The sequence below is a fragment of the Sesamum indicum genome, linkage group LG9 (assembly GCF_026168435.1).
Source record: "Sesamum indicum cultivar Baizhima isolate 11 linkage group LG9, ASM2616843v1, whole genome shotgun sequence".
In the NCBI taxonomy this organism is placed as follows: domain Eukaryota; kingdom Viridiplantae; phylum Streptophyta; class Magnoliopsida; order Lamiales; family Pedaliaceae; genus Sesamum; species Sesamum indicum.
In genome coordinates, this window is record NC_142665.1 from 23,804,466 (window position 1) to 23,923,348 (window position 118,883).

Consider the following 118,883-nt stretch of genomic DNA (forward strand, 5'->3'; position numbering starts at 1 on the left):
TAATATCTACATAAATCTCCATAAAGGAGCAACGTGGCTTCTTTAATTATCATGAAATTTCGATTAAACTAAGATTAGTGATGTGTTAAAATAGATAGCAAATAGCATTTTGTCATTATTACAAAAAACAACAAATTTCACTCAACCCCAACTACATATAAAAAAAATGAACATAATTTTGACTACATCTAAACAGAAAAGGAGTTTTCCTATATAAAGTAACGCAGGAAAGGGTTGAGTTGAGGTGAGAGTGTGTGGGGTGACGTGGAATTGAATGAATGAATGAAAACGAAATTAATGTTAATCAGTGTAGCTAATAATGGTAATTGAGTAATAAGTCATCCATCCATTGCTGCTGCTGTCTATTTCCATTAGTAGCCAGTGCAGGAGTGAGAAAGAGAGAGAAACAGAAGAGAGAGAGAGAAGGAGACATATTTGGTTTTTGATTTGGTTAACACCGGAAAGTTGCGTAACAAAGAAAGAGATGGTTCTTTCATTACCTTTTCCCTCTTTTTTTCACGTGTCTTCACATTAACCATTAGGTAAAAGCAAAATTTTGTTTCTCACATTTTGAGGCTCTTTCCCTAAATATTTTATAATTTTTTTTCTATATTTTATAACATTATTCAACTTATAAGATTTTAGTGCTCATAAATTTATAATTAATTCGAAAGAAATTTGCTAAGATCTTATATTTTTTTTTAAAGAATTTATAAGCTTCTAACATCTTATTTAAAAATTTATTATAATATTTATATAAATTCTTGAATATTTTATAAATACTTTTAGAAACTCTTATAAATTCATCCAAACACCTTTTTAGTCTCGTCTAATTCTGTTATAAGTGTAACAATTTTACTTTTTATATTATTGAATTTATTCTGATCGAAAAAATTCATTCTACATATTAAGACAAAAAGAATTTTAGAAAGAAGCAAACTATAACAAGTGAATTATATTTATTGGGTGACAGTTATTATTTTATTTTATTCCGTTATTATAAACAAATATTATATATCATATTTTGATTTATATATACATATCACATACATAAAATTCACCTCAAACATTGTTTAAAGCAAAACTTTTGGGAAAAATAAATTGATGGAGGATAAATTAAACAATTGCTAGAAAAACAAATATTAGAGGTTCTATTTCAAGTTGAGTCTAATTATATTTCAACAATATACAATTTAAAAAAAATATTATATTCATATATGATTGATTTAATTTGACGTGACATAATTTGAAAAATCAACAAAAATGAAATCAACCAAGTTTGAATAATATATGCACAAAACAACACAAGCCACAAGGAGTTGGAAGGAAAAGAGAATGGTTAAATGGAAGACACAGCACACCAGCAGTGGGCAGACATATATATAAATAGAAAGAGTTTGAGAAAACCGATCCCCTCAACTATTTACCTACTGATTGAACACAGCAGCAAAAAGAGAAAAAGGGGGGGAGAGAGAGAGAGAGAGAGAGAGAGTCCCAACATCTCTCTAGGTTTAAACCCTTGATAAATATAGTTAGCACTCGAGCTCAAACATCAAAAGAGAAGGCGAGTCCGATGAGAAGAGGGATTGTGCTTTCTCCCAACCCTTGAAAAACTGGCCCCGTCTATGCTGTATCAGGCAGGCAGGCAGGCAGGCGGGGTAGCTTAGAGGATGGCAGCCTCAGCCGGCAGCGCAGATATATATGTATTGTGGTAGATAACACAAGTCTTAGGAATGGGAAACGCTATTATACGTTTTTGCTAACTCTGTTGTCCTAGCTAGCTTCTTTATGTTCTTTCAACACCCAACATACAGTTCTATGGAGGAACAACTATTATTTTATATGGGCGGAGCAGGAGAATATCTTTAATCTACTGTTTCCCCACTATTGCACTACTACTCGTAAACACCCTTTCGCAGTCTTCCAAGATTTATTTATTTATTTTTTTTTGTTTTGATGAGACTGTACTGATCAGAATTCAGAGAGAGAAAGGGGGAAAAAAGAAAAGAGGGAAGAGGTATAGTTTCTCTCTCTAGCTATCCCTTCAACTGGTTAACAGACCCCTCTTTTGGTATTCTACCCTTTTTCTTCTTTGGTTCATCGATCTTTTTCATTTCTTGAGAGTGGAGAAATGTGGGATCTCAACGATTCGCCGGAGCAAAAAAGGAGGGGTGATGATGAGTCAGAGGAGTGCTCGGATGAGAAGGGAAAACGGGTTGGATCCGTGTCCAATTCGAGCTCATCGGCGGTGGTTGTTGAGGATGGCTCAGAAGAAGAAGACGGGGCGAGGGGAGGAAGAACGAGGAAGAGAAGCAGCAAAATCTTTGGGTTTTCTGTGGCTCGTGATGACAAGTATGATGATGATGAGACGGGGCCGTGCTCGTCGCCGGTGACTCGGCAGTTTTTTCCGGTTGATGAGTCGGAAATGGTGGGTGGTCGGGGACTTGCGGATTTCCCCAGGGCTCATTGGGTCGGTGTTAAATTCTGCCAGTCCGGGCCCCATGGCGGGGGAAGCGGCAGCAATAGTGCTATAGTAGGAAAGTCGGTGGCAGATATGGGCCAACCTCTCAAGAAGAGCCGCCGAGGCCCCAGGTCCCGGAGCTCCCAATATCGAGGCGTCACGTTTTACCGGAGAACAGGCCGTTGGGAGTCGCACATATGGTATAAAACCATATATAAATTATCTATATATCTCAACCCCCGCATTTCTTTATTCATTATTCTTCCTTTTTCCTCCTTTCTTCAACATGCATTTCAACTCCTCTTTTCTACGATTCAGGGATTGCGGGAAGCAAGTTTATTTAGGTTGGTTTTCTTCCAAAATTTTCAATTCTTTCTTATCACTTGGTTTTGTGATTTATATGATAATAATTAGAGAAATTGATGTTTGTAAAATTTGGTATGTATGTGTAGGTGGATTTGATACAGCACATGCGGCGGCCCGGTGAGCTTCCTCCCACCCTTACATTTTATGGTAAAGAAGATGAGTGGGAAGAGAAAGTGACTAATGTTTCTGGGAATTTATGTACTGTTATTGGTATTTGATATTGCAGCGCATACGATAGGGCAGCCATTAAGTTTCGAGGAGTGGATGCAGACATTAACTTTAGTTTAGAGGATTATGAAGACGACTTAAAACAGGTAATTAAGTCACTCTGTAGAGAGAGAGAGAGAGAGAGAGAGAGAGTCAGTCTTGTTTGTTTCATTTCACCTTTATCTTCCATTGTTGTTTGGTATCGAGATATGGGGTGAAGTGAAAACCATAAAACATAAAATTTAAACAAAAAAAAAAAGTGTGAAAATTTATTTATTAATTATTCTCTGAAAGGGGGAATTTCATGTTGATATTTTATGCTGCATCTTTTCAGATGAGCAATCTAACCAAGGAGGAATTCGTGCACGTACTCCGGCGACAAAGCACTGGTTTCCCAAGAGGGAGTTCCAAGTACAGAGGTGTTACTTTGCATAAATGCGGTAGATGGGAAGCCCGAATGGGCCAGTTCTTGGGCAAAAAGTAAAACATTCTAATCTTGTATTCAACCCCTCCTCCCCCCCCCCCCCTCCCCAACACACACACACACACACACACACACACACACACACATATATATATATATATAAATTCAGCATTCATTTTTACTCCCAATCTTGCATTCATCGTATACCGTACTTTTTTTTTAGTTATTATCTTTACCTGATTTCTCTCTAATTTTATCCCTATTTCAATTCACTTGTGAATTTACGTACGTTGTATCAGGTACGTCTATTTGGGTCTCTTTGATACTGAAATTGAAGCTGCAAGGTGCGTTTATAGAGAATTTATAGCTACTACTCTCTGCGGGTTGCAACATGCGTCTTCAAATTCTTGAACGTATATATGTTGTAGGGCTTATGACAAAGCTGCCATCAAATGTAATGGGAAGGAAGCTGTTACAAATTTTGATCCCAGCATTTACGACGAAGAACTTAAGGGTACTACTGGTGCAGGTAAGCAATTTCTAAGGATGTAAAATTTTGTCCATTTTCATGGATATAGATGGTAAGAAGTAATCAAGATTCTGAAAATTGTGGCGTACGTGTATCAGAGTCTTCCAACAATACATCAGACCACAATCTGGACCTGAGTTTGGGGAATTCAGCGTCAAGGCCTGTCGGCGGCCGGGAATCCGGGCTTAGAGATCAGCACTGTTCCTTTGAAGTTGATTGGAGACGGCGGGGATTGAGGCCTGAGGTATGTATAGAAACGAATGCATCCGGCGCCTTTTTGATACAATTAAACCCAAAACTTTGCACTTCAATACAGCTTAATTTCCAGCCCCATATGGGTGGGATCGGGACGGATACTCCATGGAGAAGAGATGGATACAACGAGACAGAAACGTTGCAGCTCCTGAGCCAAACGCACCTTCATTCTCCAGGCTCGTTGAAGGTTAACAACGAAACACACAGATTCGGACAGTCGGGGGGCAAAACAAACGAACCCCACATGCTACAGATGTTGAACAACAACACCCCATTTAGCCAGCAAAATCATGAGGTAAGTGTTGGCAAACAATTGTTTACTGATTCAGACATAATTAAGTAAAAAATAACAAAAGCGAGGGATTATTGATTGAACAGTTTGGTGGGGGCAGAGGAAGAGGAAGAGGAAGAGGAGAGGTTTCTGTTGCAAGAAACGAAGTACAGCAATGGCAAATGAATCAAAGTCCATTATTTGCTACTGCTGCAGCATCATCAGGATTCCCACAGGCCCAGATTCTGAGACCCCAAAACTGGCTGCACAAAAATGGGATCCACCCACTGACCCGACCCTCATGATCATCATAATCCACCCTTGTTATTCCCTGAAATATTTTCCCATCAAAGTAAGAAATTAGAAAGATCTCCGTTTCTCTGTAAGTCCGTACAAGTTTTATGCTCATCACCTTACATTTTTCTTTAACTCTCCACAACATATATACTTTTAGTAATTAATTAGATATACATAACCAGAATGTTCTTTTTCTTAAATAAATAAATTATCTAGCTGAAAAAAACTATATATATGGTGGAGAACGTGAAATTATATATATATTGCAGCCTTCCTTTTTCATTTTTGTCGAGTTTGTAAAATAATCATATTTATCACTAAAATCAAATTATATTACACATGTCATGCACCCATACTTAACTCGAATATTAATCAAGTGAATCGATTAAATTGTTAATTCAGGCTACATATATTTTTAGCGCCTGTAAATTTGATTTCTTGATTATATTAATTTAGAGTTTTACTGGAAAAAAGAGGTGAATAGCTATATGTATATGGAGGTGGAAGAAATGGGGTGGGGGGGGGGGGGGAGATGAAAGGTCAGCATCGTGGGTGTCCTTTGAATCAGTTCTCATGAACAAAAGCAATGAGAGACAGACATTGGCTATTATGACGAGAGGGACTTAACCTTACTCTACTAAAGCTTCAAACCCACTGCAACTGCAAAAAAATCTCCCCCCCTTTCTTCCCTTTTCTTTCTCTCTCTCTCACTCTCACACACACACACATGGGTGTGTATGTGTTTTCATATGTATGTTTGGTTTGTGTCTAATTAGATATTATTGAGAACAAAATTCTTCTCCTACAAACATTTAATTATTAATGATCATTACTGATCTTAGGAGACATACAAAGAAAATAATATAAAATAAAAGGGGTTTTGATTATCCCAACTAGTCTACGTGCTTAATTAACTAATTAAACTAGTAATAATACCCAGATATTTAAGGCAGAGGCATTTTAATATTATTGTGGTGGGGGTACACAGTATAACATATTGGGGTGTATTGCGTCATCTGTGACGTCATCATCGATTATATATTGTTACTGAGTCAGTACCTTCCATTTTTGTTCAGTTGCATTTTAATATTTAATCTGGAGAGAGAGATGTCAGATGGAGGCCCATCTCCATCTCCATCTCCTGACGCCACACTAATTTACTATTAATAATTATGTTTGTACAATATTAAGATTTTGATGCATCATTCTTCAAAGAATCATGCCATTCTATATCTGCCCCTTTCATTGTTTATATACATAATATTAATAATATTCATTAACCCATTCATCTCCCAACTTGACAACTGGCCCTAGCTATACACACATATATATATACTTATTAATTCTTTTTAATCGATATATATATATTTAAGACAATAATTAGCTTATATAATTATCATGATACATTATAAAAAATAAAATATTTAATTATAATTAATTATTATAATTAAAAAAATAATTATAGCAAATAATCATTAACTACTACGGGCAGCAGCGATGGTTGTTGTATCAGGGAGAGTGACTATTTTTGAGAGAGAGAGAGAGAGAGAGAGAGAGTTTAATTTGTTGGGTTGTGACAGTAAATATATTGGTTCAGACGTGAAAGTAACCAACGAATTCTATAGATTCTTTCCCTTGCATAGGATCCACGAAACTCTGCAAAACCCCACACATACATACATACATACATCTCTCCACCTCCTATAATCATCTTCATCTCTTTTGGATACACGACATGCGTGTCATGAAATCAAAGTCCATATAATTTGAATTAAAGAAATCAGACTCTTATGCACCCCCTCTCTCTCTCTTTAAGCAAGTGGTGGTGGTAGGTCAAAATTAGAAATACATAATCAATCATCACTTTGTTAATTCATTTACAAATTAATGATGATGTATGGGTACCCTACAATGTTGTGTGATGAGTGATGAGAGGTAGAGATCCATGTACTTTACTACTTGATTCATCATTTTTGTGCAATACATGTTCCTTCATACCTTCAAAATCCACTGCACATCCTTTGATCACATCACAACCTCCTTTCAATTTCAACTCTCTCTGTCTCTGTATCTACTCACTCTCCGCATACCATATCCATCCCCCATCCACGCACCATCCCTATACCACAAAATACGTCCAACCTTTTTTACTTATATAACACCCAAGAATTATTATTATTATTTATATAAATATTTGTGATATAAAACTATATATTAATTATAAGTTATTTACTTAAGCAGCTAGGGTAGGTGAAGTCATTAATTAGTACCAAGCTATTGAATTAGAAATGGGCGCTCTACAATGTAAAATGAACATCTTATTTAAATATATTGGACTATTTATATAATTTGTAATGAAAAATAAACGAAGCCATAGTATATAATTATATATTTATATATGATGCATGCATTATTTATTATCATAAGGGCATGTACATATATATATATGGTGGTGTTGGAGTGGAGTAGTGATGCATGCCAGCTTGTGGAAAGATGCTGAAATAGGATTAATTAACGTTATAAGTGAAATATGGTTAATTTGTTTCACTTTAATTTGTTTACAAAGTATATACTCTTCTACCTTAATTAATTAGCTATATAAGTAAAAATGATGTTATCTTGTAAATATTTAAATAGCTTTTAAAAACTTACTTGGGCTGAAAACGCTAATATAATTGGTGTTCACAAAAGTTTATACTTTTATGGTGGAAATAAGTTTAAGCAGAGTTTTTACCAACTTAATTTGAACTTTTTAATTTAAATAGTTTTAAAACTCTATAATTCAAAAATAATATTGTTTTAATAATAAATTAATAAGTATTTGTTTCAACAAGTTACAAATAGGATGGAGGGAAAGAGGGTAGTTTTTGGTACCAAATACAAATAAATCTAATATATTAATTATTGGGAAGCAGAAGTAGGTTCAAATAAAGAAAGTGTAAAAGGAAAGGGAACAGATTGAAATAATAGGGAAACATCCTTAACATGCTCATTGCTTGTCTCCAATCACACTAAATTAGAAATTGGACCTTTTTCAACACCAAAATTAGGAAAGTGAGATATGAAAGGGGAAAGAAGAGTTGACCATCACTTGCCTTTCTGGGCCACTACCACTATTATTAATTATCATCATTCATGTCTAACCTTGTCAACTATTCATACCCTGCCTGTCTCTTCCAATCTTCTTGTTGCCTCCCTGCTTTCTCTCCATCAATATAAATTAAAAGGGACAGAATAATATTAAAAATAATTATAATTATTGCATCGTTATTAAATTGAAATTACAATCGCCGATAAGGACTAAACAAATTTTAGATCGAAAAATTATAATTTTCAATGCACGTAATGTAAATACATATTCCATAAGTAATCACAGCAGAAGAGTTGAAAATTGAGAGTGGATGACTATGAATAATTCTCACAAATGGATGACTTTTGGTATCTAAAAATTGAATTTCTTGATTCCTTAAGTGTGAATATGTGTAAGTTGAAAGCTTGAAAATTAGATGGCCATACAGTCTTGAAAACAAAGGGAAAGGGAGTACAAATTAGAGTTAAATTTTGCCAAAATTAGGTGCCCACTTAATCAATCAATCAATTTGCAGGAGATGAAATGGGAGCAACTGTTTGTGTGGTCCTAATTTGGAATTTCTGGATGCCAACTACTATTGTTACTACTTGATCAGTTGAGTCACTCCACATACGTATTAGTAAATAGCATCAACCAACCCTTTCCTCTTCATTTTCCTCTTCTTTTCTTACCTTTTTTTCTCTCTTCTTACTTCTTTTCTTTCAACTCACAATCTCTCTCTCTCATCATACGTTTCAAAACTTTTCAACTTAAACCCTATTGAAATAAATTATATTTATACCCCTAATTTATGGTTTATTTAGCGCTTGCACCCATCAGAAATATCATATTTTCAATACCCTCTCTCTCTCTGACACACACAGCCCCCACAATGAAATGAAATTTCTTTCCAACAATTATCAAGGGCAAAGATGTGTAGGGATTGTAGTGCTTATGTTGCATAATTTATTTTCTTCTCAAAGAAAAAGTAAGAAATAAATGAGAATCTTAGATATAGTCAATGTCCAAAACAGAAATAGCAATATCTTTATACAAATTTCAACCTTGTGTGTGTATATTATCTTCATCACATTAGTACAATTTCTAGTTATGCGTAATTACCCAAACAAGAAATTACAACATCTTCTCTTCAAATTTGTTATAATTACAAACAACTCCTAAAATTTACATCCATCCAACAAATGTCCCTTGTAACAGCTTATTGTAGACTAGAGCGTGTATGTTAGAGAATACTAATTCAAGAGAATATTTATAATTTTTAAAATAATAAAAGAATATTTATTATAATTATAATAAATTTAAAAAGAGTATGAAATAATTTATTTTTTATTGTTATAAAGGAAGTTGTGAAGTGAAGTTGTAGTAGGTGCAGGCATAGGTAATAGGCTGTACTCTCAAAATCAATCATCACTCTCAAGTGATATACATTTGGAAATTGGATACACAGTGGAGTAGTGGAGGAATAAGAGAAAGGAATCTGCAGAGCAGACACTCCTCATCAATCATCATAATTTTCTTTTGAAATTCATCAGAGGAAGAGAGGACAGTTTTGTCTCTTTACATGTGTTATTGTAGCAAGCATTAAATCAGTGCAGAGTTATGAGGGATTACAACACACCTTTTTTGGCCCTTCCCCAACCCCAACTCTTTATATACACATATTGCAATTAACTACTTATCATTTGATCATCACTGCCAATTACTAATATCTGTTGCATAACTAATCTCGTTCCCAACTTTAGGCCCAAAATGTACTTGAAAGAGCCACACCCCACTTTGGACTTTTACATAGTTTGGTTAGGACAGGTCATTTGCTCGATTCCCACTGTCGCTGAGAGCTATGTTGATAACCCATTTCTAACTTCCCTATAAAAATTGGATGGTGATTCAAGTCCAAATCACTTGAGTTTTTGTGAAGAAAGAGGGGAAAACAAACACGGACATGCTTGGAAGTTAGGTTACTCTAAAGGATTGTCTTAGGTGCTAGAAGCAGCTTGAGGATTAGTAGTAAATCACCAAGAAGATTGGGCCATGTTGCTGGGTTGGCTTGAGCATCTTTGCATGGTCATTCATCTTTGTGGGCTTGTCCCCAGGACCTTATCTATTGGACCATGTTGGTGGGTGGTGCCTTATTGTTGTTTTTGGATCGGACCCAACATTTAGGAGTTTGGATTTAAACAGAAACCCATTACAACCATGATGTCTTAACTTAGTGTAAGGCTAAAGTCTCATGAACAATTTTAAAATCAGCTCATTAGATGTGTGGATATTTGTCTAACTTTGTACGAATCTCATATTTTTTCTTAAAAAATGACCTCGCTAGATGTCTTGAGGCTTATATAAGCCACTCAAGTTTTTCATCTTCAATTTATGTAAGACGCTTGCCTACATCAATAACCCCTCAAATGAGTAGTTTGGAATGGCAAATAGCCTCGTTATGGTTGCAACTCAATCAACACTCTATTATGTAGATATTGTTCGCTCTGAATTCATATAAGTCTCACGATTTAATCATGAAAGAACATCTCACTACGGAGAAGAGGAGATCTTGAGCTTATAAGCCGTTCAAACTCCTCATCTACAATTAATGTGAAATCTTTACCTACATTAATATTAAAGAACAAAATAATCGAATAATACACTTGAGAAAAATAATTAGGAGGAGTATGAAGTCACAGCTCTATCTTCTAATAAAATAACATAGAAGGAAGCCATGACATAAGTTAATGCATTAGTTGATTGTAAACGTCAGAAATTATTCTGTAGCGCAGTTCTGATAGGACATAGAAATAGAATTGATGACAGGGAATTAAGACAAGTGCAAAACCAACCATCGCCAGAGAACAACTGAATACTGATGCCATCTCATTTTCTATGTGTTTGGCATTATATGCACTACCGTTTGTTGATGATATGATAAAAACAAATGTTAATTGTGTTAATTAGCATCAAATCAACAGCCACTAATAGTAGGTATATATGCTAATCACGGGTCATTTTTGTTGTCATGTTTTAAGAAACTTTCAAGTTGAAAATGAATCATGCTTAATTTGCGTCCAACTCTTCAACCAATTTAAACCAAACCCTACACTTCGTACTTACAACAACTGGTTATAAGGTTGTCATGGTCATGTACCTAACTAATTTACGTTGGATTGAATTTTCTGTTACAAATCATATTACATCTTTTATTTTATTTAATATATACACATCACGTGTATGAGTATGACGTTATGTATTTTATTTTGAGAAAGATTTAATACACGGAATGTGTTTATTGAAGAATAGATTTTGTGACAGAAAAATTGATCTGAATTATAGGGCTTCTGTGTTTTATTCTTTTTTTAAGGATTTTACTTGATTCTACTTCTAGTACTAATTATAATGTGACAACTTGATTGATGAGAGGTAATCACAATTGCACACGTTAATTTGGACCAAAGTCTGATTAATTCTTGACATTCTGTCTACAAAAAAAAGAAAATTTAATTCGAATTGATAAATCATTAATCAAGTAATTAAAAGAAAAAAAAACCTTAAATTACCAGATACTCACGTGTAAGCCTTTGTTAGAGACAAAATATTTTTTTAATTCTCCAAGTATAAAAAATTAATTGCCTCGAAAAGAGCATATAATAAGAACAATAATAATAATGATGAGTAAAGGGTAGGAGAGAAGCAACAGGAAGAAGAAGGGGGGGCAGCTCTCTGATTACTTACCATAATCACAATTATTGATTGCTTAGCGCCAAACTAAACATGGTAATTAAGGAATGATAGGGGTGTAAGTATAAGCATCTCATGATGAAAAGGAAGCACAATGTCAAACATTAATGATAACTTACTTAAAGCCCGCATGGAAAAGGAAAGTAAACTACTACCACTTCTATTTCTAAATAATTATAATAAAGAAAAATTGTGCATACTTTTGTTCTTTTAATTGTCTTGAAATTCCAATAAAACAATATAAAACTAAGCTTATATGAAGTTGACCTTAAATTCTTTCATAAGAAAAAAATCAACCAACTCTTTCTTTTAATGGAAAAAATATAAAAAAGGACGATCAGTATAATAATGCGCAATTCTAGGATTAGTTAGAGTTAGAAACGAGTCCATCACCTCATGTTCATCAAAATTTGAAATGAGTCGAAACCACTTCATAATTTAAGTTATGAATCTACTATCACAAGCGAATTCATCTTTAAATTAAAACTAATTTCAAATTCAGTCTTGCACATATTGCATTACTGACTCATATTCAGTCATTTAGACATTTATACCAAGTTAATAGAATAAAGAAACCCGAGTAATAAAACATTTCATCTAACATTCCGAAATTTCATGAAAAAATTAATAATTTTTGCGTTCTCTACTTTGCCCTGGGGTATAAGGTTGGTTAGGACAGGGACAGGGACATAGAGATGGAGCTTGCCGCATTGGAGACACATGAATCATGAATCATCATCAAAGTTGACGGTGACACTGACGCCCGCTCTTACATCCCATCCGATCAAAGCAACCCGCCCAAGTTCCTTTTCGCTCTCCCTCAGACCCGACCCTACCGAACCAATATTCAGACCCGTCCCCCACACTCTCCTTCTCCACTTTATACTCCACTCTCTCCCATCCCTCAAAAAAAATACACACACACACACACAAACAGTCATCATAGAATTGTATATATACACATACAATAAACAAATATTAGTATTATCTTCGCAGTTCTCCTCTTCTCTCCTCTCACAATAGCCGGTGAGTCACTCGACTGCGTTACTGACATCACTGTTAGTTCTTATCCGTTCCTTCTTTTGTTTTTTTTTTTAACGAGTGCCTGTTGTTATACATTCTTGTTTTTGTATGAGTTACAATATGGTGTATGAATAAGAATTTCTGTTCTTGATGCATTGATCAAAGGTTGGTAATTTACATGCATGGAGCAGGAACAAGACCTGTATAGTGTAGGGGTGTAGGTACAGACTAGTTTGTAGGGGGAAGTTACGAACAGGAATGAAATTCATACAATGATGACAGAAAATTCTTTTGGTTTTCTAGTTCTGTTTGGTCAGGAAGATACCGAAGAAGACTATGGATCAAAAAGCGTGGCTATGGAAGAAAAGATCAGCAGAGAAAACCTTAGCAGCTGATAAAGCAAACAATTCTTTCATCAGCAATGAAGAAGAAGAAGAAGAAGAGGCTGAGTGCCGGGTATTAATGGCTTATTCCATTCTTTTTCTCTTTTTCCTTGTTCGATATTAGATTGAAGCCATTGGAGCTACTCCAAGTAAGAAAATCTAACCGCTGCAGAGTGTTTCTCTCATCGAAACTCCTTGAAACATATAGCACTTGCAGCTTTTGTAGTCAAAATTTGCTTGTCGGGCTTCTCTTTCAAGCATCGAGTTATATGCTTAGTTTTGTAAACATGCTTCTGCAGAGATGAAAACTTACAGCTTACTGTTTCCACAGGTGGAGAAACTTCTGACTGAAAAAGGACACCTGGAAAGAGATCTTAGAGTGTTGAATGAGAAACTTTCCTCTGCCCTCTCTGAGTGTAGTTCCAAGGACAATATTGCAAAGAAACAGGTGAAAATTGCACAGGAAGCTATTGCAGGTGATCATGATTCAAGAGTCTCTTCTGATTGCGCGAATAAGAATTCTCAAACTATGTCTTGCACTTTGTTCAGAAATTGATGTCTGGGTTCTTTTTGTTATGTATAGGCTGGGAGAAAGCTGAGGCAGAAGCAATATCTCTGAAGAAAGATCTGGACAGAGTTTTGCAGCAGAAAGCTGATTCTGAGGAAAGATTAAGCCACTTAGATGCAGTGTTGAAGGAGCGCATGCAGCAGTTACGTTTGGTTCGAGAAGAGCAGGAGAAAAGAGTTCAAGGTGCTGTGCTGAAGGCAATGGAAGAGTTTGAGAGAACACGGATTGGTTTAGATGAAAAGTTAGCCGAGGCCAGTAAGAGGGTTGCCAGATTAGTTGCTGAAAATGCACAGCTGAATAAAGCTCTCTCTGGAAAGGGAAAGGTGATTGAAGAATTAAGTAAATATAGAGCACAGGTAGAAACTGATATAAATGCCCTTATGTCAAGAGTAGAGTCCACTGAGAAAGAAAATGCTTCACTCAAGTACGAGGTTCGCGTTCTTGAGAAGGAACTTGAGATAAGGAATGAGGAGAGAGAAGTTAATCGTCGAACAGCTGAAGTTGCTCAAAAGCAACACAAGGAGAGTGTAACGAAAATTGAAAAATTGCAAACAGAGTGTCAAAGGCTGCGTCTGCTTGTCCAAAAACGGTTGCCTGGCCCTGCTGCTCTGGTAAAAATGAAGAATGAAGTTGAAATGCTTGGAAGGGGTCAGGTCGAAATGAGGAGAAGAAGATCGAATCCTTCTCTAATAAGTTCAATGGACTTTCGCGTTGATTTGGCTGCTGATGATTCGCCAAGCAAAAGGATCAACTTTCTAAATGAGCAGTTGCATAAAGTGGAAGAAGAAAACAGAAGTCTCAAACATGCACTTAACATGAAATCAAGTGAACAACTTTCAAGAACTATACCTGCTAGAACCACGTCCAGGTTATCAAGAGAAGAAGGGCAAGATGGAGATTTATTAAAAAGCCAAACAGCTAAAGAATCAGGTAAATACCCATTTTCCTTGCAGGAACACTCTCACGCAACTTTGTCTGATATGGGCAGTGATGACAAAGCCAGTTGTGCCGAGTCTTGGGCATCTGCTTTGCTATCAGAGCTTGAGCATTTCAAAAATGATAAACAATTAGGCACGCCACCTCACAGAAATATGGCGACTTCGGACATGAATCTCATGGATGACTTTGCAGAGATGGAGAAGTTAGCAGAAGCTTCTGCCGATTGTCCAGCCGGAGGTCCCCATCATTCCCCTGAAGTACGCGGGCATGTTTTTCAGACAACACCAAATAAGTCTTTGAATTTAGAAGCATTTGATATTGGAAATGATAGTAAAATCTCAACCACAGAGAAGAGTGACCAGAAATTCCAGTCTATTGTTAGCATATCAATACAGAAAATTCTTGAGCTCCTTGAAGGAATAAATATTATATCTCGAGAAAATGGTGTAGCAGAATCTTTAACGGCAAAGGATGTTGAGGTGTTGCCATGTAAGATTTCGGCAGCCCCAAGAGGCTATATGGTCCGAGTTTTCCAATGGAAAACTGATGAACTCTCTGCCGTTTTAAAGCAATTTGTTCAAACTTGTAATGATTTGTTGAATGGAAAAGCCGATCTTCAACAGTTTGCTCAACTAGTAGCTTCAGATTTGGAATGGCTCATGAACCACTCTTTTTCTCTTCAAGACGTTTCAAGCATGAAGGATGCAATCAGGAGTCATTTAGATTGGAATGAATCAAAGAGTAAGGGTGAGAGTGAGGTCGATAGTGGATCAGCTAATCACTCTACGGAATCTAGTCAACCACATGTCGAGAGAGAAGATAGATCATATCCTCCCATGGTTTCTCCTCTCAATGGCTGTAACAGTTCTTGTCAGATGGAGGAACTTCAGCGTAAACCAAAAGGAGAGGCTAAAAGATTGAGTGTTGAGGGTAATAACGAATCGTTAGTTTCCGATTTGAAAGGCGGGCTTCCATCAGAAATCGCCAATGGCGAATCCTTCAGGATTCAACTTAAAGACTCCGAAGACATAATTGACAATTTGCCAACAGAGATGGAAACTATGGGGCAATCTAAGGGAAAAATTGGAGATGAAATCGAAAAACAGATGATGACGAAAGAAGACCTTGAGACCCAGCTCGTATCAGGACAAAGTTGCCAAAAGATTTCACCTCCAGATAGTGATCTGGAAAATAATGATACCTCTTGCAAAAGACTGGAGGAAACATGCAGTGGCCTGACAATGCAGCTAAACAGGTCAGTTTTTCTGCTAATCCTTCAATTGGAAACACAAGTCTCGGCTTTATGATCCCTGAATTTATGTAATTTCAGCATGACAAGCAATGAAGTTCAGGATGATGGGAACCCCTGGGAAAAGCAACTTCAAGATGTAAGTTTTAGCCGTTCACTATTATAAATCTGAGGTCTAATAATTATCTGCAAATGTCCCATTTTACATCTTTCGGACTGCTGTTCAATCAATCAGAATTTTCTTGAAAATTCAAATTTCAAAATGAGCCATGCATCATTTCATAGTCATTGGAGATTCAACTAAACGAGGTATATACTTGACCATGATATCTCTCATAAATTGAGATTGGCCAAGATTCTAGAGACAAATAAGTAGACATGAGGTGTAGAAGGGCAAGATATTCTGCACTAAGATTTTTATTGTCAGTTGAACTTCAGGAAATCTTCTTGTCTTAGTAGCTTATAACGCAAGCTTAAAACAAGTCATGACTCACTTGTGGTGATATGTTGTCATATCTTAACTTGCACTGATATTTGAACTTGTAGGATTGGGAGATCAAGGCGGCTTCAGAAAAATTGGCAGAATGCCAAGAAACAATCCTAAACCTCAGGAAGCAGTTGAAGGCATTGGCTACACCTAGGGATGCAGCTCTTTTTGACAATGTCATATCTACACCTGCTGACCATGTTGTTACCAGAACATCAATACCTGAGAAAAATGTCAGCCAGCGATTCTCTCTACTAGATAAAATGTTAGCAGAGGATAATGATCAAATTGGTGTTTCTCCCAGAACCGCCAAAGATGATATTTCAAATGGAAACAGCAATTCTGTGGTTAGTACAAGTGCGGCAATAGAGTCTTGGAGCAAGTTTGCTGATTCAAATGGAATCAGTCCTGATGCAGGGTTAAGTCCAGTTGTTTCCAAGGCTATTGTCCCTTGTAAGAAAAAGGGTGGCATAAATTTTTGGAAGAAGTTATTTTGGCGGCACAAAAAAGGTAACAGCAAGAAAGCTCCCTTCTCTAAGCTGCAATAGAGATCATATTGAAAGTTATCTCCAAAATGAACTTGGAATTCCTGCTGTTCTTAGTCATTACTTTTTCATGTCTATTCCGAGGAATGAAGTCGGGAGCTGAAAAAATGCTTGCATATATTTGTGAGTATTGAGTATTTTGCTGTAAATATACAGATGAAATTGCTTATGCATTCTAAAATGTGATTGAAATCATAACTCAAGATCTTTTTGCCTATTGAGTTGGGTAAATTTTTTAATAATATTGGACGATTTGTCTAAACAGTGCCTAAATCCTATATATAAACAACTCACACATGCATATATAAGTAACTCGTGCATATATGGAGCCCATCTTGAATAAAAAGCCTATTATGAGATTTAAGGTGTTACTCTGCAGAATTTTCTTTTTTTTTTTCATTTTGGTTGCTGACCTGTTAAACAAGTTCTTATGTTTCTACGGTTACTACAGAAGCAAAGCTCAATACATAAAATAGTGCCAAAATAGCAGAAGCAGAAATTCACACTCACATCCAATATTAGTCTCTGTAAAGTATAAATGTGGCAATATCATCAAGCCCAGCCTCTCTGTAACAACTGGCAACCCTCTCAAGGCATGCATCCCATGTCCCTTCAACAGAAGCTAAATCCAATAAGAAAGCAGCTTCATCCAGTGAAACCTGCAAATGGATTATAGGTGATTAAGAAAGGGTGAAAATAGGGGATTGTAATTCAATAGAATCACAATACACAAGATTCAAAACCTGAGCAGGTTCCTTTCCCTTTTTCAAATCCTCTTGCCTTCCCTCATCTGTCACCTTCTCTTTGATATACTCAATTTGCTCATCCTCCCATTGAGCAAGATCAGCAACTTCCTAATGAGCAAACAGAAAAAGGGTTATACGAAATATAAGGTCGAAAACATGAAATAACAGATGAGCACGGTGACTGTTCAATGACAGATACCTGATACTCGCAGCCCAGAGTCCACCATGGTGATTTCAGAGCCACCCTAGCAGAATCTTTGGCTTCTAAATTCCGTCCAACTCTATGTAGGAACAAACGGATACCGTGCGTTAAAGCAACTGAAAGGCAACAAGATCTTATGTCATAATATATAGATAAAGAACAAATTGACAAACTTCAGCAGAACTTCTGCGTTAAAGACGAAGGGACGGCCAAATCCTGGAAAGTGCTCCCTTTTAGTATAGAATTCCCCAGTCACCAGAGCTGAAACCTTACACCAGAATGCATATATAAACCAAAAGGTAGTAAAGGCCACTTTACTCAGAAATGCTGCTTTGAAAAAAATTTCTTACTTGGTCTCCTTTGTCAAAATGCTGCTTAACTTTGTGTTCTAGAATGTCGGGGAACAAACCTACCTGGAAAATAACTAATGCTTTGTTATATTGCATAAAATAACATGAAAGAAGTTTCCATTATGCTACCTTCTTTAAAAGATAGGTTTCTAAGCTCGAAATCTGAGATGCAGCAAAATCACCCTTCTCATAGAACTTATTTCCAGCACCAGCTGAAGCAGAAAATAACTCCTCATTTCTTTCCTGAGAGCTCTTCGCATCTTCTTCCACTAAGATTCTGTTGATATACTGCTCAACCTGTTTCCAGAGACAGTTGCAAGATACAGTAGACCTTCACGCACACAAAAATACAAGACCAGCAAAACAACAGCTTATCCTTACAACCAAAACTTACTAAACTATATGCATCACTAATTTTATTATATGAACAGATGCAGATTACTCACATTCTTAGCCAAAAGCCACACTCCATATTTGCGAACCTCTACTACTGGCATCTCCATCCTGTGCACATTGGTGAGAGAGATTAAATATCAGTAACTGGCCGCTGAACTCTGTCTATAACATCCGGAACTAGATTACCCTGTGGGAGCAGTTGGCCATCTTAACAATGCAGTTACAGAACCTATCGTCAGTAAATTCCAGATGAAGATTAGAAAAATAATTCCAGTATTAGAAATTTAAGTTAGTAGAAGACTGCAATTATATAAAGGAACACACCTGAGTTATTTTTGGATAGAGGAACAGCAAGAGGAAGCATGCCTTGCTTTGCTCCAGGAGAAATAATTTCTTCACCTGTTATAATGTAAGATTGACAAAGAATATCCATGGGTACTAATCCATCAAGGCAGAACTGGTACATTTACAATTAGCATATGTGGAAAACCAGATACGAAAAACAAAATACGGACTGTTTATTCACAGACTTACAGAAGAACCATATAAGATTCAAGGCTTTCATTTTATTGCAATTAGAAGCTTATCAGCAACACTCTAATCCTCATTTTGGAAAAACCCAAACAATTTCAATGAAAAACAGCACAATTTGCTTGGAGGGTGTACAAACAGGAAAAGCAGAGTTTTATTCTACAATTGGCTTCGCAAGTCAAGTAATTGGAAAATCTCCTTAAACAGAAAAAATAAGACTCAATCAGACACAAAGGCAGTGCAGTGCCGGCTGTCACCTATTCTTATTTTCACTTTACAGTTACATGTTATGTTTACAAGTTTCTCGAGTATCAATTTGTTTGCAACAAAAGAAAATGTGAGAGAAAATAACTTTCACCAATTTAGTTTTACTTCTCATTCTCTAACAATATTCTACTGATCCATAAGTGATTGATATTATCCACATCAGTGGCAGATACCTACACCAGTAGCAGACGTTGCATTGTAACATACAATATGAACGAAGATATCCGGATCAATCAAGAATGTTATCAACCCAATGCAGAAAGCAAAATAATACACGGGCATCCCCAAATTCTCTAATCACGTATAACAGCTCCAGCACACGTAATTTCGACACATTTAAAAATATTCACAATAAGCTGTTTACTGCTTTCTTCGGCAGACAAAATAAGTTCGGCAGGGACTGAAACAAAAGCATACCTCTGACCTTAAGCATTTTGAGAAGATGATTCAAATGCTCCGGAGGTTGGGTGGCAGCCACATCTTTTATAAATGATACATGGTCTACATTCAAACAACCCAAATTATTACACACTGTGCGTGTATTTTCTGTGAGTGAAGCACGTAATTCAACATTTGCATATAATACAAGTATACTTGAATGCACGTTCACTATACCAGAAAACGATGAGGAGTAGCACCGAAGAGTGGGTCGCTGGCGGCTGAACAGAGCTGCAGGAAACACGGCGGCGCGTGGAATCCCGAATACCACTCCACCGCCCGCCTTCATATCCGTTGTCAAATAGCTGGGTCCGGTTTGTGGTGATTGTTGTGTGGACAAAATACAGAGGTGATCATCTTATGGGCCGATTCTCAAAGGCCGCGCTAGCGGGTTCGGGCCTTGCGTAAAATGGATCGTGGACTAGGATTGTATTTTTAAAATTCAGAATCCATAATTTAAGAGTTAACTTTTTCTAAAGTTTGGTGCAAATACATGAATATCTTCCATGATTTAGAAAATTATATTTAGCATTCTTGAAATTTATTTTTATTTAACAAATAAATTCTTTCGTTAGTCAAAATTCACTAAATTTTCTGATATTAATAAAATAAAATAAAGTAAAAAATGATGTTTACCTTGATGGACTGATTACTAACTTATTGCATGTCGAACAATTTTTTTGATCTAAACTATTCTTTTAACGGTGAAAAATATACCTTCTCAAATGCATTAACGTATGAAAATGTATGAGGGTAATTTGATTATAAAAAGATTTATTCGACTTGCAATAAGTCAGTAATTAGATAATTAAGGATTGATATAGATTTTTCTTTTATTTGTTTGTTAATATTAGCAAATTCGGTAAATTTTGACTTATGGAGGAACTTATTTGTTAGACGAAAGTAAACCTTATGAATGTTAGACGTAATTTTTCAAACGATATAACATTTAAGTGTAATTACAACAAAGTTCCGAAAAAGGAAAGTATAGTTATTCCATAATCTGACGTCTAAATTGTATATTATGAGAGAGTACCATTTTTAGGTCTCTCTCCTTTTGTCTTTTTTTTTTTTAATTCACTAACTCAAAATTTTCTAATTGTCTCTAAATAGTAAAAATTATTTTTGTATAGTTATTTATTTTTAGTTAATGTGTTTTCTCTTTCTCCTGCTCCAAATATTTTTTTTAGAATTATTTATTTTTTTATCATAATTATTCTAAAAAAATTTAGTCAAATGACATTTAATTATTTATATCTTTTAAAAAATTATGTACATACATCGAATGTACGACATACAGCTAATTTATTAACTAAGTGGGAGGGACGTTGAACAACTACTATCAATATACGAAAATATATGATTAAAATAACCTCTGAATACCCTTCTTTTCCACTTATTTAAGATTAATTTTCTACAGTATATTTGTATTTTTTCATATTTAAAATTAATTTATTTTATCAATTTTGATTAGTTATTCACTTTATCTCTTTCTTTTTTATTTAAGTAAACTTATATTCATTCATCGAATGTACTATGCTTACTAGTATTTGTTAAGTATTAGGCCTTATAATAATAACTTTGGTTGAGTAAATATGTATTGAATATATATATTTTTTTTCTATCACAAAATAACATTTTCTTTGATTGCTTTATTTATCAATAGTTTAAACTCAAACACATTTAAATTGATATATTTTTAGGTTGAAAATTACATGTATGCCCTCAATAAATCATCCACTAGTAAATATAGTATAACTAAAATATCTTATAATATTTAAATTAATATAGATTGTTTTATTTAATTTAAAAGGAAATATGACGAGCATGGTTTAAAAATGCCCCTATCGTAAAAAGATTGCAAACTATAACTTAAATAATATTCAATTCCTTTATATATCATAACTAGGGGAATGACACACTCCATTAATGTGCATAAATACTTAAAACATATAAATAATTTAATTGCATTTTACCAATACTTTTTGTCATTTATATTTAGTATTTATATGAATGAAAACAAATACGCAAAAATAAATAAATAAATAAATACGATTATATGTAATAATCTAAGTGGCATTGAAATTTAGTGCATTAGTTTCTCTTCGAATTTCCTTATTATTTTGAAATAAAAATATATTTATAATTAATATATACATTTTGAGCATATAAAACACCAAATGTCACTTAGATGGTATTTGGGGTGAGTTCATAAGCTTTTTTAAGATATTTTATAATATGTATGAGAGTTAAAAATGTTATAAAGTGTTTGGTAATTTTTTTAGAAAAACTACTTATAAGCTTTTAAAAACAAGATGTTATTTAAAAAATAATAATTTGTAATTTATTTCTAAGATTTTTGTTGAAATCTTATTTCATTGAAATATTCAACGAACTTCTTTCTAAAATAAGATATAAGATTATATATAAGCCCTAAAACACATGCTATGCATGAATTTATAAGATCTTTGAAATAAGCTCAGCAAAACATCCTCTTAGGTGACGTCTACTTTGTGATATGAGTTAGTTGAGTGATAGGATAAATTATTATAAATCGATGGTAAACAAAAAAATAATATAGTAATTGTAGGGAGTTTATTTGAATTTATTATATTTGTGAGAATTATTCAATCCTATGTTTACTTATATGTACATATAAAGATTAACATGCAATTTTCTTATTTACCATCATTTCTATAGACAAATAAAATTGCAGATATTATTTAGGCAAAAATTAAAAAAAAAAAACAAAATTTTAAAGAATTTTTTTGAGGCATTATTTAGGCCAAATTTTTTTTCGAAGAAACCCTGCATAATGTTTGGTTTCAATTTTGCTTCATCTCCGAGATGAGCCAAAACATGGATAATGTTTTTCTTGATTTGTTTTAGAAGTTTTGGTGGTGTTTTGAAACAGTGCTTCTTTTATTTTTTGTCAAAATAAATCTACACTAATTATAAGCCCTACAAATAAAAAAATTATATTCATACTCATACATATATATAAATATATATAAAAGAGACATGATTTGACAATGAACAATAGTTTTTGTCTCATACTAAACAACATCAAACATATCATACTTATTTTATATTATCTCAAAAACAAATCCAAACATACAAACTATCTCTAACACATGCATATTTATTTTTGTTTTTATCTCTCTATCTCCACAAAAAAGGGTTAAATCCATTTTGCCCCCCTGTGATATAACAAAATATCAAAAACCCCCTTATGAAATTTTTAATATCAAAAATCACCCTTAGATTACCAATAAATAATCACACAGCCCCCTGGTCAATTTGAATCTATTTTTTTAGAAACAATGACTAAAATACCCTTCTAGTCAAACCGGTCAACTAGGCTTATTAATATATAATTATTTTAATTTATAATTTTTAACATATATTTATAATACATATAATTATAATTTATAAAAAAAATTAAAAAAATAATAATTATACCCCATTCCCCTCCACCCCCACCCCCACCCCCACCCCCCAAACCCCCAACCCCCACCGGGCCCACCCCCACCTCCATCTTCTTCCCCACCTCCATCTTCTTCCCCCCTCCCCCACCCCTTCCACCTCCAAACCCCCCTTCCCTCCCCCCTCCCCTATCCTCCCCCTCCCCCGGCGCCCATTTGGGCGACGCCGGCCGCCCAGATTTGGGCGGCCGGCGTCGCCCAGAAATGGAGGGCGACGCGGTCGCCCTCGCTGGATGGGCGACCGCGTCGCCCAGATGATGGGCGACGGCCGTCGCCCTTGCTGCGTTGGGCGACGGCCGTCGCCCATGGTGAGGAGGGCGCCGGCCCTGCTTTCGTCGCCGCCGCTGCTTTTTTTTTTTTTAAATTATATATAAAATTAATTTTAATTTAATTAAAATAATATTTTATTATATAAATAATTAAGTAATTATTATATAAAATAATATTTAATTCTTAAATACATATATATAATATTATATGTTAAATGTGAGAGAAGGGCAAAAATATCAAAAAAAAATTATTTTTATAGAAAAATCGCAGTCAAAGCGCGTGTGGCCCAATTTTTGTACGGAGGGGGTTTTTTGAACTTTATTTTATATCATAGGGGGTGTATTTGATACTTTAATTTTCATAGGGGGGTTTTTGAACATTCCTATTATCACAGGGGGGGTCTCTGGATTTTTCCCCCACAAAAAACATCAAAACAAGTTAAAAATGAAACCAAACATAGTGGTTTGTTTTCATTTCCGAATTATTTTCGAGACAAATCAAAACATATCCAATATTTGTCATCATTCAAAAACACATTATTTAGGTATTTTTAACTGTTTTAGCATAAATACATACATATATACACACACATATACATAAATAAATATAAAAAGGACATGATTTGATAATGACTAGTAATTTTTGTCTCCCAAAACACAATATTAAACATATAATATTTATTTTAAATTATCTTAAAAAATAAATCCAAACATACATACTATTTCTAACACACACTTATTTATATTTGTTTTCCTTTTTTTATGTCCGTTAAATACAACAAAACACTAAAAAAAAATGAATCTAAACATTATGTAATATTTTGGGGAAGAAGAGGGTTTCTAATCAAATAAATTGAATAAGACAGGGACAAGGGGCGGTGGCGGGGTGGGGGGAAGAAACCACAGGCTCCAGTAATGGAGCGATAGGAAAGAAGGTGAAGGGAAGCTAACCTAGAAGAGAAAAACATAATCGGGAGAAAATGATGGGTTGGTTTATTTAGGCAAAACAGTAAATAGATCTAGTTATTTACCACAAGTTAATATAAATATGGGTTTAATCCATACTAAATAGTAAATTCGGTCGAATTGCCATAATAAAAACTACATTCGTACATAAATTGATAATTAATATAAACAACATGCAATATATTCATCCCAATTTATAATCTAAAATAGCTAAATTAAATTTACCTCTTGCGGACTAAAATTAAAATATTAGAATATAAAATCACAAAACGTTCAAATTGGAACGAATCCAAGCAAAAGATTACATGCAATTATGAGGATTAGAACAAATTTGAATAAAATAAATAAAAAACTGCAAACATTTAAATTGACGTATAAAATTTTAAAAAATCCTCAGCCTAAAATTCAGCAGAGGATGAGAGTGGAAAGTGGGGTAGGAATGCGATGCCATTGCCTCCCGTATTGATCGTATTCATATTATTATTATTATTATTATTATTATTTATACTGATATCAAATGCAAAATCCGTTCATACCCGCAAACGATAATTAATGACACAATTACATTATTTTTTGTGAATTAAAAAAAATTCTTAATGATAAAATAATTAATTATTCAATTTTTTAAAATTATATTAATTGATAAAAATATTATTATTATTTATTAACATAATTAAACTGATTTATATATTTTTATTTTATATTAAAAAATATTTATTTTAGGCATTTAAGTAGTTATTATTATAATATCTGGAATTGGAAACACGAAAAAAGTTTTGGAGTGCTGGTCAGAAATAAAACGGCCGCGAAGAAAAGTAAAAGCAAAGTACATAAAAGGGGGAGCAACACTGAAAAGCGCTCTCTCTAGGCCCCCCACATCCGCCACCTCCTCAGTATCCATTTTTAGGGTTTTCAAATTCAAACCGCCAAATCCAAATCCAAATCACGCCTCGCCTTTGTATGAGTAGGATCTTCAATCGGAGCTCCATTGCCGGATCGGGCGCCACGCGGTCTTATCAGCTCCTCCACCGGCAATGTCGGCGCTCAATACATCCACTTCGGCCTCGGGTTCCGACCCTCCGGTAATTCTCGGAGCCGTCGGCTCCTTTCAATTGCATTTTAATTGCAACTATTGTGCACGCCTTTCTCTGTATGTCAGGAATTTGCTTTGAATTTTTAAGTGATGTTTGGTGTATATGGGATTAGGGAGATGGTGTTTTTTCAGTCTGGGCGTGATGTGACTTTTTGTATTGATGGGGATTGAATAGGAAGGTACATTGTGTATTTTCGTTGCTGGAACTTTAGGTTCGTGGTAGCTCTGTCTTAAATTAATGTGAATCAAATTTTTGTGGTGATGATGGTAAGTTTAAGAAGTATAATTAGGAGATGCTGTTATTTGTGATGAATTGGGCTTTTAGAAGACGTTTAATGGTCAAGTGTAAGAATTCGTGATGAAGATATGTGAACCTGTCTAATAATTCACTGGGTATGCCGAAGTTTTATTTGTGGAGGGTGATGGGCAGGGCTTTATCCTCAATTCCCATCGCCATATCCATGTTGAAATGTCTGAAATTTCCCATTTTGTTATAAAGGATAAGTCAATAGGAAAGTGTGCTTGATTAGGAAATGATATTTATCTGATACACAATTTCCGATGTTCAAATTGTGAGGTAAGGCTTGACTTGACACTCTAGAACTAGAAGTAATGACTGTATGTCCACATCACTTAATGACAAATTTACAAGGCTACCTGCTGATTTGTTAAGTACTTAACAATTGAGTTGTAATGACTTGTATGCTTCAATCTGAATACTGTCGGTCCTTTGTTTTAATCATTATCTTTTTGCCTTTTGTGTTTAACAACTTTTCTATTATATATATATATACAGACACACATTGTATTCCTTATATGTAGAATCATGTTAGATAAACACAGCATTTTGACATTTACATTATAAAGTCTAGATGTTGGTCTCTGATAATAGCCTATATGTGCCTTCACTTTCATAATATAGAATGATAGCTTATAACCCCTTGTTGGACCTTTTTCTAACTTGGACAGATTGATGGCCACCAAGAAACAGGTCCGTCACCAAAGGCAATTGTAGCAGTTATCGATTCTTTAAAGAAACAAGTGGCTTCAGACCGCTCTATTTATATAAAGGTGCATTCATGTAATGCATAATCTTTAACAAATGTTAATTGCCAAGTCCATGATAATGTCATAAACTCTTAGTTGATATTTTTTGGCCTCCCAGAAACGAATGGAAGAAAACACCGAGAAAGTGCTTGATGTTACAAAAAATCTTTATAAGCTATCAATGGAAAGAAGAAATTTTAAGATTATTTGTGGTGATGGAGGTGTAGATTTACTGGCAAAGAGGCAAAAAGATGCAATTGATATGCATAGTGGTATTGGCACCAGTAATGGAGATAACGAAAGCAGTAGCTCCCAAGAAGATGGATATGCCCCTTCAGCAATTCTATTAGGATCAAGTATTGCAGTCAAGAATGCTGTCCGTCCTATAAAGCTGCCGGAAGTGAAAAAGTTACCACCTTATACTACATGGATCTTTTTGGATAGGTCAGTCGAGATTGCAATGCACATGCTGAAGAAGCGTACTTAGCAAAACATTTATACTTCTCCCACTGGAATGCTTTTCCACTTCTGTTCTATTGGTTGTTTATGTAAATATGATGGGTAATTCTCAGTTGCAGCATGGCAGAATTTGACAATTATTCTTTCTGATAATAATTATCCTGTAAGTTAGACTGTAATCATGAGGGGGGCACAACTTGGGAGCGGAAGTTCGAGTCGATAGAGGTTTGATGGAACTTCTGGGTTGACCACCAATTATAAATCTTTATTACTGCTTCTTTGTTTCTGTACGTATTTGTTAATCTGGTATTTGGATACTAATTCGAGGCAGTATCTGTGGTAGGAAAGTTTCACTTCACAGTTTGACATATTTTACACAAAAATTTTCTCATCCATTTTACATATCGGTTATTGTGTTGTTGTTTTTCTTTCTTCTCGTAATAACTTGTGATCTTCATTTGTTTGTATGTTTTTTTTTGTTTTGTTTTGTGATAAACACCATGATTTTGTTGTTTCTCTACTCCTACAATCAGTTTCCTCCTAACTTTTTTGATATCTTGCATTCAAATTCTGTATTGAAGGGTTTAAGGATTTCAAAAGGCGTCCCCAGAAACCTAAACCTTATTTGTTTCCATTAACTCACTATGTGTAGCAAGTCAGATTTTCTAAAAGTGATATCTTTGTGGAATGAGGATGTATCCATCGTTTTAGGACTACCTGTGGTGCTGATACACCATACACTTCTATACACATGGATAAATTGATACAATTCCAAAAAAGTTACACACTTCCTCCATCGCGATACTTCTGCATTTTTTGTAATTATAGGTTGGATTAATATTTAATTAGTGAACAAATTATGAGGTTTATATCAATATCCAATCCATGCAGGTTGGTACCTCCTTAGGTTCTGCCTCATTTGAGGTTAACCACATAATTATGGCATGCAAACTCTTACTCTTTGATGATATAAACTATGAAAATGATTGCATTGAGTTCCTATAGGAGACTGCCGCGCCTTCTGCACTTTTAGGAATCTTTGTGATTGCTGCAAAATACTTCTAGAAATCATGCTCACTCTTCAAAAGGAATAGACAGTCTCTTGAGAAGGTTGTAGTTTTATTTACAGGAACCTTGTTTCCTTTTTTTTAGGTAAAGTATGGGAAGCTTGTTCCTGCAATGATTGTTTATTGTATGTCATAGGTCATGCTTGTTTCTGGTATCTTAGCCTACTGCCATTAGTGTTTATTGTTTAATTTCTTTTGATGTGGTAATCTTGAGTTGTTTATACAGAAATCAGAGAATGACAGAGGATCAGTCGGTTGTCGGCAGAAGGCGAATCTATTATGACCAGAATGGTGGCGAAGCTCTAATTTGTAGTGATAGTGAAGAAGAAACAGTTGATGATGAAGAAGAAAAGAAAGATTTTGTGGAATCTGAAGATTACATTCTGCGGTTGGTACATCTGATGCAGATTGCAGAGTTTGTAGTCCCATTTTTGTTTCTTTTTCTTCTTAGAAGTGCATTTGTGCTTCAAGTGAAATCCACATCTTCAGTTGCATTGATGGTTTCTCCTGCTATAACTTTATTGAGATTTAGTCTGGTTGTTTTTGGTTTATTGGATAAGTTATCTAGTTACCATCTTCTCGGTCCAGATTAGTTCTTCCTGGTTAATTGTCCAGTGAAGTGTTTTTCAGCCATGCAGTTGGTTGGTTAGAGTTAGGGATGGCAGTAGATGGGTTTAGGGTGGGTATTGCTGGACTAGGGACCTGCTTTGTTTTCTCTTAACATAGCCGGAGCCATGCTGCACCCCGGTCTCATAGGACTCGAAAGTCGCCCTGCCCTGTCTGAAAACCAGCTGCCTTTGGAGCTGATGGGTCCAACCCGTAAGACCCAATTTTTTTTTGCTTTTTCTTAATTGCTATAATTACTTAAGAAAAAATAATTTTATTGTTTATTAATATAAAATGCTATTAGTATGGCTACAATATGATGTATTTTGCAAAATTCATATATCGAACAATTTTTTTTAAAAATAAAATAGTAACATCTATAAATATTATCTGGGATGATTTCTGGCTGGCCTAGAAAATCAAAACCTGTTTCCATTCCTGGGCCTGGTTATTTAGACACAAATCTGCCCCATTGGGGCCGGATCTGAGGCAGGGCACCGCTTTAGCCTCCCCAATTGCCATCCCTAGTTAGAGTGAGAGATTATTTTGCCCTTTACATCTTTACTACTGAGCAAAAGTAGAAGCTTATTAGAAGTTAGAAATGAATGTTTTCCAATGTTTTCTCTGGTGCTTTTCCTTTTACATCTAAACATGAGTACAGAATTCCATAGATTGAAACAGTCCTTTTAATTTTTTTTATCATATCTGATGTTGTTTCTTATCTTGCCTAGTGTTTTAAAACCAAACAAAGTATAATTTCTCAGTTGCTATATGTGTGCTTAATTGAAAGGGAGGGTGTCTAAATTCTGAGTTCTGGTTTGAACAAAAAGGTTCCATTAGAATTTGTGGAGCTAATATACTTTTGGTTTTTTGGTGTTTGTACTTTTTTCCAGAACAACCATCAAAGAAGTGGGTCTGTGTGATTTGACATTGGATTTGTTGGCGCAGTGTCTATCTAGAAAATCTTGTGAAATCAAGGTATGCAGTTGAACTGCAGATGATCTTTCATGTGTCTGTCTTGATCTTTTTTGTTTGGCATTTGTGCTCCATTATTATCTGAAAAAGAAAAAAAAAAGAACTGGTCATAGTGAGAACTTTGGTCCAGCTGTTTCCCATTTGTGTTTTGCTGGCTTTACAGAGATAAACCACCATCGAACATCTTATACAGGGAAGATATGAAGATCTTATCAAGAATGAGATTGCTTTGTGTCGTGTGAACAATGGAAATGCCGAAAGTTTTGTGAACCCATATATTGATAAAGATCTTGATGCTGCTCTGGATTCATTTGACAATCTCTTTTGCCGTCGTTGTCTAGTAAGCATGATATACTTTGTTTGAATTTTTCTGGCAGGAACCAACATTTAAATTTTGTTCATTTTATTTTATTTCACACAATTTTCCGCCAGCCTAAATTAGTCTCCTTTATGTGGCAGGTTTTTGATTGTAGACTACACGGATGTTCCCAGGATCTTGTATTTTCTGTAAGTCAATCATCTCAGAAGGTGTAGCTCAAAGTTGTTTCTGGTGTGACAGGTTGTTATGACATATATTTATTTCTCCTTTCAGGCAGAGAAACAATTACCATGGTTGTGTCCTGATGTGGAGAAGGAACCGTGTGGCCCAAATTGCCATCGATTGGTACACTGTTTGTTTCCTAGTGCTTTCTTTTAACCTAGTAGACTATGATCAACTTGATTATGTATCCCGTGCTTTTCCTCTAATACGTCTCCCCTTAATGGTGTTCTTGGATTCCTTTGCGATAATTGTAAATTGCAGTACAATTTTGTTGATGCATAAGCTGATATATTTCTTATTTCATCCTAGTTATGTTCTCGAAGGCTCATTTTTAATTTCCTGTATCAGGACCTTGAGTCAGAGGGTAATGCTACTGTGAGCTCCAAACAGACAAATTTTGACGAAAAAGCTGCCACTGCCTCTAATACTTCTGCCATGCAAATTCAAAAGAGGAAGCAGGGAGGTAAATCTGTCAGGATAAAATCAAAGTCTTGCCAAAGTGAAAGTGCTTCTTCCTCAGAGATCAAACCTAATAATGATGTCACTTCATCAGTGAAAAGCGCATATGCTGGGAAATCCAGTGGTGACAAAAGGAGTAGCAAGAGAATAGCTGAGAATGTTCTAGTGGCCAAAAAGAAAAGGCAGAAGAAGATGGCGACATCAGATTCTGATTCTGTTGCTGGTAGTGGTCTCAGTTTGAAAGATTTAAATCTAAGGACTAATTCTCGTCGAGAAAATGAAGATATTAGTTCTTCTCAGAAAGTTAAATCTACAAGTTCTAGAAAGTCTAGAAGGAAAGAGTCTCTGGTTCTAGACTTTGACAAATCTTTGCAGGGGGAGGCTGACAGTGGTGCATCAAATGAGAGTGAGAGTAATCAACCTATGGCAAGCAGTGGTGACACCTTAAAGAAAGAAGAGTTTGTTGATGAAAATATGTATAAACAGGAAGTCATTGATAATAAATATTGGAAACCATTTGAAAAGGCGCTGTATGAGAAGGGTATTCAGATTTTTGGTCGCAACAGGTTAAGACTCCGTTTTTGTTTGCTTTGTTTTCCATGGCTATTATCCATGTTCTATGCAGAAATAAAGCCTTTTCATTTTCCTATCTGCATGTCTTGATTCTTATATGTAATGAGCACTATTATGCTTCAGATGGTTAAGATTTTGTTTTAGCTCAACCAAGCTTGCTTATGTACTTTTGATAGTGCAATTTAGTTTATCTGACAGACTTGCTTGGTTGCATTAAAATATCAATGCGATACTCTGAGCATGGACTATATATGTCATGCAGCTGTCTGATTGCTAGGAACCTTATGAGTGGCTTGAAGAGCTGTTCAGAGATCTTCATATACATGCATCGTTCTGAGAAAAAGATACTCTCTCATGATGGTGATGGAACAATCCTTGCTGATGGCTGTCTAAAAGCTGATGGTAATGAAACTGCGGTGAGTCTTTTTTCTATTTGTTCATCTCTAGTCATTATGACCTTGTGAAGCAGATTTTATATGTTCATTTTTTGGGAAAATAGGGTGGTGGTGCACGCAGAAGATCAAGATTTTTACGTCGAAAAGGAAGAGTCCGTCGCCTAAAGTACACTTGGAAATCTGCAGGATACCAATCATTCAGGAAGCGGATATCTGAAAGGAAGGACCAGCCTTGTCGGCAGTACAGTCCATGTGGTTGCCAGTCTGCCTGTGGAAAAACCTGTCCATGTCTTGTTAATGGTACCTGCTGTGAAAAATACTGCGGGTGAGCTGACTATAGTTCCTTCTATTCAAATGGATGTAACTTATAATGTAGTTATCTTTACAAGATTGAAATTCATACGTACTTCCTTCAGTTTTGTTTTTTAAAATTTTCCTCTCTTACTTGTGATTTGATGGTCTATTCTGTCCCAAGAAGTCGAAGTTTCATCTTGTTTCTATGCTAACAATTGTCTGTTAAGTTCTCTAATATTCTTTATGTCAGATGTCCAAAGAGTTGCAAGAATCGATTCAGAGGGTGCCATTGTGCCAAGAGTCAGTGTCGAAGCCGCCAATGCCCATGCTTTGCTGCTGATAGGGAGTGTGACCCGGATGTCTGCCGAAATTGCTGGATTAGGTGAGAAATCATCAATTGGAGATGGCTTCTTCTGGCATGATGTTTAAATCTCAATTGAAGTGGAATCCAGAATAACAATAGAAATTGCAAACTGCTTAGTTTTTCATACAAGGAAAGCTGCCAGGTCTAGAATTAACATTCTTATTGTGCAAGCCCTGATCATTAACAATTGAATTCTCCATTATCCACTTTGGAAGAAATAATTGTTGAAGATTTACCCTTATATCCAAGCATTAGCATTCAAGTGAAAGCTTCGTTCTTTTTCCCAATTGTTTCAGTAATTCCTCACTCCCGGAGGATATAAATATGATGTATCAATACACATGGTTTGAATGTTATCTAGACACAACATACTGAACTCTTATATACAAAATATTTGCTCTGCAATTGAAGGTTAAGGTAGTGAGTTGACCCGAATCAGTTAAATACTTAATTTGATTATATTAACTGGATGATGTAATCTAGAAGTGATTATATCTTTGCTCCATGTGGACCTGTAGTTGGTTGGTTTGGGTTTTTCTTGATCTGAGAGTTGCTTTAGTTGTTTCAGGAGTTAGAAAATTTATAGTTAAGAAGATAAATACTTGCAGATTTATGTAATGTGTTAGACCTAAATTACATCATTTTAGAAAATAGTTGGTTAATGGGCATGATTGCCACTTCAAGAAAATTTATTATTAATGGTTCGTATAGAAGTTCGTAGCTTAATGGTTGTCTTTTTTGCTAAGTAGTTACACAATTTTATTTGGCTTGACAGTTGTGGTGATGGCACCCTTGGGGTGCCTTCTCAAAGAGGCGATAATTACGAGTGCAGGAACATGAAGCTTCTTCTTAAACAACAACAGAGGGTAATTATCTCTTATGCTATCCTTCTTGCTTTAAATTTTTATATTTAAGCTGAAATTCAGGTGATTTCTATTTTCTCTTGCTGATCTTCTGAAAATTGTCAGGGTAAGGGATACTAGTACCCTAATGATAGAAGTCATGTTATCCAAGATTTTTCACATTGTTCCATTGCGCATGGTCAGCTTCGACATGGTTTTCTGTATTTCTTTGACCATAAAATCTTGAATTTGTAAGATGATCTGGAATAAAATAAATATGCTTTCTTTTCTTACAGCCTCTCGTGATCTTAAAGGTTGAATATTTTGATATGGTCACAAACAAAGATTGAATTGTTTATTTCCTGATCCTCACCTTCAGTATCAGTATGCCCCACCAATGGTATTGCCATGTTTTGCTTTGTTATACTTAATTTAGTTGGAGAGATGATGCTTCCTGTGAACAATTGTTTATTTTTAGAATACAAGATCAGTTTTGATCTCCAGTAGTAGAGTGCTGTAAGCTTCATAATTCATTGAGCACACATGAAATTTGGACACTCGAATTTTTTTTTCTTGCTATTCTGTTGTTTCAATTTTGTTCATCATTTTATTTTGCACTGCAAATGGCATGTGAAATAACTTAGTATTAGACATATTGAAGATCATTCATGGAAGTATACTCATTCCTAAGAATTAGAAGAAAAAAAAATTGAGTGTCATTTTTATATGTTAAAACTTATATGCACTATCGATAAAATATAATTATGCTGTCCATCTTCTATGTTATTTACCCTCAATTACTTGTAGAATTTGAAACTAATCTTTTGTATAGATTATGACTCTAGTGAATATTCTGGCCCATGGTTCTCCAACAATCTCACCACCATTTTTTCCCTTTAATTTGCAGCATAAAATTGTTGAGTTAAACTTGGGTTCCTAGTAGATAAAGGAAAGTTAACATTGGATCTTAATAGTAACACTTATTGAGTCCATTTTTAGGTCTTGTTGGGAAGATCAGATGTATCCGGCTGGGGAGCTTTCTTGAAGGTAATCAACATACTGCTGTTCGCTTCTGGACTTCTGTTCATCTTTCAAAGCTCACTACTACATATAAACTGCAGAATAGTGTTGGCAAGCATGAATACCTTGGAGAGTACACAGGTGAACTGATTTCCCACCGTGAAGCTGACAAGCGGGGAAAGATCTATGATCGTGAAAATTCTTCATTTCTCTTTAACCTAAATGATCAGGCATGCTATACATGATATTGCAAGAAATACAAAATATTTATTAGGAGAAAACTGCATAAAGTGACACAATTCTTTTGTTCATGTTCAGTTTGTGCTTGATGCTTATCGGAAAGGTGACAAACTAAAGTTTGCCAACCATTCTCCTGATCCAAATTGCTACGCCAAGGTAACTGTTGCAAAAGAAATGATGCGTCAAATATGCCTCTGCCCTACGTATCACTTTTTGTTACATGAAGATAGATTTTGCTATGTTATACAACACACCCAAATTGCAACAGAATTTGAACACATAGGAAAATGGTTTCTAGTTTCTGTGTAAGTCTTTAGTAATGCATGGAAAGGTGATCTACCACCATTTTTGTAAATTATGTCGCATTTTGCAATCATATGCTTGAAGTGATATCTTTAATTTGTTCCTGCCGATCTCTGGTTGTACTCATTAGAATCATTTGGCAGGTCATTATGGTAGCTGGAGATCACAGGGTGGGTATATTTGCCAAAGAACGAATTTCTGCTGGAGAAGAACTGTTTTATGATTATCGTTATGAGCCTGACAGAGCTCCAGCTTGGGCAAAAAAGCCCGAGGCATCTGGTGCTAAGAGAGAAGATGGTGCTCCTTCAAATGGTCGTGCCAAGAAGCACACTTAACAAGATATATTCATTTCTGAAGATAGATTTTGTCTTTCTTTCCTGATAGAAACATCCTCCGATCCTCGAATACCTGCTGGCTCAACTTCTAATCATTTAGTTGCTGGAGATAAGCTAAAGGCAGACATCTCCAGAGTAACCTAAACTGATTCTTTTTGCTCGTGGCTACACTACTGACGAGTATACTCACCAAAGCGGGAAAGAATACAGGCGTAGTCCATCTTTTCGTATTTTTCGATTAAAATTCTTATGTAAAATGCCATCATCTCTTGCAAAAATTCCTTTAGCGCAGCACATTTGAAGACATTTCACTTTTATCAATTATTTCAACAATATTCATCTATTGTGAGAAACAAGTATATTATCTTATGCTGATTCATATGCTTCTGTACTTATCGTTCCTGTTCGGCTATCTCGCAGGACTGGTCCAGAATGGATTGCCTACCTACCAAAATTTAGTGCACTATATCTTCTACTATACCGAGTGTAGGCTTTGGTGTACCTAAAGCTTCGACTAGTCCTTCCAACACCTACAGGCATTTGTAATATAATAATAACTCGTATTTATAGTCATACAATGCGTTAAAGTCGTGTTCATTACTCTTAGACAGTGTGAACTACATTGATAGGGGTTATTTGTAGAAACTAAAAACGTAGAAGTAGTCTGTCAACCAGCCGGGCAACCAACAGTTGGAAGTTGAAAACTTGTAATAAAAGAGGAGGGAGAGGAGTCAGTCAGGAGCCCCACCCCACCACGTGAACGCCACTGAAATAAAGAGACCCACTCCAATAATAATTAAGTGCCTTATCTTTTTCAAAAAACATCCAATTTTTGGTGGGAATGTGAGACAAAATACGTCGTATTTCATCTTCGAATATCACTCCTGAGATTCAACAATACTACTTTCTTTCTAAACAAAAAGAAAAAGAAAAACGCAATCAAACATAGTTGGAAGAATCTCATTTTTTATCTTAAATATGAAAAGCAAGTATGTTTGAAAATGTTGAACATAAGACCACACATCCACTATCTATTTTCTTTCTTTGTTTCTTTTTCTGACTTTTATTTTTTATTTTTTTTTATTTTTTCACATTGGGGGTTGGGTCGACAGAAGAGAAGAGTAAAGCCTCGGAACACAATCTCTGTCGTAGGGGGTTTTATTTTTTTATATAAAATTCACTACTTTCTGTCTTTTTGTTATCTCCTCCGCCTCTCCTCAATACAACACTGCTTTAATTTTATATATGTACCACTGCATTTCACTGCCTAATATTCCTTCGCTTACTACACTCATGTTGCCGTTTTCTGCGGAGGCGCCCACTATGAAGACATGCACTGCCAACCTCCCTATTGCCTGCTCTTATTTTCTCCTTTTCCTCCTTTCACTCCCGCTCTTCTTCTTGCCCATCACCGACTGTCAGGTCTGTCTGCTCTTCTTTTCCTATTTCTATATGGAATTGTGAATCGTTTCCTGTATATTTTGCTTTGTTTCTTTCTTTTTTTTCTTTTTCTGGATTTGTGCTGAATTTCTTGTTGCGGGGTTTTCTGGCAGCTTCTGGAATCATGTTCCACTGCCACGGACTGTGGGGCTGGTCTTTACTGTGGCAACTGCCCTTCACTTGGGAAAACTCAACCTTTCTGCATCAGGGGCCAAGCTACAACACCAACTTCCATTGTGAGTTTCTACAAGTTTTTCGAGAATTTTGAGTTCGTTTGTTCTTAAATCCAAATGTTGGTGATTGTGATTGTGTTATGCTTGTGATTGTAACGGATTAGATCAGTGGGCTGCCCTTTAATAAGTACTCCTGGCTGATGACTCATAATGCCTTTTCCATTGTGGATGCGCCGTCATTGACCGGTGCTCAGAGAATCACTTTCTACAATCAGGAAGACTCTGTTACCAATCAATTGAGGGTATGATGTTTCTTGGTTCTTTATACTCTGTAGCATGTTGTGTGTGATTGCTTTTGGATCACCGAATTGCTGATCTTCCTTTTGTCATTGGGTTTGGTGTAGAATGGAGTGAGGGGATTCATGCTGGATATGTATGATTTCGAGAATGATATCTGGCTCTGCCATTCATTTCGTGGCCAATGCTACAATTTCACTGCCTTTGTAATCTACTAGCCCCCTTGTTTCCATCATTTTGATCTTAGTTCTCTGTAGTAATGAATTGTTTTGGATAGTGTTGTAATGTAATGTTTCTTTCTTGAAAAATGAATTGGAATAAATAATCAGGAACCCGCAATTAATACATTGAGAGAAATTGAAGCATTCTTGACCCAGAATCCTTCAGAGATTGTTACCATCATAATTGAGGATTATGTTCATACACCGAAAGGATTGACAAAGGTGTTCACTGATTCTGGTTTGGACAAGTATTGGTATCCGGTTGCCAAGATGCCAAAGAAGGGTGAGGATTGGCCAACTGTTAACAGCATGGTGCAAAATAATTATCGGTTACTGGTTTTCACATCGGATTCTTCAAAAGAGGGGACTGAAGGAATTGCGTATCAGTGGAGGTACATGGTGGAAAATGAGCGTAAGTATATAAAAAATGACTGGTGGCTTGGGGGTCTGAATGAATACACTTTGTGTTCTATGAAATCCTCATTCTATAATGTGTTTCAGCTGGAGATCCCGGAGTTGTGCCTGGTTCGTGCCCAAACAGAAAGGAATCAAAACCACTGAATTCAAGAAGTGCCTCTCTATTTCTCATGAACTACTTTCCAACAATTCCCGTTCAAAATGAAGCTTGCAAAGAGCATTCTATGCCGCTTGCTGATATGATTGCAACCTGTTACAAATCTGCAGGAAATCAGATTCCAAATTTTTTGGCAGTGAACTTTTACATGGTATTGAAACTTTAAACTCAATGGATAAAGAATTGTATTATTTAAGTAATATTTTGATTCAACTTGCAGAGAAGTGATGGAGGAGGTGTTTTTGATTATTTGGATCGAATGAATGGCCAGACATTGTGTGGATGTAGTACTATCTCTGCTTGCCAGGTTTGTTCATATTTTCTCCTCCAAAAGCGTTTCATACCTAGTCAGAATTGCAAACTAAGAAAATGTAGTTGATGCATAATCTTTTGAATATGTGTGAAGCAAATTATAACAACCATTAAATGATTTAAGTCATCACTTCTCCTGTCTTCTCTGTGGTTGGGTGCAAGAATTTAGGAATTGATCTATTACATATCAAACAAAGTGATCTCTACAAGTTGGACTTGTGTGTCTTGGGGTGCTAGAGTTGTGGGGTTTAACAGGAGGATACAGTGTAGGAGCTCGCATTTCCTTGATGAATTTGAATGATAAGAAAAGTCTGATTTGGGTAGCTCATGCCTCTTCAAACAAAGCGCTTGATTCCAAATTAAATTGTGCCCATGGATACCTTTCTATTTCAATGAAATACTAAGCAGCTTGTCCCCCATAACAAGATTACTACTTTCCCAGACAAGTGTTTGAGCTTGCGTGCCTAATTCGTTCAGAATCTTTTTCTTGCATACTTTATCATTATCAGATTTGTAAAACCTTAAAAGAAAATCATAGTTTCATCAGCCAAAATTGCTCCCCCCTGTTTACCGGGAATATTCTTGTTTGTCTGACATGTCTTATGATATATGGAAAGAGACACATTCCTAGTTTGGGAAGAAGGGTTCTATACATCTGTACAATAGCTTCCAATTTGATTCCACCATCCATCCTTGTAGTAGTTTAAAGCCCTAAATTGCTGTACTCATTTAGTTTTGAATCATAGACTGCTAGAAAGTCAGCTAACCCAAATACAACCAATAGCTCACTGGACAAAGTTATCAAAGTACCATGCAACACTTTGGTAGGACTTGAATTCTGGACCTCATTCAATAAAGATTCAACCAACATAATCTTGATTCATGTTGTGCTGCATAATCACTCAGCTCAAGTTCACGTCTGAGCCTAGTCAGTTCATACCATTGTCTATACATGTAACTCGTTTGTTTCCAAAACTTGGGAAATTACCTCGGGTTATAGCCATTTATATTTATGATGCTGCCATATGTTATGTACGGTTGCAGCTTGTTTTCATGTTAAACCTCCTTCCCACTCCCCAAGCAAGGGGAAAGAGTTAACCGAAAGTTGTTGAATTGTTGGGAAATTGTATCATATTATGAGATGAATTGCTTTTATTCTGAATTATGACTTCTCGAATGAGAACACTATTGAATCGTGTTTTAGCAGTTAACTGGTGTTAGTGGGACAGACTTCCATACTTGTAATTTAAAAGTGTGATTGGTCTTTTAAGTTCTTTCACACACACACACACACATATATATGAATGAATACTCAATGACTTAATGCTACTGTTTGCAGCCTGGAGCAACCTTTGGAAGTTGCAGACCCATTACTCCAGCTAACACAACTCCCACAGCCACCGGGACTGCTGGAAGCTTCACTGGGTCCGTTCAGTTAACAGGAGATGCTTCAGTGACCAATATTCTTGGCATGTTAGTTCTGTGCTTGTTACCATTCCTCGTATCCTTTACTTTGTTGTAATGAGAATTGGAAATAGAAAGCCATTGATGTTGATAACGAGTCGAACCTGGGGAATCACCTTCCAATGTCATAGTCTCCAAAAGTTTTGGATTTAGAATAGGTGAGTGAAATTTGGTTTGAGATAGAAAGGTCAAGTATGTTAGGTAGACATGGAAAGTTACTATATTTATAGCGGACACTGAGGATTTAGCACAGGAAATTGCAACAGAGAGCAATCACCACGAAAGGGTTTGATTATTATGTGGTCCTGGTGTGTCATTTTACTTACCTTTCAATGAAGAAAGGTGTGGACTCGACCATATTTGATCCCCATCTTTCCTCTTGGTTTGTCTCCTTTGTATTTGTTTGTGGAATGAGTTTTTGATATTATTTTATCAGCCTTCCTGGTTTAAGGCATTCTAAGACATAAAAGAAATGTTGTCTGTAATTTGGAGTAATTCCACACTAATACAAATATTCGTTTAAGACATTGCTTTAGAAATTCAAACAGCATGTCAAAATCTCTGCAAGTCGTCACAAAACCTGGAGATTGAACTGAGCAACTAACACTCGCACAATAATGACTTTATAAATACAGAGATGAAGTGATACAAGCAGCCTATGTACTGTCTTTATTGGCGAATTGAAGGATGAACATGAAACAGTTTTTGAATTGATAAATACCCAGAATGAAAAGAGTTGTATGTCTGTATAAAAGGTCATGGTACCCTAATAGACAGGCCACATAGAGAACCTTTCATCATCTAACAGCACTCGTTTGGGCTGTATTTGAAGAGCCGGACTGATCGTCAGCAGGCCAATGAAGCAGGAGGCAGGGATTCGCATTCCCCATACATTGATAGACTCGAGTTTGTGGCATTTATTCACAAGAACAAGAAGACCTTTCTCAGTAACATGACGACAACCCCACAAAACGATTGTCTGGATACAGAAAATATAGCCAGCGTTAGTGTCAAATAGCCCTCATACTTGATTAATTTGGACTTGAGGCCTTATTCTTAAGGCAACGGTAGGGAAATATGTCCTAAATCAGGATAGTTTTCAGCAAGATCATACCTTCAGATGAGGACAGCTATCTGCAACGGCAAACAGGGATGCATCTGTGATAAATGTTCCACCAACATTCAGGTGTTGTAGTGAAGCAGCTCTAGAAATCTGTGGGAGAAAACCAATATTAAACCAATGAAGCAAAACTGACCGGCTGAAACTTTCCCATTTTTGTATATGTAAGAAAGAACACCATGTTACAAGATTCATTGTGCTCATAGTTATTTCCTTTTTGTAATGGCAAAAACATCATCGGAATTGAAACTAAGGACATAGGATGGTGAGACCATTTAAGACCTTAATTCTTGCTCTTCCTTAGTGTCCAACGAAAAAATGAACAGCAGATGGAAAAATTGACAGCATACCAGTTGAACTACTCCTTTATCTGTAATTGCTGTCGAGCCCCACAGAGAAACTGAAGACAGATTGCTAATACATTTGGCGGTAGATATTTGCTTCAGTCCATAATCAGTTATCTGACAACTCCAACGGCTTCTTGATCTAGAAATTCATAGCAAATCAACACCCCGTAAACTAGATAATCAAAGTGATAGAATCTTCAATCACTGCCACACATACATGCTCTTTCTCTCCACTTCCCTTTCTGTACGATTTTGCACTTAACATGAGAGAACAGAATTCTGAATCACCAACACAGAACCATCTAGTTTACCGACACCCTAATTTCCACTACAATGAACATGGAAATCTCATGACAGTCTTCCAAACAGAACACACACACACACACACACACAACCTCAAGAACACAAAACGAGACAAAGATATTAGGAATGAAAAGCAGTACATGTCGAGCTCCTTGAGGGTATAAGCAAGGAGAACGAGGCGCGTAGTGGAGTCATCATCCATTTTCCACCCAGAAAAGCTCAGCCTTTCCCTCCAAGCCAGAGATTCCTTCACTGCCTGCCTCCATTTCCTACACACACTGCTCGCCCTGTATGCACACACACAAACGTAGAGAAAAACACACATAAATACACAAAAGTTACATTCCAACCACAACACAGAAAGTATGCTAAAACCCGAAGATACTAATCAACTGACTGCGCCAAATCCTTGAAGGAAGTGAAGAGAGCAAATATTTGAGCCAACAAATCAATGGGCAGCCGATCAATATCAGGTTCTTGATCTACTCCTTTCATTGATCCTGCAACGCCGCCGCGTACAGCCAATACTGGGTAGAGGAGGGAAGCGGCCGGGTTAAACAAACAGAAAGGAAAAAGAAGAGTGCTGACAAGATATTCTTGTATAGGAAGAGAATGTGAGAAGGGGGTGGGTGGTTTTGGCGCTTCGAGCAGGAAAAAACTGAAGGGAGAAAGTCAGAATAAGCAGAGAGGAGATGGACATCAAATGTTGTCATGTTTTCGTCATTTGAATCATTGTTTTAAACACAAGAATTAGGCAGTTAGGCAGAAGTGATTTTCGGACAGCCAACATATAAGTCTTTTGGTTAATTACGTTTAAACCCCCATCTAAAATGCCAAATTGTACATTTTTTTAAAAAAACTAAATTACACTCGTACTTCTTTAAAAAATTCTCTATTTACACTTGAACTCCTTCTATTAATATTTTAACAAAAAAATGTTGATGTTATAGGAAAAAATTACATAAATTTTAAATTTTCCTCCTCATTTAGAATTCTCATATATATATTTTGTGCTGATATTGAGATAAATATAATATATATCTATGGAGCACGGGTAATATTATTATATTTTTTTTCTTATAAATACAAATTATAATTATTTTGCTGTAAAGATTGAGGTGTGTACTGATCTATTTGTAGTGCATACATCTCAACTTTTATTTCAAAATTGCTGCATCCCTTAAATTCTATAACAAGATGAATGATTCCGTTCATCTCCAATTATGCGACAATATAAAATATCTTATTCCACACAGGTTGATCTTAGTATTGGTATTGATATTACTCAAATATATATATATTAAGATATATAATATTTTATCAATTCAATTTCATCATTTAATGCATATCATGATCAATTAGAGTCAAGTTCTACAACATTATAAAGTCGACTGTACATATAAAACAAGCCAACAGCCTAGTAGATGAGGAAAGAAAAAGACCTTAACGCCGACGCCAAAGATGTACTTGGGGAAGGGCAGTCTTTATTAATATTAGGATAAATTATTAATATTATGTCAAATTTTAAGAAATTAATGGTAATTTACCCGTTATAAATATTGATATATTTTTTTTGGGGGGTTTGTAAAATAATGGATTCGTAGTCAATGCTATAATTACAAAATTGAACATTTTGCGTGATAAAGAAAACAAGATTTTTGGTTTCTTGGTAAGTAGTTTGGGTGCATTTTGACTCTTGAAACGTGCCACTGCCCAATTACTCACGCAAAGCGTATCGCCACTTGCATGGACGCCCTTTCCTTCTTTCATGTCTTTTCTTGCGTTTCAAAATCGTGCTTCTCCGTTTGCCACGCCGTGCAGACCTTTCTCTCACTTGTTTTTTTGTAAATAAAAAAATTCTCACCTCAATAGTTTTTGTTCAACAGATGTTGATTTATTTTGTTTTGGTTAGATTTACATGGTATAATTAATAACGTAACAGTTTTCATGAAGTGAGTTGTTGCGTGCAGCTTTGTGAGATCCAGAAGGCCGTTATCAGTCCAAGACTCAAAGCTACGGCCCAATACCCTCTACATAAAGGCCCGGCCCAATTCGAATAGACACACTCCAACCCACCTATTATCTATACTAATATATAAGAATATGCATTTTTCTCTTTCAAATGACGGTTATGATATCGCGTTGTCAATTTTATTGTTATATTGATAATACATCTAAGTTTTTTTTCTTTTTTTTTTTAAATATGTGATGTGTTGGTTTATATATGTCTTTTCTTTTCATAATATATTTTAAAATATGAAATATTATTTATTATATACATGCAGGGACCACGTGCCACGATGGCTGATACTAACATGAAAAAGAAATACCTCCACATTCACAAACGACGATTAATAAACCATGACACTAATTTTTTGAAAGCCATACCCTTCAACTTGCCAAAATTGACATTAACTAATAATCTTAATTTCTTTCTTTTTTTAATATAATAAATTAATTTATATATTTAAAACGTAAAAATAATTATTATATACAAACATAAATAACGTAGTACAACCACTACTTTCTTCTGCATTCCTATATGGTTCAATAACACATTGCACACAATGGATTAAATATGACAATTTTTTTTTATATATAGTCGCAATCTTTTAATTAAATTAATAAAGATGACAAATATATCAACATAAATAAAAAGTATATAATATTAAATAATATAAGACATAGTTCCACAAACCAAACTATGTATGTATATCTGTACCATTTAAACCCTTGCTTATCTATTGTTTGTTGTTATTAAATTTTTGGGGGTATTTGGAAAAGATAAAAGTAGAAAAAAAGATATTACTGGAGCATTTACAAACAACCCTAATTATAAGAAACTGGTTGGGCTCCCGCCTCACTCACACTCTGTTTCCGGCACCGTTTCTCCTCCATCCCACTCCCCTTTTCTTCTCATGTTTCACTAGTTTTGACAAGGAAACGATCGGGGTGGTTGAACATGAATAATCTGAAGTTGTCCTGGGAGGTATGGTCGGAGGTTCAGCTGCAGAGGGAGAATGGAGAAGAATTTCTCCGGTTTTCTGCTGTGGACATGGAGCGCAACCGCCTCTTCTTTGCTTCCTCCGCCAACTTCGTGTACGCCACGCAACTACCTTCGCCTCAAGTAAGACATATGTTGTTGTTCGATTCTTTTTGCATACTTACTTCTGTTTTGCGATTTATATGCTCACTTACATCTTTACTTTTATTTTGAATTTATAATCACGTGGTCATATTAATTGCATCCTCCACATTTCAGGTCTAGTTTACTAGGGTTTCTATGTGATTCGTTGACTAGCCGAGTAAGGTGTTAAGAAAACTAGCTGATATTGGAGCATATGAATGTAGTGAATGAAGTGTTTTCCTTTTTGTTAGAAGTTGTAGTTTCTATTATTAACTGGTAATCACGGGAGTGGGAAGTGATTGACATGCTGCCAGGAGTCACATTAGAGTTCAATTGACGATGAAATTATCATATTGAATCTTTTTTCTGACGGGAAACCAAAAAATTGTCTGGGTTGATAAAACACGATGATAAGAAAAACTGACAATGCTTAATAAATATTCAAATATGGTGAAAACATCAGAGCCTCAACTTCCAAAATGTCAACATACTTTTCAAATATGTGCTCTTGACAACAAAATAATATTCACTGGATGTGTAAGCACCAAATTCTCTCCACCACACCACCTGTTTTCTTTCTTTTGAGAATACACGTCTTGTTCGGAACAGATTGACGGAGCATGGAATAAGACCTTGCCGCCTGCTTCAGCTCACCCGATTGATTTGGAAACTGGAGATTTTATTACTTCTTTGGAATATCTCATGGAAAAGGAATCCTTAATCATCGGAACTTCGCAAGGACTTCTCTTACTTTATTCAGTGGAGGATAATACAACAGAGATTGTTGGTCGGGTCGAAGGTGGTGTCTGGTGCATTTCACCAAGTCCTGATGGAGATCTACTTGCTATGATCACTGGTTTTGGTCAGGTTCTAGTTATGAATCTTGATTGGGATCTATTATACGAGATGCCACTTGATGATTTGCCTGAAGATGCTGACGTACGTAAGGACTTGTTGCCATATTCTTCATTTAAAAGTTGATCTATATCAAGGCCATTATAAGCTGCTTTCATGTTTTACTTTGACATCAATCCTACCTTTGCCTGTATAGTCCTCTTGAAGCTAAAGTTATTTATAACATAATGCCAAACTCACACACTTATGGTTACTATTATATTAAAGGTACGGATCATAACCAGCAATTGTGAATAGAATTTGGTTTATTATATCACTACAGAATTCATGAATTAAATGAAACATATGATGACTTTCAAGTGATAAAGATGCTAGCGATGTGATTTTGGGGGAAGGACTAGATGAGAGAAGATGTACAGAAAAAGTTTGACATGGTGAGTATGAACTTGCCACTCTCATTCTAGTTGGTGGATATTGAAGGGCATATGTCTTGAGATAGAGAGAGATGAATTAGTTGAATGAGAATGTGACGACATACTTAGGCAGAGAAAATTATAGTTCACCATAGTTTCAGTGATGACGGTCTTCAAGCTTTTATCACTTGACATGCTACTGTTGGCAGAATAAACAGAACATTTCCTGTATAAAGATTAATTTTGATGCTAAATCCTCTTGATGTTATAATTGGATTTTTTTATTTTAAATTGTTATAAATTGATTCATTCAACCATGTTTCAGATGAATCAGTGCCATCTGCTGATCATTCCTTTGAGGCTTCCATTTCATGGAGAGGTGATGGGAAATTTTTTGCGTCATTGAGCAAGGTGCATGATTCCTTTCCCATGCGTAAGAAGCTTAAAGTTTGGGAACGTGATTCAGGGGCTCTCCACTCTGTCTCAGAACCGAAGCCTTTCATGGGATCAATAGTGGACTGGACCCAGAGTGGAGCAAAAATTGCTGTTGTCTATGATCAAAAGGAAAAAAAGCAATGTCCATCTGTAGTTTTATTTGAGAAGAATGGTCTAGAGAGAAGCTCATTCAGTATCAATGAGGGAATGGATGTGACCTTAGAATTTCTAAAGTTCAACTGTAACTCGGATCTTCTTGCTGCTGTTGTCAGAGGCGAAACGTTTGACACCCTCAAGATATGGTACTTTAGTAATAACCACTGGTACTTAAAGCAAGAGATCAGATATTCGAAGGAGGATGGCATAAGATTTATGTGGGATCCCACTAGACCATTAAAGTTGATTTGTTGGACTCTTGGTGGCCGAATTATAACTCACAAGTTTGTCTGGGTTACAGCTGTAACGGACAACTCAATAGCATTTGTCATCGATGGCTCAAAGATATTGGTAACCCCCTTTTCTTTGTCCTTGATCCCCCCTCCTCTGTTCTTTTTTGACTTAGAATTTCATTGTGCGGTTCGGGATATGGCCTTTTGTTCTAAAATTTCCCAAAATCAACTGGCTGTATCTCTGTCAGATGGAAGTTTGTGTATTGTGGAGCTTCCTCTGCTTGATCAGTGGGATGAGCTGGAAGGCCAGACATTTAAAGTTGAGGCTTTGTATCCTGGTAGAGACCATGGGTCTTTGCTACATCTTGCTTGGTTAAATTCACATGTGCTTCTTAGTGTGTCTCATTTCAGTTTTGCTCATAGTAATTGCAGTAAGGGAACATCCCTTGATGGGGATGTGCGTTCAGGATATTACCTGCAGGAAACTGAGATAAGATGTTCTGAAGATCGGATTCCTGGTTCAGTGACATGCTCAGGATGGCATGCAGAAATTTTTCATCAGCTTTATCTTGAAGGGGTGGTAATTGGTATTGCACCTAACCCGCTTACTAAGTATTCTGCATTTCTTCAGTTTGATGGTGGAAAAATATTCGAGTATATGTCAAAGTTGGCTTTGAACAAGGTTGTTGACCTTCAGAGATGTGATGACATGTTTTTCCTATCATCCTGCCCATGGATGAATGTTGCCCCAGTTAGAGCCTATGCGAAAGAAAAGCCGTTGCTTTTTGGGCTTGACGACAATGGAAGACTACAACTTGGGGGAAGGATATTGTGTAACAACTGCAATAGTTTTTCTTTTTATTCAAACTCTGGTGAGGGGATGATGACGCATTTGGTGATTGCAACTAAACAGGATTTACTGTTTATTGTTGATATGGGTGATATTTTGCACGAGCAACTGGAACAGTATGAGAATTTCCTTCCTGTTGTTGTCAAGAATAAGAAGGGAGACACTGAAAGTATTTTTATTAATCTATGGGAAAAGGGGGCCCAGATAATTGGAGTTCTCCATGGAGATGAGTCTGCTATCATACTACAAACACCTCGAGGTAATCTAGAATGTGTGTATCCCAGGAAATTAGTGCTCACTTCAATCGTCAATGCTCTGGTTCAAGGGCGGTTTAGAGATGCCTTGCTGATGGTAAGGAGGCATAGGATTGATTTCAATGTCATTGTTGACCATTGTGGTTGGCAAGCCTTTATCGAATCAGCTGCGGACTTTGTCAGACAGGTTAACAATCTGAGCTACATCACTGAGTTTGTTTGTGCCATGAAACATGAAGATATTATGGAGACACTGTATAAAAACTATACATCTTTACCTTGCATAAAGGGCAATAAAAATATTAGACAGCGAGAACCAAAGAGTACCAATGGTGATAACAAAGTATATTCTGTCCTGCTGGCGATACGGAAGGCTCTTCAGGAGCAAATTGAGGAAACTCCTGCCAGGGAGCTTTGCATTCTGACTACTTTGGCTAAAAGTAGTCCCCCAGCTCTGGAGGAGGCTTTGAGGAGAATAAAGGTCATTCGAGAAACAGAGCTGTCTACAGCTGCTGATCCACAGGCATCTTATCCTTCTTCCGAGGAATCGTTGAAGCATTTGTTGTGGCTTTGTGATTCTGAGGCAGTGTTTGAAGCTGCTTTAGGCCTTTATGATTTAAATCTCGCTGCAATTGTTGCATTAAATTCACAAAGGGATCCAAAAGAATTTCTGCCACTTCTTCAAGAATTGGAACGCATGCCAACACTTTTGATGCAGTACAACATTGACCTTAAATTACAAAGGTATGAAAGTGCTCTGAGGCACATCGTTTCTGCAGGAGACCCTTATTATGAAGATTGCATGAACCTGATGAACAAAGTTCCGGAACTTTATCCATTGGGACTTCAGTTGATTGTTGATCCTCGTAAGAGACAGCAAGTTCTTGAAGCATGGGGAGATCATCTTAATGCCACAAAATGCTTCGAGGATGCGGCTACCACTTATTTGTGTTGCTTTTGTTTGGAAAAGGCATTAAAGGCTTATCGTGCTTGTGGTAATTGGATGGGGGTTCTGACGGTTGCTGGCCTTATCAACCTTGGGAAGGATGATCTTTTGCAGCTGGCACGTGAACTTTCTGAGGAACTTCAGGCCCTTGGTAAACCAGGAGATGCTGCAAAAATACTCTTGGAGTATTGTGGTGATGTTGACAATGCAATTAGCCTCTTGGTGGATGCAAGGGATTGGGAAGAGGCTCTGAGGATTGCTTTCTTGCACAGAAGAGAAGACCTGGTTTTAGCAGTGAAAAATGCCTCTCTAGAGTGTTCAAGCATGCTTAATGGGGAATACAATGAAGGGGTGGAAAAAGTTGGCAAGTACTTGACCCGCTACCTAGCGGTTCGCCAAAGAAGATTATTACTCGCTGCAGCACTTAAATCAGATGAGCAACCTCATCTTGATGATGAAACTGCTTCACAGGCTAGCAGTAATTTTAGTGGAATGAGTGCTTACACCACAGGGTATGTTTCTATAGCGTCCAAAACAGAGTCTTTCTGTGCTGTATATGTAGAAATAACTGTTTGATATTGCTTCCTATTATGAACAGAACGAGAAAAGGTTCAAGTGCTTCAACCTCCTTCAGCACATCCACTAAGGGTAGAGGTCGACAACGAAACAGAGGGAAAATTAGAGCTGGAAGGTGAAGTATTTTATGCAACTACAGTGTATCATCTTAGTTCTCTATATATAGTCTCTTAAGCATTCTCATGTGCGACACAATTTGTTGTCTGTGTACAGCCCTGATGAGGAGATGGCTCTAGTAGAGCACTTGAAGGGGATGTCTCTCACTGAAGGAGCAAAATCTGAGCTCAAAACTTTGTTAATTTCTCTGGTAATGCTAAGGGAGGAAGACGCCGCCAGAAAGTTGCAACGGACAGCTGAGAAGTTCCAGCTCTCTCAAATGGCAGCAGTAAAGTTAGCAGAGGATGCAATGACAACTGACAAAATCGACGAGCATGCCTTCACTTTGGATCGATACGTTGAAAACCTAGGAAAGGAAGTGCAGAATTCAGATGCATTCTCTTGGCAGTCAAAAGTCTTGGCGTGATGCTGCTATGTTTAATTTTATCGTATCTGATAATGAGTCTAGTTGGAAGATTGCATAGGAATGTTGAGACCAAGGCTAGCTGACTGATTTTGTTCCGTTCTTATGACATTTACGAATAGAATTCTGTTTCAAGAGAATTTAGTATTTCTTGGAAATGTGTTATAATGAAATCGCGGCCCACACTATACTAATGGGTACAAACTTATCATATGCCAGGCCAAGCCCAGTGTCCATTAGTGGGCTTCAGCCCATACTAGAATGGGCTTATGGCCGTATTAGTTTTCTTTTTTGGTCCTATCTACTTTCTTAATCTCTCTCTAATATCATTTCTAATTTCTGCTTAAAGAATAAAGCATCTTTCTTAAACTAACTATCAATAGCAAAAGATTAGAGCTAAGTGGTAGTAGAGGAATTTGCATTCATTCTAATGAGACATGTACGCCAATAAAGCACTAATATTCCCCCCACACTCCAAACTAATTGATTAGTACATTTATTAGTTTCTATTTTAATTTTATTTTTGTCGATCAATACTTGAAGAACATTAGATTAGGGTATGATTGGGTCAACAATTTTATACAAGTCCGAAAAATAGCAAAAGTATGTGAAGAGTTTCTCACATGACCAACTTTTTCCCAAATTAAATTATTATGGAGATAGTAAGCAACCCAAAGTAGACTACTCAATTTAAGCTACAAGTTAATAATAGCACCATACTATTTTACTTGTTTAAATTGAATACCATGTATCCCTTGATGTGGTCCAAATTCTCATCATCCATCCCCACTCTAAAACACACGAAAATATTCTTTAGAAAAAATACTAAAATATCGAAATTTCTAAATTTAGAAATAGATTATTAATTTTTTTTGTGAGATAGAGATCTCATCTCATCTCACGTCGTAAATCCTTTTTCCTTCAGATATGTATTTTTTTTTTTTTATTTTGATTACTTATGTTAAACACATTTCATTACTCTAAAAAAATAAAAACAGTAATTTTATGTCTTTTTCTTATTTAACATTTTGTACAAGTGATTTTAATTATTACTCATTATTATATTTTTATATCACATTCAATTATATATTTTTTAAAAAATAGAACTCATTTATATTACTTTTTCAACCATACTTATTATTTAATTGACCAGCATATTATTATTATAAATATTTTTATGAAAAAATATATGATATTATCAATATTTTTAAATTAATTAATAAATTTAAAAATAATAATAAAATAAATTAAATATATAACTCAAACTTACAACATTTATTAATAGTAAAACTTGAAGCCTTTCGTCAATAAAGTGATGATCATTCCACAAATGACATAACTCCTCGACTCACCAAACCCAACCCCATCATTGGAAATGAGAAATTTCCCCATTTCCCCACTTAATCAAATCAAACGTACACCATCAGATCAATCGGACTACTAAATCAACCACAAGCCCTCCGATCATGGATAGCGTGGTCCACCATCACACATCTCCATGGCTTAGCTGTGCTATCCTGTCGACACGTCCATTATCCCAACCCTATACCCTACACTCTGCTACTACTACTCTTGCTTGCCGTGTTTGGTAGATGTGTGACGTCGACTGAGGTGGGGTTAGACTCCAGTGGTCCCTCGCCCACCGTACACATTTATAGGGCCTTGGATACGGGATCTTACCATCCAATCATCCGCCGATACGTAGGGCAAAAAAGGCTGCTTAAGGTGACGTTTGGATCGCAGGTGAAACCTGCTCTGATTCTGCTTACTAACACTCCAATTTTATTAATTTTTGGTGTACTGATTTAGGACAAGAAGAACGTGGTGTTCTTGCACGCCTCGCCTTATTAATTATTAAATAATTTGTGATTATTTAAGTCCCAAGTGGAAACACTTTGCTCATAATCTTATTTTGTCCCAAATACCTCGTCTTCCTCCTCGTGCTCGCATTGATTTGGTCATGGATATTTAATAGTGAGAGAGCGACTTATCATTGGTATTAATGAACCAAAAGATTGCTCATTCTAAACTCATTTTTCCATAAATGGAGAAGATGATAATTACTCAAATACGAAACCTTTCCATTATTTATGACTTAATGTTCCATTATTTGGATTCTGGACAAAATGAGAAAGAGACTGAGAAAAATAAATATGGTCTTTTCTTTTTTATGTAGTATAGATTACACATACACTTATTGGAAACATCAACATTATTTATACAAATCACCTATACATCATATATATCATAAAATCGTCAACAACATTAAACAAACTTATCCCATTCTTTTGTGTTTGTCTAAAATATAAAAGTGATTTGTATGAATGATATCAACGAAATAAAAGTGTTCCTTTTTATTGTATGTGGTAAAATCAAGAGAAAAAGAAAAGAGGGTTAAAAGAGTTAGAAATGGTGATGATTGCAGTACATTTGTGAATGTCACGTGCAAAAGCAGAATTGTTTTAGGTTCACCTCAAACTGCTGTTTCTTACAATTTTTCAACTTTACAGACAAAGACTGTGAAGAAACATTTAAAATGGAAAATGAAAAAGAAAGGCAACGCAGCTCTGTACCATACTTACACACACACACTATGTATATGTATACTTATACTCCTCCTTCAATTCCCAGAACTGCTGCCAAAAACAGGAGACCAGTCAAACATATTCCCCTGCAACTCCCAAGTTCCAACTATAATTGTGTGGGCTTAATTCTTTTATTATTATTAAAACATATATAATTTATATAAATATAATAACAATTTTATATTGAGTTGCGATCACCTTAAAAAATATTTTTTTCTTAAAAAAGAGATATATCCACGACACCCCTTTTTTATTTTTTATTTTTTATAAAATAATTATATTCATTAATTTTTAACAACACACTAAAAATTAAAAAAGTTATAATGTTAAAATTGTATTAATTTAAAAAAATACAATGAACTATAATAAATATAATAGTGTATATTTTTTTATTGTATTTTTTTTATAATTTCATAAAAAAATATACACTATTACATTTATATAGTTTATTGTATTTTTAAAATTAATATAATTTTAACATTATGATGTTTTTAATTTTAATATATTGTTAAAAATTAATTGTATATAATTAATTTATAAAAAATAAAACTACACGATAAAATAATAAAATTGATGTCATGGATGCTATCCATAACTGGACTTTTTTTAAAATATATATATATATATATTTAGGTCGAGTCGCGGATCACATCTACCACTCGATATAAATTTGTTATATATTTTATTTAAATTATATTGTTATAATTTTTTAATAATAATAAATATAATTAACCCTAATTGTGTGAATCTGTGTATTTCTTTTTAATATATACTAGTCATTATGGTGTACTGCTTTTGTATAAATATAATAAATAAATTTTTTTATTTTTTAAATATGTTATAAGTTTTAGTGAAATATATAGATCAATATATCACATTGATTAAAAGAAAGAAAGAAGAAAAATAATTCATCAATTAATATAATTTTAAAAAAGTTGAATAAATTCGTTATTTTATCATGAAGAGCATTTTTATTTCAAAAAAAAAAAAATAGTACATCGATGTCATTAACCATCACTTGTGAGTATGAAGGAACTTTTATTGTTTTATAATAGTATAGAAATATGGATTATATAGATGATATACATTATTAGAATAGCTGATGAAACTTATTAGATAACTATCCATAGTTATTAGATAATATATATTTAATATTAATAATTGTAATTAATTTATTCAGAAAAAAATAATAATTCATCGTTTTTATTTGAAAAAAATTAGCATAATGAATAAGACATTACCAAAAATCTGAATTATAAATGTGTATGATCTCTGATAAGAAAAAATATAGCTTTCCTGTGGTTGATTATATTTTAATTAAAAGGTTGCCACCTCAATTTTTGGTATAAAACTCTTTATATGTATAGAAGGATTTTCAAATTAAATATGAACAAACTCGAATTAGTCATGTGATAAAAATATTACATTTGTTATGTAATTGATATATAATAATTTTAGTAAAACTTTAGAAATAAATAAATTAAAATAGATTAAACAAATATAAATATATATTTTTTATAAAATATAAACTGAGTTAATTATATTTAGACTCGCTAAAAAATATAATTTTTTTTTTAAAATTATACTTAGACCCTTCTAATAATTTATCCGTTTACAACTTCATTGGAATTTTGGGGGAAAAAATTGCTAGTAAGAAGTATGCACATGCCTCTAAGTTTATTTGTTATTCAATGTTTCGTATAATTTATTGATAAAAATATTATATTAATATTTTTATATTTATTGACATCAATATTTTTTATTTATATCATAAAAAAAAATGTAGCATTGTAAAATCATGAATTTTTTTTAGAGAGAACAAGTATAATTTTATTATCTTCTTTTTATTTAAAAAAATAATTTTATATTTTAGAATGAGTAAATGCATAATTAATCCAATATAAATTTATAACAGGTCACTGAATACTTGAATCGACGGTGTTTAAACACCCCCCGCCCACAATTTATTTCGGATTCCCTCTGCCTGCAGGTAAGTACAGTTTACATAGCTTTTTGCAGGCTTTCTGAGCTTCATAAATAAATAAAACCAAACACACACGCGCCCCGCTTACTTAAAAGCCGCGCTTTATCAGTCATCTTCTGCCACAATCCAGACCACTGTTGAACGGAGGATTGGGGTTTCCTCCCTGTTGTTGCTTTTTCATGGTCAGTCTCAGAGTCGCCAACAAACAGAAACGAACTCCAAGCTCAGACCCGTTTGAACTAAGCCTCCCTCAAACTGATCCCATGTTTTGACTGAAATATTCCACTGAATCTTTCTGCAAATAAGCAATGGCCAACCTTTATAATTCCACCGCCAAAAACTGTTCTTCGTATTCTTCGCCTCAAGAACCCGACGAGATTTCGGTTTTCCTGCAGCAAATTCTCCTCCGGTCTACTTCCATGCGCCAGCAGTCGTTGCCCACACCAACTGATCATCTTCAGGCAGAGAATCAAGAGCCCGCATTGGTTCCGGGTCAGAGTCGGCGTCAGATCTCCGTGCTCGATGCGTCGTCAGGGTTGAACTCGTCTTCCGGTTGTAGTTTCACGGGAAGAGTCGTGGCGAATGTGTCGTCTTCCTCTGTCGGGAATTTGGATAATGAGCCGGATGAGTATGACTATGAAAGTGAGGTACTATTTTCTTTTCCCCATTTCAATCCCAATTTTGTCTTGGCATACATTTAGTATGTGTTTCCTAGTTTATTTTCTTTGTTTGCGCCCATTTTCTTTAAACTAAATTGCGTGCATGTGTTGATGTTGATTATGTGTAGGAGGCTGTTGAGGCGTTGGTGGAAGAGACAGCGCCGAAGCCAACGCCGCCGAGGAGTTCTTCCAAGAGGAGCAGAGCCGCTGAAGTGCATAATCTGTCTGAAAAGGTTCTTTTCCCTTTCCTCTTATTCCTTAACTTTTCTGCTGAATTACTTCAATGCGTTTTGAGATTATTGGGTATATATGACAGAGGAGGAGGAGCAGGATTAATGAGAAAATGAAGGCACTGCAAAATCTAATCCCGAATTCGAACAAGGTAAAAACTAAAAAGTTGTGCTTACTGATGTCTGCTGGGGTTTCTGATGAATTTGCTTTGGTTATTCTAGTTGTGGGCTTTATTAATGCTAATGTTAACATGTATTTGCTGTAGACGGATAAGGCATCGATGCTCGACGAAGCTATTGAGTACCTGAAGCAGCTCCAGCTCCAAGTACAGGTAAGTCAAGTGCAACATTCTGCAAAAGAAGTGGTGATTTCCTTCAACTTTAGCCTATTGATCCGGGTAGAGAGAGTAATAAATCGACCTCTATGTGGTAACAACGACTGCACTCAAATAATATTCTACATTGGATATATGATTGGCCTGCTTCTTATTCAATCGCTAAGCAGAAACTGGGGAGTTGATATATAAAATTCACGTTCCAGTCCCATATGTAAACAATACTTTCTGTTCTTCCTAATGCTACTAGCCATCGATACGACTTTCGGTTTACTGCAAATGCGATGCATTTGCATCACTGTGTTCTAGAATGGAGCGTGCTGTATTATGTTCCGGAGTTCCTGCTTTTTATAGCTAAATAATGTGCAAAAATTGGTCCCTTGAATTTAGGATCAAGTTGATCGGGAAGTCAAGAACTTCTTGTCCTTGCCCTTAGTTTGTTTTGAAGTCATGAATTACTATAGACTGCACATGGATGATGGATGATGGATTCTGTATGATTAATAGCATGTGACTTAACCCGATCCAATCTTGTAGATGTTGACAATGAGAAATGGATTAAGCCTTTATCCTGTTTGCCTGCCGGGGATGCTGCAGTCTAACGAAATTTCTCAGTTGAGAATGGGCATCGACGCAGATAAATTCTTGAATATCAACATGGCTAAAACCAATTCCTTGGATCAGAACATCTCGGCAGATGCACTACTCGGGCTACAAGAAAATTGTGTTAGGCAGGCACCGGTGGCTGAGTTCTCAAGTATGATCAGCAGAAAAACTTCGTTTGAAGCGGAATCATCTCCGCAGGATCAATTTAAGACATTTCAGCTCTCCCATTCTTCTAAGGTAAGTGATCGCTTTCAGCTTTCCCTTTGCTGCATTGCATGGTGTAGAGTTATTGAATTACGAGAGCAATATAATGTTTCTCGATGCCAATGGAATTTATCAGGAGAATGAGCTGCCTTGCCAACCATTGAATGGTAACTGTCCTCAAACTCGTTCGACAGGTAGGATCTACAATCCAAGTTCATTCATTCAAGTTGTTTCTTTTAGGCGTTTTCCATGTTTATCAATTTGATATTGTTATTTAGTTTGGAAGTAATATGGAGAAATAAAACTTGTTCTCTTGGCTATTTTTCTAGGAGCCAAAGCAACATCTTCAATCTCCTTAGAAACACAAACATCCAGCTTGAAAGAGAATACTCTAGAAGCCTGCCTAGCCGGAGGAAACTATCTACTGCCAAATTTTGTCAGTAACCCAATTTTCTCATCACCGATGAACATGTGAGTACTTCTAAACGAAGCAGCATGGTTTTCCGTGTGATGAATCAGTGGTCAACTTTCATCAGCTTACTCATTGGAGCGAGACCAGTTAATGATGACACCAAGACAAAAATGCTTCCATTTCTGAAGTGTTTTTGTATTGCAATCGTAGCAAAGTAACCTAATCTTTTGTCCAAAAGCATTGATGCATTGCATGATAGGATACTTTGCTGTCGTGCTTTCCATGTTCAGCGGGCATAATATTAGAAGACAAGTTACTTGTAGTCCATGCATGCAGCAAAAATATATCTTGCTGTTATTTGTACAATGTATGGAATACTAATCTCGCTCCTGACGCTGTTTTGCTAAGATTCATCATCTGGTTGATAGTTCTCTGCCCACATGCTTATTGAAAGTAACAGACAGCAGAATAGCTGTGTTGTGATGTATTTTATTGGACGGCCATATGCACATGGAGCAGAATTTATGCTATTGACACTTCTAACATCATATTTATGTTGTGAACATGGGATTTAACTTCATTTATGTCCTTTGTTTCTTCCAAAGAAGAATAATAGCATATGCTGTTGGTATGGGCAGAAAAGGGCGCTACATTCAAGACTAAACTCGAAGTTGTTCTTGTATTGTTTCTTTAGCTAAGAGAATCCACGAAAACTCCCCTGTTGATGGATGCTTCTTGTTTGTCTGTTACCAGGGAAATTAGGATCAAACAAGAAATACGCATTGTTTTTTTTTTTTTTTTTTTTTTGAAACCAAATACATAATAAATAGCTTATGGGCGTATGTGCAAATTAGTTTATTTGATGAAGTTGAGGCTTTATAATTCTAAGGTAAAGGGTTCAAATTTTATTAACGTGTGAGATGTTAGTTTATTTATTTTATTAGTTAATAATTGATTAAATATGGTTATTTTATATTGATGATTAGTATATGATTGTTATAGTTGTTGCCTTGTTGGTTGTGGTTAAATATAGATATTTAATATTGATTATTGTAATTGATTTATTAAAAATAAATAAATAGTACTTTGTCGCTTTTATTTCATAAAAAGAATATCACTTGACATTATTCAATTAATTTTTCTAAAGGAATAGTTGAATTATATATTAATACTATTATAAAATGAAAGCTTTGTCCCACCAATTTTTATATACTTAAAGTTATTCTTTAATTCATTTATATTAGTAGTGTGGCATATTTTATGTATGTGCATAATTTTTATAAAATAATAACTTTGAAAAAAATTATATTAAGTTTAAAAAATGACTTAAAGTATATATAAGATAATTTATATATAACATAAAAATGAATCAGAAAGCAAAACTATAAAAAGATAGTTATTTAAAATCACTCCAAGGCTTTTTCTTCCTACAAATTATTTCTTTCTCGTTTCTTTACACCACAATTATTCTTTTTTTAACAAATCTCTTTTTTCTCTTTATTTTATGTTATAATTTTCTTGTGACAATTACACTCTACTTCCCTAAAGTTTGTTGTAATTACATGTAGGCCTCATATGGTTTGAAAAATTACATCTAGCATCCCTGAGATTTGCTTCCGTCTAATAAATAAGTTCTTCCGTTAGTCGAAATTTAGCAATTTCAATCATTTCGATCTTGGTTCCGTAGGAGCAAGTCAGAAAGATTGAGAAATAGAACCATCTGATTTAATTCATTATCAATAGCCATTAAATGATTATCTTAGGGTGATCTTTTTATCGACGAATGCTCCTATTACACTCGTAGTCTCTGAAGGATGAGAACCAACTATGTAGCATTTACATCGAGAATTCAAGTGTTGTATACATCATTAATCTGATCCTCTGTAGGAATTACCCGTAATAACGAACTTGCAAAATAGATCTGTTATCATAAAGAGATTCGTCGTTCCTAATCCTGCTTCACCTTAATTGTTATTTGAAGTAAAAGTTATGTTTGAATTAATTTTTTTTTAAAAAATCTATTTTACCACTTTTTTTTTATCAATACCCTCAATTGACTTATTATTGACTTACAGTGAGTCAAATAATTTTTTTTATAATCAAATTATTTTCATACGTTTTTATGCGTTAATACATCTGAGGAGATATATCTTAATTGTTATAAAAATAGTTTAGTTCGGAAAAAAATATTTTACTTATAATAAAACAATAATAAATAAATCAAAAGTAAATATCAATTTTTATTTAATTTTTTTTTTATTAAAACAGGATTGCGAGCGGGACGACTAGTGATTAAAAAAAATTCAGAAATTGTATCCTTCCCCGGCTCTTGTTAACACACTCTCCTGGAGCTGTGCAGCAGCCAGGGTCCAGTCATTTGCCTGAGAACCCCAAACTTTTGGCCAAAGGACACTCTTCTTTTGCGCCCCTAACCTTTTCGGTTTGCGTATTTGTTTTTGCCTCCGACTGTAGCTCACCATATTTATTCTCTCCACCACCACCATCTCGCTCTTGTCTCATTGCACCGCATTACTTTCTTCTTTAACTTTTCTCAGTCCTGGTATATATGCTTACAAATGCATACTTGCGCGGAGAGATTTGAATTGATGTAAACACGTATGCCTTCATCGTTTTTAACGATAGCAAGCCTCTTCCGCCACGTTTTGATGCGAATATACCAGCTTCTCTGTGAATATTTATAATTGGAGGCAGAGCTTTTTGGGAAGGATTGAATTACAGTGTATTCTTTGGATAAAATAAAGATGGCGGCGGCGGTTGTGGAGGCGAACGGGCTTAAGAAGCAGGAGAAGGGCGCCGGCGGCATTGACGGACCTACCAATCCTATGGTGACGCCTCTCTTGACGGATCTTTATCAGTTCACCATGGCGTATGCTTACTGGAAAGCCGGCAAGCACAGTGAACGCGCAGTGTAATTGATTTTCTGTTGATCAGTTAATTGCTCGCGTCTCGTTTATAAAATTTTATTGAACTCTGTGGTCGTGGTTACTGCTCGGATATTTGGCATGCAGGAGTTTGTAGTAAATGCACTAGCAAACTTTGATTGCTGACTAGTTGTTGTTCTAAATATGCAATGTTTAATTTCACACTTTATCATTAAATTAGAAGGGTTACTTACATATTTTATTGGATTTTGAGTATTTCTTTCTTTATCACTTCTTTAATTGATAGGATTATTAACTTGAGTCCTAGTCGTGCATGTGTGTTTCTCGAGGTTGTTGCATTTAATGGTGCTGAAATTCATGTTTCTTCTGAGAGGTACGATAACTTCAATAGCTCTTCTAGCTAACTTCAATTGCTTGTAGAGTAATGGTCAGATTGAAAGAAACAGATGACCTTCAGAAGCAAAGCCTGAGATATGCAGTACCTTATATAAATTAACTTGCATTACTTAAAAAAGTTTCAGCTTCGCTAAAGATAAAAAAAATAGAATATTAGTCATTTGAACAATTTCTTATATGTGATATTGTTCTCTCTCAGGTTTGACTTGTATTTTAGGAGGAACCCATTTGGTGGGGAGTACACAGTTTTTGCTGGTCTAGAAGAGTGTATAAGGTTAATTGCTAACTTTAAATTCACAGAGGATGAGATTGCTTTTATTCAAGCCTCCTTACCCTCATCATGCGAGGTATAATGATTTAATTGACATTGTGTCAGTTTTTTCATAGTTGCATCCTATTAAATTGATCTTAAGTGGTAATTCTGACAACAAATTATGTATTTCAAGATCATGTATCAGTTATATAAATCTTTTAAAAGTGAAATTAATTTTTCAATGTGCACTATATAGGTAATAATCATACAAGAATTCATTAGCTAAGTGCAAAATTTATGAGTTATTGTCCAATATTCTTGCTCACTGGAATGAGTAAGAGCTACAGATAAACTTAGTTGGACTCTAACTTGAAGATGCACTTCTGAGGCTTCTGTATGTCATATGCAATAAATTATGCAGCCAGTCCAGCTGTAACATTCTTTTTGGTTTCAGGAAACAAAGATGGGTTTTTACCATGCAATTGATTTATTACTTCACTTGGTCACTTAATCTATTGGAAATAATTAGAACTCATTACGCTTGAACTTTGATATTTGAGGGAAGTGCAAGGCATCGACAATTTTGATGGAACTAAAGTAATGTGCAATTTTACCAAGTTTTGATATTCTATGAATTGCTTGATTAACAGAAAATGACTAGTTTGTAATCCATTGTATTGTCCACAAGGTTGATTATATCTTGCATAAATAGGCAGAAAATTTTAATGTAACACTTGTTCCCATAACATTTTTTTTTATAGTTCAGAGAAATGTTGGACTTATCAATGTTTACCCTTAGATTGGCTTCTACAACTACCTTCGTGGATTAGATTGTTCTGATGTGGAGATACATGCCATTTCTGAAGGATTTGTTGTATTTCCAAAGATACCATTGATGAGGGTTGAAGGACCAGTAGCTGTAAGTACCTCTCTGGTGCTTTAGAACATTCATCATTCACTCAACATGTCGGTTTACTCGGCTCATTTGTTTTATGTTAGTCTTCGTTATTACTCATTACAATTATCATTTTCCTTTAAGGTGGTCCAATTGCTTGAAACGCCTCTTGTTAATCTTATAAATTATGCATCATTGGTTGCTACAAATGCTGCAAGGCATCGATTTGTTGCTGGGAAGTCCAAACTTCTTCTTGAATTTGGGCTGCGGAGGGCACAGGTCATATAACTTGCCTATCTGGTCATTTTTAAGTACTAATCTTTGCTAAGAAGAATCAAGTGGTTGTCTGTCTCATGTTTGTGCAGGGACCTGATGGGGGCATAGGAGCATCAAAGTATTGCTATATGGGTGGATTTGATGCGACAAGGTGATTCACAGCAGAAACTCACATCTAAAATTTCAACTCTCTTTTCATGGGTATCCTTTGGCAATTCTGTCTAGATTATTCAACTGTGTGGCACTGTATTTTACTTGTAGTTGCTGAAACTGGCACATACATCAAAGCGACCATGTGACATTATGATATCTTTTTAATGCTTTGTAGATCATAAAAATACTGATACTAATAAAATCTTCACAAAATATTCTAGGCCTCTAGAAATAAAAACTTCTGTCTAAATAAACAATTTCTCATATTTTTCAACATCAAAAGAGGTGGTCATTGTTCAATTTTGCATGCCAAAAGTACAAAAAAACTATGTTCCAATGTCAATGTTGTATATATTGTTTATAAGTTTGGAGAAGTTATTGTTCTTATAGAAATTTAATGATTTTTCGAGTATCTTCCACTTGGGATGTCCGTATACATATCACTAATAATCAACAAGACACTTGCTTTTATGGTCTAAATAATCTTGTTGCTGCTATACCAGGTAAAGAAACATTTGTTTTTCTGAAATGTTTTAAATCTTAGGTAATGTTTCTTGTCTTGTTCTTGGCTTCAAGAACTCTAATGATTTTTGAAATAACATAGACCACCAGGACGGGGCAAATAAGTAAAAGTATGAATAGACCAAGTACTGTGCTAGCTATTTAATAGCCAATAGTTTGCGAAATTTCTAATTTATTATGGACCTCTTAAGCTGTCTTGTTCTTATGTCACTAGGATGACTGCAAATTTCTCTCTGATTACATGTTCTGATAACATAAAAAAGTGCCTGAATTGGTACAAATTTTGCTTTCTCCTGTGAACTGCCTTGGCCTACTCTCCCAAGTTCACGTAAATGTCCAGTTAGTTTTCTGGTTGATCTTTGTAATTAGAGAATTGCATATCTTCTCCATCTCTAATTCTAAGAATAATTCATAAGCCCAAAAGGTGTGATCTGTCAGAAGATGGATTCCTATCTCTTGCCATCAGCATAAGACTCATAGATACTGTAGTAGTACAGTTTTCTCCTGATCCTCTACTTTCCATTTTAACTTCTTGTTTATCTTGATAGTTCACTAAAAAGCCTCATCTATCTTTGCTAATTGGTGCTGACAGCAATGTTGCTGCCGGAAAATTATTTGGAATACCACTCCGCGGAACACATTCCCATGCCTTTGTCAGCTCGTTTATGGTGGGTGCTATACATATTCCGTATGTTAGAAATTGTTCAAAGCAAATCTGTATTCAAGTCCCCCTCGTATTTCAGACTCTTGTGTACCAGATGTTTTTTATATATCTTGTTTCGCATTCTTATTTGAAAAAAACATCTTTATGAGGATGATTGGGTGATATTTAAATTTGGTTTACATCATGTTCCTTTCTAATTGTCTTTTTTCTTTTATATTTATATATATATATATATCAGTTTTTCTTTGTATTCTAGAATACATTGTTTTTGTGTAAAGATACTCCTAAGCGAAGTTTTGCATGTGGACCACACTAAATAGTTGGAAGAAGTTTTTGAATTCTAATTGTGCAATCATGTTTTTTGATTTGTAGAGAAACTAGAACAGGGTAAAATAGGTTTCCGAGGAGATTTAGAGAGTGTTTGGGTGAGCCTATTAGCTCTTTGAAACATCTTATAACATGTTTGAGACCTTATAAAATGTTAGAAAGTGTTCTGGTAATTTTTTAGAAAAGATCTTATAAGCTCTTAAACTAAAAAAAAAGAGTTGCCAATTTATTTATGAGATCTTAAAAAATTCCTTCAAATTGATTACGAATTTTCCATTACTAAATCTTATAAGCTCCATAATATTATTTTATCCAAACACTTCATGAACTTATTTTTCAAAATAAGATCTAACATCTTATAAGTTCTAAAAACATGTTATAAGATGTGGGCTTATATGACCCTTTTAAATAAGCTTAGCCAGATACCCTCTTAGTTTAGCATATGATTTTCATATCAAATAAAGATAAGGCATGTTGGTTTACTTTGTGAGGCTCCAAAGGTAGGCTACTAATGATATAATTTGGATACTGGATGCCTGCTCCTAATTTTGTACGGATTTAGCAATACAAATTGGCTTTATCATGGCCTTCAATCGTCAGGTATTTTAGCGACTCATTCAACAATTCTCAAAGCCAACTCTGCTTGGATCACAGTTTTACATTTTCCAGATTATCCCCTAGTCCACAATCTCATCAATTATCTCACTGGATCAAGTAATTTTTTTTGCAGAGCCCTGATGAGATTACTGAGAAGTCACTCAAGAGTGCTGATGGGCCAAATGTTTGTGAGGATTTTGTTGGTTTGGTGCAGGCATGGTTAAGCAAATTAAAGGTGTGATGAATTTGCCTGTACTGTTTGACCATGTGTATTTTCTATCATCAGTATTTTGCCCATACCGTTCTTGTCTTCGCCTCACACTCTATTTATCTGCGAAAAGATCATGTATTCGCCATCACGTTACCATCAATTAGTGCATCGAGCTTAAATTTTTTGCTCAGTTTATGAGTATTTTGAATGATTTTCCATCATCACCTTCTCAAGTTTCAACGTTTTGCTTTGCTAAATCTTCATTATGCACTTTCTAAATGAAAGTAGGTTATCCCTAAAACTTTATGTCCTCGATGACATCAGGGAAGAAAATGCATGCCTTCCTTACACTTTTGTGCAAATTCTTTTGTCGTCATATGACTCCATAAAGACAATCTGGTGTTTTGTTATCTTTCTTGAAGAGTACAAGAAAGGTGGCATCCATTGGAATTCTGTCTTACAGTTTAAAAGGTGAAGTACTTATTGTGTTAATGTTGGCAAATGACATGTGTACTGTTCTGGGCGTCCTTTATAACTGAATTCTGCTAACAACTGTGAAAAAAGAAACAAGACCTGTTTTTCTGAGAAAGAAGTGTCAGATGTCTTTTCCCTGTTCATTCAATTCATAATGCCTGCATCTGTACATGTTTGAAATTATTGAGGAAACATATTTGTATTAGTATAATGTTTGCTGATTGAAAATTTTTCGCTTGTCAGTGGTCGAAGTTGTTAGGTGGAATTTTTGGCGAAACGAATCAAAGTGAATTAGCTGCCTTCGCCTCATACGCCCTTGCATTTCCAAAAAACTTTTTAGCTCTGGTTGACACATATGATGTAAGTGAATCATCATTGGATTTTAGCGGTCCTTGTAATGTTCATGTGAAGTAAGGAAGCTCAATTCGTTGGATCTAATAGCGACTTCTTAATGATTGCGCAAAACATATGGAATGATATTGCTTCTCAATGATTCCTGATTCTATTGGAGGCCACCTTACGAATTTTAACACAATCCTTCTATGAATGAATGTCAAGAATTTCATGTAGTATTTATGTATTATCCAAGCTATTGGAGTCCTTAAAAGTTATTCGTTTTACTGATACAGGGCCCTCGAGGCATTGACCTATAAGAGATTAATAAGCTATGAATCTCTTAAATGACGTCTACAAGCTGTTAGTTGAAACTTCTGCAGTATTCTAGTTGCTTCATATTTGTGTTATCTCTCCCTTGCTTGTCCATGTATCATGTAAATTTCCTTATCTGCAAAGTTCCCTGTATCTTGTAAATTTCCTTTATCTGTATATACAACTTCCCATCTGTCGTTGATGTTGGTGTTTGTATTCCATGTGAACAGGTTATGAGAAGCGGCATTCCTAATTTTTGTGCAGTTGCTCTAGCTTTAAATGATTTAGGGTGCGTAAGGAAGTCTTACTCGTATTTTTGTATTTTATCTTTGTTTTGATATGTATTTTTGTACATGTCCTTTTTGCAGGTATAAAGCATTAGGTATTAGACTGGACTCTGGTGACCTTGCTTACCAGTCATGTGAGGCTCGAAAATTCTTTCAGGCAATTGAAAAGGAATTCGGAGTGCCAGATTTTGGAAGGACAAGTATTACTGCAAGTAATGACCTGAATGAAGAAACTTTAGATGCTTTAAACAAACAGGTAATGTCAATAAATATCGTAATTTCCCAGAAGCCTATGATCATATCCTATCATATGTCTTATTGTCAGCATGGCATGATATGCACTTATATAGTTTTCAGACTCAGATGATTGTTTTGCCCACAATTGTCCCTCTTCATTAATGAGAAGCATAATGGTTACATCTGTTATTTGTTTTCTCCTTACAGCTGACATCTCTATTTTACTAAATTAGCTCCACCAATATAGTCCTGTGCTCAAGACAATTTACTATTACTTATATAACATGGCTGCAGACACAGATCACATAGAGTATCATAAAATGATCAATCTTCCCTTCTAAAGTTATTACTAGGTTCAAGACTTACGTTGTCAACTTTATATGGTCAGGGTCACGAAGTTGATGCATTTGGAATTGGAACACATTTGGTCACATGCTATGCTCAACCCGCCCTAGGCGTTGTCTTCAAATTGGTTGAAATAAATAACCAGCCACGCATCAAGCTTTCGGAAGATGTTTCAAAGGTTTGATTGATCCTCATGATTTCACATCATGATTCTATTAGGGGATTCATAGAGCTTTTGTTTCAGGTCTCAATTCCATGCAAAAAAAGATGTTACAGGTTATATGGGAAGGAAGGTTATCCTCTTGTGGACATTATGACAGGGGAAAGTGAACCATCGCCAAAGGTATTCTTTGATATGTATCCTTTCTTAATTATAATTGCTCTGGAGTTCAGTATTATTTTTCTAACATGTCACTTTCTGGTGAAAAATTCCAACAGGTTTTTGTCTTAGTAATTTTATTCATTTGATGATTTACTGACTTTGTTTGTCCTTTTCTCTCTTGTTCTCGAACAAATATAGTGCATGTACCTGTTGTTCTAGAAATAAGTTGGAAGTAAAACTCTTTTGTGTCCTGACAGAAGGCTTTATAGCAATTTACAAGTTGGCTGCACATAATGCAGGGTAATCTACCATCCCTTTTGTGTGCTTCACATGTGATGGTAGTACAACTGGTACTTGCGACCAGTCGAATTCTATTAATCTTGTTAAAGTATTGCACTGCAAAGTGCAAAATGAACAAGCGCTTCATTGGCCAATAACCATTTGGTTGAATGACAACGCCTCTCTCGCATTGCGAAAGAGGTCCTGGGTCAAACCCAAGTTTCTGCAACCCAATTGTTGTAGAACCCAAAACAGAAAGAAAAATGTGCTGCATTTCATGTTCACTGCTGGATCATGTGTGGGATAATTATATAATACTTGATAACTGGTCACAGGCATTCCCATATGTCCACCTACATCCTGTTAACTGTCACTTTATCCACAATGCAGGTAGGTGAGCGTATATTGTGTCGCCATCCTTTTAATGAATCCAAGAGAGCATATGTGGTGCCACAGCGTGTAGAAGAGCTTATGAAGTGTTATTGGCCTGGTAGATCAGGTGGAGTTCTTGGTTTCTTATGTTACCCAATAACGGAGTCAAATCCCTGCCAACTGCTTACGTCTATGCCTAATTGTGACTGTGACAATGAAGTTTCTCAGCTATATTATATGTTAGGTCGTTCACAAATTATTGCAGTTGATGCGACGTGTTTCTTTTTCTAACTAGTGACATGTGTTTTGAGAATAATCTCCTCAACGAACATGTTTCTATGGGAAAAGATTGTTGATTACTTCTCTTATTAATAATGCTGTCTTGGTTTATTTGTAGGAAAAGATAGAGAAGAGTTACCACCTATTAATCTGATTAGAGAACGATGCATTAAACAATTGGAGCAGATGCGACCTGACCACATGAGAAGGTTGAACCCAACACCATATAAGGTACATTATATTAATAAATGTACCTTAATTTGTATTTGGCTCTTATGTGTTGTATGACAGATTGTTTCTAAAACTATGTCGTGGACAGGTGAGTGTAAGTGCAAAATTATACGACTTCATACATTTCCTGTGGCTCAATGAAGCACCTGTGGGAGAGTTGCAGTGAGCGTAAATGCAAGGATTACTTGAAAAGCAACAATGCCTCCAATCAATGTGGTATATACTATGCACGTTTACAACCGAGCAAAAAGGTTTTCCTTTTCTTTCAGTCATTTATGAGAAACGCATATGTACATCTTATTTGTTCTCTTATTGCTCCAACTTTGACTGAGAATAATTTGTAGAATCCATTTATGCAGGAATATGGTTCGTTTTTTTTTTTTTTGGGCTTGTTTTGGTGTGTAAATCAAAAGTTCTCAACCTTTGTCTTCTTCTATTGGAATTTAAACTTGACGAGCATGGTACGTCGCATATACCTGTAGCATGACACATGAAGCGCAGGTTGTTAAATTGCATTGTATTTGTTAATACAACAAACATTGCAGGCGATAAAAGCATTAGCCAATAACAGCTGTCCTAAAATTAACTACAATTCTTGGGCAAAGGTGCCTGTGTGACAAATAATTTGTTATACACTCGATATTTACAAAAAGCCGTCCCTACCTTTTGAGTTGGTATGTGAAATATGATCTCAAATAGATTCTGTACAAAATACCACGGTTGAGTTAGACCAAGACAATTAAGTCTTCCAACTTAACCCACCCATAAGCACATCTATCGCGAATTTTCTGCACAGTTGATGCTGCCATCTCAACCAGAGGCCGGATTTTAGCTAGTTCCTTTTCTACTGGCATTCTGCTATCACCTTCGATCTGAAATCCAAAACAACTAGGAGTTATTTGACTTTATAGTTGCACATACAGAATAGATTCCAGGAATAGAATCCAATAAGACGAGCTCAGTGGAAGAAGAATTAAGACCTTGTCAATGCATCGAACAGTGTCTAGACTGTAGCAGAAATATGAGAGCTGCCTGTACAGATCTGCTTCCGTGTACTAATGGGAGTAAACAACATGAAAATTTTTCAGTGGTAGCAATTTTCAAGTAATCCATGATAATAGGTTAAGAGAAGTAAAGACCAGTAAGTCCAGAGGCGCACACCTTTCTCATAAGATGTCCATTGCAGCGGGGATAATTTGGACAAGTAGTTCCTCTCTCGGAATCCCCAAGTACTCGAAGATTCACACTACGGGTAACATAATTGCAAGTTTCATCATCACACTGTAAAAAAGATTTGGTTCAAAGTCAATAGCGTCCTTGCAGTCCAGATGCAGAAATATGATAGTAATTGAAATACCATCATGAGGCCTTTGTAATATGTTGATACAAATCCTTCGGCTTGTCTTTTTACCTGATAAGAAACAAGCATAGTTACTGGAAGGAAAAATCTTGAAGCATAATGAAGCATATGGCTTGTATTCAGGTAAAACCAGTAAATCAGTAATTAAAATTCAAACATAAGTGATGAAACTTCTATCAAATTGTCCAAATTCCATCTACACTTTTTTGCTAAGTAACAGTGTATTAATTCAATTGATAAGCAAACTCTACTTTTTCCAAGTAGAATGCCTACACAAAATACAAGGCTCATTAAAAATTCTTACTATGCAAAACACTAGTAATGCCGTACAAGTAGAGAATAGGTTTTTTGTAATTATAGAAGATAAGAAGTTGATAATTTAATTAATTAATCCTTTCTATTAGACATGTATTGACTCACAAATGCCAACACGAAGTTACCTGGTTAGCTATAATGGCAGGAGATATTCTCCCCCCATCTCCTTCCTCTGGGCATTTCGGACAGCACAAATTTTGCCAGAAATTAGTAGTTGATCCAGCTTGCATGTCTGCTGGCTTTGTATTGATGAATGCACATACTGAGCTCAATATAGGCGAGCATTCAAAGGTGCCCGAGCAGCTGGGGCATGACAAAGTCAAAGCTTCACAACCGCGATATCTGCAATTCATACATTGCATCATTAAATCCAATAAGCTCTCTTTTACTAGAGACATAAAGAATAAAAGAAGTCGAGGAAGCAAAATAATGTTTTCATTTTATGAAAACCAGCATAAAAAGTACTAGTTGTTATCTCCTTCAGACTAAGATGGGGAAAAGAAAAGAATCTGAACATATGCAAGAGGAGAACTTCTTTCCACCAAAGTAGCCTCAGCCTCGGGAAATCATGATAAAGCAAAGAAGAAAGAAGAAAGCAATCTAGGACCCGAAGGAAAAAGAACAATCTTTCCTCTTCTTTTAGTGTTGGAAGTTAGAGAGAAATTCTTATTCTAGGGATACTCAAAGAATCATACTGCACTAGATGGGATAGGAAGGAAATATCTCAGTTAATGAACTCTTACATCAAGATATTATTGGTATTAACTCAAGGTTAGCTTTAAACTTTTTGACCTTTCATAGGTTGATGATTTAGCCAGAACATTATATAAATGAAAGAACTACTTTTAAAAAAAGAAGTACCTCTCTTCATCATCTAATGCAAATGACAGCAAGCTGGATGGATCGTTGCTGACAGAATCAATTGATTTGTTCTGGAACTGAAAAGGTAAGCAAGCCATAACCAGATCATGATCATATGCTAGGAATATACATACATAATAGATGTGTGTGTGTGTGGAGAGAGAGAGAGGGGTCATTAACCTTTGATGAGTCAAGCCCCAAACAGTCAGCCAAACGTGATGGACTTGTACCCTGAATTGATGCACATAGACGTGATATGACAGGATGAATCTGTATGCCATTTGGTGAAACTTTTCAGTTGTGAGCAATAAGAAACAGAAAAATATGCAGCATATAAAAGAAACAAAAAGCTTTTAGTTTTAAAGTAGAGGTAGAAAAAACAAAACCTGCTGTGCTAGGTAATAGTCAATGTCAACCATCCAGTTTCCGTTGTCTCTTTTCAGTTCATCAGGATGTCTTGCCCGCTGAGCAATTCCCACAGAGGAAGTTGAACCATTTCCCTAGAAATACACAAACAATAAACATTGTATAAATTTTCCGTGCTCATTATGCATTCTAATTTGCAGGAGACCAACATCCACTAACTCCATGTTACCAAGAAGTGCAACCAAGGAAATATAACGGAAAATGTAGCCAACCTGCTCACAGCAAATGACATAAGGTACTGTGTCTCCTGCAGAACAACCGGTCACATAACCGCTCCTCTTCATCCTAAGTGCTACCTAAAGAACCATGAAAGTATATACAATAAATGTTAGGATGAGATAATAGTAGCAATTGCTTGTTATTCTATGAACTTACTTCTACATGAGGCTGATTTCTAGCATCAGGATATGCTTCAGGTGGTTTAGTTAGTGTCTTCGTGATCACATATTTTTCCAGCGGTATTTGCCCATTCCTCATTTCCTCTTGTACCTGCAATTATATGTGCAGTTTACTATGCCTTTTCTGTTATAAAGCTGCCTAAATTTTGTCTAGTGAATGGTTCCAATGTATAATTTCTTGGCCATGACAAGAGAAAAAGGTAAAATGCCTTCTCACAATATATTGCAAGTTGAAAGTATAGAAACAACAAAACATCACCCAAGAAATAAGTTAACAAGCTCCAATACAAAACTTCCTCAGACAATTTTTGCCTTGCAAGGAGATATTTCTTGTGTGAGCTTGTTCTCATATATTGAATATACTACCAGGGAAGGACATCCAAGTTTTCTGGATGCATATGCGGTCATTACTAAGCAGACAGCCAGAAACTGAACATATCACCTTTAATGAAAAACACTTACAAAGTCATCATTACATAAGATTTGGACTGTTTCTGAACAATGGCTAATAAAACTGGTTACGAAAGCAGACAAATATTTCACTAATACTACCTATAGACCATAAATCACAAAACTGAGAACAGAAAATGCTACAAGCAAGTTCTAAATATAGCCATTTGTTGAGAAAATACATGCAAGATCAGAAAAGAACCTTCATGAGAGAATTGTGTATTGCTTCAACAACATCCTCGCAGGACCTGAAAGTATTTAGAGACATATATGGTAACTGGGAAAACAATTAACCAGAGCACATTCAAAATTGCTGATTTAACCTACTAAGAGAACGTGAAACAAAGTAAGCTGACCCGCCAGATAATATTTGACTGAGGCAGAAATCTCCCAGTTCCTTTGACAGCAAGCTCCAGTCACGCCTAACCATATCAAGACCTTTCCGCTCAATAACCTACAGTTAGTCCAATTTTAGTAATGCAACAGAAGATAGGACATCAAGATCAATAGAATCTCAGCAGAGTATATAGAAGCAACCTCATAAGATGTACCGTCCTTAAAATGCATTTTGACAGCGGCATATTTCTTCTTCTTGAGCAATAGCATTCTTTTATACAAGCCATCTAGGTCAATCTCCAGACACCTATATTTCTTGTTAACCTATCAAAATAAAAGAAGAGTGATGCAAGGATGGCACAATGCCAGGATATCGAATAAAAGAACATGAACATCCTAATACAGGTTTACACAGTTCAGAGAGAAGGAATACATCTTCCACTTCATCAAGCTTCTGTGTTATCCAAGCTTCAAGTTTCAGACAGCTTTAATTAAAACAAATCCTCAAATCAATTCAACACTTCCAATGACTCGATCAACCTATTAATCAATGATTCTGACTCACATGCATTTTCAGGATTAATAATCAAGAAATGCAGGAAATATCCCTGAAATGAGGTTCAAAGGACAAGTACTAAGATATCCCATTTCATTCTTTCAAGCTTTAAGGAAATGATTCCCAATAACTAGCAAATGTAGATTTAAAACACACCTCCTGAATGACCTTCCCAGCTATTAATTTAGCTTTTCCAATATCATCAAGTCCACTGTATATCATTATTGAATCAGTATCACCATAAATGACCTGTTTGAAAAAGAGAAGGCTAGCTTAATAGGTCCACAAGTAGCAGTTAAAAGAAAGACATACATGTAAATACTAGAAAATCAAGTGAACCCTGTCAGAGAATTCACCTCTAAGTTTAACACATTTTGAACGAGATTGACAGTGCTCTGTAAAATTTCCCGTCCCTGCATAAAATAAGTTAGTTAATAGCATCTTCATCTCCAATAGATAGACCTAATAGGCGACTTTCACTTTTATCAAATGATTAACTTCTTACCTGTAGTGTTATAAGTTCTGCCAGGGGCTTTGCGTAAAATCTTGAATTGGAGAATCCCAGGCATCCATACATGCTGCACAACAAATTTGTTGAACTCCAGTGACTGACTAACAAGGAACCAAGACGCGCACATAGAGTTTATAAGATAAAGCAAGCACAAACCTATTTGCTGTCAGCTTCAGAGCTTGTTGCTGTATGTCGAGCTGCTGGACTTTGAGACCAGTTGCTGTTTTTAACCATGATTTTACCATTCTCCTTCTCTCCACCAAATTCTTAAGCAACTATACAATTGCAGTTATTTATTACAAGTTCCTATATATGTAAAAGCAAATTTAAAAATCGAAGACCTATGGGCCAACCAATAACTTACTTACAAACTCATTAATTAGTTACTTGTCAACTTTTGTATGTGCAGTTTATTTGTTCCAATAACAAAAAGATTGACAAATGACAAACAGGATGAAATCCGACTCAGCCTTCCTAGAGATTATATTTCCTTCATGAAGATTGTGTACGTGGATGTGGAGGATTTAACAATAGTTAGAGCAAGCCGACATGCATCAACTTAATTTACTTCCGAAGTACCACTTACCAAGAGAGAGTAGAGTTTAGTGGCCAATAGCGATTGACAATATATTCCAAGATTTTATTTCTCTTATAAAAGCATGTCAGTTCCTCAAAAAGGCATGATTGAAAATATTTTTATTGATTAATTGGCATTTTACATTTTTTAATGTACATAATTTTGGCTATGTCATACTTGTAATTCTTTGCTTCAGAATTTGCACTGGTTCAGTTGTACTGCTAACTAATGCATATCAAAGAGGCCTATTTCTACATGAATACAGGTAAACCATTCTTCCAATGTGAGCATATCTGGAACATTTCCATGAAGGAGGTTCCAGGACATGTCGGGCAAAATATTTAGTGCTTGCGCTTATCCATATTTGGAAATTAGTGCATGGACTTTTTAAATTATAGAAATGCGGTCTTTTATAATCACAAAAGCATTCTTGCTTGAGCTAAAAACCTTTAGTTTCCCGCTGTATGGGAGATATGCTGTTGTTACTACATATATAGGACATTGAACTCCACTAAATTATGCATATTCAGATGTTTTACCTCCGGTAGAACTCCAGTCCTTTTAGTAGATGGTAAACGTGGAGCTGACCCATCAGTAGATCTCTCCACAGTAGTAAAACAAATATTGTATTCCTGGGAAACAGATAAAGAGAATAAGTAGATGTCTTAAGATAACCAGCTACTCAAATATTTCAGTTAGAAAGCTGGTGGAGCAGGTTAAAAAGGGCGCAAAGAAAGAATATAAAATCCGACCAACCTGAATAATGGAAGGGTAAAGACTGTTGAAATCCAAAAGTAATATATACTTGTCATATAGTCCTTTCTTTGGCTCCAGCACCAGCCCACCAGAATATGAAGGTCCCTTTTTGGTTTTCCCATGATAATTTTCTGGAGTCTCATCATCAAGATTTGTACCTTCAGGTTCAATTTCTTTGCTCTCAACACCACTACTAACTTTTCGCTTTGCCGTCAATGTCTCCTTGGATTGAGAAGAAAACTTGTCTGGAACAATAAACTTCTTGGCATGGAATGCATGTAACAAGAGATATTCCACTCTTTGAGCCCTAGCACCCTGAAATTAGAAAAAAATGTAAAAGTTTAGGGCCTGCAATGAAACATCACTGCAAGCTCACTTCTAAGTTTACCTGGAGAGTTTTATGCCAAAGATTGCCACTAATATTAGTCAGTTGACGTGTGAGAGGAAGAACACTCAGATGGAACATGAGTTCCATTGACAACCATGCATCTGTTTCGCCATACTCAACCTGCAAATAGTCGAAGTACGAAACACATAGTGCAGTCAGATAATGAAATTAATTTTGGATGTAATCAGAAATTGATCTTTGACAAGTCACCAAAGAGGTTGAACCATCATTCCAAGAGAAGTATGATACTAAGTTGTCAAGGTGCTGATCTGCAGTTGGAGCATATTTTCATCTGCAGAACAAACTGGAAGAAACCTCCAGATCTATGACTAGGACTTCCCCGGAAGATATAGCGAATTCTAGGGGTTATGAACTTCCAAACCGCCATATCAAAACTTAGGTGGTTCAGGTAACTGTTCTAGATGGTAACGACAGGGTTAACTTGTCATGCAACTGATTACAGGAAAAGCTGACCCACATCAAGAGAACTCTAACATCAAACGCAAGTTATTTTGAATTCTCCTGTCCTTAGAATATGAAAATTCTGGACTAAGAATCATGGTATGCCCAATCAGTTGAAAATGCAAGATAGAAATTTAAAGAGAATCCAAGGACTTACAAGTTCCATAAGTGATTCAGAACTTTGAAACATTTGAGGAATATCATGTGGAGTGATCTCCTTGCGGTCTTTATTCAGTTGTGTCTTTGCTAGTTGTGTCAAGGAATAGCTAACCTGGAAGAAGCAATAAACCATAAGAGACAACGAAAATCACTAAACAATAGAACAGTATAACCCACCTCCTTTAATAGGTCACGCGAACAAATATAAGTATCACATAAAAGACGGCCAGCAATGCAGGACATGATTCCTGAACTTGCTCCCGAACCAAACACTGAACTCCCTTTATTAAGTTTGGGCATGGTAGACCGCTTCAAACGGCCTATTTTTGACCACATGCTGCTGGGCACTCTGCAAACCTGCAAAATGCTATATGTAAGAGTACATCTTAGGATGTGAAGCCTGGCACTTGATACTATCAGAGTAAAAGTGCAGCAGTGAGTTTATACTATCATTTACAACATCCAAAATCCAAATTTAGTGCCAAAGGTACATAAATACCTGGACTCTGTGAAGAAGGACATCAAGGTCAAACCCAGATATATTATGTCCAACTAGTACATCACTATCCAATTTGTGCAACTCAGTCATCAAACGATTCAACAAAGCCCTTTCACTGAAAGGCAGAACATAAGTTAGGAAATTGAAAGGCATGAAACGGAAAACTGAAAAATAGACCAGCAAAGGAGGAAAAGTAAATCAAACTATTGACCTAGCAAGAGGACTTGCCTGGTTTCATAGCAAATAACATTTGAACCTGCCTTTGCATTTTTGTCAGCTGTCTCCTTCGTAAAGCCCATTGGAAATATGCCTCCCTCAAGTTTACGGATGACAGTAAAATGACTAAGCATACCTGGACGAGTCCATTCTGAGGCCACCATGGGAGCATCTATCTGGAAGATGCATCACACATTAGGCTTACTTTTGCTACTATAATAAATCAAATTGCCAGATCAACCACCAAGAAAGCAATTTTAGAGCAACATGATAGTTCAATTCCGTTACAATGAAGCAAGATATGATGTCACCACAAAGGTAACAGACAAACTTGTTTTTAACATTATGGTTTTAACAGGAGAGAAGTTGAAAATGACAAGACAGAGACAATGGCTTAGACAAAGAAAAGGAAGTAATGCCAAAACTAAAATCAGAAACATGAATTTCTAAAAGAAAAAGGGACAAAGAGGAAAACAGGCCCTAGCAATGTATGCATCAAGCATAAGTTTCAAATGCTATACCTTGGCCCTATGGCAGCAAATGACAGATGCAGAGACTATTTCATTTACATTCTGTTTCTCATTGATGATAGTTTTCAAATTTATTGCCGTAACTACTACTGGAGGAATGTCTGAGATATTCTTCGAGGAAGTTGAAACTTGAATATCTTTTGGGAAATCAACGGTAACCTCAAACTTACACCAGCTCACCTGTTCAGAATGCAAAAGAAATAATTAACACATGATGTACACCACAAAAAACATAATGCAGAGCTACAGAAATCTCACACGTTGAGAAGCTGTGCAGCTGGAGAATTTTGAGATTGATAGCCATGATGGTCCTTTGATTTTCCGTTTAATTAGGAAAAGCTCCATTGCACTGCGAGCAACATCAATCATTAGAATTCCTTCTTTCACTAAACCTTATGCATTGGGTGCGTAGATCAGTTTACTGATAAAACTTCATGCCAGAGAAATTCACCATGAGAACACATCTAACCAGAAGTAGTGAGATTCTCCTCTCCAAGGATATTAAAGAAAAACAGAGTCAGGAACTTATGCATACATTTTTTTAAGAAAGGTCCAAGTCCTAAACCAGGAGCCACCAAGAATATGAAACTAGAAATTATCAGATAATAAACCTGATAAGCTAGTAAATAAAATATTCATGAATGTATTTTCCTCCTATGCACCCAAACAAATGCTAAACTTGAAGGATATTGCAACACTATAAATAGGGCATCGTCAAGCTATTAACATGACCACCAGGAGACAGCTTTAACCTGTTATGAGTTCCAAGCAGAGCGCAGAAGCAGTTCCCTTTGAGATCTGATGGAAGCGGCGGATCCTGTGGAAAAGAAGTACGAAGTTAATTGAAAGTGATTGAGCCAAATAGACTTCAAGATAATTCCTATTCTTCTCGCATGCAGCGTTCAGAATGATGGCCCGCGAGTCTCCAAGTTTTGCTTAATCGAACAGAAGGTGTTGAGAATTTGAATTCATATGAAAACGTGATTAAATGAATTTTTGATATACCTTGAATGGATAATTGATCTTGAGGACATAATTCTCCCCGTGAGGTATGTCTGATCTCTCAAATGCATAATTTCTCTAGGACAATGTAAGAAGGTCTTAATTTAGTTTTGCAGCATTGCAGTATAATTGAATGACTTTGTTGTAATAATGGCAGGAATTAAGATGTCATATTTTTAAATTTCAACAATCCAATTAAAAAGAAATTATCTCATGCATTAGATCTTCCATTATACCAACCTTAACAGGTGCCATGCTGAAACTTGAAACATTTCGATCCAGTAACTCTTTTGTCATTTCAGTCTTCAGGTCTGATGCCAGTTCCTAAGAAAGAAATTTGGTCCATCAGAAAGGGAAGATAATCAGAGAGAATATAAAAATATAACATGGCATGATATTACATGAAGTCGAATCCGTAACGCTTTCTGGGACTCTTCAACATTTTTCTCCAGCTTTGCAATTGTCTCTTTAAGATCTGTGGATATCATTCTGGACTTTTCACCATCTCTCCCTTGCTTTGCAATCATGTCCTTAGAAGCCATGAGGGATAATCGAGACTCTTCAACATTTTTCTCTAGCTCAGTAATTGTGTCATTGTGCGTGAAAGAAACCGTTGGGATAGCATACACCCATCTCTGCATGTTTTTAACTACCACACAGCAGCTGTGGTATGTACCACCAGATTTGACCTTAATGAGAAGAACGACTATCAGATGTCAACTTTAGGAAATCTCATTTGCAAGTTGAGACACTTTTTGAACCAAAACTAACAGAATTATGCATGACAAATTTCAAATTCCATGCAAGACCAGTGACTTGAGCACACATAAGCATCAGACAGATATTAGATTCTGTTTGCGAAGATTTTCATTGAAATGAAGGTATCATCATGATGCAAGGAAATTGACCATATTTACGAAGACTACTAAAAAGTTGGACATCTACAAAGATCATGGTCATGGAAACATATTAGACAAAAACCATGAAAAAGCAGAAAAGCTCCACCAACAAGCTTGCAATCGGGCAGTTAGTACAGCATGATTACCCCCTTCTGCAATGAAGAAAAGGATCCCAGAGAAAGCAGTAGAATGACAAAAAAAATTGGCCTATCCAGAAATAAGCGAAGATTGGCTGAAGGAGACAGCCGGATATAAGAAGGAAAAGTATATCTGAATGATCTTACGATGTATGTTCTCCAGAGACTTGGAATACACAATACTAAACATGTGTCCTTTCTGTAAAATTTCTGGATAAAGAGAACAAAAGGGAGAAGGACAAAGCTAGAGGAAACTCAACCTCACAACGTGAATAATGAACTTTTCTAAAACCTACAAGTTTTAATTCAGATACTATAATATGCCATATGGCAACCAAAAAGAACGGATTGTAGGTATATATAATCCGCTGATGCTCCAAAGAGCTTTCTACAAGTTAAAGTTAATGAATAGATCATCATTAATTCCACCTTCAAACTCAAACAGTGCTCTCAATTAGCTATAACTTGGAAGAGAACCATAAATAGATAAGAGTGCGAATCAGGCAATGCAAAATGCAATGTACCTTTCCAAAGAGATAAAGATTCCCAGCATTAGCACCATGAATCTCCTCATGCGCATCAAGTATGTAGAAAAGCAATGATCCATCAGACTCTACTTCAAAATCCAACTTCTCCTCACTGCTTGTGCTCTGCTTCACCCCAGGTCCGGATCCATTACAGTCGGCAACTACGCTTTGTCCTGCACTTCTTACAGCTTGCCACCCCATAGTTGCACTTAAAACTGGATCTTTTGCATCCTCAATTTTTGCATTGAGAGAAAACACCTTTGTCTGCACTTCCTTCACTTCACCCATATCCAGCGAGCACTCTTTTTTCTCAAATTCAATAGATTCACTATTATCCTTTATTTCCTCAATCTTTATTTGGTCAAATGAATTAGTTACTCTTTCTGAGGGAGTCAAAGTATTCTCCTCGCTTTTGGTATTTTCACCCAGTTCGGAATGACCCCTCCATGACTCACTATTTACATCAGGATGGCAGCTGTTAATCTCATTAATTTTATCCCTAGCATCTAAATTAACACTACTAATAGCAGGCTTTTCAATTGTAACAGGTAAAACCCCCAAAGTAGGTGGCGTAAATTTCTTCAAATTATTCAAATGTGAATTGCTCGAATTGGTTCTCCTTCTCCTCTCCCTATCATTTTCATCGGGTGCAAACTCAGCAATCACATCATCAACAATACTATCACAGGAAACATTCGTCTGTTTGTCTTTTTTGAATACAGACGAAGTAAACATATTAGAAATCCTTTGCTTACCCATCAAGGCGGCTGCAGACGCCAAAGCAGATGGTTTTTTCACACTTGCCTTCTCCTTCTTATCCGAAATAGAATTATTTTTCTTCTTTTTCGGCCTCTCAGATTCCCCATCGGATTCTTCAGAGGACAAAGCGACGCCAGCGAGCGACCAGTCTTCTTCCTGGCCTTCATCCCCGTACCCTAGTCCATTATCGTCGACAATAAAACCCTTGACCTCTTCCCGGCGCTTAGCTACGAGAGCTTCATACTCCTTTTCATCTACAGTGTCGTAAATAGGCTGCTCCATCTTGATCTGGAAGCCACCCTCATCCATCTCCCGGCGCCCGCCGCGGCGTAGTGCCTTCAGACGCTCGAGTGCTTCGGCACGCGCGGTCGCGGCCGCGCCCCGAGTCCGGCGCCTGCCCGCCACTGTCGGCTGCTCGTCGGACATTATTGCTTTCTACTCTCTGTATGTTTCTCGAGAAAGAGTTGTGTGATCTGATGTTTCGAAAGGTAGATGGAGAAAAGGCGGGGGAGGAATGTTAGAAATGGCGGGAACTTTGTGTTTTCCCGCCAAGGTGGTTGCCTTAGCCCAATGGATCAGGCCCAGTTTTTTGGGGCCTTACGTGTTACTGAGTCCATAAGTCCAGTTCCAAACACTACTGAGAGTTGGGCCCGACTAAATTTGACTTCAGCTTTAGGCTCTATTTTTATTAATACCATTAACGGTTTAAATTTTGAGAAATTAGGGCGGGTTTAGTATATGGTGCAATTCCTTAACAAAATACTTATATAATTTTTACTTTGCATTAGACCTGATATTAGAAAGACCAACACATTTGGTTTGAAGTTCATCTGATTTTAAGTTATGTTCATGAATACATCAGTAGAGAATAAATATAAATATTTGACAATATCTATTATCTCTTATTATATTTATATATTTTATTAATCAAAATATAAAAATTATTTTATTGGTTAAATAATATTTTTATTACGAAACATGTAATTAAGAAGGGTGTGAAATAATTAATGATAATAAAATGTAGTATCATAGAGGATGCTACATTAAGACGCACTGTGATTTGGAAATTATATCTAATATACTTGACGTTTGTTTCTACTTAACAAATAAATCCCTTAAAGAGTTAAAATTCAACAAATTTGCTAATATTAGCAAAACAATTGCATCAAAAATTATTTTACCTTCGATTTACTTATTAGTGACTTATACGTCAAATAATTTTTTCTTTGACCGAACTTACCTTATACGTACATCTTTCACATTCTAATACATGTGATGAAGTGTCTTCATCTTTATAAATGTGTGTTGGTAATAAAAATATTTATTTGACATATAATAAGTTAGTAGTAACTTAAGTAAATACGAATTTTTATCTCTTTTTTTGTTTTGCTAATTAATGTTAGAAAATTCAATAAATTTTTACCAACAAATAGATCTATTTGTTAGATAAAAGTAAATGTGTGGGTCAATGGATGTGATTTTTCAATCCGCAGGAGATGTAATTGTGATTACAAGAGTTGCATAATCATCCCTTGTTTAAAATAAAAATAACATTTCAACATACTAAAAAAAAAATAAAAGGAGTTAAATACAAAGAGTGCAAAACGTGGAGCACGATTTTGTCATAATCGAATAATTCATAATTTCTTGATAATGAGAGATTTTGATTTTAACGCAGAGAAATACATTGAGAAAAGCAACATAGATTTGATACCTCTTTTCAAGATTGGATGATTTGATCTAAGTATACAAGAGCAGATTATCAGTAGTTGCAAGTTGAGCACCACTATCACTAAGAAAAACAAACTGAGGGTCGAGTTCTTGCAGCTCCCATAGTACAACCACTATCTGCAGAAGCCCCCACACTTTCTTGAAAAACCTCAATGGCCAAGACAGGGCATTCTCCATTAATGTATCCATGGCTTTCTTTAATTGTATCACCAAGTTGATCCGATACGCACTAAATCAAAGAGAATTGCTGCTTCCTAATGCGCTTTTGCTCTTGGCTTTACTATTTCTGTTAATATTTTGGTGGGCCTTTTTGTATTGCTGTTCATGGTTTTTAATGACTTTTTTGCGTGTTGAAATTCTCCACTGCCATGCATGCCAAGGGCATGACGACATCATAAGTCGCGCTTAGCCTGAACTTTTGCTCCTTTACATATCATGTGAAAAGCGTGACTTGGGGCTGGGTTTACTTTAATCTGCACTACTTGTTTCCCAAATTATAATGTACAATAGTGATTAGCAGATCTAAATTTAACAGGCTTTAATAATTAGCCAAAAATGGAAGATGCAACTCTATCAAGAGCCAATATTGGGGGCTGAGGGGTCCCTCTACTTCAACAATCTGACACATTTAAGTGCAAATTTTGTGTATCCTGTACTTTTAACTTAAAAACTATTTAGTTTCAAGACATTGTCAGCATCCATCAACCAATGTCGCCTGTCGGCCAAGAATCGCGTCTTTTGCATCTACTATAGAATGTAAATGAACAGGGTAGCTATAATAAGTTGTATTATAAAAAATACTCCTATATACCTACGTTCGCCTATCCATCTGACGACATAGTCGTTAGAAGCAAATTATATGATCAATAGTAGTGGAAAAATACATTGGGAAGTTGTTCATCACCAGTAAAAACCAGATGAGGCTTTCCAACATCCACGCACCCTCTGAAATTCGAATAAGTTTTAATGTCTGTGAACCCAATTTAAAGAATGCACTATTCTGGTCTTACCAAATAAGCAGGACCTACAGCCACATCAGGAGCGCCTTGGTTAGGATTGCCAAAATAAACCGATGAGGATTGAGAGGTCTGCTCATAGGAGAACTTTTGCTATGCTCGTCCGCTCTCGCAATGGGCGGTAGCTGAGCCGGTGGTGGAGGTGCAAGCACCGGTACATTGCACGTCCCGAAAGTTGCATTTGCCTGTATAGTTGGCATTACGAATTTAGATGGCAAAAACACGTATATCAGACAGAAAAGGCAAGTAAGGGGGAAAAATCATGCTCTGAGAATCATAGAAATTTCTGTTTAAAAGCATACTCTGCAATAGGCAATGCTGTCACAGCCACAGGCTAAACGCCCATTGGCTCGATCAACAGCTTCTGGGGCTCCCCCTCCGTCACTCAGCTGCACCAAAACGAGAAATAAATCAAGAGACGGAAATATTGTCTCTGTCGTCCATATAATTATCACGGATTCAGGTCTTTTGGTATGTACAGTGTAAAAATCAACTGCAATGAAATTTGGCCAGCGTTTTCCATCTGCATCATAACAGGTCTGCATCATACTAATCAGGTCATAAGAGTTGTCTATGCAAGCTGTCGATACATTCGGGTTTGTTGGAAAGTAATTCATAAGAACCAGAGACTTCGAAGCTGTGTTCATGGGCGATGATTCCGGACGTTGGGGGCAGGAACCAGCAATCATCCCATTTTTCCCATCTGCAAATTTGGCCATCTCTCAATGTTAACTCCCAACACACGAAAATGTGTATATAACATTAGCTTTCTTAAAATATCTGCAAAGTGTTAAGCAGATGCCCTTTAAGCCTCTGAAATACATTAAATTTATGACGTCTTAATGCTGCATACACAAATCCATCACTTTCTAAAAGAACCAGATAATGATCACATTCATAATATCTTTTCACCATATGAAATTTCACATATTATGCTCAATTTTGAAGGACTAGCACGACTCACACTGATTTTCCACGACGTAGTCCCATAGATAGGCAATATTTTCAGAAGCCTGCTTCGAAGATTTAGAGGTAAAGACTACCAAGCGGTGATTCTTCTTGACCATGCGCGCCACCGTTGGCCAATCTTTACCATCTTTAGGCATTTGAGATAGCGGGAGCATGTATTTACTGAGCCCAGATTCATTAAACACTTTTGTCAAGCCATATGGAGATGTCACATAATCCTCAATGAAGATGGTGATGATTTCTGTCGGATTTTGTTCAAGAAAAACCTCAATCTCTCTCAACACCACCGTAGCCGGTTGCTACCACACAAACAGAGATGCCCAGAATCAGTAACAGGCTCTAGACAGCTTTCTAGTATCAGCAAGTTCTAACACAAACTTAGAGGTTCCACGACGTACTTACAAATGCGGTTACATTGTAACACTTTCCACCAAAGGAGTGACACAACCAGATTTCATTGTTGAAGTCATACATATCGAGCATTAGTCCTCGAACGCCATTCTACAAAAGGTAAAATTTCTTAGTTGAAAAACCAGTCTTTTACATTTCCGTCTGAAAATGGAAATTAGTACAAGTTGATTGAAGCAATACATCATGATCTGCATCAAGTTATCAATGCCACTATATGAGGTGCACAGAGGAAAATTTTTATCCAAATAAAGTTTGACTGAACCAAACCAATCACTGAGCAAATGTATAAATTGGTCACTTTTCCGTTTGGTCAAACCTGATATGTGCTCGAATTTTCCTTACATGGGACTACAGCTAACCATGAGAGGTACTTTGAGTATCAATTAACTCAAACAAAAACTATGTTAAAACGGTAATATGATCTTCTCATTATAACTGAACTTCACTGACTAAATAAATCAAATATCTTTCATACTTTGAGCTGATCAGTCACGGAATCATCCTGATTAGACGGGGCAAGAATAAGAGAGCCCATAGACGACTCCGACCCGACCCGAGCAAACGAATTGTGGGTTGTCAGCCATGAATACCTATTGAACGGCAAGGTTTTTACCTGTTCCAAAATATAACATGTATTGGAACCCGCGATTCAATCAAGAACTCGAAATACACACACGTGACATGACACTCTATATATGCATGCTTATACCTTGGTTGTAGGAATTATTGGTTGAGTACGAATGCAGCGAGGTCTGGTGTTGTTGTTTGCAGCGCAAATGCCGCATGTTAAGCCAACGTCGCAATCACTGCCCGAAGTGCGACAGGTTTCACCAATCTATTGAAATCCCATAAAACCCGTCGAGAATTATTGAATTTATATATGGAAATGGTGTGTCTGGATTTTCGAGAATAGATTGAGATGGAAAATTACCTTGAGACTAGAAGAATAGGTTAAGAGAAAAGCAGCGATCAAGAACAGCTTTACGTGCAGAAATTTACCGAGAGGCTGCAACATGAAAAATCGTAGAAATATATCAAGAAAGGTAATAGATTAATTACACGGGCAGTGTGTGAAAAGTTAAACGTGGGGGGGAGGGGGGGTTGCATGAACACATGAAAAATCATTAGAAATTCTTGCATGCCTGCATTTGGGGAGTCTTGTAAGAGAGATATAGAGAGAGAGAGAGAGAGTTGAGGAACCCTTTTGATTTATGTACAGAGGAGATAATAATGTCTCTGTCTCCGTATCCCTTTTCGCTTTGGTCTTTGAGATTGGTGATGGGTAATAGACAAATGGTATGGGATTGGGGTTAGCTTTTGGTAGAAATCTTGGGCAGTTTTGATGGATTTCAAGGAGCTTTTTCCTCGGACGATGTACGCAAGTACAAGTGTAGATTTATGCATGGATACTTCTCCTGGAAAGCGAACTGCGTCGCAGATAATCATTCTCAGGGTCCATACATACATAAAATAATTTGAAAGAAGAGAACCTTATTTTTTTAAAAAAAAAGAAAGAAAGAAAAATTGAAGCTTGGAACAATTTTGAAATGTTGAATTGATTAAAAAACTAATAAATTAAGTTTATTTATTTCTCTTATAGATTTATTATAATATATTTTAAATATTGATTATTTGAAATTTGCTTTCCGACGTATTTTATATTAGTTTCAAATTTAAATGTCTTCAAACCACTTAAAGAGCTTTTATTGTAGCTTAGAAATAAGTTTTACTTGTGCAATTAACAATTTTCTCTTAAAACAGATGTAATTCTTACAACTCTAAAGGGAGGATAAAAGTCACAATCTTGGAAATGAAATGGACTTTTTGGAACTGGGCCAGAGTTAATTGCCCAATAGAGTTAGGCGGGCTTGAAAATGTCTGGTACCACTTTCTTGGAGAAGTTTCTGTTGTATGCATCTCTATGTTTTCAATTTTGGGAGGCGCAATCTTCCGTGTCAAGGCATCATCAAGTCTTGGTTTTATAGTTTCAAAGGGTTTTCGCGTTGATGGCTCAATCCACAGTCTAAGAGGTTTTCGTGATCAAAGGCGCGTTTTCGTGTCATCTGGAAAGAAGACGGGGAAAAACCAAATCGAGAAAACCAAGTGGTAAAAGTCAGACAGATATATAGCTGTCTGTCTGTATGGATATAAAAATTGAGACAATCTCTGATCTACTAAGCAAGTATATATATGTGACAACGATATTCTTCAAGATTTTGTTCCCAATGCCAGTTCAGTTTGAATGACAGGTTGTAACTTGCAAACTCATACATATACACACCTCTCCACTTAATTCAGAATTCAATAGCATCACCAACTACATAGCCTTGCCATTCATTTCTCCAGAATCTTGCTGTCTTAACAGGACCACTAATCTAATTCATTTACTTCCACATTCAACTTATAACATCTACTTGTCTGCATTTCCACATTGTTGTCTACTTTGATTTGCGACTATGGAGATCCACTTCACCACTTTCCATCTCTTCACTACCTCATTTTAGGTATTCGCCCAGTGGGGTTTCCGAAAATTATCAAGATCAAAAGTTCGCATATTTTTATTCACTTCAAGTGTTAAATACAATTTACTCTCTATATTAACAGAAAAGTGCAAAAAAGTCCTTATAAAAAAATAAAGTGCAATTTACCTCTCAATAACACTAAAAACGATGCAACTAGAGGGGAGGGGGTCAATTGCACCATTTCTTAAATCATAAGGGGGTAAATTAGACTATGTCTTTTACAGATGTTTTTTTTACACTTTTTTATTAGTACATGAGGAGAAATTATATTTAACACGTAAAATTCATCTTATATTGACAGTTTATTGAATGCATCTAAGTATACTAATACTATGAGTACCTCAACCCAGCGGTAGGCATGATACTATATTTTCCTACTCCAAACAACAAACTCTTAAATTGAAGCACCGACGGGTATAGTTACAACCCGTTCAATTTTTCCCAACAATTATGTTGTGATGATGATCGACCATTCACACAATCAAAAGGAGCATGACATTTCAAGCTCAAAATCAATGTGATTCATGTTATTGAATAAATATTGCCGACTATCATAAATATAAATTGTTAACTCTAACTAATGGTTTACATCAAACTCTAAGATAAGGTTATGTTAGACTATTGAAAAACACAAATAAAAAAGTATAAATATATATTTTTGATGAATTGAATATGTCGAAATACAGAAAAAATTCTAACTCAAGTCAGGTTTGACGGGACCTAAATCAATGTGATTGGTGTATTGAATGAACACGATCGGTTACATAGTAAATATATCTTGTTGTACACTTGTTATATAATTAATTTGATTCGATAAAATTTAACTTGAATAAGAAATTACGAGATATGATTATGCATAACAAGAGAAATATCCAAGTTGATGGATAATTATTTTAGGGATGTGGGATCCTGATTTAGTGTGCTATTGGTGGTGGCAAGTTGCAACAAACAGAAGCAGAGGCCCAGAATCTGAAAACATCATCAGTTTCAGTGGGCAATTGGGCAAAATATCAGCAGTCATCTCTGTTCTGTTGCCTAACACGTCCAACAACCACTGCCTTCTTCCTTTTCCCAACACCACATTTTAATAAACCCAAAAAATGAAAAAAGATTTAATCAAAAGAATGTATAACCTTTTTACTGAGGTATAACTGTACTGTACACTCTGCGGCTCAGGATTTCGAAGCCTTTTTCGAGTCAGATGCTAATAATTCTCTCTCTAATTCTTTCATGTACACAAAAACCCTATTCCATTAAAATAAAAATCTAAGGGGAAAAAAAACCAGTGCCCAGAGAAGAAAATCTTCAAAAAATCTGATAATTGACTAAATGTTTGATTCCGTCACCTAATAGTGACCCAATCATCGGAAACGGACCAATGAGGACTTTGTTCACTGACTAACCCCTGCAGCCGTTCCGCCGGGGAAATGGACCACGACTCCTTTCTAAAATTGGACTCCTCGCAGAACCATAGGCCAGATTCCGGAAAGTGTGCCGGTGAGGGCAAAGATGTAATTGAACATGTAGCTGATGACACCCAATCTGGGAAATCGAATGGGCATCTCGGAGAAGTTGAGGCTGTGTTTGTCAGTCTGTCCTTCAACGCGGCATCGTCAAGATCTTGATCACTAACGAAGGGGTGATTTAGAAGCATCTCAGCCGTCCATCTTTTGCTTGGGTTCTTGACAAAGCATTTCCCAAGAAAATCTTTTCCTTCCTCTGACAGAATTCCTGGAATCGCAGGCACCTCCTCACCAACTCCAATCCTCATTAACAGTCCCGCCACGTTGGAAGAACTCCACGCCGGAGCTCCGGCTACCATCTCCGCCACCACGCACCCGAGGGCCCAAATATCCGCCGGCGCCCCCTGTTCGCCGGCGCCGACCATCTCCGGCGACATGTACATGGGCGTTCCCCTCAACTCGCACCGGGGAACAGCGCTCTTCTTCCCAACCCGCTTCGCCAGCCCGAAATCAGCAATCTTTACGCCGCCGTTGGGACCTAAGAGAATATTCTGAAGCTTAATATCACAGTGAACGAACCCAACCTTGTGAATATAGCGAAGCCCTTTGAGTAAAGACTTAGTGTACTGCCTAACATCAGATTCCGGCAGCCCCCGATCGCCGGATTTCTTGAGCTTATCAGCCAAAGACCCGCCGGAAGCATACTCCAACAACACATTATACAACCTCTCCCCGTTTTCATACGAAAAGTTCTCGCCAAAGCATCGAATAATTTCGGGGCAGTCCCTAAGCTCCTCCAAAACAAGTCTCTCGTTCACAAGAGAGGAAGAGTGAGAAACCCCACAAGACTTCACAGCCATCAACGGCGGAAGAAAAGAACTCCGGCCTCTGGGAACCGCCAAACTCACAGTAGCAAAACTCCCCTGACCCAATTTTTCACCTCGAACCCAATCCATAACCAGAAAATCAAAAGGGTTCTGAGTACAAGTCTTTGAAATTTCTTGGACTGGGAGAAGAAGTAGAGAGAAAAAGAAGAGAGAAACAGAGCAAAAACGGAGTGTATGAGGAAGCGTGTGAAACAGAGGATTCTATATATAGGAGGAGGGAGGAATTGTAATTTGTAAGCATTCATTGTTGAATGTATAAGAGTGACGCAAACGTGTGTGCAAGATTTGGTTGCTAAAAATAAAAAGCACGTGGTTGGAAGGATATCTCGCGGGAATCCGAAATAGCGTACCCCAGTTACGGAAACGTGGTTGATATTTGTAGTAATTAAGATCTTTTTCCCATTTAGCAATCGCCCACGCCATTTTAAACTTTCATATTTCTTGCTTGTGATTCCTTAGGCATCACTTTTCACACTCTTTATATACATACCTTTACTCTTAATTAATCCACACACCACACCTATGCTAATTTCTTAAATACTTACTCGAATATGTGCGTTTATTTGATTATTGATTATTGAATTAAATTACGGGCAAAAAGGGGGATTTGAATGCTTTTTGTGTTTGGATTAGATTTGAGGGAGTAGTCGTAAAGAAGAGGTTTGCTTGCAGTGGATGGATTGGATTCAGATATACGAACCTCTACAATTTGAACAGCATGATTGATGAGATGAGTAGAAACGTCATTAGGGCCAATTATATTATGGATAAAGCGTGAATCATATCAAAAGGGGACTCAATTGGGATTTATAAATTCAAGTAGAGAGTATATGATTGGAGTCGTCAAGTACTCAAGAAATTCCCCACCCTTTGATTTCTTTGTTAATTGGGACGCCTGACAGCGTGTTTGAGGGTGCTTGCGACTACTTGCCCATTTCAAATTTTGATGTTTTTTTGTTGTTCTACTTTTTGCAATTGGACTTAAGAGTACTGTATTGTTTTTAATCTTAGTATATTATTTTGAAATATATATATTCCTTTTTGTTTCATAGTTGCCGAAACTAAAAGTTTACAGCTTTTAATTTCGAGTTTTACTAATGTGGAGGTATTGTTCTATTTTAATAATGATAATTGGATTATTGTAATAGTAGATGTTAGTTAGTTATATATATTTGATACTAATAATTAATATTTATTGATTGTTGATGATTAAAATTTATAATGTAGTTTCGAACTTTAAAAAAAGGAAAAGTGAATTAAAATGGGTTAAATTGAGGTAAGGATACAAAATCCTAAAGAGTAAAATCTAAGAATTAATAAAGGAAAAAAGAATTAAAATGGGTTCAATTGATTTTGCCAAAACAATATTTTTTGGCTTTGCAAATCTAATTCTAAATCAACCACGATTATAAAATTTATTACACAAAAAAAATCATTTTCCAACTTCGTGGCATAATAATAGTGTTATGGGTGTGCTCCCGAAAAATAGAAGGAACGATTTTACAAATTAGCAAATTATCCCATTATATAAAAAAAACAAGATTTATCTCTTTATTTTTTTTAATAAAATAAAAATATAAGGATGTAATTGATAATTTGTTCATTTACAATATCACGTAAAGGTAAATTGCAATGAAATTTATTGTCAAAGTTAAGATGTTTTTAATTGTATTAAGTACATAAACTTATGATATTATGTTTCACTAAATATAAAGGTATTTATATAACTTTTATAACTGATGATAACTACTAAAAACCATATTAACCTATTAATGAATCTGGACATCATTCTAATACGTACAATAATGTAAAATTCTTACTTTTAGAAAAAGAGACACTAATAATGTGATTAGTTAATAAAATTTGATATAAGACGTACGTCCTGAAAGAGTGAGTGGTTCATTGCACCCAGACCCAGCTGCCTCTCTCCCAAAGTTTACTTATCCATAATGATAACGAACATGAATTGCATATAATTGAAGTCAAATACAGCCACACGCAATCCGCACATCCTTATTATTATTGTCATTGATTGAAGGACTTAATATGGTCCAAATTATGAGGATCTCTTCTCTCCTGTTACTGACAGTTACATGCATTATTCACTAATTTAAACACTTTCCACGTACTAAGTTAGAGGTGTAGTACTCTCTAACGCAATCAGGGATATATTTTTCCTAAATATCATACTTAAAGTAATTTCTGTATTTATGTATATAAATGCACATAATCATCTAATCAATATGCACACATGTGAGTAGATTCCTAATATATACATCTTACGTATAGTATTACATTTTATTTACTATCCCTAAGAAATCTAATCCCTGCTCTGATACCACCTAATGTAGCACCCTCTTTGCCCCATGTCTCCTCACTGTTTCATAATTTTTATCAATAACTGCATCCTGTGGTTGGGGTTGTGGCGGTGGAGCCATCCTCTGCGTCATTTCCAGAAATAAACCCCTTTATGCAACAGTTTCTGGAAATGATGCAGAGGATGGCTGCACCACCACAATCCCAACCACATGATGCAATTATTGATAAAAATTATGAAACAGTGAGGTAACAGGAAGTGAAGGGGGTGCTACAAAAGGATTATGGAACCCCCTCACATTATAAATCCTTCATTTCTTTTCCATAAGAGTGAAACATTGAAAATTACGTCTGAATTTTGAATATATTTATTTTTTTGCACTTTATGTGTAGGAATTTAATTATTTATTTTTTGTTAAATAATGTTATTATAATCAATAATTTCATTTTTGTATCATGTCATGAATCGTGTGTGAGTAAAAAATGGAACTAGTAGTTTGATGTTTGAACATTACGAAACTGTTTTTTTAGAGTATTTTGATGTTTTTACCAAGATTCCTTGTTTGAGTGGTGAGGTTAAGGTAACATGCTATTACAACATGGAATACACAAAACATGGATAATCCTACCAAGATCCCTTGCCTGAGTGGCGAGGTTGAGGTACTACAATAAAAAAGTTATGAGTTCAAGTTATACAGATATAAGTATTTAATCTATTTTAATAATAGTAAGTTGATTATTTATCATAGCATTCAAACTCACAATATTTTAATTACGAGACATAAACCTCACGGAATTAATAATGACAACTTGGTATCTAACTGATTCCGTGTAAAATTGATGATGTTTTGTGGTAGAAAGCATGGGGAGATGGAGTGTTTATATGCATTAAGAAGGGAAGGAGACAAAAACCAGCGTTCCGGCCGAAACTGAGGAACCAAGACATATATATGAGGAACATGATGGTCGAAAAGGGTCTGTTTCATGGTTTTCTTCAATAACAGAGAGAATAATTAAACCCATTCTGCCAACTGCATATAGAATCAGTGGTTCAGGAATTATCACCACCATGATTTAATTGTTGAATTATTCTTTTTTTATTTAAATTCCGTCGAAATTGTAAATTATGTCATTGTATGCAAGTGAATATTGTGAAAATATTAGTAATTGACTTATAATACTTGATTCGACGTGAATTCAATCAACTTTTTCTACAGTGATTGAATAGCACCGATTATTGCACAATATGTATCTCAACAAATTTCGAGAAAATAAACATTTTGTATCAATTAAATTTCTCTAGTTTTAATACTCACGGTGAATATAAAATGGTTTAATCCTTATTATAAGAACAGGATATACCTCCTCATTGTTCAAAAAACATGGTAATTTATAAGGGGCTCTTTTGAATTTTCTTGTAATTATAAAATACCTCCTCATTCTTTGAAAAATTATGAATAATCTCTTTAATTAACGATTGTTTAACAAATATTCTCTATAATGAACTGTGACATGAGGGTATTTGTTGGACGATTGTTAATATCAAGGATAATTTATATTTTTTCAAATAACGAGAAGATAATTATAATTAAAACAAATATCAATGAAATAATTTTTTTTTAAAAAAAAAAAACAGAGAGTGAGAAAAGGTGAGGAAAACTTGATTTAAAATTAGAGGAGGACCCCCCACATGGGAACCCCATGCTGCAGCCTTGGCCTTGGGGACTGTTATTTTTGTGTAAAATTTAGGACATAATTATCAACACTCCCATTCTTGATTACGATATGCAGTCACATGAAACTTGGAGCAACTTGTTCTACCAACTCTTCATGCCTGTCGGTGTTTCACACCAACAAAACTATGGGCCCAGACGACTACTCATAGTATATATCAAACAAAAATATTGTTCACGTACATGATTCAAATGTACATCAATTTGTATGATCACGTCCCATAATTTCGAGATACTTTAATCTCAACATTATTATACTATAAGTGTAAAATTGTATGTACGATTTCGGACATATTTCTTATTTTAGTCCTTCAGACATGCTTATGTAATTAATTTAATAAATTCAACATAAACTATACATATAGGAGGAATATTAATTATTAATACATTCGTACTGGGATATGAACATAGAACTTAATTTGGCACTATACATTAGTGGTGTGTGGTTGCTGATTAATGATACCTAACAAACTAACAATAGGGCATATATTCTCATTAATTTAGTTAAAAGGGTATTGTTTCAACCGACATCTATCATGTCACTAACAAACGTATCTTCGTTACAATTATCCTATTGATAAGAAAAAAAATTAAAAAGTCATGCAACATTTCGTGTAAATATATAATCTTAGAGAAATTAAGAATCAATAAATTAAATTATTGGATTAGATAATGAATCATTCCAATAAACCTAAGTTCTACCTAACTATATTCTTGATTAATCTTCACATTTTGCCATTTTTATTTATAATGGTATTTTACTTTTGAAAAAATGATTTTTATGTCCGTGATTTAGATCAATGGTCCATATTTAATATACAATTATCACAGGTATGCGGATTGCAAGTCACCCTTTAAAATTCAAATGTCTAGTCATAAAATAGAAAAATATAGAGGGTGCATGTAAATAATTTTAAAATTATTTATAAAAATACCAAAGGTAATAAGAAACACCCTTCTACTAAAACAAAGTTAATGATGTAGTGTAATAAAAATCTTGAAGTTATAATGACTTGAACTTGACGTGCAAAATTTTATAATGGAAAAAAGATATAAAGGCTGCTATAAAGTTGAGAAATGGGGGGCAACGAATTGTGGTTGGTAAAATAGAGAAGTAGGAGGGTAAGTACAAATTAAGACAGCGAAATCACGTAGGTGTGTTTGTGGAGTATAAGGATTCACATGTAAGCACGTTCTCAATGTAAATTCAATGTGTGTGTGTGTGTCATATTATATTTTGGCGAGGGCCGCGTTTGGGGTTATTGGGACCAGCTCATGCCTCTATCTACGACTACGACTATGCGCCCCGCGTTCTTCACGTTGTCCTTCATAAACTACTTATGGCAAGTCATTAGTTTTGTGTTGTAATAATGATTTTTACAAGCAATAAATAAGGTTTTATTTTACTTTTTTTTAGATGTAATTAATCCACCCACTTTAATATTTACTACACGATAATTAGTATGTTTAATTAATTATTAAAGGCACGCAAATGAACTCTTATGTATCTGAACTAGTGTAGATTATCATTCCATTTTAGTGTGGCTTGCAATAATGATGGGACACATGATTAATTACGAAATAAAATATTTTTTAGTTTTGTATAAAAATTGAAAAATAGGACTATTTTTTTAAACAATATTTATTTTTATATGTACAAATACAATTTTAAGGTTTTGATATTTTTAAATCATCAAACATATTTAAAATAAAACAAAACAAGCCACTATTATGAAAAATAAACAACACGTTCGTACTCGTGATACTCAAACTTACAATCTGGTAATTAAGTGAAAAGTAGAATATTATTAGCATTTAAAAGTGTATTAATAATTGTATAAAATATGACGAGTTCATTGATGTTAACGGCGACGTTACAACGGGGCGTGAGATACATGCAGTTATCCTCAAAAACCGAGAAAGAAAAAGGAAAAGGGAAAGTTCGTTAAGAGCAGTTAATTGCGTCCCCAATTACCAAAGGCGAAACTGCTGCTGCGGCTCACGTGCAGCGCCACTGCAACGCTATGAATAAGGCTGAACTCAACCAAGTTGCTGTTACTGTTCCCCATAACCTTCCGCCCCAACTTGCCTACTCTCACGGCCCCCCGCCCCGCCGCCCATCCAACTTGACTATAAACAATTCAATCCCAACCCTTAATTATTATATATATATAGATATATAGGTAGAGGAGTTTTATTGAATTATTTTATAAAAGTTTCAAGTTTTCAAAAAAGATATACGAGGGCGGAAATACATTATCACAATTAAGATCACTTCTCTTTAAAAATTCAATATCAGGTTGCATTAACAATTTCAAGATATGCCTCATAGATCAATTATAGTTATCTAAGTTATATAAGTGGCTGGTAGATCCAAAATAATAAGAGAGTCGTAAATGCAGTCATTTGAACATATCCAACGCAAGAGAGCTGCGACATTTATAATTTTCGACAGTCAAATTAGTCTAATTTTGAATTGTTGTATATCTTAGACTAAGAACAAATTGTATGGTGTAAGTAAATTATGACATAATTTAGTCAACTCGAAAAAAAAAAAATTACAAATCCTTTGACGGGTGTTATGATCTTTTCACTCAAGATATATGGTCCCACATCAAAAGAGTTCTGTAAAATATTCAATTTTATGTTGTAAATAAGCTTGTCTGGTACTTGAATACAAAGTCTCATATAACTACATATTACGACGATACTTTGAAAATTTATACGATACAAAAAGTTGTTAAAATTTTACTAAAAATATTAAAATATAGTTTACATGAAATCTTTTGTAATACTTTGGTCAAAACATTTTCGAATGTCTTATACAATATTTTTCAAAATATTATAAATTCTGTAATTTAGATAACTTTTTAAGGTATACATATAAATTAAAAGGGTGAATCAATCATGTCAGGAATACCGAACATGTCATATGCGAGGCCAAATTGGAGGAGCAAGCACAGGAGGAGTATTTTATGCCTGATTTTGGGAGGTTGAACCTAGACAAATTTTAAGTCTGGGATTTTCGAAGCTATTCCCATCCTCCGCTTCAGACAGCTGAAACACACCAAATTGCTGAAATCATGTCATAACAAAGACAGCTTATGGTCCGGTTAGTTGCACTCACTCATAACTATATTTTTACTACATAATCTTGCTCTCATGACCTCCTTCAACCTTAATTTCCCAATTTTGACTGCATTTTTGTCCTTATTAAAACTGACTTTAAACTTTGTTAGGCAGCGAACTTAGTTACTATCTTGACTGGATTCTGCTGTCTAATCTTGATCTATACGTTTTTAAGAACGTTTTCGTTCAGTATGATATGTTTTAATATTTGATCAAATTTTGTGAAACGACCATCTTATTTAAAAATTTAAATTGTTAGATAGGTGAATAAATACACTTCTTTACATGCAAATTCTGCACGTGAATTTTTTTTATTTATAGAGAGGTGGTAATAAAGTTCGAATTTAAGATTTTTTATTTGGTTTGATTTTGAAAAGAATGACATAATTGACATTGATATATTATGGGACTGACAGAATTAGCCAATGCAGAAAGGGGTAGGTGGAGGTGGGGAGTGGGGGCTAAAATGGAAATTGCACATAGCAAAAATATTCTGGCAGGGAGAGGGATACGACGAACCAGGGCAAGAGCAACAGAACAGAACCGAGGCGACGGTCAGGAATCGGAGCCCATTTAAACAGTATGATGATTTGTCGGATTTGGTGCTGGTCGCAATCAAAGCATGTGAGCTTGACGGTCTGCATTGAATTGAGGTAGAGCCGTCGGGCAATGGCCCGTCAAATGTGGTCAGGAGTGGCATACGGGTCTGCTTCGCGGAATCCGGGCTTGTTGTCTTGGGGCCCATTTACTCCACATGTGTTTCCACTCTTTTTCTATCATTTTTTTTCTTTGTATGATCTCAGAATTAAGTAAAGATTTACAAGCATAACAATACTGAAATTTTTTTTTTCAAATAATTAAATGGTCGGAAAATGTGAACGTAAAAAATTAAGCAAAAAAGTGGAAGTGCAAAACCTAAAGAATAAAGAAAAAGTACATATTTTATTTAAATTCGAAATCTTTATTTGACGTCATCAAAAGTAATTTTTATTTTATTTAAATCGAATAATTTTAATATTCACTTGCATGAATAATTTTATTAATAAAAAGTTATTTTTTACTAATAAAAATTTTTAAATTTTTGATATGCTAGAACTTTTTTTAGTATAATATTTACTTGTTTATTTTTTAATACAACAAAAAAAATAATTAATCAACAAAATTTAAGAAGTTAGTATTTTCATCTCAATTTATTATTATTTTTTCTCTTCCGTTGCCTTCACTTACTCTCCCTCTTCACCTCTTCGACCAAGAGCCCGAACGAATGCAATTTTCAAGATTGTCTCCGAATTTGTTGTAGACTTATCCATGGCAACTACCCACCCAACTCCCAAGAGGGATATGCTCTGCCAATCGATAGGGGTATGAGGCCATAAAAACTAGCTTCCCTTCCCGAATAAAGGGCAACGCAAGTTTCTTTTTTGTAGCACAGTTACAAACTAAGTATTAATATATTAAACATTCTATCGCTACATTATCCATCGTTATTTATTCTATCCAATATTCATTTTTTATAATTGTATACCAATTCAAAAGTCAGAATGTTAACATATTTTTTGCATGTCTCTTTTCAAAACTTGTAGAAATTAGGCCCAAGGAGGTTAAGTTTGCACCTAAACTCAATGAGTAATTTTTTGTTTGAATCAGTACTGATATCATGAAATGCAGTTAGCACCACTAGTTGTTGACGAGTGGAAAAAATCAAATCTTCTACTTTTTAAGTGAATCATTTATAATTACATTATAAATTTTAATTACGTCAATTATCAATATAAAAAATATATAACTCAACTACTATAAAAATATATCAATATTCATTTATTAGTGGTACCAAACCTCTGTCAAGATCATTAGAACTCAATACTGTCAATTAAATTAGGTGTAATTAGCTGACTAAATTAAGCATGGCCAACCAAAGCTTCACAAAAAATTAAATTACAAGTGGAACATTTGCACTTCACACATGAAGAACATGGCGTCTTAATTGAATTAGAAGACAAAAGAAAGTATTTGGAATCACAAGTGGTACCGATTTTCGTGTTTACATGTAGCAAGATGGCCGTCCATATGTGGCCCAAAGGTATTACCAAGAGGGCTAACCAATTGGGGCTTCTTCTTCACCCATTACTCCAAACCATCATCGTCCAAATCAGAGTTTTCCGCGTGATTTTCGTTCCCAACAGTCCCATTCTGTACTTGGCTATTTAGGGGCACTTAGCATGGTGTGCGGGTCTCTTTCAAAAGGTACAACAACAATAATAATAATGAGACAAGTTAGATAAAAATCGAAACATGCGGACATGAATCATGATTGGGACACAGAAAATATATACAGACAGAAAGGAAATGTTGACATCATGGGAGGAAAGAGGTCATCAAACTAAAATCTCATATTAGTGTGTGAATCTTAGAGTAATAAGGGAAAGCAAGACCAGATAGAAAGGCACAACTCACCTCAGATCTGATTCTTCGTATTGGTTAAAGTCCATAAGAACTTTCGACTTGTGTATTATTTGAATGCCTCATTGTCATCTGATACGACCCGATCAATAGGGTATCTACCGCTAACCAAGTGTTAATTATTATTATTATTTTTGAAAAGTGAGTATTAATTGTTTTATTAACTTGATCATGGTCTAAGAAAGTAAAATTTTAAGTCAATTCCAATTGAGGCCCTGCCCCTCATGAGTTAGGACGAGCAGAAGTGAAACATAATGGACGATGGAAACATGGAGTCGCTAAAATCAAAAGGGCAGAACCCAACATTAGTGGATCTGGATTGTTGACAAGCCCAGACTTTGGATCAGGTAGAGCTTATTATAAAACAGTGGTGATGACAATTTTATGGCTTACATAATCAAGCTAGTTAAAGGTGAGATCACGCTGGGACCTGTCTACAATTTCTAAGCTTATGTAATCTGACTTCGGAACTTATAATGCATTCTAATGCCTTTCCCAAACAATATTCAATTTTTTTATGAACATGTTAATATATTATAGGACATTCTTAAAGAGTCTATAAATTCAGCGAACAAATAATTGCTCTTTTGCCTTTGCTACATTCTTGTCGAGTTTGACCTGACAATTGTATAATTAATTATGAGAAAATTATTTTTCAAATAATTAATTTTAAGAAAAGTGATTATGACATTTGAATTGACAATTATATATATATATATATGTATTTCAGTACATAATTGTAAATTGTAGGTAAATTTCAAAACTAACATCATTCTTAAGACTTTTTTTTGACAACTCTCTAATATCGTAATTTTTTATTTTTTTTTGTTTCTATTACTTTCTATCATATACAGAGTCTTGTATATTTCTTTTCCTTAAATAAATCGTCGTTAGCCACATACATTGCTTTGCACTAAGCTAAAAAAAAAAAAAAGACTATTTCAATGATGGCCCTGCATGGATTCACGTATATAAGCCGCGGCTAAAGTTGCAAAAATAATAACTTAAATACCACTTGTAAATAATCCAAGGAACATGACAGGGATAGGAACTATTGAAGGTACTAAAGAAACAAGAACAACAACTACTAATTCATCCGCTAAGCTAATCCTGAAAAGTTGAAAACTAAGTGATAAGGGCTTTGTGAAATCTTCTGAGATGTTAGCAGGTAAAAGGATTAGGATTGGTTGAATATATTTTCCGATTAGGCCGATCGATCTCTATCTAAGGCGGTAGAATAGAGTAATAAGCCCCAAGTTCAATAGTTATACCTGACAAAGAGGGATGAGTTGCTACGAAAGGACTTCCAGATGCTGAGGTGGTTCCTTTACCATTTTCTACTGGATCATTTCGATTCCATCTCACCAGCAGTTCAAGCAATTCCTCAGAGTAATGAGGTGAGGACCAGTTAGTTTGAATTGTCCTGCCCGCTATCCGCCCAAGGTATGGTACTTTCTTTATTTTGGAGTGGGGGGAAAGAAAAGAAAACAAATGAATTTTAATTAATTACTAGTTAACAAGGACAACCCTAATTCTTTTTTTACTGATTATGAATTTCATAAAAGAAGACGTAGCTATCTATAATGTGAATTTTGATGAAACCTCTATCATGTCAAGTCATAAAGAACGAAGCAAGTCAGTCTCACAGTAACTCTTCACTCTATTTTTCCTCATAGCACGAAGCAAAATGAAGATAATGCATTCGCAAGAATGTTAGACCATAAGGAAGTTATCATACCTCATTTAAGCCGCTGGACGAACACGGCATTTTCTTTCAAATATAGGCCGGCCGTACTTGTGATGGCTCCCAAGGATTCAATATGACCACTTAGGTCTACGTTGCCACGATATTGTTCTATGGAAGCGGGGATCACAATTTTCAGCAAGTAAATATCAAAAGGATTTGTTATTAAGATTAATGAAGGAATTAAAAAGTATTTAATGGGTTTAATAAGTAATTAATAATTAAAAATAACTATATTGAGGATTAAAAGTTACAAATTATAATTTTCATTAAAATATAATTTTGATATAATTTAATTCCAAAAATGAATTTGGGGAAAGAGGCGAACAAAATAAAAAATTGTTTTTACATTTTAGTCTGCTCAATCATACGATCAAAGGAGCACTTATTAGATTTAAATATGTCCTGTTAATTTATTTGTGTAGTGGATGGCAAAAACAAATAAGATTTGACTACACCCAAATTACAGGTAGATAATATATTTATCATACAATCAAATATCTTCTAAAAAAATATATAGCAATCAACTAATAAATGCGACAATCCATCATATAATTACGTTCGACGTGGACAATCTCAAGCTAGAATTTCTCTTTGTGGACAGCGGTTGGCATAAATATTGAACAGCTGTATTGCGAGTGAGAATTTAATTGAAAGGGTAAGACCACTGAGTTGGAGGATTTAAAGAATTAATTGCATATGCACGTGCACTGGATAATACTGGTAATCTTCTTAAACCCTGATTAATTCCTAATGTGGCACATGTGTTCTAAGCCTAAAAAGTTAATTAATTAGTACATCAACTTTTGTTTATTTCCCATATGAGAACGTGAACTCTCTTATGTTGGTACATTACCACTTGAATTCTGAAATCTACTTTGCCCCTCGTATAAAAAACAAAATTTGCCCGCAGTGGATCAACTTGGGGCAAAAGGAAAAGAAGGGAAAGGAAGATGCAGGGATAAATGAAGTTCAAGCAATAAAATGTTGTTTTCGATTGTTGAGAGCAACACATTGATTTAATTATAGATTACGTAGGTCATTAAGATAGGTGGAAGCATGATAAAAATGACAAGCAAGCATAAGAAAAGATCAGTTCATGCCAACAAAACCAAACAGATTAATTAACACAATCAAACTCATCATAACACAATTAATTCTACATTAACAAACAATATCACAATAATGATATCGTCGCGCGATCGCAACCACCCCCAACAGATCTGCGAGATTTTCCCCTCCAAACTCAAAATCAGCAGCAAACACACATTTACTCAACAACAAAAACTGAAAAAATAGCACAAAACGCTCACAGGCGCACACATTAGAATGACTGGCGGCAACGAGTAATGGCGGAACAGCCTCGAGTGTACGGGTGGACCGGACCCCTAGCTCTGTAACAATTATGCGTGTAATACGACCTACCTGAGCGCGGCGGGCACGGTACTCTGTTCGCCGACAAGGCGCCGTAAGAAATGTAGTAATGGATCGCTCTCTTCCAGAAAAGCGACCTCCGATTGGGCGCGCCGTCGACAGCTTCTTCCTCCATGCCTTCTCCAAGCTCTTCATTATAGAATGAGATCCCCGTTTCCCACTGTTCCAGCGCATCGGCGGAGATATGGAAGGTGGATTTATCCGCTAATTGAGCTGCGGCGACGAGGATAGTGAAGAGGAGAGCAATGGAAAAGAGCAAGGGCTTAGCGGAGTCCATGTGTAGAAAGGAATTAAGCAGAAGAGGAGAGGAATAGGTTCTCCGGCTCTGTGTGAGATCAGAGTGTTTGTTGTTTGTATGCTGGGGACAGCAAGTCACATGAGTAGCTCAAAACATAAATATACACGTTACTTTAATATTTTTCACTAATGATTTTAAATACATTTGTTATAGGATTACTTAATTTTTTTGTAATCATACTTTGTTTATTAGCAATGTACAAATTCAAACATTAATTTAATTAATTAATATATTAAGAGTAAATAAATAAATAAGATATTGGTATTAAAAATGTAGACTATAAAGTACAAATCTATATCCATGAGATTCAAACTCGTACATTGTGTTTGGATTTGTGTTTTAGTTATTTTGTTTTGTTTTGAAAATAAAGAGAGAAAAATAGAGATAAGTAAGTATTTGTTGAAAATAGATGATATGTTTGGATTTGTGTTTTGTGGTTATTTAAAATAAGTGGCGTAGGTATGATGTTGGGATGTGGGAGACAAAAATCACTATTTATTGTCAAATCATATATTTTTATATATAAATATGTATATATATAAATATTTTATGTTTAATGTTATATTTTTGGAAGAAAAAAAATACTGTGCATCAAATTATGTCTGTTTTATATTATATATATATAATAATATACAAAGTTGAAAAACAAAAAAACACGCAAATAAAGTGTAAAAATACAAAAACAAACATTGAATGTGTTTTATCTTATCTCGAAAAAATGCAAGAATACAAATCCAAACAAAGCCGTAGGTTTTTAGTTGCAAGACTTCAACATCACCATGACCTCTTAGTAATCTTACTTGAGTAACTACATTTCGGAAAATTAACGTTTAGGGAAATCGAATCACATAGTAAGTGTATTATAATTTATTTATTTTTTTCTAACTGTATACAAATTACATTATATTTGTTATATAATTTAGTTAAATTTGAACGCGAGTTAAATCCAAATCCAAATTCCCCCGGAATATCCTACATATGATAGCACTTTCATATTGAGAGAAAAATATTTAAAATTTTGAATTGAGTTGGTGTAACCTTTTATAAACTGTCACGAATTTTCATTTCTAATCATTAGAAGGGAAGGGCGATATTTATGAAATTGCAACTTTATATTGCATAATTGGATTTGACATTTTGTTGCACCGGTAACAGACATTATTATTGTCACTTCTGGACTGCTACTACGGTACTGATCGATTTTTAAAATAAATCGTGTTTCAAATTAATTACATAATAATTAATATTGTGGGTGTTATATAGTTATGTATTAGTTAAATTAGAGTTGATTTAAATTATTATTATTTTTAATATGACGCAAATAATCGAAAATGAAAAATTATTATTATTGAAAAGGCAAGGGAAAATTTATTAAGAAGTGGTGGAAGTAGTAAGGGGAATGGAAATGCAGACTGCAGGAGATAAGAATGGAAAAAGATAAAAGGGGGTGAAATGGATGACAGCTATGGAAAATGATTGCGTGTTTGCTTTTACTGACTGGCTTGACTCTTGGCTTGGGGGTTGGGGGCACTCATTTATCACCGGCTGGAGCCGCTGCAGGCCTGCTTTTGACGCGTCGCTGTTCGTTTCGGCAAATGGGGCACGCGCGCCTCCGCTCTTATATACGACGGCTGTTAAGAAAATAAAAATTAATATTAATTAATTAAAACCTCAAAAGAGAGAGATGCACGCCCAGTGGGACTCGAACCCACAATCGCTTGATTAGAAGTCAAGCGCCTTATCCATTAGGCCATGGGCGCTGCTTGCTTTTCATTCGAAGTCTTTAATTTGACATACCCCAAATATATAAATTCCAAGCTGCAAAATGTGGATGGGTGGGTTGCGGGGAAGCAAAGTAAAAATATATATAGGTAAAACAAAAATGTGGGATTAAGATGATGAATTCGGTTGGTGGAAAACAAGAAAGAAAAAAAGTGATGAAGGCAGAAAGGTTTATCCAATGTTCAGCATATGTATATAGAAAAGACTTTAATTTAATGCACTGAACCAAACAACTGAATCCAAAACGTTGATCGATAAATCCCTGAAACACACACTGCAAAAAGCTTGAATATGTATAATGACCGCTTACCATTAAGCTGAAAGGAGGTTTAATTTCTTGGTGCCTGCTGCTTTTGTTTCAGTTCATCACTATTCTGTGTAAATTCTCCCTTTTCACTTTTCCAGGGTTTATCATCAACTCCTCTTATACATAAATTCCACTCATCCAATCCAAATCGGGGACCCTTTACCCTCCCCTACTCTAATCTTTTGCTTTTGCTTCTTTCAGGTAAAAATTCTTTGGGATTGGGACGTTGCTTGATGGAACACCACTGCGATGTTGATCATCTGATCATCCTCAGTTGCCCATAATTCCTAAATTGAACATATATACGTTTCAACTAAGTTTATTGAAAATTCAATTATATATATCTAGCTATGTATATTACTCCATTTTGCATATAATATATGTCACATCTCATACATGGGCCTAATTATGAATCATTAGGACAGGTGGGTTCATATTAGAATATTGTGTTTTTGAATTTTTCTATAATTAGTAAATACCTTTTAAGTGATCATATACATTCATTGATACTTGTCTTATTTCATAATTATTAACTAATAAACAGAAAATATTCTTAATTTAATTAGTTGTATAAGAATTAGAGTAGTGTCAGAGTCAGAGGTGGTGTAAGCCCTCTTCATTTGTCATGTCTGAAAGAAAGCAATAAGTCTTGATTGGAGATCAGGTATGTGTACATGTGAAAAGAGGCTGACAAGCTGATCCCACAGGCCAAAAAAAAAGTATAAAATCATTGGTATTAGTTTTTATTATCCTTTGCCCTTTTTCTTATCCAACTTGGACGTCCTTCTTATCAGGATATATATGTTTAATACTATTCCACCATCATATATATATATATATATAGTGTACATGTAAATAAATACATGATGAGGGTTTTCCATTGTTCCAGCTCCCTCCATACTCCTAATTGCTGCTGCCCTTATTCAGACATGCTTCATTCTAGCAATCATATCCTCACACTGTCATATATCTATCTACCCTTTAACTGTTTTATATTAATATAAGAATGAACACTACTATATATAAAATCCATCACACACACATGTATATATATAGAGAGAGAGAGAGGGAAGAGAGAGAGAGGCGTCGGTGGGGTGATAGATTAGATTGGAGCAGAATCGAAAATAGTTGAAGTATAGGGGAATTAAGTGGGGGTTCGGGTTTGGGGCATCATCTGATCATCAAAGTCGTTATCTTTTCTGACAGACTTCATGTGCATTGTGGGTGTGGGTTCATTTTTCACTCCAAAGCCATGTATCTTCCAACAACGCTGAAGAAAGCCGTGACTTTGAGCAATAACCCAATAATATATATATATATATATATATATAGAGAGAGAGAGAGAGAGAGAGAGAGAGGTTCATGCACCTTTATCAGTCTCCTCTAGTCTTCTCCCTGCAATTCTTGATTTATGCATGTACGTACCATCATCACTTCACTCTTTTATCTTTTTTTTTTTATCATTTACACATACATATTCATTCACCACCACCCCCATGGAAATCTCTATATATATACACTTTTGCTTTATCTTTTTCCTTGATATCCAACGTAATCGTGTTAGAGAATTTTACATTATCATGATGGATCACATGGTCAAGATCCTTCGTGTCTTATGTGTATTTCAAATCTATACATATGAAATACCATTAACCGCATTCTCACAAGAAGACATCCCTCTTACTAGAAGCAAATTAACCTCAAGAATAATATTTCATATCGAGAAAAAATAATTGAGAAATATTCGAGAGGCTCCCAAAATATGCACCTACAATCAATAACTTTATAACAGCTATATATGGATAAAAATGTAATATACTTTTTACCAATGAAGTTAATAGAAAAGGCTAGAGGCAACATTTTTTTATAGTATAAGATTCCAACCATTTGCTTGTTATAATTCTCCAAACTTAGAGCAATTTGTTTACTCTCCCTTTGTTTTAAGTAGTAAATCTCAATCATCTAATTTATCTAGAAAATATAGGGTTCTATATATATATACTGCAAAAAAACAAAAAGGACAATAACTTTTAAAATTTAATTAAAATTAAATCGGAGCGAATTTAAATCAATTATATAATAAATTCTATACAGTTATTGTATAATTTATGAATAATTTAGAAAAAAATAACAAATAGAGTGTGATGGATTTATTTGGAAAAAAAAATGTTGCAGTGGAAAAATTAGTTGTGCATCCGTGAGTTGACAGGTGTGGCCTTGACAGTGACCAACTATTCTACATAAAAGCAAATATTTTATATTAATACTGTCAACAGTATTAATAATATCTCCATCCATACTGATTCGTCGTGCCAACATCTCATATAAACCCTTCATACCCCCATTTCCCCTTACTGCGTTTCCCATATATTATAAACTCTCTATCTCTCCTTCGCTGCCTTTTCAGCTTCAGAGGTTTATTTGATCAAGTCATGGATTTCAACCTCATGATGGATTCATCGTTAGCCCACAACAATGCGGGAGCTGGCCGGGAAATGGTTGCTCAGCTTGATAAGTTTCCTCAACTCTCCGACGGGCTTTATCAGGAAACTTCTGAATCATCGGATTTGGAATTCTCCGGTGGAAGCGCCTCCAGTTTCACGACCTTTCAGAATCTTTATGGCAACGCCGTAGCACCGGTTAATGCTCAAGAGACAAAGCTCCCTCTCGTTTCTCAAAACATGGAACTCAGTTTGAATCATGATCCGAGTTTGTCATTGCAGCAAAGGTGCTCGATGGAAGGGATGAGAGAGATGATTTTCCGGATTGCGGTGATGCAGCCAATCCAGATCGACCCGGAATCGGTGAAGCCGCCCAAGAGGAGGAATGTGCGGATTTCTAAGGACCCGCAGAGCGTGGCGGCCCGCCACCGCCGGGAGAGGATAAGCCAGCGGATCAGGATCCTGCAGAGAATGGTTCCAGGTGGTACGAAGTTGGACACTGCTTCAATGTTGGATGAGGCGGTGCATTACTTGAAGTTCTTGAAGAGGCAAGTGCAGTCGTTGGAACAAGCAGCCGCCGCTAACAGGCCGATAATGGGTGCTGGATTGTTTCCGGTGGTGGGCTCTATGCAAATGCTTAGCTCAGATCGAACTTGTTTCTTGGTTTGATTTTACATATCCTTTTAACTTTCAGATATTTTTTCAGAAAAAAAAAAAAGAAAATGTACTAGTTTTAATATGTTCTCTTTTCCGTTTTTCTTCTTTAACTTAGTCTTGATTTGTTTCTTCGATGGCTGTAGCGTGTGGCAGAGTAAATTTAGTGTGGATAATTTTCCTTAAAGTTCACCATGATCATAGAATTTATTGTCGACACGTAGCGCTGAATATATCATGGTATTAGGATAAAGTTGGATTTAAATACCAAATCTTTAAGAATTGTAGTCCAGATTTGGGTGAGTCAAGCTCAAATCACACGATAAGCACATCATATGTAGTATGTTATTAATGTACATTTAAAAAAATACAACGAACGATAAAAAAAGAAAGATGTGGAAATATTTCATCCATCCACAACACGATGGCGAATTATTGCCAACCTTTTTACCCAGCAGTGAAGATACTTAACAAAATCTAATCGCATCTTAGTCAGAGACTCGGATTACAAAGAAATCGGATATCTAAAAATTTTAATGCAGTGATGAAGCAGAAAATTTTGCAATGAATAATGACAGGGTACCTGAATTAAGGCTTTAGGTCAGAAAATGGAACTGCATGGTGGTTTGGACTTTGGAGATGGAGCTGTGGTAAAAACAAGTTAAACTTTGGACTTAGGCGGGACAGTGGCTTATTTCCTTTTGATTGGGCTTTCAAAATTTGTGAATCAACTCTAGCTCTCTAACAACCTGTAATTGGGAGGAGTTGATACCCTTTGCTGAATCCTAAGTCTGCAATTAGAATAAAACTTTGCTAAGATTGTTGGTGGTTCTTAGCTTTACAGTTTGGGGGGGAAAAACATTGTTAACAAATTCAGTCATAAGTTGATAATGAATTTTCTCTCAGTTTTGGGTTCTGATTTAATAATATTAGAACTACGTCTGTCAATGATTAAGATCTTATCCAATTCATATTTAAAATTAAAAATAACCCAAATAAATTAATTTAGATTCATACCCTATCTAATACATTTTACTCCACTCAAAATGCATAGGTCTCTAGACCCATCTGGACCCAGTGTTTGAGTCTTGTCAGACCCAAATCGAATTTTTTTTTCTTTCTTTCTTCTTTTCTCCGACCTTTTTTTTTCTGTAAATTATACTAATTAAATTATTTTTTTCCTCTATTTTTACCCGTAATTTATAGGGTATTGAATTCAGTCAATCGAATTGAATAGATTTTTAATCAACCAAAAGTTTAGGCATATCGAAAATCGAACCGACCTTATCGATTCGGTTCAATTATAATTGAACATTTTTTCAATTGGATTCGGTTAATAACCGAATTGTCAAATCATAAGAAAAAAAATATTTTAGTTAATTAATTTAATAGTTCTTTATTTTTATATTTTAAATTTAAAATCAGTAGAAATTTAATTATATTATTGTAAAATATAGTATATATTTATAAATATAATTTAGATATATATTAATATATTTTATAAAAATATAATATATTATATAAATATATTTTATAAAAATATAATATATTATATAAATATATTTTTTTAATTTCAGTTATTTGATCGATACGGCTGATCGACCTAACCAAACTATACCGGTTGATTGTACCAAATTTTTTTTTTTCTAAAATTAACCGAAGACCTAACTGAATTTTTGGTTTGAATTTCAGTACGAACTAAAAATTTGATTCAATCGATTTTCGACCGATTAATCGAACTTTTAACACCCTAATAATTTATAAGTAAATTCAGAATTATTGAGACCAATTTACAAATAACTTTTTTTTTATAATTTTTAAAATAATATATCATTATTATACCCTTTACAAAATAATTTTATGAAAATATTACGTGATAAATAATGTATGATACTTTAAGTTTTTAAAATTTGTTTATTTGAAGTTAAATCAATTGATAAATAATAATCAAATTGAATAGCGAAGAAAAATAAATATATTTATTGGGTCCCAATTGGATAAATAGACCAATGGGTATTTATAGGTAGGGTCCAATCCGCACCAAATCTATATTTTTTTAATGGGTTTGAGTATAAGCCCGGATCTAATATATTGTTATAAGTTGTATAATTATCATTTCTATTTATATACATATGTATAAAAGAACGCATATAACACACACAAAGGCACGCTCTTAAATACAATCTAAATTTTGTGTGAACAGATATAATTGAAGACATTTCTATCACAAAGTTAGGAGTTTGTTTGAGTTTAATGTGAAGTTTAAGTACAAGTACGTTGATTTTTTTTTTTTGGTTTAAAAAATTGTTTAAATCAAGAAGAAGGCCATAAGATAATTTTAGTGTATCATTCTTACAAGCCCAAGCCCATCTAAGAGAATAGCCCAAGCTTAATAATATTAATATAATATATATAGATATAATTATTTTTTTTATCATACTTTTAAATTTTAATGCGAAAAATAGGAAAAGAAGAGATCGAACACCGCGTGAAACGGGTAACGACACTATTAAAGGCCCAAACCCTCATCTTTAGCTCTAGTCTCCGCGATTTCTACTCTTTCCTGGTGCTCTGCACCTCTCTCTCTCTCTCTCTCTCCACCCATTTTCTTCCTCGGTCTTAAACAGTTGATTAGTCCAAAGGAAGTAAAGAGACAACAACCGAGCAAATTGCATAATAATTCGCGGAAGTTTGTGAAAGAATTCTTACATAAACCCTAGGAATTAGCTGTGGAGAAGTGAAAAACCCTAGAATTTGGAGTGAACCGCCATGGATTTGCGGTTCCCCTATTCGCCGGCCGAGGTTGCCAAGATCCGGGTGGTCCAGTTTGGCATCCTCAGCCCGGATGAAATTGTAATCTACGATTACTTAGTTTTTGTTTCATTTTTTAAATTTGGAACAGCATGGCTGAATTGGGAGCTCAACTGGATAATTTTGTTCTTCTTTGCAGAGGCAAATGTCGGTCGTGCATATAGAACATAGTGAAACGACAGAGAGAGGTAAGCCGAAGCCAGGTGGGTTGAGTGACCCTCGTCTGGGGACTATTGATAGGAAGATGAAGTGCGAGACTTGTATGGCTAACATGGCCGACTGCCCCGGCCACTTTGGTCACCTCGAGCTCGCAAAACCCATGTTTCACATTGGCTTCATGAAGACTGTGCTCAGCATCCTTCGTTGTGTTTGCTTCAATTGCTCCAAAATTTTGGCAGACGAGGTACTTACCTGATGCCCCAGTTGATGCAAAACTGAAACTTTGGAGCAATGTGAGACAGAGAGTTTCGCATTTTCCCCCCTAAAGCTTGCATGCATGGAGAAAGAATACGGATTTTGATTGGATTTCTAGTGATTGATTGATAATATCCAATTTGGGACTTCTATTTCGCAGTTTCAAATAAAATGTTAAGAGTATGTCGGTGAAGGAAAACTTTGGCGCTCGTATTTTCAATTACCACGCCAACATAAAATAGGATGAAGAATAATGAAAACTGGGACTGCCTCATGTTACATATTAATTTCGATGGCCATGTGGCCGTTTATGATGTGGAAACATCCGGCTATGAGCATAACCTGTGTGATGAATTTCTTATCCCAACCAAGTTTTGATATGGTAACTTTTGTTGGACTATGAGAGTGTCATTAACGGGCATGAGAGCATTTCTTGAGAAAAATGTAACTATAGCACTCCTTATATCACGGAGGTTCCTTATATATTTCACAAGCTTAGACCTTTTTATGCCTTCTCACATTTCCATCCTTAGTTGTAAGTATCACCATTTGCTTGATGTTTGTAGTTGAAAGCTAAGCCTTCCCAAATGCCAAGGTTTCTTACAAATACTTGTTAATGGATATGTCTTCTGGAGTTTGGTATGATTTCACATAAATCATGATCAATGTATTTTGTTATGCTGACAGGGATAGTTGTTTGTTTTCCGTATCTGCCTGAACTTGGTGGGATTCCTCGAATAGAAAAAACTAGTTTTCCGGCAAGATGAGGCACATGAAACTTTAATGAAGACAAGTTTGTTTTATATGTTATTAATCATAGTATTCGAATCTCTGCCAGGAGGATCCGAAGTTCAAGCAAGCATTGAGAATAAGAAACCCTAAGAATAGGCTAAAAAAGATATTAGATGCCTGCAAAAACAAATCCAAGTGTGAAGGAGGCGATGAGATTGATGTGCAAGGTCAAGACACTGATGAACCTGTGAAGAAGACTAGGGGAGGGTGTGGTGCTCAGCAGCCAAAAATTTCTATTGATGGCATGAAAATGGTTGCTGAGTACAAGATTCAAAAGAAGAAGAACGATGACCCGGAGCAAATGCCTGAACCAGTCGAAAGGAAACAACAACTTTCTGCAGAGAAGGTACGGTGTCCTGAACAAAAAATGGCTTTGAAACTTTTGGGTCTCCAATATTCGCTCCCAAGCCACTCTGTTGTGAATGGAAAACCCCCTTGCCGAAAGTTGGGAAAAGGATATCTTGCTTCAGGCTTCTAACCTGAAATGTGTGCAAGAACTGTCAGTTAAAATTTCTGATTGATTTCATTTCAGGTTCTTAGCATCTTGAAGAGAATAACTGATGAAGATTGTCAATTGCTGGGTTTGAATCCAAAATATGCCCGCCCCGATTGGATGATACTTCAAGTTCTTCCTATTCCTCCGCCTCCTGTTAGACCTTCTGTGATGATGGATACTTCTTCTAGAAGTGAGGTGAGATCTTCCTCTTGAGCTATTCAATTTGGCTTGACTTGTTCCTGGATTTTTATTACTACTTCAGCTAGTCCTGTCAGGAAAAGTATGTTAGGTTCTGTTCTTTTAAATGAATGAAAGTTCCCTGCACCTCACCCTGTGTAGTAGCTTGCAAGCTTTACCATACTCTGATTATTCAATCTCTCAATGCAGGATGATTTAACTCATCAATTGGCGATGATCATAAGGCACAATGAGAACTTAAAGAGGCAGGAGCGGAATGGGGCTCCTGCACACATCATCTCTGAGTTTGCACAGTTACTGCAGTTCCACATAGCCACCTACTTTGATAACGAATTGCCTGGACAGCCAAGGGTATTGTTACTTTCTTTCCTTTATTGACACAATATGTCAAGATTCAAGGTCTTGAATACCTTTTACCTAACAAGCGAAGTACCTGCATGCACTGTAGGCTACACAAAGATCTGGTAGACCAATCAAATCAATATGTAGCAGGCTCAAAGCAAAAGAAGGTAGGATCAGAGGTAACTTGATGGGTAAGAGAGTTGATTTCTCAGCTCGGACTGTGATCACACCTGATCCAACCATCAACATTGACGAACTGGGAGTACCTTGGAGTATTGCCCTGAATCTGACATATCCAGAAACTGTGACGCCTTATAATATAGAAAGGTTTGTTTCTTTTACTTTGATTTTCCGATTGTTAGCTTATTTTTCATTTTGAATTGGCCATTCATCACTACTTCATCTTCAATGCAGGTTGAAAGAGCTTGTGGAATATGGACCTCATCCTCCTCCAGGTAAAACTGGTGCTAAATATATAATTAGGGATGATGGGCAAAGGCTTGATCTTAGATATTTGAAGAAGAGTAGTGATCAGCATCTAGAACTTGGCTATAAGGTGAGACTCTTTGCCCTTTAATGTGAGAATGATGAAGGTTAGAGTTGCATATCTCTTAACTTATGTGATCAATGATGTAGGTGGAGCGCCACTTGAATGACGGTGACTTTGTCCTGTTCAATCGGCAACCGAGTTTGCATAAAATGTCTATAATGGGGCATAAAATAAAGATTATGCCTTACTCAACCTTCCGTCTGAATCTGTCTGTAACCTCACCCTATAATGCTGATTTTGATGGGGATGAAATGAACATGCACGTTCCCCAGTCATTTGAAACTAGAGCTGAAGTGTTGGAACTGATGATGGTTCCGAAATGCATCGTGTCACCTCAATCAAACCGGCCTGTAATGGGTATAGTCCAGGATACACTTTTAGGTTGCCGCAAAATCACCAAAAGAGATACATTTATTGAAAAGGTGACATGCAGTTGGCTTTTCTCGAATAATACTATGTTTCTGCTTGTGAGAATTTCCTCTGTAAACTATTTTTCATTTGTATATGCAGGATGTTTTCATGAATATTCTGATGTGGTGGGAGGATTTTGATGGAAAAGTGCCTGCACCGGCAATTTTGAAACCTAGGCCACTTTGGACTGGAAAACAAGTGTTCAATTTAATAATACCAAAGCAGATAAACCTTTTGAGATATTCAGCATGGCATCAGGAAAGTGAAAAGGGATTTATAACTCCTGGGGATACTCAAGTCCGAATAGAAAAAGGGGAATTGCTATCTGGCACTCTTTGCAAGAAGACGCTTGGGACATCCACGGGTAGTCTTATACATGTTATTTGGTATGTGCTCTCTAGATGCATTTTATGTAAAATTATAGTTTGGTAACCCAGTTATATTTATCTGGTTGTGGGAATATGAAGAAATGAGCAGATACATAAAATTATAGTTTGGTAACACAGTTATATTTATCTGGTTGTGGGAATATGAAGAAATGAGCAGATGTTATGTTTTAGAACAGTGTTACTTGTGCCATAAAAGCGAAAAAATTAATGGACTCTCCTCTGGCATTTGCAGTGTGATTGGCCAAAAAGTGAACCATTAGATAGTTCTTTCTGGAGAGAAAATCCTCACTTCTTGTCCAGTGATATGAAGGGGTGAAAAACTTTAACTAATTGATTTTCCCTGATAACTGATACTACACAACAGAGCAGTAGTTTCTTCTCCATTTTAGAAGCATCGTTGCATATGCATATGCATGTGTGTTGGTATAGCAATTTTTGCTTGTGCTTCCTTTGGTAATAGAACCTGCACAATTTTGACTCTATGATACGGTGGACATTGCTAAAAATGTTTTGAAAATGATGGACAAAGTATGGATGCATTCGTTGTGGTATAGCATCTAAGTAGTTATATCTATCTTGAAGTTGAAGCTAAGTTTGAATGAATAGCATGGGAATGTTGCTGCAGAATCTTGTTACTAGCCTAAAACATTCTTTATTTTGTGTCTTTATTCCATAATAAATGGTAATGCATCCAGGGAAGAGGTTGGTCCGGATGCAGCTCGAAAATTCTTGGGACATACGCAATGGCTTGTCAACTATTGGCTTTTGCAGAATGCTTTCAGCATTGGAATTGGTGATACAATTGCTGATGCTGCAACAATGGAAAAGATCAATGAAACTATTTCAAATGCGAAGAATGAGGTGAAAGAACTTATTAGGGCTGCTCAAGAAAAGCAGTTAGAGGCTGAACCTGGTCGAACGATGATGGAATCATTTGAAAACAGAGTGAACCAGGTATGAGTAAGAGTTTTGCTTGCTCCTTGTACATTGACAAAGACTAACGCCTTTTACGTGTCTTAGGTGTTGAATAAGGCCCGTGATGATGCTGGAAGCAGTGCTCAGAAGAGCTTGTCAGAAAGTAACAATCTTAAGGCTATGGTTACTGCAGGATCTAAGGGAAGTTTTATCAACATTTCTCAGATGACTGCTTGTGTGGGGCAGCAGAATGTTGAAGGCAAACGAATTCCTTTTGGATTCATAGATCGTACTCTGCCACACTTCACCAAAGATGATTATGGTCCAGAGAGTCGTGGGTTTGTAGAAAATTCATATCTTAGGGGTTTGACGCCTCAGGAGTTCTTCTTCCATGCTATGGGTGGTAGGGAAGGTCTAATAGATACAGCAGTGAAAACTTCGGAGACCGGGTACATTCAGAGGCGTTTGGTAAAAGCAATGGAGGATATCATGGTTAAGTATGATGGGACTGTCCGGAACTCCTTGGGGGATGTGATTCAGTTTCTTTACGGGGAAGATGGTATGGATGCTGTTTGGATTGAATCGCAGCCCCTAGAATCTTTGAAGCTGAAGAAGGCTGATTTTAATGATATGTACAGATATGAAATTGATAATGCAAATTGGAATCCTAATTACATGTTGCCTGAAGCTGTTGAAGATCTGAAAACGATTCGTGAAATCCGCAGTGTATTTGATGCGGAGGTACAGAAACTTGAAGCTGACAGATACCAACTTGGGACAGAGATTGCGACCACTGGTGACAATTCTTGGCCCCTGCCTGTTAACATTAGGAGGCTTGTCTTAAATGCACAAAAGACATTTAAGGTTGATTTTCGGCGGCCTTCTGATATGCATCCTATGGAGATTGTGGAAGCTGTTGACAAGTTACAGGAAAGGCTTAAGGTGGTGGTTGGTGATGATTATTTGAGTATGGAAGCCCAAAAGAATGCTACTCTTTTCTTTAATATATTGCTTCGGAGTGCCTTAGCAAGTAAGAGGGTTTTAAAGGAATATAGACTTACCCGAGAAGCTTTTGAATGGGTTATTGGTGAGATAGAATCTCGTTTTCTGCAGTCACTTGTGGCTCCTGGGGAAATGATAGGGTGTGTCGCTGCACAGTCAATTGGTGAGCCTGCCACACAGATGACCCTTAATACTTTCCACTATGCTGGTGTGAGTGCGAAAAACGTCACATTAGGTGTTCCAAGGTTGAGGGAGATCATTAATGTTGCTAAAAAAATCAAGACACCCTCTCTTTCAGTATATTTGAAGCCTGATGTTAGTAAAACAAAGGAGAGGGCCAAAAATGTCCAGTGTGCTCTTGAGTACACTACTTTACGCAGTGTGACACAAGCCACAGAAGTATGGTATGATCCAGATCCCATGAGCACAATTATTGAGGAAGATGTGGAATTTGTGAAGTCCTATTATGAGATGCCTGATGAAGAGATTGACCCTGACAAAATCTCCCCTTGGTTGCTTCGCATAGAGTTGAACCGGGAGATGATGGTGGATAAGAAACTCAGCATGGCAGATATTGCCGAGAAGATAAATCTTGAATTTGATGATGATTTGACATGTATATTCAATGATGACAATGCTGAGAAACTGATTCTTCGTATTCGTATCATGAATGATGAAGCCCCCAAGGGTGAATTGAATGATGAATCAGCTGAGGATGATGTATTTCTCAAGAAGATTGAGAGTAACATGCTCACAGAAATGGCTCTTCGAGGCATACCAGATATCAATAAGGTGTTCATAAAGAACAGTAAGCTAAATAAGTTTGATGAGAATGAAGGATTCAAGGCAGAGAATGAGTGGATGCTGGACACTGAAGGTGTTAACCTACTGGCTGTCATGTGCCATGAAGATGTTGATGCAAGGAGGACAACAAGCAATCACTTGATTGAAGTTATCGAAGTTCTAGGAATTGAGGCAGTTCGTAAAGCTTTGCTGGATGAATTGCGTGTTGTCATATCCTTTGACGGATCTTATGTGAACTACCGACACTTGGCAATATTGTGCGATACCATGACCTATCGTGGTCACTTGATGGCCATAACTCGTCATGGGATTAATCGCAATGATACTGGCCCGATGATGAGATGCTCCTTCGAGGAAACGGTGGACATTCTGCTTGATGCTGCTGTCTATGCAGAAACGGACCATCTAAGGGGTGTCACTGAAAACATTATGTTGGGTCAGCTTGCACCAATTGGCACTGGAGACTGCGCCTTGTATCTGAACGAGGAGATGTTAAAACAAGCTATTGAGATCCCTTTACCCAGTTACATGGAAGGTGGTGGCCTGGAATTTGGCATGACACCTGCTCGTTCCCCACTTACAGGAACCCCGTATCATGACGGCATGATGTCACCAAGTTATTTGCTCAGCCCAAATCTGCGGTTATCTCCTGTTACAGATGCCCAGTTTTCTCCTTATGTTGGTGGAATGGCCTTCTCTCCTACATCATCTCCAGGTTACAGCCCGTCCTCTCCTGGATACAGCCCATCATCTCCTGGTTATAGCCCCACTTCTCCTGGTTACAGCCCCACTTCCCCTGGTTATAGCCCCACTTCCCCAACATATAGTCCCAGTTCACCTGGATATAGCCCAACAAGTCCTGCATATTCTCCAACTAGCCCATCCTACTCACCTACTTCTCCAACCTACAGCCCAACTTCTCCTAGCTATAGTCCGACTTCACCAAGTTATAGTCCTACATCTCCAAGTTACAGTCCGACATCTCCGAGCTATAGCCCAACCTCCCCTGCATACAGCCCAACATCCCCTGCATACAGCCCAACATCCCCTGCTTACAGCCCCACTTCACCCTCTTACAGCCCAACGTCACCCTCTTACAGCCCAACCTCTCCATCTTACAGCCCAACCTCACCTTCTTACAGTCCCACCTCTCCATCATACAGCCCAACTTCTCCGTCATATAGCCCAACCTCACCTGCCTACAGCCCGACCTCCCCTGGTTATAGCCCAACCTCTCCAAGTTACAGTCCTACCTCACCAAGTTATAGCCCTACATCTCCAAGTTACAATCCTTCAGCAAGATACAGCCCTTCTCTTGCATATTCACCTACAAGTCCAAAGATCTCACCTTCTAGTCCTTACAGTCCGTCCTCTCCAAGTTACAGGTAATCTTTGTGTAGGTTTTTGTGGTGTTTGATCTTTGTGCCTGCCAAGTGCTAATTTCTGATCCGTAACTGTGTGCTATAATAGAAGTTATTGTAAGTGAATGAGTTGTTTGCATCATACTGATGGCTAGTAGTAAAGCTGGGTACCTTGTGAATGCTAGTTGATAATTTAGGTTGAAAAAAGAGAATCTAAATTGCTGCTGGTTTAATCGTAAGTGTTCAAGGAACGAACTAATACTAGTTAATGGTGTAACTTGTGTTCATTATAATATTTGATTCTTGCTTTTTGGCAGTTGATAGTTGACAAGTTGTATTTTAACTGATATACTGTTTGCTCTGTGATTTGCAGTCCAACCTCACCTTCATATTCTCCAACATCTCCATCGTATTCTCCATCTAGTCCAAGTTATAGCCCAAGCAGGTAAATTCATTATGTCAATTTTCCCAGTGAGAGTCTCTGTGGAACTTGCTCTAGGAGTAAAAGAAATTGAAATGCTCCAACTTGGTCACCTTAACTTTTCTCATCATTGATTGTCTGAACAGTCTTTAATGTACTATATAGCTAGTTGATTTCTAAGGAGAATCCATTTTATAGTTAGAAGGGGCCTTATTTATTCTTCAAGATTCTAATAATCCAATCTGGCTTCAAGTTGATTAATTCGAGTATATCATCATTGTCAAATTAACTTTCCAAATGGCCAAAGACGTTAGTTGGGAAGTTCAGGGGCTATGGGCATCTCTGTATTTCTTGTGCAAGTTGTTTTGTATAATTTCTTTTTCATTAACATTTGCTATGAAATTGCAGCCCCTACAATTCTGGTGCAAGCCCTGATTATAGTCCTAGCTCCCCGCAGTACAGGTGAGTGCAGGTTACCCTGTGGTCACAGCAAAGTGAGAAAAAACTTGTGGTTCTGAGTTATTTTTTTTCTCTGGCTCCTATGCAGTCCAAGTGCAGGATACTCTCCTAGTGCACCAGGGTACTCCCCATCTTCAACCAGCCAGTACACTCCCCGCACAAATGACAGAGACGACAAGAGTGTCAAGGATGAGAAGAGCAAGCGTTGATGTGCAATACAGCACAACTGCATACCAAATATTAAGGACTGAAAAATTCTTGATGTTCATCAATCTTTTCAGCTCTTATGTTGCATGTACTAAATGTATTCCATGTAATGCAAGTTGTACTAGTTCTCCTGTTGTGTTGATTGGCATTCGACATGGGACAATCCTTAGTTGTACGACCTTTTATTTGAGATTTGAGTTTGTATAGCAGAAGACTAACTATGACGTAATGAAGTCTTGAATTTGAATTTGAATTTCTGGGGTGGATAGCGGAATGTGTTGTTATGTGTCTAACACCTGAATATTATATGAGAACTTTCAGATAAGGCTAGAATGGATTTGTGGATTACGAACTTCTTGTATCGGATTCAGCGTTTCCTCTGGAATTGTTTTGAATGATTGCTTATACAAGAAATATTAACGATGCAAGAAATTTACTCACAGAGGAAACAAAACATAGCCATTGTTAACAGATTGCTCGACTATCAAAATCAACAATGAAAAT

The 118,883-nt window shown here is 35.8% G+C and overlaps 14 protein-coding genes, 1 long non-coding RNA gene and 1 other non-coding gene across 35 annotated transcripts; 9 read left to right on the forward strand and 7 right to left on the reverse strand.

Moving 5' to 3' along the window:
* Positions 1-1,350: 1,350 nt before the first annotated feature.
* LOC105177600 (floral homeotic protein APETALA 2) lies at positions 1,351-4,942 on the forward strand. 2 transcript variants are annotated; one of them, XM_011100809.3, is made up of 10 exons: positions 1,351-2,661; positions 2,780-2,805; positions 2,914-2,944; positions 3,054-3,141; positions 3,369-3,514; positions 3,758-3,802; positions 3,887-3,987; positions 4,086-4,231; positions 4,316-4,537; positions 4,621-4,942. In XM_011100809.3, the coding sequence occupies exons 1-10, from the start codon at positions 2,132-2,134 to the stop codon at positions 4,816-4,818; spliced, it is 1,533 nt and encodes a 510-aa protein (XP_011099111.1). In that variant the 5' UTR covers positions 1,351-2,131; the 3' UTR covers positions 4,819-4,942. The 2 variants fall into 2 exon arrangements, with proteins under 2 accessions (XP_011099111.1, XP_011099110.1); XM_011100808.3 differs by having other exon boundaries at positions 1,355-2,661; positions 4,304-4,537.
* A 7,554-nt stretch (positions 4,943-12,496) lies between these two features.
* Positions 12,497-16,939, forward strand: LOC105177602 (filament-like plant protein 7). Of its 2 annotated transcripts, none has more exons than XM_011100813.3 (6): positions 12,497-12,653; positions 12,954-13,106; positions 13,365-13,509; positions 13,617-15,795; positions 15,871-15,928; positions 16,336-16,939. In XM_011100813.3, exons 2-6 carry the CDS (start codon positions 12,987-12,989, stop codon positions 16,822-16,824), a joined length of 2,991 nt encoding a protein of 996 aa, XP_011099115.1. In that variant the 5' UTR covers positions 12,497-12,653; positions 12,954-12,986; the 3' UTR covers positions 16,825-16,939. The 2 variants fall into 2 exon arrangements, with proteins under 2 accessions (XP_011099115.1, XP_088741236.1); XM_088885110.1 differs by having other exon boundaries at positions 12,548-12,685.
* LOC105177601 (protein IN CHLOROPLAST ATPASE BIOGENESIS, chloroplastic) lies at positions 14,418-20,089 on the reverse strand. Of its 7 annotated transcripts, none has more exons than XR_016067407.1 (13): positions 19,929-20,088; positions 19,731-19,814; positions 18,840-18,914; positions 18,702-18,744; positions 18,566-18,623; positions 18,249-18,416; positions 18,120-18,182; positions 17,943-18,037; positions 17,767-17,848; positions 17,565-17,675; positions 17,332-17,480; positions 16,284-16,465; positions 14,418-14,792 (listed from the first exon to the last, which is right to left on the reverse strand). XR_016067407.1 is itself a non-coding variant. In XM_011100811.3 (12 exons), exons 1-11 carry the CDS (start codon positions 20,038-20,040, stop codon positions 17,340-17,342), a joined length of 1,032 nt encoding a protein of 343 aa, XP_011099113.1. In that variant the 5' UTR covers positions 20,041-20,088; the 3' UTR covers positions 14,418-14,792; positions 17,332-17,339. The 7 variants fall into 7 exon arrangements, 3 of the variants coding, with proteins under 3 accessions (XP_011099113.1, XP_011099114.1, XP_020554946.1); XR_016067406.1 differs by lacking the exon at positions 14,418-14,792 and adding an exon at positions 15,648-15,906; XR_016067408.1 differs by lacking the exon at positions 14,418-14,792 and adding an exon at positions 15,648-15,906 and having other exon boundaries at positions 16,284-16,468.
* A 5,182-nt stretch (positions 20,090-25,271) lies between these two features.
* Positions 25,272-35,477, forward strand: CLF (SET domain-containing protein). 5 transcript variants are annotated; one of them, XM_011100816.3, is made up of 18 exons: positions 25,273-25,553; positions 26,534-26,635; positions 26,730-27,055; positions 28,364-28,552; positions 29,637-29,721; positions 29,912-30,058; positions 30,178-30,225; positions 30,311-30,382; positions 30,608-30,722; positions 30,813-31,284; positions 31,554-31,707; positions 31,791-32,011; positions 32,231-32,362; positions 33,120-33,210; positions 34,186-34,233; positions 34,308-34,436; positions 34,525-34,602; positions 34,893-35,477. In XM_011100816.3, exons 1-18 carry the CDS (start codon positions 25,506-25,508, stop codon positions 35,082-35,084), a joined length of 2,649 nt encoding a protein of 882 aa, XP_011099118.1. In that variant the 5' UTR covers positions 25,273-25,505; the 3' UTR covers positions 35,085-35,477. The 5 variants fall into 5 exon arrangements, with proteins under 5 accessions (XP_088740691.1, XP_011099118.1, XP_011099116.1 ...); XM_011100814.3 differs by having other exon boundaries at positions 30,608-31,284; XM_011100815.3 differs by having other exon boundaries at positions 25,274-25,553; positions 28,364-28,525; positions 30,608-31,284.
* A 681-nt stretch (positions 35,478-36,158) lies between these two features.
* LOC105177604 (PLC-like phosphodiesterases superfamily protein) lies at positions 36,159-39,997 on the forward strand. Of its 2 annotated transcripts, none has more exons than XM_011100817.3 (8): positions 36,159-36,506; positions 36,638-36,760; positions 36,862-36,999; positions 37,102-37,200; positions 37,324-37,627; positions 37,717-37,940; positions 38,010-38,096; positions 39,441-39,997. In XM_011100817.3, the coding sequence occupies exons 1-8, from the start codon at positions 36,330-36,332 to the stop codon at positions 39,621-39,623; spliced, it is 1,335 nt and encodes a 444-aa protein (XP_011099119.1). In that variant the 5' UTR covers positions 36,159-36,329; the 3' UTR covers positions 39,624-39,997. The 2 variants fall into 2 exon arrangements, with proteins under 2 accessions (XP_011099119.1, XP_088740693.1); XM_088884567.1 differs by having other exon boundaries at positions 36,162-36,506; positions 36,867-36,999.
* Positions 39,998-40,152: 155 nt separating this feature from the next.
* LOC105177605 (F-box/RNI-like superfamily protein) lies at positions 40,153-42,054 on the reverse strand. Its single transcript, XM_011100818.3, has 5 exons — positions 41,733-42,054; positions 41,476-41,622; positions 41,036-41,171; positions 40,680-40,778; positions 40,153-40,544 (listed from the first exon to the last, which is right to left on the reverse strand). The coding sequence occupies exons 1-5, from the start codon at positions 41,828-41,830 to the stop codon at positions 40,332-40,334; spliced, it is 693 nt and encodes a 230-aa protein (XP_011099120.1). The 5' UTR covers positions 41,831-42,054; the 3' UTR covers positions 40,153-40,331.
* A 2,072-nt stretch (positions 42,055-44,126) lies between these two features.
* ABO1 (IKI3 family protein) lies at positions 44,127-49,840 on the forward strand. 3 transcript variants are annotated; one of them, XM_011100819.3, is made up of 5 exons: positions 44,128-44,462; positions 45,072-45,405; positions 46,056-49,116; positions 49,203-49,295; positions 49,394-49,840. In XM_011100819.3, the coding sequence occupies exons 1-5, from the start codon at positions 44,298-44,300 to the stop codon at positions 49,701-49,703; spliced, it is 3,963 nt and encodes a 1,320-aa protein (XP_011099121.1). In that variant the 5' UTR covers positions 44,128-44,297; the 3' UTR covers positions 49,704-49,840. The 3 variants fall into 3 exon arrangements, with proteins under 3 accessions (XP_020554642.1, XP_011099121.1, XP_020554643.1); XM_020698983.2 differs by lacking the exon at positions 45,072-45,405 and having other exon boundaries at positions 44,127-44,462; XM_020698984.2 differs by lacking the exon at positions 44,128-44,462 and having other exon boundaries at positions 45,261-45,401.
* A 4,404-nt stretch (positions 49,841-54,244) lies between these two features.
* SPT (basic helix-loop-helix (bHLH) DNA-binding superfamily protein) lies at positions 54,245-57,263 on the forward strand. Its single transcript, XM_011100820.3, has 7 exons — positions 54,245-54,916; positions 55,057-55,161; positions 55,245-55,310; positions 55,425-55,490; positions 56,031-56,336; positions 56,440-56,497; positions 56,633-57,263. Exons 1-7 carry the CDS (start codon positions 54,578-54,580, stop codon positions 56,776-56,778), a joined length of 1,086 nt encoding a protein of 361 aa, XP_011099122.1. The 5' UTR covers positions 54,245-54,577; the 3' UTR covers positions 56,779-57,263.
* Positions 57,264-59,050: 1,787 nt separating this feature from the next.
* On the forward strand, positions 59,051-67,766 carry LOC105177610 (nicotinate phosphoribosyltransferase 2). 4 transcript variants are annotated; one of them, XM_020699070.2, is made up of 16 exons: positions 59,055-59,644; positions 59,905-59,991; positions 60,214-60,361; positions 61,067-61,186; positions 61,307-61,441; positions 61,528-61,589; positions 62,706-62,781; positions 63,835-63,936; positions 64,630-64,746; positions 65,265-65,323; positions 65,403-65,577; positions 65,947-66,081; positions 66,148-66,246; positions 66,895-67,003; positions 67,274-67,386; positions 67,475-67,766. In XM_020699070.2, the coding sequence occupies exons 1-16, from the start codon at positions 59,478-59,480 to the stop codon at positions 67,550-67,552; spliced, it is 1,782 nt and encodes a 593-aa protein (XP_020554729.2). In that variant the 5' UTR covers positions 59,055-59,477; the 3' UTR covers positions 67,553-67,766. The 4 variants fall into 4 exon arrangements, with proteins under 4 accessions (XP_088740777.1, XP_088740776.1, XP_020554729.2 ...); XM_088884650.1 differs by lacking the exon at positions 64,630-64,746 and having other exon boundaries at positions 59,053-59,644; XM_011100823.3 differs by lacking the exon at positions 59,905-59,991 and having other exon boundaries at positions 59,057-59,644.
* Positions 67,619-80,032, reverse strand: ICU2 (DNA-directed DNA polymerase). Of its 2 annotated transcripts, XR_849067.3 has the most exons (32): positions 78,749-80,032; positions 77,590-77,877; positions 77,429-77,512; positions 77,192-77,266; positions 76,939-77,003; positions 76,445-76,535; positions 76,178-76,366; positions 75,669-75,832; positions 75,441-75,555; positions 75,119-75,298; positions 74,940-75,053; positions 74,321-74,440; positions 73,933-74,247; positions 73,716-73,808; positions 72,756-72,874; positions 72,594-72,666; positions 72,445-72,501; positions 72,245-72,337; positions 71,734-71,856; positions 71,553-71,650; positions 71,399-71,444; positions 70,724-70,837; positions 70,561-70,644; positions 70,309-70,422; positions 70,103-70,192; positions 69,923-69,999; positions 69,187-69,403; positions 68,744-68,797; positions 68,548-68,667; positions 68,367-68,441; positions 68,050-68,258; positions 67,619-67,862 (listed from the first exon to the last, which is right to left on the reverse strand). XR_849067.3 is itself a non-coding variant. In XM_011100821.3 (31 exons), exons 1-31 carry the CDS (start codon positions 79,934-79,936, stop codon positions 68,112-68,114), a joined length of 4,782 nt encoding a protein of 1,593 aa, XP_011099123.2. In that variant the 5' UTR covers positions 79,937-80,031; the 3' UTR covers positions 67,871-68,111. The 2 variants fall into 2 exon arrangements, 1 of the variants encoding a protein (XP_011099123.2); XM_011100821.3 differs by lacking the exon at positions 67,619-67,862 and having other exon boundaries at positions 67,871-68,258; positions 78,749-80,031.
* Positions 80,033-81,946: 1,914 nt separating this feature from the next.
* Positions 81,947-84,684, reverse strand: LOC105177611 (PLC-like phosphodiesterases superfamily protein). Its single transcript, XM_011100825.3, has 8 exons — positions 84,569-84,684; positions 84,347-84,472; positions 84,113-84,250; positions 83,629-83,727; positions 83,222-83,525; positions 82,737-82,960; positions 82,560-82,646; positions 81,947-82,442 (listed from the first exon to the last, which is right to left on the reverse strand). Exons 1-8 carry the CDS (start codon positions 84,650-84,652, stop codon positions 82,266-82,268), a joined length of 1,239 nt encoding a protein of 412 aa, XP_011099127.1. The 5' UTR covers positions 84,653-84,684; the 3' UTR covers positions 81,947-82,265.
* A 2,586-nt stretch (positions 84,685-87,270) lies between these two features.
* On the reverse strand, positions 87,271-88,809 carry MAPKKK21 (mitogen-activated protein kinase kinase kinase 21). Its single transcript, XM_011100826.3, has one exon. It carries the CDS (start codon positions 88,576-88,578, stop codon positions 87,502-87,504), a length of 1,077 nt encoding a protein of 358 aa, XP_011099128.1. The 5' UTR covers positions 88,579-88,809; the 3' UTR covers positions 87,271-87,501.
* Positions 88,810-97,651: 8,842 nt separating this feature from the next.
* Positions 97,652-101,220, reverse strand: LOC110013185 (uncharacterized). The gene is made up of 2 exons (XR_016067202.1): positions 99,886-101,220; positions 97,652-99,602 (listed from the first exon to the last, which is right to left on the reverse strand). It is a non-coding gene; the product is annotated as an uncharacterized LOC110013185 (long non-coding RNA).
* Positions 101,221-103,310: 2,090 nt separating this feature from the next.
* On the reverse strand, positions 103,311-103,383 carry TRNAR-UCU (transfer RNA arginine (anticodon UCU)). The gene has a single exon. It is a non-coding gene; the product is annotated as a tRNA-Arg (tRNA).
* A 2,622-nt stretch (positions 103,384-106,005) lies between these two features.
* LOC105177654 (transcription factor HEC2) lies at positions 106,006-106,994 on the forward strand. Its single transcript, XM_011100877.3, has one exon. It carries the CDS (start codon positions 106,145-106,147, stop codon positions 106,820-106,822), a length of 678 nt encoding a protein of 225 aa, XP_011099179.1. The 5' UTR covers positions 106,006-106,144; the 3' UTR covers positions 106,823-106,994.
* Positions 106,995-109,325: 2,331 nt separating this feature from the next.
* On the forward strand, positions 109,326-118,632 carry LOC105177613 (DNA-directed RNA polymerase II subunit RPB1). Its single transcript, XM_011100827.3, has 14 exons — positions 109,326-109,660; positions 109,758-110,021; positions 110,871-111,170; positions 111,357-111,515; positions 111,708-111,869; positions 111,967-112,187; positions 112,275-112,416; positions 112,497-112,832; positions 112,921-113,207; positions 113,906-114,164; positions 114,231-117,316; positions 117,666-117,737; positions 118,122-118,175; positions 118,261-118,632. The coding sequence occupies exons 1-14, from the start codon at positions 109,577-109,579 to the stop codon at positions 118,379-118,381; spliced, it is 5,547 nt and encodes a 1,848-aa protein (XP_011099129.1). The 5' UTR covers positions 109,326-109,576; the 3' UTR covers positions 118,382-118,632.
* The last annotated feature ends 251 nt before the right edge of the window (positions 118,633-118,883 follow it).

Excerpts from the sequence above, each read along its gene's own strand:
- LOC105177600 (XM_011100808.3), top strand. The coding sequence starts at position 2,132 with ATGTGGGATCTCAACGATTCGCCGGAGCAAAAAAGGAGGGGTGATGAT. Across the intron at positions 2,806-2,913 it reads CGGGAAGCAAGTTTATTTAG|GTGGATTTGATACAGCACAT; the intron begins GTTGGTTTTCTT and ends ATGTATGTGTAG. Across the intron at positions 3,803-3,886 it reads ACTGAAATTGAAGCTGCAAG|GGCTTATGACAAAGCTGCCA; the intron begins GTGCGTTTATAG and ends TATATGTTGTAG.
- LOC105177602 (XM_011100813.3), top strand. The coding sequence starts at position 12,987 with ATGGATCAAAAAGCGTGGCTATGGAAGAAAAGATCAGCAGAGAAAACC. Across the intron at positions 13,107-13,364 it reads AAGAAGAGGCTGAGTGCCGG|GTGGAGAAACTTCTGACTGA; the intron begins GTATTAATGGCT and ends CTGTTTCCACAG. Across the intron at positions 15,929-16,335 it reads GGGAAAAGCAACTTCAAGAT|GATTGGGAGATCAAGGCGGC; the intron begins GTAAGTTTTAGC and ends TTGAACTTGTAG.
- LOC105177601 (XM_011100811.3), bottom strand. The coding sequence starts at position 20,040 with ATGAAGGCGGGCGGTGGAGTGGTATTCGGGATTCCACGCGCCGCCGTG. Across the intron at positions 18,183-18,248 it reads AAACCTATCTTTTAAAGAAG|GTAGGTTTGTTCCCCGACAT; the intron begins GTAGCATAATGG and ends GTTATTTTCCAG. Across the intron at positions 17,481-17,564 it reads AGGGAAAGGAACCTGCTCAG|GTTTCACTGGATGAAGCTGC; the intron begins GTTTTGAATCTT and ends ATCCATTTGCAG.
- CLF (XM_011100814.3), top strand. The coding sequence starts at position 25,506 with ATGTCGGCGCTCAATACATCCACTTCGGCCTCGGGTTCCGACCCTCCG. Across the intron at positions 26,636-26,729 it reads ACCGCTCTATTTATATAAAG|AAACGAATGGAAGAAAACAC; the intron begins GTGCATTCATGT and ends TTGGCCTCCCAG. Across the intron at positions 34,603-34,892 it reads ATCCAAATTGCTACGCCAAG|GTCATTATGGTAGCTGGAGA; the intron begins GTAACTGTTGCA and ends ATCATTTGGCAG.
- LOC105177604 (XM_011100817.3), top strand. The coding sequence starts at position 36,330 with ATGTACCACTGCATTTCACTGCCTAATATTCCTTCGCTTACTACACTC. Across the intron at positions 37,201-37,323 it reads GCTACAATTTCACTGCCTTT|GAACCCGCAATTAATACATT; the intron begins GTAATCTACTAG and ends ATAAATAATCAG. Across the intron at positions 37,628-37,716 it reads GTACATGGTGGAAAATGAGC|CTGGAGATCCCGGAGTTGTG; the intron begins GTAAGTATATAA and ends AATGTGTTTCAG.
- LOC105177605 (XM_011100818.3), bottom strand. The coding sequence starts at position 41,830 with ATGAAAGGAGTAGATCAAGAACCTGATATTGATCGGCTGCCCATTGAT. Across the intron at positions 41,623-41,732 it reads TCCTTCAAGGATTTGGCGCA|GGCGAGCAGTGTGTGTAGGA; the intron begins GTCAGTTGATTA and ends GTGTGCATACAG. Across the intron at positions 41,172-41,475 it reads ACCCTCAAGGAGCTCGACAT|ATCAAGAAGCCGTTGGAGTT; the intron begins GTACTGCTTTTC and ends ATGAATTTCTAG.
- ABO1 (XM_011100819.3), top strand. The coding sequence starts at position 44,298 with ATGAATAATCTGAAGTTGTCCTGGGAGGTATGGTCGGAGGTTCAGCTG. Across the intron at positions 44,463-45,071 it reads CGCAACTACCTTCGCCTCAA|ATTGACGGAGCATGGAATAA; the intron begins GTAAGACATATG and ends TGTTCGGAACAG. Across the intron at positions 49,117-49,202 it reads ATGAGTGCTTACACCACAGG|AACGAGAAAAGGTTCAAGTG; the intron begins GTATGTTTCTAT and ends TATTATGAACAG.
- SPT (XM_011100820.3), top strand. The coding sequence starts at position 54,578 with ATGGCCAACCTTTATAATTCCACCGCCAAAAACTGTTCTTCGTATTCT. Across the intron at positions 55,162-55,244 it reads TGCATAATCTGTCTGAAAAG|AGGAGGAGGAGCAGGATTAA; the intron begins GTTCTTTTCCCT and ends TATATATGACAG. Across the intron at positions 56,337-56,439 it reads AGCTCTCCCATTCTTCTAAG|GAGAATGAGCTGCCTTGCCA; the intron begins GTAAGTGATCGC and ends GGAATTTATCAG.
- LOC105177610 (XM_020699070.2), top strand. The coding sequence starts at position 59,478 with ATGGCGGCGGCGGTTGTGGAGGCGAACGGGCTTAAGAAGCAGGAGAAG. Across the intron at positions 61,590-62,705 it reads GGTGGATTTGATGCGACAAG|CAATGTTGCTGCCGGAAAAT; the intron begins GTGATTCACAGC and ends TGGTGCTGACAG. Across the intron at positions 63,937-64,629 it reads CATGGTTAAGCAAATTAAAG|TGGTCGAAGTTGTTAGGTGG; the intron begins GTGTGATGAATT and ends TTCGCTTGTCAG.
- ICU2 (XM_011100821.3), bottom strand. The coding sequence starts at position 79,936 with ATGTCCGACGAGCAGCCGACAGTGGCGGGCAGGCGCCGGACTCGGGGC. Across the intron at positions 75,556-75,668 it reads GTTATTTGCTATGAAACCAG|TGAAAGGGCTTTGTTGAATC; the intron begins GCAAGTCCTCTT and ends TCTGCCTTTCAG. Across the intron at positions 75,054-75,118 it reads CGCGTGACCTATTAAAGGAG|GTTAGCTATTCCTTGACACA; the intron begins GTGGGTTATACT and ends TGCTTCTTCCAG.
- LOC105177611 (XM_011100825.3), bottom strand. The coding sequence starts at position 84,652 with ATGTTGCAGCCTCTCGGTAAATTTCTGCACGTAAAGCTGTTCTTGATC. Across the intron at positions 83,526-83,628 it reads GTTACAATGTAACCGCATTT|CAACCGGCTACGGTGGTGTT; the intron begins GTAAGTACGTCG and ends TTTGTGTGGTAG. Across the intron at positions 82,443-82,559 it reads ACAGCATTGCCTATTGCAGA|GCAAATGCAACTTTCGGGAC; the intron begins GTATGCTTTTAA and ends CCAACTATACAG.
- MAPKKK21 (XM_011100826.3), bottom strand. The coding sequence starts at position 88,578 with ATGGATTGGGTTCGAGGTGAAAAATTGGGTCAGGGGAGTTTTGCTACT.
- LOC105177654 (XM_011100877.3), top strand. The coding sequence starts at position 106,145 with ATGGATTTCAACCTCATGATGGATTCATCGTTAGCCCACAACAATGCG.
- LOC105177613 (XM_011100827.3), top strand. The coding sequence starts at position 109,577 with ATGGATTTGCGGTTCCCCTATTCGCCGGCCGAGGTTGCCAAGATCCGG. Across the intron at positions 117,317-117,665 it reads CCGTCCTCTCCAAGTTACAG|TCCAACCTCACCTTCATATT; the intron begins GTAATCTTTGTG and ends TGTGATTTGCAG. Across the intron at positions 118,176-118,260 it reads CCTAGCTCCCCGCAGTACAG|TCCAAGTGCAGGATACTCTC; the intron begins GTGAGTGCAGGT and ends GCTCCTATGCAG.